Here is a 144,179-nt window from a genome sequence, read left to right as displayed (position 1 = left end):
TGATGAGACAAGGGATTACAATATTGCACTGATTTTAGATCTATATTGTATGCTCTTATTTTCAACAGCAGTAATGTCTAATGTCTAGTGTTTTGTGTATGGGGTTAAAATCAGTTTCTTTTTTTCTGGGTAAAGGAAAGTGTCTTATCTTTGCGCATGCGCTGTTGTCCGTAACTACACCAAGCGAGAAAAATATTACAGACCGCTGGATATGTCTGCAAAACGATAAAAGTTACGCTGCATATTTATGTGTTATGATGTGATAAGATTTAATGTTGGAATGTTTTGACGTTAATTCAAATGAATTAAAATACAGATATTGTGAGACTAGGGGTCTTGAAAATGTATGTACCCCCACTGTTCCCTATTTTTATATATAGTTTATTGGTTTGCAGTAATTAATATTACCAGATATATTATTTTCTGTTTTATTGAATAACTAATTACAATTGTTTTGTTTTTGTTTTTACACATGAGGCACGCGCTATAGTGCTGCCTAAATGTTATTTTGGAAAATGTGAGATGTTTTACAGGTAAATGATTGCAAGTCATTTTAAAGATAAAATTTATTTTTGTCAGGAGAAAGTCATTTTTTGTTCCAGACTGTTGTGTATTACAGGTGGCTAAACTAGTGCCCCCCAGATAGAGTGCCCGACTTTATTATGTTGAGATGTAGTTTTGAACCCTGCTACTGTAAAGGATCTGCCAGACACAGCTTCTGTGTCGACGCCCGTGGTTAATCAGTCTGCACCTGCTCCTAGGTCTGATAGAGTGACTCGATCTGCTACCACACAGTCTGGTAGGCTCAGGAGTGGGAGAACTTATCACAGCCTGGCCAGACGGTTCTAGCTCCCGCCCTCTGTAAATTTATACCTTCATTTCCTGCTTGTCTTTGCCTGTGATTCTGTCCTGTTTCCTGGCTCTGCTGCTCCTGCTATTATTATTGACCTTGCTTCATTTTGACCCTGACTATACTGACTACGCTCCTGCTCTGCGTTTGGTACCTCGTACACTCCTGGTTTGACTCGGCTCGTTCACTACGCCTGTTGCTCACGGTGTTGCCGTGGGCAACAGCCCCATTTCCCTTAGCTTCTGTGTACCCTTGTCTGCTTGTCTGTCGTGCACATATTAAGCGTAGGGACCGTCGCCCAGTTGTACGCCGTCGCCTAGGACGGGCCGTGCAAGTAGGCAGGGACTGAGTGGCGGGTAGATTAGGGCTCACCTGTCTGTCTCCCTAACCTGTCATTACAGCTACATTACTTTCGCAGAGTCCAAAAAGGGGGGAATGGTGAAGGGACTGATCAGGTACAATTTGTTTTGTTTTGAATTAATTAATTTGGTTCCAGGAGATCTACAAAATGTGTATGAGACCCCAATGAGTAATCCACATTAAATGTGTATGAGAGTAACCTAAATGGTGAGGTTTTTCGGTGTAGATCCTTCCAGAACAGTAAATATGGCACTGGGTATGCTGTGCTGTAGTCTCCACCCAATATGAGGTATTGTGTAAGAGACCATCCCCCTCCAGCAAATTTACACAAGAGGCCGAGGTCACTCGCAGATGAGTCTTTACAGATTTAGTAGAGAAGGAGAGGAAAATTATCTGAACATTGTTAATTTTATGTAAAGATTTTAGTAATTTTTATTTGTTTTTGTATTAATCAAGTATTTACAGAACCTGATAAAAGTGAGATTCTCAAAGAGTTCTGGATTATCAGATGAGTGTGGAGAAGTGTATAACATTTGTTTTTATTTTTGAGAATGAAGACGCCACCCCTTTGAAATGTTCTATCTATATGTGACATGGGTTTTTAATGTAAATTTGTAATGTAGAAATACTTCATACAGTATGTACAAGACAGGATACGAGGCACCAGGTAAATTATCCAGAAACCACTCTCACCTACTTGTTCACCTCAAGGAGCGGAGCTGGAGATGCTCGCTGAGGCTGTAACCTGGCAAAAGGTAAGACGGCCGTCATTTACACTGACTTTAGGTACGCTTTTGGTATCGCCCACGATTATGGGCCCATTGGTAGTAGGAACTTTATTGGATCATCGGGTAAGCCAATTGAGAGAACAAGAGAAGACAGAACTGACAACAAGGGTATGTGCAGCCAGGTGTCAGTAAATTGGTTTGTCCCTGGGTACAGTAATGCCACCACTAGGTTTGTAGCAGCCTACATGATGTGCGCACTGCATGACATAGGTAAAACAGCAAAGGTACCTGTGAAAAATGCAGCCCGGCCAGATTACCCGTCACAGTGACTGCAGAACATACATCTTCCCTGAGGTAGAAGTGTATGACAATGTGCTCGTGTGTGTAGACCTGTTCTCAGGGTGGCCTGAAGCCCCGTCGGTATCTTCCCCACTGCAGACGTTGTGTGTAGTGACAGGGGAACAGTGCTTATCTCAAGTATTGAACTGGTGTTTGTACAATGATAAGATGTCAGCAGTTCTCCAGATGTTATTTCAAAGTTAGTTTGTTTAATAACGATATTCAAAAAGTATTGTGGGAATATTGAATACTGAGGTTAAGTTTTATGTAAAGTTCTGGACCAGCCTTAGTATTGGACTATTGGAGGCATGAGTCAGTATTATGTTTGTGTAAATGATAACTTTTCAGTGCAAATAGATTCCCATTTGAAAATATTTTTGTTGTGAAAGGAAAATTTTAGAGCAGAGAATTCTGTGCAGTATATATATATAAAGAAGAAAAATGAGTTTGTATGTATCACTTCTAGTTACTGCTCAAGGTGAACGTTTAATGTAAAGATGTTATTTGTTAATGTTTTTCTTCAACTCAATTATCTGATTAAGATCAATTACTGATTATGCGATGAAAAGATTGTTCTCCACAGGAAGTGTCCAACTGGGAGCGGAAGGTGTGAGAACCAGATTCTGACAGAATGTGGACTGATAAAGGAAGGTAAACCGGTAGCATCTAAGGCATGCTTGATGGCACTTGCATTGATGGTGTGACCTCACATATGCCCCAAGACTGCAAGGATCGATATGGTAAGATCTAATTGGTATGTCCCAGGTTTTACAGCTAAATTCTGCAGACCGGTGCCAACCTTATCATACCCGCATCACACGAAGAGAACAGACCTTGAGAGGCCTTCCAAGGTAAAACGAACCAGAGTAGGGGGAGAAAAATTGGTTTGAGACACTTGTCAGATAAACATGTGGAATCTGTGTATATTTCTGTGAATAGGAGATGTTCCAGGTAATCAGCTCATAATAAGATATAAATCCTGCTAAAAAGTGTAACACCAAGTGCAAATACAATGTACCCAGTAACTACACATTGTCTAGGTGCCCTGTCCAGTGGAACAGAGAAGTTTTTCTTATATAAAGGTGTTTGTTTGATGTAGTTTAACCCCTTCAGGACTGAGCCTGTTTTGGCCTTCAGGACGAAGCCGATTTTTCAAATCTGACATGTGTCATTTTATGTGGTAATAACTCCGGAATGCTTTTGCCTATCCAAGTGATTCTGAGATTGTTTTCTGGTGACATATTGTACTTTATGTTAGGGAAAAAATTTGGTCGATAAATTCAATATTTATTTGTAAAAAACACCAAGATTTGAAGAAAATTTGCAAAAATTAGCATTTTTCCAAATTTAAATGTATCTGCTTGTAAAACAGATAGTAATACCACACAAAATAGTCACTAGTTAACATTTCCCATATGTCTACTTTAGTTTGGCATCGTTTTTTGAACATTCTTTTATTTTTCTAGGACGTTACGAGACTTAGAACTTTAGCAGCGATTTCTCATATTTTCAAGAAAATTTCAAAAGGCGATTTTTACAAGGATCAGTTCAGTTCTGAAGTGGCTTTGAGGGCCTTATATATTAGAAAGTCCCCATAAATCACCCCATTTTGAAAACTGCACCCCTCAAAGTATTCAAAACAGCATTCAGAAAGTGTTTTAACTCTTTAGGCGTTTCACAGGAATTAAAGCAATGTAGAGGTGAAAGTTACAAATTTCATATTTTTTTTACAAAATTCATTTGTAATACATTTTTTTCTATACCACAGAAGGTTTTACCCGAGAAATGTAACTTATTATTTATTGCCCAGATTCTTCAGTTTTTAGAAATATCCCACATGTGGCCCAAGTGCGCTAATTTATTAAAATACAGGCCTCAGAAGCAAAGGAGCACCTAGTGGATTTTGGGGCCTCCTTTTTTTTTAGCATATATTTTAGGTACCATGTCAGGTTTGAAGAGGTCTTGTGGGGCCAAAACAATAAAGACCCCCTAAAAGCGACCTCATTTTGGAAACTCCACCCCTCAGGGAATTCATCTAGGGGTATAGTTAGCATTTTCAACCCACAGTTTTTTTGCTAAATTTATTTGAATTAGTATGTGAAGATGAAAATCTACTTTTTTTCTGAAAAAACTTTGACATTTTTAATTTTTTCAAGGAATAAAAGAGAAAAAACACCCCAACATATGTAAAGCAATTTCTCCCGATTATAGCAATACCCCATATGTGGTAATAAACTGCTGTTTGGACCCACAGCAGGACTCAGAAGGGAAGGAGCACCATTTGGATTTTGAAATTCTGATTTTGCTGGAATAGTTTTCAGTGCCGTGTCGCGTTTGAAATGCACTGGAGGGAACAAAATAGTGGAAACCCCCGGAAAGTGACCCCATTTTGGAAACGACACTCATCAAGGAATTTTTCTAGGGGCAAAGTTAGCATTTTGACCCCACAGTTGTTTTGCTGAATTCATTAGAATTATTCTGTAAAGGTAAAAATCTACTTTTTTTCTGAAAAAAGGTAGCCATTTTTAATTTTTACAAGGAATAAAGGAGAAAAAGCACCCCAACATTTGTAAAACAATTTCTCCTGATTACGGAAATATGCCATATGTGGTAATAAACTACTGTTTGGACCTACAGCAAGGCTTAGAAGGGAAGGAGCGCTATTTGTCTTTTGGAGCTCAAATTTAACTGAAATGGTTTTTGGGTGCCATGTCGCATTTGCAAAGCCCCTGAGAGGCCAAAACAGTGGAAACCCCCCAAAAGTGGAAATTACACCACTTAAAGAATCTATCTAGGGATATAGTGGGCATTTAGACCCCACAAGTCTTTTTCAGGATATATTAGAATTAGGCCGTGAAAATGAATATCAACATTTCTTCCACTAAAATGTTGTATTTTTTCAATTTCACAAAGGATAAAGGGGGAAAAAGCTGCCCAATATTTGTAAAGCAATTTCTCCCGAGTACAGCAATACCCCACGTGTGGTCATAAATGGTTTTTCATTAGAAAGTAATTAACCCTTTCTGGACTGATCCATTTTTTTCTTTTCCTTTTTCGTTTTTTCCTCCCCGCGTTCCAAGAGCCACAACTTTTTTCTTTTTCAGTCAATAGAGCGGTATGAGGGCTTATTTATTGAGGGACGAGCGGTCATTTTTATTGGTACCATTTTTTGGTACATACAACTTTTTGAGCACTTTTTATTAAATTTTTAGTTAGAGCCAAGCTGACCAAAAAACAGTGATTTTGCTATTTTAAATTCTTTATTTTTCACGTGAGACGCTCCATACATCACCCCCCACACTACGACATGCTATGTCGCGGTGCGCGAAGGGGTTAATGTGCAGCGGATGGTGCAGAGTGAAAATTCAAATTTTCCACTCATATGCCATTTTAGTGCACTACATGTTGTGCCCAGTTTGTGCCACTGAAGACAAATACCTCATAAAATAAAATAACCGGGTTCTCCCGGGTATGGCGATGCCATATCTGTGGATGTAAACTGGTGTTTAGGCACGCTGCAGGGCTCAGAAGGGAGGGAGTGACATTTGGCTTTTGGGGCGCAGATGTAGCTTGTTAGTTGTTCTGTTTGGGGTTTTACTGGTGTTTCAGTTTATAATGTGGGGGCATATGTTATCTGTGCGGGGTACATCAGGGTATAATAAGAGGGTATAATAATGAAGTAAATAAATAATAATCCATAGATGTGTGGCCAGTGTCACACTGATAAATGGCGCCCGATCTTATCTGCTTTTGGAACACTCTGCACATTTGGCATCGCCATATTCTGAGAGCCAGAACTGTTTTATTTTTTCTCCACCGGAGCTGTGTGAGGGTTTATTTGTTGCGGGACAATTTGTAGTTTTCATTGGTACCATTTTGGGGTACCAGAAATTTTTTTGATCATGTTTTATTCCATTTTTTGGCAAGTAAGGTGACCAAAAATCATCAATTCTGACAATGTTTTTTATTCTTTTTTTTTATGGCCTTCACCCTGGGCTATAAATGACCATTTTACTTTATTCTGCGGGTCGATACGATTACGGCGATACCATATATATCATTTTTTTATGTTTTGCAGCGTTTGTGCAATAAAATCACTTATTTATGAAATAAATTATTTTTTGTGTCACCATATTCTGAGAGCGATAACTTTTTTTATTTTTTTTATTTTTTAGTCAAAAACGCTGTGTAAGGGCTTGTTTTTTGCGGGACGGGTTGTAGTTTGTATTGGTACCATTTTGGCTTACATGCGACTTTTTGATCACTTTTTATTGTATATTTTGGGAGGGTTGGTAACCAAAAAATTTTGATTCGGCCACTGTTTTTCGTTTATTCTTTTTTGCGGTGTTCACCGTGCGGGAAAAATAATATTACAGTTTTATAGTTGGGGTCGTTACGAACGCGGTGATACCAAATATGTGTACTTTTTTTAACGTGTTAATTTTTTTCCTATAATAAAGCATTCTTTGTTTATGTCACTTCTAACTTTTATTTTTACACTTTTTAAAAACATTGTTATTATCTTTTTTTTACTTTTTGTACTTGTCCCACTAGGGGACACTTAGACTTGCAGCTCTGATCGCTGCTGGAACACATTACACTACACACGTAGTGTAATGTGTTCTAACTGTCATTGTGACGTAACTGTCACACTGACAAGAAGAATCGGAGGACCGGCCGGAGGCTGCTCCTCCGAGGCTTCCGTACATGGCAGCTCGGAGGCCATTTTCTGGCCTCTGGTTGCCGTGATAAGGATCGCTAGCCCTAGCAAATGCATGTTGGGGGCTGCCGATCCGCTGTTAACCTCTTCAATGTGGTGATCGCAATCGACCACCGCATCGAAGGGGTTAATTGCAGATTTCAGCGGCGACGGGCCGCTGATCGGCAACGGGGAGAGCATGGCAGACGCCCTGCACAGTTAACCGCCGCTGCGGTGTAGCGCCGCGCGGTGGTTAACTGTCAAAGCACTGACGTTACTGCACGTCAAGGTGCGCAAACTTACTGCACACATTGACGTGCATTAACGTCAAGGTGCGGGAAGGGGTTAAGGGCCTGCCATTGTTATCGTATGTACATAGAACAACTTTTAAAGTGTATGCGGATGATGTTATAATCAGATTAGCATTTATTTTAACAATTGACAAGGGTTGGGTCCCCAGCAAGTGCCAGTAAACATGAACTAGAGGACTTTTAATATGATGAACTCCATCACTGAGATGCGGCAGGCGCAGCCTGAGCCAGTACAATGCGTTTGTCATGAACTGATGGCAGTGTCACAATTCTAAGCAGCCGTGCAGACAAGTAACTTGCCAGAGGAAGAGGACAGATGCGGAGGGTTTGTGGTAGTCACAATAAAACTCCACTACTCCGTCTACGTGGGATCTCACCCCAGGCTCACAGCATGAGGTGCTATGTACAGCCCATGGACATATACTAAAAGAGACGGTGTCTGACAGATGAGAAGGACCAAGCCAAGTCCTGATGACATCAGCAAAGATCAAAGTAAAGACCAAAGACCTGAGTTAATCCGTCAGCAGTATCAAGTGTTTTAATAAGTAAGTGACCAGGGTGGGGGGCAATAACAAATCCCCCGCTGGACACCACTGTGCAGTCTGACTCCACAATTATGTGGGTTACCCTGAGGGTGACAGTCAGTGAAGAGCAGAAGACAAAAGAAGAAGAGGACGATGATGTACAGGACTTGCAATGAACTGATGGGACCCAAAACCTGAGGGTGATAGCATGAGATTGGTGATAGCATTATATTATTAATTGAGGCTGCCCTATTGTTTATATTGTCTGAGGTTTATAATTATAATGTGTGTAAATATGCCACGGTACTGCAAATTATGATCTGAGGAGTTTTATATGGAGGTGTGAGGTGAAGGTCACTGGTTGTTGTCACTCATATGTAAGAAGTACATGGCAGCAATGAGAGCCCGGAGGTTATGTTACCTGGGTGTCTTTAGGTTTGGGGAAGATGCTGTCCATGACCTGTTATATCTGCAGGGGTAAAAGTCCCATTAGGACAGTAAGTGACAGTGCGAAAATTATGACCAATAAAAGTGCCGTGGAGGAGAAGTTTGGATTATTGCCAATGGTTTAACAGTAAAGAATGCGAGGGCTTTAGGAGCCAGATTCGAGGGTCCATACCAGGTCCTCATGATCTCGCCCACTGCAGTCAAGCCGGAAGGAAGGCCGACATGGATCCACGCCTCGCACTGCAAGAGGGTCTCTTCCAAAGGATGACTATCCTTTTTTCGTGTTATTGCTGAGGGGGGACATGTAGCAATCACCCAGGCTGATGGGGTGACCACCTTTTGGTATAATTCTTCTAATACACATGTAGCTACATACCAGTTTGAATTTGAGTCTCTTATTCCAATTATACCGTTAATAAAAATGTAGACTGGATTAATTATATATATTACAACCAGCAGCGGTTTGTAAATTATACCCGAGATGCTTTACAAGGGTTAGCCGACCAACTAGGGCCCACCTCAACTGTGCCCACTATGTTTACACAAATAGACGAGGTGACACCGACAGTCCCTTTAAAGTTTACCATCCTGTATCCTGAGGAGAATAGGGAAAGTTAGGACCATTCCGAAACCTTGGAAGTCCAGGTACAAAGGGGGGTTACTCATAAGGAGTAGCTTGTCTCAAGCTGGTGAAGAAATCCAAAACCCCTACCCGCCTGGTTCGAGTGGTCAGTAGTAGGTTGCTAGGCAAGACTCAGGGATAGAGTGATAGAGTAATAATATTTTTAGGGGGTACTGTCAGGCATCATTAGCATGTATATTGTTTGCAAAAATATTATCCTTACATATATATATATATATATATATATATATATATATCAGTATATTTCACAAAGAACTTGAATGTAACAAGATGGAGTCTGCATAAGGAACACGCCTATGGAGACACCGTCCCTGGAATGCAAGAGGAGTGTACAGATGAACTCACAGCTGAATAGAGCCAATAGGGCTTAAGCACGTCCCACATCTCTAGGGAGGAAACTTGTGAATTCTTTGTTCAATAAAGCTTAGTTGTACTTCCTACTTCACTGAGGGAGGATGTCTACCAACATTTCTGCCTGGTATATTTTTTCTACGCATGCCCTCAGTTTCCAATTTATAGAGGTGGCTATTCGGTGTGAAATAACAGGATAAAGGAAGGAACCTTGACAGGAACAGCGATCACGCTGTTCCTGGCCATTTAACCCCTCAAATGCTGCAGTCAATTGTGACCGCAGCATCTGAGGCATTAAAAAGATGACAGCTCGTCAACCCCCCCCCCCCCCCGACGTGATTCACGGGGTGCTGATGGTTGTAATGGCAGCCAAGGGGCCTAATGAAGGCTCCCAGGTCTGCCTTTCCTCTGGCAGGGCTTAACAGAAGCCTGTAAAAATGACAGTATACTGCAATATATTAGTATTGCAGTGTATTGTACCAGCGATCTAATGGTTGCTGGTTCAAGTCCTCTAGGGGGGCTAATAAAATGTGTACAAAAAATAAAGTTAAATAAAGTTATTAGTAGTGAATTTTTAAAAAAAATATTTAATATTAAAAATATTAAAAGCTAAAAAAAAAACTTTTCCTCTAAAGGAATATATTACAATATACCATTATTTAACTCGCACGGTGAATGCCGTAAAAAATGCCAAAATCAGTTTTTTGGTCACCGTAGCTCTCAAAAAAAATGTAATAAAAAGTGATCAAAAAGTTGTATGTACCATGGTACCAATAAAAACGACAGCTTGTCCCACAAAAAAATAAGCCCTTACACCGCTCAATCAACTATAAAAATATAAAAGTAATGGCTCTCAGAATGTGGTAAAAAAAACTTTTTTTTAAATAAATAGTTTTTTCTTTATAAAAGTAGTAAAATAAATTTGGTATTACCGTAATAATAATAGGCCGCAGAATAAAGTTGAGTTGTCGTTTTTACCGCATGGTGAAAGAAGTAAAAACAAAACCCAAAAATCAATGGAGGAATCAACGTTTTTTGAAATTTCAGCCCGCATAGAATTTTTTTTCCGTTTCAGTACACTATATGGTACTTTCAATTGTGAAACAACAACTCCTCCTGCAAAAAAATAAGCACCACTCCATTGACGGAAAAATAAAAAAGTTATGGCTCTCGAAAGGCGGAGAGTGACAAAACTGAATTGAAAAAGCAAAAAATGTCTCAGTCCTGAAAGGGTTGAGAGATTAATCAGATTTTAACCTATTTAAATAAATCTATCATATCTAAGAAGAAAGGACTACCATATAGAACTTACATCTGCCACTGGGAGTAAAAAATTTCCTGCAACCCTACATGATACTTCCAAGTCACATTTACAGCTACAGGGGGTGATACCAGCAATAATATTACATTAGGCAACTGATATTTAGGACATTTCCTCACCGACTGCCGTTTAGCAATGCTCAAAACTGACAAAGTTTGTTAAAGTATCTTCACAGAGTCAAAAGTGGGAAGGAATCGTGCTTATTTTTCCAAATGTCCCATTTAACTCTGCATATTACATTTGTAAGCCACAAAACCAAACAATCCCACTAACAGGCGATATTTCTCTAACTAAACTGCACTTGTTTTTTTCAGTATTGAGTAATCCCTGCTTGTCTTAATATGCAAATCAATATAATGTATATTCTGGTCGATTCACCTATATGGATACCTGTAAAATATTTCAGCTGTGTGGAAAACATGATAAACTACTCTCTTTGGTGAGGAATGTAAACGGAAGATATATATATATACATATATATATATATATATATATATATATATATATATATATATATATATATACATATATATTCATATCTATCTATCTATCTATCTATCTATCTATCTATCTATCTATCTATCTATCTATCTATCTATCTATCTATCTATCTATCTATCAGCATCCCATGAGCCAGGGCTGTAGAAACACAGCCCTGGTCATGGGAAATTGCTCCAGGCAAAGCAAGACGAGGCAATTAGACATTGTCTTGTCTTGTTTACCAAAGGGAGACAGGAGATTCTGTTCCCACCATCAATAGAGGCTCTTCCTGACCTGCTCCCACCAACAACGGCCCCTATACAACGAGGATACTCATCGCTCACCAGCATCAACCATCCCCTGGAATACGGGCATATGCACTTAACCAGTGGTGTAACTATAGGGGTCGCAGCATTCGCAATTGTGACCAGGCCCCGAAGCCGGGAGGGCCCACGGCCCCCCGCACTACATCAATGAAAAGTTACTATAGTAACTGGGGCCTATGTAATAAACTACACGGTTTACTTACCTTCCTTGTTCCAGAGCACAGCGGAGGTCCTGATGTCACAGCGCTGTGCGCAGCGCATGACGTCACAACACTATGCGCTGCGCACAACATCCCGACCCTGGAGGGAGTCAGGACCACCGCTGTGGCCGAAGAGGAGGGTAAGTTTAATGCCACTGTCTGCTGGAGCTGATAGGTCGGGGTCCGACTCCTGGGACTCCCATCAATCAGCTGTTTTGAAGGGGGTGCAGCGCTCGTACAAGCGCTATTTCCCCTTCATTCCGGTCACCTTCTCACACAGTGAATCGCAGACACAGACCCGACAGCGATTCACAGTGTGAGCAAGTAAGGGAAATGAAGGGGAAGCAACGCTTGTACGAGCGCTGCACCCCCTTCAAAACAGCTGATTGGTGGGTGTCCCAGGAGGCGGACCCCGACCCATCAGCTATTGATGGCCTATCCTGAGGATAGGCCATCAATGTTTAGGGACTGGATAACCCCTTTAAGCCATACTGTATAAGATTACTGTCTGCTGGACCCTGTATCTAAGCCTACCTTGTGGTAGGCTTAGATAAAGCGTCCAACAAACAGTATCAGACATGCACATGGGCCCTGTATTTAAGCCTACCATATTTGTTAGGCTGTATTCATATCACCGTTTCCCTTCTGTTGAGGGGTTCCCCTCGGAGATTTCCCTCGGGTAACCCCTCAACGGAAAGGCAAACTGAAATCAATTGATCTCAATGGTGATGAAAAGGTTGCTAAAGGTTTCCCTTTGTCACCGTTGTGACAGGGTTCCGTTGTTTTGACGGAATCAATAGCGCAGTCGACAGCGCTAATGGTTGCGAATCCCTATTCAGAGCCCAAAGTTGCCCAAACCCCAAGTCGCTCATGCACACTGCAGCTCCATTCATTCTCTATGGCAATGCCGGAAAAAAGCCGAACACTGCACTCTGCTATTTCCTGAATACCCCTTAAAAAGGTATTTGACAGCCGCGCCAAACATAGTGCCAGCACGGTTGTTGGCCGCATCGCGACCGTGTCAGGTCCGCTCCGTGTGGCCTTACCCTTACTCCCTCATTTCTGCACATTAACGCTTTATCTCCCTTATACCTGCACTCCTGGTCCCCTGGAATTTAACCCTTTCACTTGCTGCACATTCCCCTGGTTAACCCTTTCCTGCATTACCTACACATTCCCCTGGTTAACCCTTTCCTGCACATCCCCTAGTAACCCTTTACCTCCCCTAGCCTGCACACTGGTTAACACTTGCACTACCTGCAATTTAACCCTTAATCCAAACAAGCCTAAACGTTTCCCCTGTTATTTAACCCTTCATTTCCCCTGACAAACCTCTCTATTTACCCCAACCATACAAAAGCTAACCCATTGGTATCTGGGACAGTTAGAGTCAGGTGGGGGTAGGACATAGAAGATAGCGTGAGTGTACTGTATTTTATACTTATGTGTAGGAAGTGGGTGGGTACTAGCATAGGATTGAATGGGTGGTATTTATGTGTTGTTGTTATATTGTGTAACGTCTATGGCCACGGTCCGTCGTTCTGTCTTAAACCTCGACAGCCGTGGCCATGGACATCTTACCTCTGTGCAGCGTCGTGCTCCTGTGAGGCGCCGGCACTCACTTCCGGACTTCGAGATTGTCCCCGGAGGGCGCGCGCGCCCGCGCATGTACGGTCTTAAAAGGCCAGTGCGCGCATTTTGCAGGAAGTCTGCAATATAGCCCAGGATGCCCTGGGCTATAAAAAGGGCTCTGCCCTCTTGCTCTTTGCCAGAGTGTTGTTTATTACCCTTAGTTTGTCGTGCTAATGGTCTCCCAGTGTCTTCCAGTTTCCCAGTGTACCTTGTTCCTGTATCCTGTTTCCGTGCTACCCAGTTCTAGTGCCGTGCTGTGCTGTTGCCGTGCTGTGCTACAGTCTCGCTTGATTTGCGATGCCTCACCTGACGTCTTCCCGCCGCCTGGTCCAGGACGTGACTGCCTTGCTATTGTCTACGATTGCCTCAGGTATCCTCGCTGAACTATTGAACTCTGTACTTACCTGTTTGGCCAGCTGCCATCCCGCTACGCGGTACGGCCCAGTGGGTCCACGCCCCGCCACGTGACAGTAAGCTCTGGCCATGGACTCCGCTGGTCAATTCAAAGGTTTGGCACCCACCCAAGCCATGCAGGCGGATCTGCTGGATCTCCGAGCTAGGCAGGATCAGCTCCTTGTGGCTGTGGACTCTATGGCGCAGCAGCTAGGGACGCTAGTTGCTTCTCTTCCTGCCTCAATGCAAGTCCTTCAAGCCGATCCTCCTGTTACTCCTCCTGGCAGTTCCTGTCCGGATCCTCGGTTCTCACTGACATTGCCCTCTCGGTTCGATGGAGACGGCAGTGCTTGTCGGGGGTTTCTGAACCAATGCCACATTCATTTTACCCTGCATCTGGGAACGTCAGGGACCCGAGACCCAAGATTTCCAGCAGTTTGTGCGAATATTCTGAACTGTTTTTGAGGAGCCTGGGCGAGTCTCTTCGGCAGCCACTGCCATCTTCAACCTTCGCCAAGAGGACACCTCCGCGGGCGAGTATACGATCCAGTTCCGGACTCTGGCAGGAGAGCTATCCTGGAACAATGAGGCCTTGGTGGCATCCTATTAGCATGGCCTGTCGTCCGAGATCAAGGATGAACTGGCCGCTCGAGACCTGCCACCTGCCTTGGACGACTTGATTCTGCTTGCCACTCGGGTAGACATAAGGCTGAGGGAGAGATCTCCCGAGGTTCGTCAGGAGCGTCGGCACCCTAGACTGGCGCCCAACTTCGAGCAACCACTCTTGCCTGCTTCTATTGCTTTGCCCGAGGTCCCGATGCAAGTAGACCGACTTAAATTATCGATCCAGGAGAAACAGCGCAGGCGCACCTCTCTACGTTGCTTATATTGCGGCCTCGCTGGCCATGTTGTGCGTCTGTGCCCTCACAAGCCAAAAAACCCCAGCGCCTAGGTTTTGTTGGAGAGACAACCCTGGGCGTCAACACATTGAATCAAGAACTCTCCTCCAAACTATTCATTCCCGGTCTCTGCTTATCTGGACTCCGGCTCTGAAGCCAACTTCATCTGCCAGGACCTTGTGGATTTCCTTCAGTTGCCTACTATCCCACTTGAAAGGCCGTTGATCGTTGCGTCGGTGGATGGGCTGCCATTGCCTGACCCAGTTGTGTCCGTAACCAAGCCGTTGAGACTCCAAGTGGGAGCCCTTCATGCTGAACTCATCTCCCTGTTCGTCCTGTCCAAGGCCGTCAACCCAGTGCTGCTGGGTTTGCCTTCGCTCTGTCTGCACGCCCCCATCCTGGATTGGAACTCTGGAGAGGTCCTCCAGTGGGGCCCGAAGTGTCTTGACCGCTGTCTGGGCCATATCCAGTCGTCGCAGCCTGTCCCTCTTCAGCCTTTGACAGGGTTGCCTTCTTGTTTCTACATGTTCTCCGATGTCTTCAACAAAAAGGAGGCTGAGACCTTGCCGCCACACCGGGCATATGACTGTCCGATCGACCTGGTTCCTGAATCGTCTCCTCCTCGTGGTAGAGTGTACCCTCTCTCCTTGCCAGAGACCCAGTCCATGTTGGCCTACATTAAGGAGAATCTGGAGAGGGGTTTCAGTCGTAAATCCTCATCCCCGGCCGGAGCGGGGTTCTTCTTTGTTAAGAAAAATGATGGATCGCTACGACCTTCCATTGACTGCCGAGGCCTAAACCAGATCACGGTGAAGAACAGGTACCCTCTGCCTTTGATTTCTGAACTGTTTGATCACATACGGGGGGCGAATTTTTTTTCTAAACTGGACCTGCGGGGGGCCTACAATCTGATCCGGATTTGTCGAGGTGACGAATGGAAGACTGCCTTTTATACTTGTGATGGGCACTACGAATACTTAGTTATGCCCTTCGGCCTGTGTAACGCTACCGCAGTATTTCAAGAATTTGTCATTGACATTTTTCGTGATCTCCTTTATGTTTGTGTTGTGGTGTATCTCGATGACATTTTGATTTTTTCCCCAGATCCAGTAACTCATCAAAGTCATGTCCGGCAGGTGATGCTCCGTCTAAGAGAGAATCGCCTTTATGCCAAGCTGGAGAAGTGTGTATTTGAGAAGAGGTCTCTATCCTTCCTGGGCTATATTATCTCCGATCAGGGCTTCAAGATGGACCCCCAGAAGGTAAAGGCTGTACTGGAGTGGCCATGCCCCCAAGGCTTAAGAGCCATACAACGCTTCCTAGGATTCGCCAACTTCTACCGGCTGTTCATCCCCAACTTCTCATCTTTGACTGCTCCTATCTCCACCCTCACTAAGATGGGTATGAATGCCAAAATGTGGACTCCGGAGGCTGAAGCCGCATTTGAATCCTTAAAAAAAGCATTCACGTCTGTCTCCATTCTGTATCATCCTGATGTATCCCTACAGTTTTCGTTAGAGGTGGACGCTTCCTCGGTTGGTGCTGGTGCACTGTTGTTCCAGAGAGGATCAAAAGGCAAGGCTGTGGTATGTGGCTACTATTCTAAGCTGTTTTCTTCCGCAGAGCGCAACTACTCGATTGGGGATCGGGATTAACTGGCCATCAAGCTGGCTCTGCAGGAGTGGAGACATCTACTGGAGGGCGCGGTTCATCCTATCCTGATCTTCACGGATCACAAGAATTTGACCTACCTACAGACGGCCCAGCGGTTGAATCCACGTCAAGCCAGGTGGTCGTTGTTCTTTGTCCGGTTCCGGTTCAAATTCCACCGTCCTGCCGACAAGAATGTGAGGGCCGATGCCTTGTCTAGATCTTTTGAAACTGAGGGCCGACGCCATGGAATCGCCACAGAATATTATTGACCCATCCTGCATCTTCTCTGTGAATCCCCTGCAAGTTAGAGACATTCCTCCGGGAAGGACTTTTGTACGTCTGGCTGACTGAGGAAGAATTCTTCGCTGGGATCATAGTTCTAAGCTGGCAGGTCACGCGGGTGCTCGTAAGACCCAAGATCTAATCACCCGTCAGTTCTGGTGGCCCACGCTACCCAAAGACGTTATGGACTTTGTCTCCTCATGCACGGTATGCACAGCAAATAAAGTTGCTCACTCCAGACCCGCTAGCCTGCTCCAACCACTGCCTGTGCCCGTTGCCCCCTGGCAACATGTCGCTATGGACTTTGTCACGGATCTTCCTTCTTCTGCGAGTTGCAGTGTGATCTGGGTGGTGGTTTATCGATTTTCCAAGATGGCTCACTTCATTCCCTTGACCGGCCTGCCGTCTGCTACGCAATTTTCTTACCTCTTCATACAACACATCTTCCGTCTGCACGGCTTGCCCCTGCATATTGTCCCAGACCGAGGGGTCCAGTTCACCTCGAAGTTGTGGAGAGCACTCTGCGGCCTCCTCGGTGTAAATTTGGACTTCTCTTCGGCCTATCATCCCCAGTCCAATGGGCAAGTCGAGAGAGTTAACCAGATTATGGAGAACTATCTACGTCACTTTGTTTCCAGGCGCCATGATGATTGGGTGCAGTTGCTCCCATGGGCAGAGTTCTCTTATAACAACCACACCAGTGAGTCGACCACTTCCAGTCCATTCTTCATCGTCTACGGTCAGCATCCTCATATACCTCTTCCTGTTTCTACTATGTCCCAGGTTCCTGCAGCTGACTTACTACAGATTTGGCAACAGACCCGATCTTCTATCCTGTTGGCGGCGGACCGCATGAGGAGAAAGGCAAGAAGACGGGCGTCTCCGCAGTTCCTTCCAGGGACTAAAGTCTGGTTGTCTTCTAGGAATATCCGGCTGAAGGTGCCGTCATGCAAATTTGCCCCTAGGTTCCTCGGACCCTTCGAAATCCTGCTACAGATCAACCCGGTATCTTAAAAGCTGCGGCTTCCCCCTACCCTCAGGATTCCTAACTCCTTCCCCGTCTCCCTGCTGAAACCCGTGGTCCTGAACCGCTACTCCAGGACTCCTAGTTCCTCAGTGGTCCCTGGCGGCTCATCGGGGACTTTCGAAGTAAAGGAGATTCTGGCTACCAAGAAGGTGGGAGGAAGGACATTTTATTTAGTGGATTGGAGGGGGTTCGGCCCAGAAGAGCGGTCTTGGGAAGCAGAGGAGAACATCGATGCTCCTGTCCTCATGAGGAAGTTTCTCTCCCGCTCTGGTCCCAAGAAGAGGGGGCATAAGAGGGGTGATACTGTAACGTCTATGGCCACGGTCCGTCGTTCTGCATTAAACCTCGATGGCCGTGGCCATGGACATGTTACCTCTGTGCAGCGTTGTCCTCCTGTGAGGCGCCGGCACTCACTTCCGGACTTCGAGACTGTCTCCAGATGGTGCGCGCGCCCGCACGTGCATGGTCTTACAGGGCCAGTGCGCGTATTTTGCCGGAAGTCTGCAAAATGCCCTGGGCTATAATAAGGGCTCTGCCCTCTTGCTCTTTGCCAGAGCGTTGTTTGTTACCCATAGTTTGTCGTGCTAATGGTCTCCCAGTGTCTTCCAGTTTCCCAGTGTACCTTGTTCCTGTATCCCGTATCCTGTTTCCGTGCTACCCAGTTCTAGTGCCGTGCTGTGCTGTTGCCATGCTGTGCTACAGTCTCGCTTGATTTGCGATGCCTCACCTGACGTCTTCCTGACGCCTGGTCCAGGACGTGCCTGCCTTGCTACTGTCTACGATTGCCTCAGGTATCCTCGCTGTACTATTGAACTCTGTACTTACCTGTTTAGCCAGCTGCCATCCCGCTACGCGGTACGGCCCAGTGGATCCACACCCCGCCTCGTGACATATTGCGCCACGTGTAGTGTCAGTATACTTAATACATATTAAGTTATTATGCATATTGAGTTATACTGATACTATATAATGAATATATATTTTTTGTATATTGTGTTCGATTACTGAGTGTGATTTTATGTTGGTAATAAATCTTGCTTTTATTTACTATACAATTGTGTCATGAATAATTCCGCGCACACACACACTTAGTAGCAAGGCAAATAGATAAGTGTTATACAAAGCAAAATGTAGAGGAGCTAGGCATAACCCTATTTACCCTAATATAAGGAGGTAGTAATAGTTGGTGACCCTAGCCAGTGAACCGCACTAAATACTAGCGGAAAAGACCAAGGTTGAAGCATAAGTACACAACGTATCCGGTAGAGGGAGGACTAGCAGCTCCTAATTTTAGACTGTATTATTTGGCCACCCAATCTACTTATTTTTGTGACTGGTCAAAAGACCCGTTTTGTCAGTATCTTGTTGATCTTTGCAAAGATCCTAAGTCTGATGAACTGGTCAAGCTTTTGGAATCTGGCCAACTAATTAGAGCGCCCTATAAAAGGTTTTCGCTAGCTATTCAAATGTATAAGGTCTGGAAGGCAGTTAGAGAGATTAGGGGTATAATGACCGCAACTAAATACACTCCAATATAGAACAATTCTCACCTCCTTGAGCTGGAGGGATTCTGCGATTTTTGAATAAAGAAGAAAATTAATTTGATTATACAACTTTTCGTGGAAGGATGTCTAAAAAGTTTTGATACGTTACTAGATCAGAGTTTGATAATGATATCTGAGGGGGGCTGTGTGGCACTACCAGGGAGGGAGGTTGTGTAACACTACCAGGAAGGGGGGCTGTGTGGCACTACCTGGGAGGGGGGCTGTGTGGCACTACCTGGAAGAGGGGCTGTGTGGCACTATCCACAGAGGGCACTAAATTTATGGGAGTAGAAACTGGGGGCCTAACTTCTATATGGGGTCAAAAACAGGGCCTAGCATCTATATGGGGGCACAAAGTTGGGGTTTTCCCCATTTTACTGCCGCCATGGGTTCCCCCGCAACGGGGCCTACTAAGTCTGTGTCACTGAAGGGCTAACATAAACCTGGAGCCGGCCCTAATTGAAGGTGTCCAAAGCTATGGCGCTATTGGGTACAGATTATGAATGAGATTAACAGTACATAATGGGTTAAAAATCTCTATGGATTTTAAATTGTTTATTCTTGGTGATACAAGCGGTATCATGGTTTGTGGCAATGACAAAATAGCTACTCTTAAGTTGCTAATGATAACTAAAGTGGTGCTGATGCAATATTGAATGTCTCTGCAAATCTCTCCACTTCCTTGATAGGAGAATTGGGTATCCGTTAATTTAGGGTTTGAAAAGAATATTTATCAATCGAGGAACCAAATGGTTAAGTTCGATCAAATATGGGATGAATGGATTACATGAATCTGACTAAGTGAAACAGAGATGGGCATGGGTGCCTCGATGGGGATAGAAGTTATAAACTGCTCAAGTTACATAAGAAGATTGTTTTATGTTTATTTTCCTTATTTTTTTTCTCATTTTTTTTCCTCTTGCAGCCTACTGGTGGTGGGAATGGGTCTGTTTATATTTTGTTGGAATTTATAAAGATGTACAGTGAAGGAAATAAGTATTTGATCCCTTGCTGATTTTGTAAGTTTGCCCACTGTCAAAGACATGAACAGTCTAGAATTTTTAGGCTAGGTTAATTTTACCAGTGAGAGATAGATTATATTTAAAAAAAAAACAGAAAATCACATTGTCAAAATTATATATATTTATTTGCATTGTGCACAGAGAAATAAGTATTTGATCCCTTTGGCAAACAAGACTTAATACTTGGTGGCAAAACCCTTGTTGGCAAGCACAGCAGTCAGACGTTTTTTGTAGTTGATGATGAGGTTTGCACACATGTTAGATGGAATTTTGGCCCACTCCTCTTTGCAGATCATCTGTAAATCATTAAGATTTCGAGGCTGTCGCTTGGCAACTCGGATCTTCAGCTCCCTCCATAAGTTTTCGATGGGATTAAGGTCTGGAGACTAGCTAGGCCACTCCATGACCTTAATGTGCTTCTTTTTGAGCCACTCCTTTGTTGCCTTGGCTGTATGTTTCGGGTCATTGTCGTGCTGGAAGACCCAGCCACGAGCCATTTTTAATGTCCTGGTGGAGGGAAGGAGGTTGTCACTCAGGATTTGATGGTACATGGCTCCATCCATTCTCCCATTGATGTGGTGAAGTAGTCCTGTGCCCTTAGCAGAGAAACACCCCCAAAACATAATGTTTCCACCTCCATGCTTGACAGTGGGGATGGTGTTCTTTGGGTCATAGGCAGCATTTCTCTTCCTCCAAACACGGCGAGTTGAATTAATGCCAAAGAGCTCAATTTTAGTCTCATCTGACCACAGCACCTTCTCCCAATAACTCTCAGAATCATCCAGATGTTCATTTGCAAACTTCAGACAGGCCTGTACATGTGCCTTCTTGAGCAGGGGGACCTTGCGGGCACTGCAGGATTTTAATCCATTACGGCGTAATGTGTTACCAATGGTTTTCTTGGTGACTATGGTCCCAGCTGCCTTGAGATCATTAACAAGTTCCCCCCGTGTAGTTTTCGGCTGAGCTCTCACCTTCCTCGGGATCAAGGATACCCCACGAGGTGAGATTTTGCATGGAGCCCCAGATCGATGTCGATTGACAGTCATTTTGTATGTCTTCCATTTTCTTACTATTGCACCAACAGTTGTCTCCTTCTCACCCAGCGTCTTACTTATGGTTTTGTAGCCCATTCCAGCCTTGTGCAGGTCTATGATCTTGTCCCTGACATCCTTAGAAAGCTCTTTGGTCTTGCCCATGTTGTAGAGGTTAGAGTCAGACTGATTAATTGAGTCTGTGGACAGGAGTCTTTTATACAGGTGACGATTTAAGACAGCTGTCTTTAATGCAGGCACCAAGTTGATTTGGAGTGTGTAACTGGTCTGGAGGAGGCTGAACTCTTAATGGTTGGTAGGGGATCAAATACTTATTTCTCTGTGCACAATGCAAATAAATATATATAATTTTGACTATGGGATTTTCTGTTTGTTTTTTTTATATAATCTATCTCTCACTGGTAAAATTAACCTAGCCTAAAAATTCTAGACTGTTCATGTCTTTGACAGTGGGCAAAATAACAAAATAATCAAGGGATCAAATACTTATTTCCTTCACTGTATGCTATATATTTTTTTTTTCTCTCTTTAAAAAATGTTTTTACAAAAAAATACAATTTGTTCCCGCAGGTTCATCAGAGAGCACTATAGAGGATATAGACAGATACCGTTTGATAGAGTCCAATATGATGTAATTACTTACTAGCAAAAAATGACAGCCCCAGGGCCACCCGCAAGGGAAGCAATTTCTCGCTAACTAACTATGTATAGTTTTATATAGGATCAGTCTTCATTTAAGGATTCTAGTTCTCTTTCGGAACAAATGTCAATCCACAATGCAGTGGAAGAGAGCACAATGCACCAAGTTGTCATTCTGAAACTTTTTTTTATAACCAAAGGGATTACTTTAAAGAGCTCTGTATGATCTCATCAGTTATCACTTAGAATTCTGAAGTTGAAGACCGTAGCAGAAGCAGATCAGCATGATTCAACGTGTAGAATTACAAAGGATTTGACTAAGCCTGATCCCCGTCAGAAAACTATTGAGCTTCTGCCATTAGATGAGAAAGTGTGTCATAGCCTACGGCTGCAAACAAAAAATAAAATAAATAAAATATGTCTTATTGGAATGGTACATGTAAACTTTAACAATAATGCATTCACTTCTATGTAGGGGAAGAGATTTAGAAATGTTTATTTTTTCCCAAATAACACAATGGATATTTTCAGACATTTGTGAAAGTGAACAGAAAATAGTTGTAGTGCATGATTTCATAGTATGCTGCTGATAAAGCTTTTATCACTATTCACATAGAGATGGGTCAAGTGGCAACGACTACAGAAGGGATCATTAAAGGCTTTGAAATGACTAGAAAAAAGTCATTGTACTGTAACAAACAAATTGTGTGGCTCAATATAAATTCAACAAATTAATGTTAAGGTTAAATCACATGATAAACTGTCAATCATAAAATTTTCTCATTTCTTTATGTTCCTTCTGTATATATTTTTTTAAAGTTCTAATTCGAAGAGGGGCGTGGCATGACTGTGCAAGGAGTAGGACGCATGTTTCAGATCTCCTGCCTCCTCTCCGCACTTTTATCCGGTGTACACTGAGTTGCTGAGGGTTTCCCGCATATTGCTGTATTCCCCTGTATATAAAGATCTCAGATCTACCTTTTGCTGGTTGATATGCCACGGAAAGGAGGGAAAACTCCAATGAAGGCCGAACGGGCTGCTGGTTTTCAAAATGGCGCCGAGCGGGAGCGGAGGTCAGCGGCACCTGCTCAGAAAAGGGAGGAAGCTGCAGTGCGGCTGAGACAGTTTGTCAGGGATGCTATGGCTGATGACAGACCATCGTGCGCCTGGCCCCAGAACAATGGTGCTTATGGCACAGACTCTGCAGGGATGTCCTCCGATGAGGAGCAGATCGAAGACCCTAACATGGCACCACCACTCCTACAGAGGAGAAAACATGCCGGACGTAAATGTCCTTCTGCTACTGATGGTGACCCTACCTTAAAAGATGTATTGAGGGCCGTTACTAAGTGTGATCCTGCTATCAGCTCGCTTACATTACAAGTGGGGGGATGAGACATGAACTGTCTGTCCCGTGACAAGATGTTCATAAAATCTCTGAGAGGACCACTGAGGTGGAAGCTAGAACCTGGACCCTAGAAGATGATATGACTAAAGTCAATAAGGTCTCTAGGAGAGCTGTGCAAGATTTGATGGCCCTGTGGACTAAAGTGGATGACCTGGAAAATGGTGTAACAACGTCCATATCATTCGGGTCCCTGAAAAAGCTGAGGGGTCTAACCCCACAGAATTAATTGAGGAGCGGTTTGTGCAACCGTTTGGGAAAGACGAACTATCCCCATTGTTTCCCATTGAGATGGCCCATCGTGTCCCCACTAGTCCATTACCACCTGGCTGCCTGCCACGACCGACCCTGGCTAAAAGTGTGCCACTTTAAAGATTGAGATACCCTCCTTCGTAGCTTGTGACTTGCCAGAGCTTTGCATTAACGGATGCAAAATCTCCTTTTTTCAGGACTATTCAGCTGAGGTCCAGAAAAGAAGGGCCCGTTTCCTGGATATTATAAGAATATTGCGGCATTTGAAAGTAGTGTGCTGTTTCCTGCTAAGCTCTGAGTAGTGGCCTTGGGCAGTACCCATTTTTTTGAGGACTCTAAAGACGCTTTACAGTGGCTGGATCAACATGAGCGGCAGTTTAACCCCTTAAGGACGCAGCCTAGTTTTGGCCTTAAGGCTCAGAGCCCATTTTTCAAATCTGACATATTTCACTTTATGTGGTAATAACGTCGGAATGCTTAAACCTACCCAAGCGATTCTGAGATTGTTTTCTCGTGACACATTGGGCTTCATGTTCGTGGTAAAATTTGGTCGATATATTCAGTGTTTATTGGTGAAAAATTGCAAAATTTAGAGAAAATTTTGAAAAAATTGCATTTTTCAGAATTTAAATGCATCTGCTTGTAAAACAGACGGTTATACCACCCAAAATAGTTACTAGTTCACATTTCCCATATGTCTACTTTAGATTGGCATCGTTTTTTGAACATTCTTTTATTTTTCTTGGACGTTACAAGGCTTAGAACATAAACAGCAATTTCTCATATTTTTAAGAAAATTTCAAAAGCCTTTTTTTTAAGGTACCTCTTGAGTTCTGAAGTGGCTTTGTGGGGCCTATGTATTAGAAACCCTGATAAAACACCCCATTTTAAAAACTAGACCCCTCAAAGTATTCAAAACAGCAGTTATAAAGTTTTTTAACCCTTCAGGCATTTCACAGGAATTAAAGCAAAGTGGAGGTGAAATTTGCAAATTTCATTTTTCTTGCTGAATTTCAATTTTATTCATTTTTTTTTCTGTAACACAGAAGGTTTTACCAGAGAAACACTACTAAATATGTATTTTCCAGATTCTGCAGTTTTTAGAAATGTCCCACATGTGGCCCTACTGCGCTCGTGGACTAAAAGACAAGCCCTAGAAGCAAAGAAGCACCTAGTGCATTTTGAGTCCTCTTTTTTATTAGAATATATTTTAGGCAGCATGCCAGGTTTGAAGAGGTGTTGAGGTGCCAAAACAGTAGGAATCCCCCAATAGTGACCCCATTTTGTAAACTACACCCCTCAAGGAATTCATTTAGGGTTGTTGTTACCATTTTGACCGCACATTTTTTTCACAGCACGTATTTGAATTGGGCTCTGAAATGAAAAAAATGTCATTTTTTCCAATAAAATGTCATTTGTGATCAAAATTTCTTATTTTCACAGGGAACAAAATACCCCATTTTGTTGCCCAATTTGTCCTTAGTGTGGCAGTACCCCATTTGTGGTGATAAACTGCCGTTTGGGCCCATGGGAGGGCTCAGAAGGAAAGGAGCGCTATATGTTTGTTGGAGTCCAGATTTTGTTGGATTGGTTTTCGGGTGCCATGTAGCATTTGCAGAGCCTCAGAGGTATCAAAGCAATGGAAACCCACCAAAAGTGACCCCATTTTGGAAACTACACCCCTCAAGGAATTCATTTATGGTTGTTGTTAGCATTTTGACCGCACAGTTTTTTCACAGCACCTATTTCAATTGGGCTGTGACATTAAAAAAATGTCATTTTTTCCAATAAGATGTAATTTTTTACCAAAATTTCTTATTTTCACAGGGAACAAAATACTCAATTTTGTTGCCCAATTTCTCCTGAGTGCATCAATACCCCATTTGTGGCAATAAACTGCCGTTTGGGCCCATGGGAGGCCTCAGAAGGGAAGGAGCGCTGTGTGTTCTTTGGAGTACAGATTTTGCTGGTTTGGTTTTCGTGTGCCATGTCGCATTTGCAGAGCCCCAGAGGTATCAAAGCAATGGAAACCCACCAGAAGTGACCCCATTTTGGAAACTACACCCCTCAAGGAATTCATTTATGGGTAATGTGACCATTTAGACCCCATAGTTTCTTCACAGAACTTATTTGAATTGGGCTGGGAATTTAAAAAAAATATATTTTTTCCAATAATATGTCATTTTAGCTCAAAAATTCTTATTTTCACAAGAAATAAAATACTCAATTTTGTTGCCCAATTTGTGCTGAGTGCGGCAATACCCCATTTGTGGTGATAAACTGCCGTTTGGGCCCATGGGAGGCCTCAGAAGGGAAGGAGCGCTGTGTGTTCTTTGGAGTACAGATTTTGTTGGATTGGTTTTCGGGTGCCATGTCACATTTGCAGAGCCCCAGAGGTATCAAAGCAATGGAAACCCACCAGAAGTGACCCCATTTTGGAAACTACACCCCTCAAGGAATTCATTTATGGGTAATGTGACCATTTAGACCCCATAGTTTCTTCACAGAACTTATTTGAATTGGGCTGGGAATGAAAACAAAATTATTTTTGTCAAATAATATGTCGTTTTGGCTGAAAATTTCTTATTTTCACAAGAAACAAAATACCCCATTCTGTTGCGCAATTTGTTCTGAGTGCCGCAATACCCCATTTGTTGTGATAAACTGCCGTTTGGGCCCATGGGAGGGCTCAGAAGGAAAGGACCACCATTTGGCCTACTCAGGATTTTCTAGTGCGAAGTCATGTATGCAGAAGCCCCTGAGGTACCAGTACAGTTGAAACCCGCAAGAAGTGACCCCGTTTTAAAAACTACACCCTTAAGGCATTCATCTAGAGGTGTAGTGACCATTTTGACCGGAGACCTACACCCCATAAACTGTAATGTGGGTTCTCCCGGGTATGGCAATACCCTACATGTGGCTGTTATCAGCTGCCTGGACACACAGCAGGGCCCAGAGGGGAAAGACGAGGGGGGATAAGCTGTGCGGAGTGCATCAGGGTAAGTAAAATTGGGGTAAATTATAAACCAAGGGATGTATGATAAATTTTAAAACACTTTCATACAGAGCTCTGGTTATTCGGGACACGTGTCACATTGATATATTGTGTCCTCCCTTATCCCCCTCTTATAGCAGACTTTGCACCTCTTTTGACTTTTTCCCTTCTTGCCAGTTTGGGGAACTTCTCCTGGAAAGTGTTGCCGCCCTGGTACGATGCGTGTGGCCCCGCTTCCAGAAGTACTGGGTGCCCCCCCTTCTTGGTCCCTAAAGATTAGGTTCTTGATAATCACCTCTTGAAATTCCAGGAAAGTTCGCGTCTGGCCTGCACATCGACGTAGCACGTACGCATTGTACAAAGCCATCTATATGATGTTCCCGGCCAGCTTCTTATACCACACCGCATGGCACTGTAGGGCTTCAGGACTTGATCTTACAAGTCCATCACTCCCATGTACCTATTGTAGTCCAGGATGCAGTCTGGTTTGGGGGTGGCCTTTCCTTCATATATCCTAAACCTGTAGGTATACCCTGATGCACTCTCACAGCTTATACATCTTCACGCCATACCTTGCCCTCTTACCCGGCAGGTACTCGCGGAATTGAACCCTCCCTTTAAAATGTACCAGGGACTCATCAATAGAAATACACTTCTCGGGGGTGTATGCTTGGGAAAACCGGGCACTGGAACGGTCTAATAGGGGTCTCCGTTTAGACAAACGGTCAAAACTGGGGTAATCTCGGGGTGGGCACGGCTCATTATCAGTATAATGTAAGAAGCGAAGTATTGCCTCATTTATTTATTTTTTTAGGTTCCAGTTCAGTTCTGAAGTTGCTTTGAGGGGCCCATATATTAGAAACCCCTATCAAATACCCCATTTTAGAAACTAGACCCCTCAAAGTATCCACAACAGCATGTAGAAAGTTTATGAACCCTTTAGGTGTTTCACAAAAATTTAGAGCAAAGTAGAGGTGAAATTTACATTTTTTTTTTGTCAGAAAATCCTCTTTATACCATTTTTTTTATAACACAAAAGGATTTATCACAGAAACGCAACTTAATACGTATTGCCCAGATTCTGCAGTTTTGAGAAATATCCCACATGTGGCCCTCGGGCGGTAATGGACTGAAGCACCGGCCTCCGAAGCAAAGGAGCACCCAGTGGATTTTGAGGCCTCTTTTTTATTAGGCACCATGTCCGGTTTGAAGAGGTCTTGTGGTGCCAAAACATTGGGAACCCCCCAAAAGTGACCCCAATTTGGAAACTAGACCCCTTGAGGAATCCATTGTAGTTTTCTTGGGGTGCATGCGGCTTTTTGATCAGTTTTTATTCTATTTTTAGGTGGCGTGGTGACTAAAAAACAGCAATTCTACTATTGTTTTTTTTTCGTTTTTTTTTACAGCGTTCACCGTGCGCTATAAATGACATATTCACTTTATTCTGCGGGGCGATACGATTACGGCGATACCAGATGTTTATAGTTTTTTTTTATGTCTTATGGCGTTTGCACAATAAAATACGTTTTGTAAACAATCCTTCACTTTTTGTGTTACCTTATTCTAAGAGCCATAACGTTTTTATTTTTCAATCAATAAAGCCGTGCGATGACTTATTTTTTGCGTAACGAACTGTAGTTTCGATCAGTACCATTTTTAGGTACATGCGACTTTTTGATCTCTTTTTATTCCATTTTTTGGGAGGTGAAGTGACCAAAGAATTGTGATTGTGGTTCGGTTTATTATTATTTTATTTTACGGCGTTCACCGTGCGGGATAAATAATGAAATAATTTTGTAGTTCAGGCCGTTACGGACGCGGCGATACCAATTATGTATAGTTTATTTGTTTGTTTATATATTTTTATTAATAATAAAGGACTGATAAGGGAAAAGGGGGGATTTTTACTTTTAATACTTTTAAATCTTTTATTTTCTTATTTTTACACAACTTTTTTTAACTTTTTTTTAACTTTATTACTTTGTCCCACTAGGGGACATGAGGGCAGGAGGCTCTGATCGCTATTCTAATAGCGTAGTGCGTAGTGCAGTGTATTAGAACTGTCAGCTACTCACTGACAGCAAACATAGTGGGTCCTGACGTTGTCAGGACCCACTAGGCTTCCGTCTATGGCATAGCCGGACGCCATTGTTTGGTGTCCGGTTGCCATAGTCACCATCGCCGGCCGCTATCGCGTAGCAGGCCGGCGATGGCAGCTTAACCCCTAAAAAGCCGCGATCTCTATAGAACGCGGCTTTTAAGGGGTTAATCAGCGGGGACACAGCGATCGGTCCCCGCTGTAGGAGCTGTGACAGCTGCTGAACAAGACAGCAGCGTCACAGCTCCTGTATGTGTCGGGAGGACGGCCGAAACGGCCGTTACTCCCGAGACGTACTATTACGGCATGGAGCGCGAACGATACAGCTGCCATGAGGTAATAGTACGTCAAGGAGCGGGAAGGGGTTAAAGCAGATCCTGAAACTCCTGACACGTGAGATGTACAGTGAAGGAAATAAGTATTTGATCCCTTGCTGATTTTGTACGTTTGCCCACTGACAAAGACATGAACAGTCTAGAATTTTTAGGATAGGTGAATTTTACCAGTGAGAGATAGATTATATTAAAAAAAAAACTGAAAATCACATTGTCAAAATTATATATATTTATTTGCATTGTGCACAGAGAAATAAGTATTTGATCCCTTTGGCAAACAAGACTTAATACTTGGTGGCAAAACCCTTGTTGGCAAGCACAGCAGTCAGATGTTTTTTGTAGTTGATGATGAGGTTTGCACACATGTTAGATGGAATTTTGGCCCACTCCTCTTTGCAGATCATCTGTAAATCATTAAGATTTCGAGGCTGTCGCTTGGCAAATCGGATCTTCAGCTCCCTCCATAAGTTTTCGATGGGATTAAGGTCTGGAGACTGGCTAGGCCACTCCATGACCTTAATGTGCTTCTTTTTGATCCACTCCTTTGTTGCCTTGGCTGTATGTTTCGGGTCATTGTCGTGCTGCCACGAGCCATTTTTAATGTCCTGGTGGAGGGAAGGAGGTTGTCACTCAGGATTTGACGGTACATGGCTCCATTCATTCTCCCATTGATCCGGTGAAGTAGTCCTGTGCCCTTAGCAGAGAAACACCCCCAAAACATAATGTTTCCACCACCATGCTTGACAGTGGGGATGGTGTTCTTTGGGTCATAGGCAGCATTTCTCTTCCTCCAAACACGGCGAGTTGAGTTAATGCCAAAGAGCTCAATTTTAGTGTCATCTGACCACAGCACCTTCACCCAATCACTCTCAGAATCATCCAGATGTTCATTTGCAAACTTCAGATGGGCCTGTACATGTGCCTTCTTGAGCAGGAGGACCTTGCGGGCACTGCAGGATTTTAATCCATTACGGCGTAATGTGTTACGAATGGTTTTCTTGGTGACTGTGGTCCCAGCTGCCTTGAGATAATTAACAAGTTGACAGTCATTTTGTATGTCTTCCATTTTCTTACTATTGCACCAACAGTTGTCTCCTTCTCACCCAGCATCTTACTTATGGTTTTGTAGCCCATTCCAGCCTTCTGCAGGTCTATCATCTTGTCCCTGACATCCTTAGAATGCTCTTTGGTCTTGCCCATGTTGTAGAGGTTAGAGTCAGACTGATTAATTGAGTCTGTGGACAGGAGTCTTTTATACAGGTGACCATGTAAGACAGCTGTCTTTAATGCAGGCACCAAGTTGATTTGGAGCGTGTAACTGGTCTGGAGGAGGCTGAACTCTTAATGGTTGGTAGGGGATCAAATACTTATTTCTCTGTGCACAATGCAAATAAATATATATAATTTTGACAATGTGATTTTCAGTTTTTTTTTTTTAAATAATCTATCTCTCACTGGTAAAATTAACCTATCCTAAAAATTCTAGACTGTTCATGTCTTTGACAGTGGGCAAATTTTCAAAATCAGCAAGGGATCAAATACTTATTTCCTTCACTGTATCTACAGTGTGACTTTCTTGCTTAATGCCTTGAGCTATGGGGCATATTTAACAGGGGAATTTTACTTATTCTGTTTGCAGTGTAACACACTAATGTTATTTTGCAACCCTGTTCTTTCTGGGGAGTTTGCCCAGATGGGACGTGGGTGGGGAGGGGGTTATTGGTCCTTCCGTTCTTTATACTCTATTCTTCCTACAGGCAGACGATTGTTGTAATTACTGAAGTCGGATATTGATCTAGACTGTCGTTTACTCTCTGGGTGAGAGAAATACCAATGGTGTAAAGAGATCTGGGAGGGTTTTGGGGCGGAGGTCCGACCTTACTATTCTGATATGTTTGAGATTTGTGGGGCTGAAGAGATGTTTACGCTTATGACTTATATCTAACATTTTACAATATGGCTTTATACATTCCGATAATTAGCTGGAATTATAGAGGTCTATCGGATGCTACCAAACGACATGGGGTGTTTAGATACTTACTAAGATGCCAACCTGCTACCAAACTTTGCTTACCATGCTGTTTGTTGTAATAATTCTCAAGGAGTAAGGATCATGGTACATAAATATATACCTTTTCAATGCTTTGCACAGCAAGTGAATGAGGGGGGACGTTTTGTAAGTCTTCTCTGTAAAATAGATCAGCAGTTTATTGTCCTTGTTTTTTTGTATATCCCTTCCACCTTTTCTACTGTCCTGATAGGGAGGTACTTGAGTCTGTGGCTTTACATCCAGGTTCACCTTGTCTCCATTTTGGGGATTTTAATAGTGTACCTGACTCCAATTGGGGTAGACGTTGTATGGCCTCTCAGCCTTCAGGTTCGGAACCGACCACTTTTGGTATTCTTCTTAATGAGGCTGCTTTAGTAGACATCTGACGAGATAGGCATCCTCATGATAGACAATTTTCATGTTGCTCCTTGACCTATGCCTCGCTATCCCATATAGATTTAGCTTTGTGTAGTTCTTTGTTGCTCCCTATGGTGAGTGAGGTGGGGTACTTGCCTAGATCCTTGTTGGATCTTTCTCCCCTATGGGTGGTTGTAGAATGCAAAGTGGGATCGGTAGAGGCCCAAAGTTGTGGAGACTTAATCCATTTTGGCAATCTATTATGCAAGATAAAGGGAAGGTGCCACAATTACTGAGAGAATGTTTTGATATTAATGTGAGATCGGCATCAGTGCAGTCAGTTTGGGAGGCTAAGAAGGCTTATTTGAGAGGTGTGATGATCAAAGTCGTTAACATCACTAAGTATAAATCAAGGGTTCTGGACACCGTGTTGCTTTCAGATATGGCTGCAGCGGAAACAGCCTTTATTGTGACTGGACACAGGATACAAGGGACCATCTACAACAAGCACAGTCTAGTCTGAAGGTGGTGACGGATAGAAAGAGACAGTTTGCAAAGCAGAGGTTTTTTTCATAGGATGAGAAGGTTGGTCACATATTGTCCATGATTTCAAAGGCACAGGAGGGATCCTCGTATATTAGTGCTCTTTGAGATTCTACAGGCAAATTAGTCTCCGATGCACCAGGTGTATTATGAATACTAAAGACCTTTTACGCTTCCCTATATACCTCCAAGGTGAACCCTACCACTGAAGACATTTTGGGTTTTTAGATAGTGCCCATTTACCCAAAATGACAGAGGAATCTGTACAGGTCCTTCCATAGCAGCAGTTTTGTCTCTAGTTGATGAGTTTGGTCGGCTCTCTGGGCTCACTATTAATTGGAATAAGTTGGCATTGCTCCTAATTGATCCTTTAGATAGACCTTTGGAATATGATGGGTCTTCTGTTCCATGTGTTGGGCAGATCCGATATCTGGGTATAGAGGTTGCTACTAAAATATCTGACTCTGAAGAACTTATCCTCTCTATTGCAGAAGTTCAAACACAAGGTAGCAGCATAGTGCAAACTGTCTCTTTCTTTCATTGGCCAGTTGAAGCTTTATAAAATGGTACTCATGTCGCAGTTGCTCTACTTATTGCACAATGCACCTGTGTGGATACCATTAAAAAGATTTAATAGGATTAATGCTCACTTTAGGGATTTCACATGACAAAGGAAACATCCTAGATTGAGGTTAGATCTTTTGCAGAGGCCCAAGGATTCAGGGGCCCTGTTCTTCCAAATCCCTAGCTATACTTTTTAGTAGCTCAAAGCCAGCACTTTAAGGGATGGGCACAAACGAAGCGGATGGGGCCTCAGTGATGTTGTTACAGCATCATATAAAGAGTGATACTTTGTTATTTTCTGTTGAAGGTGTGGAATTTTCTGTTAATCGCTCTGTGCTGTGACGCTAGATCTTATTCATAAACTTGGGGGAAACTTAAACAACTGAGGGGGATAACTGAATATACAGAGTATACACCCCTGTGGGGGAATCGGATCCTCCCTGAGTTTGCTGCATTAGATGGCTCAGAGTCTTGGAAAGCGGTGGTGCTTACTAGAATTTTCCAACTTGTAAGAGGGTCTGATTTTAAATCTTTTCAGCAAATTCAGGAGGACTTCCATATTCCACATAGTGGGTTCTACTGTTATTTACAGTTGAGACACTCCTACCAAGCACAGTTTATGCAGTCGAATGTAGACATACAACAAGACACAATTGTCCAAACTCTTGGCCCTTCTGGGCACATTACGGGGATTATATATTTGATATATCAGCTTTTGTTGACTAAATATCTGGATAAATATCCTCTCATAGCCATGCATTAATGGGATAGATATTTGCCTGATATTGCTGAGGACCAATGTCCAGTATCTTAGAGGCAGTTCCGATCGTATCGTTGAGTGATAGGGGCAGGCTCTCGCAGTTCATGTTTTGCACCGTGTGTATAACACACCAGTAGGTTCACACCGTATTGGTGTGCGGACTGATGCTAGATGTCCGAGGTGCTGTATGGAGACTGTTGATCTCGTTCCTATGATGTGGGTCTGTCCACAACTTAATGTGTTTTGGTCTAATGTATTAGAAGTTCTGGAAAAGGTGTTTTCAATATCACTGTCCAGAGATCCTAAAGTCTGTGTATTGGGCTTTGTTGACAATTTGCCTTACATGCGCACTGTAAGATAGCTGCTGGCCGGCTTTTCCATGTGGCTCGAAAACTGATTGTGCAACACTGGATACAGCCCTCTGCCTCAACAGAGCAGGAATGTATAACTAATGTGAATATGATGCTAATTAATAAGAAGGCTATCTTTCTTATGCCCATTTTGAGAAACGGTGGGCTCTCTGGTTAGATACTAATGGCCTGGATACTGCCACACTAGTACAAGATAGGATAATGGCAATTCCACTACTTCCATCTTCTTCTTAATTATTCTCCAAGGTTCGCGTCGAGAGATGCTAGGAGGAAATCTTATGTCCATACATGTTATCTGATTTCCTATAGTTATGCAATTTAGATTAACCTCTATGACTATGTATGATAATGTACATTTTGCTGTATATGTAAATTATACTATTGGATTTTCAATGGATGTAAATCTCTATATGCCCTGCGTGACAAAACATATGCATATTAATGTTTTTTGTTGCTTTTCCTTTTTTTTTTTCTTGGTCGGACAAAACGGGAGGGGGCGGTGGGCTGATCCCATTTTTTGTGTGATAATATATTGTTGGTAAATGTTTCAATAAAAACTATCTGATTGAAAAAAAGTTCGAAATTCGAAAAGATTTTAAGCAATTGAAATATGCTCATAAAATGGCGGCCTCTCTGCCTTAGGTCAGGTTTACAAAGTGCAGATTTTGATGGTAATTTTTTAGGTTAAAATAAGGAAACGTTATTTAAAGCAGATCTGTCATCAGACGTTATATAAGGGCAGCATAGTATGGGAAAAGGTCTGCTCTTCTATTAGCCAAACCGCACAAAAAAAATATTGTGCCATTTGGCTAAAAAGAGAGATCAAAGAATACACCGGACTAATAATTATGAGTGCAGTATATTGATTAACCCCTTCCCGCTATGTGACATAATAGTTTGTCGCAGGAGTTGTCCTGTTAACGCAAACTGACGGACTTTTAGGTCACAGGATTAACACGTCTGCAGACAGTTTTAAAGTAGTGATAGCTTCATGCTATCACTGCTTCATGGCCAGGACCGGAACTAGCCTCCGATCCGGCCGATTAACCCCTTAGGGTATGTTCACACGGCCAAATTACGGACGTAATTCGGGTGTTTTACGCCTGGAATTACGTCCGAAATTACGGCTTAAGTGCGTTGACAAACATCGGCCTATTGAAAGCAATGGGCTGACGTTTGTCTGTTCACACGAGGCGTATATTTACACGTCGCTGTCAAAAGACGGCGAGTAAATAGACGCCCGCGCCAAAGAAGTGTCCTGTCACTTCTTGAGACGTAATTGGAGCCGTTATTCATTGACTCCAATGAAAAGCAGCGCCAATTACGTCCGTAATGGACGCGGCGTTCAAGCGCCTGCACATGGCGTTACGGCTAAAATGAGAGTAATTTCGGCCGTAACGGACGTGCACGTGTGAACATACCCTTAGATGCAGCGGTCAAAACCGAGAGCTGCATCTATGGTGTTTACAAGCCGATCGGAACCCTGCAATGAAATCGCGGGGTTCCGATGACTGCTCCGGCCTAACAAAGGCCTCCCGTCTGCCAAGTACGGAAGCCTGCTAGGTCCCGTCCGGCCGCAATTTCAAGATGGCGCAGGCTTAGAAGCTAAGCCTGCGACATTAGCCGTTGGTGTCAGCTGTATGTTACAGCTGACATCGTGCTGTAACGGCAGGGAATTGAGCTAGCTCCGATCCTTACCATTAACCCCTCAGATGCCCCGATCGCGGCATCTTAGTGGCTTGTAGCGATCGACATCGACATTATGTTATCGTGACGAATCTGAACGCTGCAATGGCAGCCGGAGGCCTAATAATGGCCTCCTGGTCCTCCACGTACGATAGCCTATTAGGCCCCGCCCACAGATGGGACCTAATAGGCTTGCTGTCAGTGAATGACTAACAGCTCTAATGCATTGCACTATGTGGGTAGTGCAATGCATTAGAGTAAAGATCAGAGGTGCAGGACCTCAAGTTGAAAAAAGTTAATAAAAAAGTTTTATAAAAGTGTAAAAATAAAAGTTTCAAGTTAATAAAAACAAACACTGCCTTTTTTCCTAAAATAAGCCTTTTATTATTGGAAAAAAGTGAAAATGTTAAAAACAGTACAAATATTTGGTATCGCCGCGTCCGTAACGACTCAAACTATAAAACTGTAATATTATTTTTTCCGCACGGTGAACGCTGCAAAAAAAAAAAAGCCAGAGTCACTATTTTTTTTATCACCACCCCTCACAAAACATGGAATAAAAAGTGATCATAAAGTCGCATGTACCCCAATAATATCAATACAAACTACAGCCCATCCCGCAAAAAACAAGCCCTTAAACAGCTTTTTTGACTGAAAATTAAAAAAAGTTCTGGCTCTCAGAATATAGCAACACATAATGTGCAGACTGTTCCAAAAGCGGATAAGATTGGGCCCCATTTATCAGTGCGACATCGACCACATATCTCTGAAATATTATTTATTTACCGCATTATTATACCCTCTTATTATGCCCTGATGTACTCCGCACAGCTTACATATGCCCCCACATTACAAACCGAAATACCAGCAAAACCCCAAACAGAACAACTGGCAAGCAAAATCTGCGCTCCAAAAGCCAAATACTGCTCCCTCTCTTCTGAGCCCTACAGTGTGCACAAACAGCAGTTTACGTACACATATATGGCATCGCCATACCCGGTGGAACCAGCTTAGCCATTTATGAGATATTTGTATTCAGTGGCACAAACAGGGCACAACATATTAGGCACTAAAAGGGCATATCAGCGGAAAATTGCAATTTTCACTTTGCACCATCCGCTGCAAATTAATTACTGATGGAAAAACACCTGTGGGGACAAAATGCTCACTACATCCCTTAAAAAGCCTTAAGGGGCGTCGTTTCCAAAATAGGGGTCACTACTTGGGCGTTTGTTTTGCTATTTGACATCAGAGCCCTGCAATTATGGGCCAATGCTGTGAAAATCGCCAAAATGGACCTCAAATGGTTGCTCTTCACTTCTGAGCTCTGTCATATGTCCAGGCAAACGTTAAATGCCTTGAGGGGTGTAGTTTCCAAATTGGGGTCACTTCTTGGGGTTTCTACTGTACTCTGGTACCTCAGGGTTTTGCAAATGCGACATGGCACCCAAAAAACTATCCAGCAAAATTTGCATACCAAACAGCAAATCCTGCCTTTCAGAGCCCTGCCGTGTGTCCAAACAGCAGTTTATTACCACATATGGGGTATTGCCGTACTCGAGAGAAATTGCTTTATAAATGTTGGGGTGCTTTTTCCTCTATATCCCTTGTGAAAATGAAAAAATTCAACTTTTTAGTGGAAAAAACGCTGATATTCGTTTTTACGGCCTAATTTCAATAAATTTTGCAAAAGACCAGTGGGGTCTAAATGCTTACTATACCCCTAGATAGATTCCTTAAGGGGTGTAGTTTCCAAAATGGGGTCACTTTTGGGGGGTTCCTACTGTTTTGGTCCCGCAGGCACTTAGCAAATGCGACATGGCACCCGAAAACCATTCCAGCTAAATTTGAGCTCCAAATAGTTCTCCTTCCCTTTTGACCCCTGCCGTGTGTCCAAGCAGAAGTTTATTACCCCTTATGGGGTATTGCCCTAATCGAGAAAAATTGCTTTTAAAATGTTGGGGGGCTTTTTCTCCTTTATGCCTTGTAAAAATAAAAAATGTCAAAGTTTTTTCTGAAAAAAGGTGGATTTTCATTTTCACGGCCTAATTCCACTAAATTCTGCAAAAAAAACCTGTGGGGTCAAAATGCTAACTATACCCCTTGAAAAATTCCTTGAGGGGTGTAGTTTCCAAAATGGGGTCACTTTTGAGGGTTTCCAATGTTTTGGTCCCTCCAGGACGTTGCAAAGGCGACATAGCGCCGAAAACCATTCCAGCAAAATCTGTGCTCCAAAATCCAAATGGCGCTGTTTCCCTTCTGAGCCCTGCTGTGGGTCCAAACGGCAGTTTATTACCATATACAGTGAAGGAAATAAGTATTTGATCCCTTGCTGATTTTGTACGTTTGCCCACTGTCAAAGACATGAACAGTCTAGAATTTTTAGGCTAGGTTAATTTTACCAGTGAGAGATAGATTATATTAAAAAAAAAAAAAACAGAAAATCACATTGTCAAAATTATATATATTTATTTGCATTTTGCACAGAGAAATAAGTATTTGATCCCCTACCAACCATTAAGAGTTCAGCCTCCTCAAGACCAGTTACACGCTCCAAATCAACTTGGTGCCTGCATTAAAGACAGCTGTCTTAAACGGTCACCAGTATAAAAGACTCCTGTCCACAGACTCAATTAATCAGTCTGACTCTAACCTCTACAACATGGGCAAGACCAAAGAGCTTTCTAAGGATGTCAGGGACAAGATCATAGACCTGCACAAGGCTGGAATGGGCTACAAAACCACAAGTAAGACGCTGGGTGAGAAGGAGACAACGGTTGGTGCAATAGTAAGAAAATGGAAGACATACAAAATGACTGTCAATCGACATCGATCTGGGGCTCCATGCAAAATCTCACCTCGTGGGGTATCCTTGATCCTGAGGAAGGTGAGAGCTCAGCCGAAAACTACACGGGGGGAACTTTTTAATGATCTCAAGGCAGCTGGGACCACAGTCACCAAGAAAACCATTGGTAACACATTACGCCGTAATGGATTAAAATCCTGCAGTGCCCGCAAGGTCCCCCTGCTCAAGAAGGCACATGTACAGGCCCGTCTGAAGTTTGCAAATGAACATCTGTATGATTCTGTGAGTGATTGGGAGAAGGTGCTGTGGTCAGATGAGACTAAAATTGAGCTCTTTGGCATTAACTCAACTCGCCGTGTTTGGAGGAAGAGAAATGCTGCCTATGACCCAAAGAACACGTCCCCACTGTCAAGCAGGAGGTGGAAACATTATGTTTTGGGGGTGTTTCTCTGCTAAGGGCACAGGACTACTTCACAGCATCAATGGGAGAATGGATGGAGCCATGTACTGTCAAATCCTGAGTGACAACCTCCTTTCCTCCACCAGGACATTAAAAATGGCTCGTGGCTGGGTCTTCCAGCACGACAATGACCCGAAACATACAGCCAAGGCAACAAAGGAGTGGCTCAAAAAGAAGCACATTAAGGTCATGGAGTGGCCTAGCCAGTCTCCAGACCTTAATCCCATTGAAAACTTATGGAGGGAGCTGAAGATCCGAGTTGCCAAGCGACAGCCTCGAAATCTTAATGATTTACAGATGATCTGCAAAGAGGAGTGGGCCAAAATTCCATCTAACATGTGTGCAAACCTCATCACCAACTACAAAAAACATCTGACTGCTGTGCTTGCCAACAAGGGTTTTGCCACCAAGTATTAAGTCTTGTTTTCCAAAGGGCTCAAATACTTATTTCTCTGTGCACAATGCAAATAAATATATATAATTTTGACAATGTGATTTTCTGTTTTTTTTAAATATAATCTATCTCTCACTGGTAAAATTAACCTAGCCTAAAAATTCTAGACTGTTCATGTCTTTGACAGTGGGCAAACTTACAAAATCAGCAAGGGATCAAATACTTATTTCCTTCACTGTATGGAGTATTGACGTAATCGGGAGAAATTTCTTTACAAACGTTGTGGTTCTTTTTCTCCTTTATTCCTTGTAAAAATTAAAAAATGCAATGTTTTTTTCAGAAAAAAGGTGGATTTTCAATTTTACAGACTATTTCCAATAAATTTAGCAAAAAAACCTGTGGGGTTAAAATGCTAACTATACCCCTGAATAATTTTCCTGAGGGGTGTAGTTTCCAAAATTGGCTCATTTTTGGGGGCTTTCCACTGTTTTGGTACCACAAGACCTCTTAAAACCTGACATGGTGCCTAAAATATATTCTAAAAAAAGGAGGCCCCAAAATCCTCTAGGTGCTCCTTTGCTTTTGAGGTCCGTGTTTTAGTCCAAGAGGACACTAGGGCCACATGTGGGATATTTCTAAAAACTGTAGAATCAGGGTAATAAATATGGAGTTGGAATTCTTGGCTAAAACCTTCTGTGTTACTAAATGTTTTTATTACAAATTAATTTTGGCAAAAAAAAATGAAATTAGTAAATTTCACATCTATTTTGCTTTAATTCCGGTGAAACGCCTAAAGGGTTAAGAAACTTTTTGAATGCTGTTTTGAATACTTTGAGGGGTGCATTTTTTAAAATGGGGTGATTTATGGGCACTTTCTAATATATAAGGCCCTCAAAACCACTTCAAACTGAACTGGCCCTGTAAAAATCGCCTTTTGAAATTTTCTTTAAAATGTGAGAAATTGCTGCTAAAGTTCTAAGCCTTGTAACAACCTAGAAAAATAAAAGGACGTTCAAAAAACAATGCAAACACAAAGTAGACATATGGGGGATGTTAACTAGTAACTATTTTGTGTGGTATTACTATCTGTCTTACAAGCAAATACATTTAAATTAAGAAAAATGATAATTTTTACAAATTTTCTCTACATTTTGGTGTTTTTCACAAATAAATACTGAATTTATTGACCAAATTTTTTTTATTAACATCAAGTACAATATGTCATGAGAAAACAATCTCAGAATCGCTTGGCGAGGAGAAAGCATTCCCAAGTTATTACCACATAAAGTAAGATTTGAAAAAAATTGGCTGTGTCCTGAAGGCCAAAACAGGCTGTGTCCTTAAGGGGTTAAGGGAGAGCCCCCCCCCCCCCCACACTTCCCCTTGCCCCCTGTCTCCGGTGACTGACAGCTGGCTGCTATGTATCTGCATACACAGCAGCCCATCAATCACTTTGAGAAGGGCACGGGGAGGCGGGGGAGCGCTGCCCTTTGAATACACTTGACTCATAACTTTGAATCCGGTGTATTCTTTCATTACATTTTATTTGTTCCGTTTTGGATAATAGGAGAGTGGACCTGTCCCCATACTATGCTGCCCTTATATAGGATAGCATAGTCTGTTGACAGATCTGCTCTAAAACATTTAATCACTTAAAGAAGCACTCCTGACCTTGTCTACAATAAATTCCCCAAAAACTACACCAAATTGTCCTGTGTGAACCTGGCTTGAAAGGGTGCATTGCAATACTTCTCCTAATGAAGTCAGCAGGTGCTGATCACTATTGAAAAGGCATATTCCATCTGGTTACCAACTTCAATCCCTTTCCCACATTCTAGTTATTAATTGGCAAATGAGCTATCTTTTTTTGGGAGGGGGTTAAAATGAATTTTGCAAATATGCCATATTAACCTGAGACATAAATGGTAAAATATTACCCATTCCAATAGAATTCATGACTAATTCTAATGTCAAAGGTAAGAATAGAAGTTGACACTTTTTTAATTATTTATCTCCTTTTAAGCAACAGCAACTCGACAAAGGGCAATGCAACTCTCAATTTTATAAAATTGGTGTATCAATATAACTGTTGGCTAGAATTGCTTTATGTTTATGCAAAGGTTTAATTACCCTTTAAATCTACTAGAATTGGACGCCATCAATTTCAAAGAAGAATCAGTACATGGTAGGCAGGACATCCAGAGGAGACTGGAAGTGCACAGAGCTGGAAAGATCTGATAGAATACATGAACACAATGACTCAGAACTTCTCTAGGGAGAACTAATCCACAGTAATGTAATACCAATTCTTCCACAGAGGCTATAACATAGAGTGATGATAACCTCATCACAAAGAAACTGAGAAACAGAAGAAGTACTTGAGAGATCTGAGTGAAACATTAAGTTTCTCATGAACTTTTTGTATTACAGTTGTGTGACGAATATACTAGGCGGCTTACAAAAACCTCTAAAACAGAATTTAACATTACAAAATGACCTATCGTTTAAATCAAGTTTTTATGTTTAAAAAAAAATAAATCTTAAATTGTGGTGATTGTTTTTTCAAATATTCTAAGTCACTTTTTCACTGGCCACAGACCACACACACAATAGGCTAACGGTTTCTGTGTTGTAGACCTTACTTTTTAGTTTATGCTGTGAAGGGCAGCGTCGACAGTCATCTAATTATTATCACAGGCAAGATCACAAAGTTAAAGGGGTTATCTAGCTTTTAATTCCATTAGTTACACATATGTAAGCTACTTATTAATATACTTTTTGTTTGTTAGATGCTCCGTTTCATCGCTATTCAAAAAGATCATGTGACTGCGCTCTACCTGTATTTCCCCCCGGATCAGTGACATTTTGTATTCTAATCACAAGTCCCGTTTCCATCTCTCACAGCGCCGAGAATACGAAACGTCACTAATCATGTAAGGTTTCGTACACATCAGCATCAGGGTCCATTTCAATGATGAAGGATCCGGTGTCAATGGTTTCGGTTTATCTCAGTTGTGCAAGGCTTGTGCAAGGCTTCCGTAGTTTTGACAGAATCAATACCGTAGTCGACCAGTCAAAACTACGGAACCGTTGCACAACTGAGACAAACGGAAACCATTGGCACCGGACCCGTCACCATTGAAATCAATGGTGATGCAAATGGAAACCTATGGTTTCCATTTGTTTCAATCAGGGTCCCCTTCTGACGGGAAGCTTCGACGCAACGTCAGAATGGGACCCTGACGCAGATGTGAACGAAGCCTAAGAAATGTTTTTTTTGTGTTCAATGCCTCATTAACGAAACATCACAGGTCAGGTGATGTTTCTGCGATGTAATCAGATCCCCCATAACTAAAAATCACAGATGGAGTAACCAGGAGCCTCTATTGAAGAGAGGGAGGTTGCTTAGGAGAGAGGCAGGGGCGAAGATAAGCCTGTATAGGAAGCGTGTACTCTGAGCGACAGGAGAACGGGGCAATCATGGGAATGATTTGAGCGTTAAGACCAGCGCAGCAAGACCGGCCTTTTGGAAGATGCGGTTTAAGTGCGGTTTAAGTAGATTTATTTAAACAGATACATCAAAAAAAGGGCATACAGACCTGCAAGGTTTCGGTAGGCAAACACACCTTTGTCAAGCATGCAAGTGATTGTACATAGTGGCTTTATATACCCCACCCCCTACATCCAGCACTCACAACACATGTGCGGATGAGTCACCATTAGTATCTTAGCAACCCCAGTAAACATCCCATCCACTGGTGTCTGCTTCTCCCAAGCTCCACATTTATTCATTTCTATCACATATATAATAGACAATAGTGAATATTGGGCATCCACAAACCTCACCGCAACCGCTGAGTGTACCGATCCATGGCCGCTAAGGATATTAAAAAAATTACATATTTTCTATTTTGCGTCTAAACAATACCATTGCGACTGTCCTCAATACAGAAGCCAGAGAGGCTTCAATACCTCAATAACACGGCGGCTATCAATGGCGGATTATCATAGGGCATTTTGGGCTGCCACCCGGGGCCCAAGGCTCCCGGATGGCCCATGGCCGGCCAAAGTACATTGTTGTTTTGTCGCATTTTGGTGCGATTTTGCTACGAATCACGGCAAAAACAGAGATGAAACTGCATTGGGTATGTCCTGCAAAAGGACCTTTAGACATAAGGTCACATGACCTTATCTCTGAAGTTCTCACTACTGCTTGGAGACCTGCTGGTCACATGACCGCAGGACCTTGAGCAGTAGCAGCAGCAGCAGCAAAATTCCACAGAGGAGACTGATGCTAAACAGCTGTCAGAATTTTACTGAGGAGAACTGCTATGTGTTACGTTGGGTATGTGGACCCACTGGGCCATACCGCCTTGACGGTATGGCAGCTGGCCAACAGTACACGGGTCATAGTCTATAGTTCGTATAGTGTACATGTAGTAGCTCAGACAGTACCAAGACAGGCTCGGCTGGGACTAGGCAGCAGGCAGGCTCCAGGCATGGTGTAGCAGGACAGGCGTGTTACACAGCACAGCACGACTTCAGCTCAACACGGTACTTGACCAGGATAGCACTGGATACAGGTGGCAGGAGCGGGAAACACTGGAAATTGGGAAACACTTAGAAGACCATTTGCTTAGACAGACTAGGGTAGACAAAAAGGCTCAGGCATTGCAGGGAGGGGCACAGCCCTTCTTATAACCCAGGGTGTTCTGGGAGCAATCAGCTCAATCTCCCACCTGTGTGCGCTTTGGCACCTTAATTCTGGACTGAGCCTGTGGAACAGGACGGCCACATGTGCAGACATCTCCGGAGAGAAGGGCGTCGACTGGATGGAAGGAGTTTGTGGTCAGCGACCACGAACGTTACAGTATCCCCCCTCTTACGCCCATCTTCTTGGGACCAGAACGAGAGAGAAACCTCTTAATGAGGATAGGAGCATTGAGATTCTCTTCTGGCTCCCAGGACCTCTCTTCTGGACCAAACCACATCCAATCTACTAAATAAAAGGTTCTTCCTCTTACTTTTTTAGTGTCCAGGATCTCCTTAACCTCAAAAGTCTCTAATGAACTGCTGGGAGCTGCTGCAGGAGTGGAAGTCTTGGAGTAGCGGTTGAAGATCACTGGCTTCAGCAGGGAGACCTGGAAGGAGTTGGGGATCTTGAGGGTAGGGGGCAGCCAAAGCTTGTAGGAAACAGGGTTGATTTGTTTCAAAATCTCGAAGGGTCCAAGGAACCTGGGAGCAAACTTGTACGATGGCACCCTCAGCTGGATATTCCTAGAGGACAGCCAGACCTTAGTACCTGGAAGAAACTGGGGAGGCTCTCTTCTTCTTGTGTCTGCCTTTCTCTTCATGCGGTCGACTGCCAGCAGAATAGAAGTCGAGTCTGCTGCCAGATCTGTAGAAAGTCCCTAAATGCAGAGTCAGCTGCAGGCACCTGGGACGTAGTGGAAGCAGGAAGAGGTATAGGAGGGTGTTGGCCATAGACAATGAAGAATGGACTCTTAGCGGTGGACTCACTAGTGTGATTGTAGCGAGCTCAAACTGGAACCAGGAAAAGAACAGCGACCACCTGGCCTGACGAGGATTCAGTTGCTGGGCCGTCTGGAGATACAGTGAAGGAAATAAGTATTTGATCCCTTGCTGATTTTGTAAGTTTGCCCACTGTCAAAGACATGAACAGTCTAGAATTTTTAGGCTAGGTTCATTTTACCAGTGAGAGATAGATTATATATAAAAAAAAAAACTGAAAATCACATTGTCAAAATTATATATATTTATTTGCATTGTGCACAGAGAAATAAGTATTTGATCCCTTTGGAAAACAAGACTTAATACTTGGTGGCAAAACCCTTGTTGGCAAGCACAGCAGTCAGACGTTTTTTGTAGTTGATGATGAGGTTTGCACACATGTTAGATGGAATTTTGGTCCACTCCTCTTTGCAGATCATCTGTAAATCATTATGATTTCGAGGCAACTCGGATCTTCAGCTCCCTCCATAAGTTTTCAATGGGATTAAGGTCTGGAGACTGGCTAGGCCACTCCATGACCTTAATGTGCTTCTTTTTGAGCCACTCCTTTGTTGCCTTGTCTGTATGTTCCGGGTCATTGTCATGCTGGAAAACCCAGCCACGAGCCATTTTTAATGTCCTGGTGGAGGGAAGGAGGTTGTCACTCAGGATTTGACGGTACATGGCTCCATCCATTCCCCCATTGATGCGGTGAAGTAGTCCTGTGCCCTTAGCAGAGAAACACCCCCAAAACATAATGTTTCCACCTCCATGCTTGACAGTGGGGACGGTGTTCTTTGGGTCATAAGCAGCATTTCTCTTCCTCCAAACACAGCGAGTTGAGTTAATGCCAAAGAGCTCAATTTTAGTCTCATCTGACCACAGCACCGTCTCCCAATCACTCTCAGAATCATCCAGATGTTCATTTGCAAACTTCAGACGGGCCTGTACATGTACCTTCTTGAGCAGGGGGACCTTGCGGGCACTGCAGGATTTTAATCCATTACGGCGTAATGTGTTACCAATGGTTTTCTTGGTAACTGTGGTCCCAGCTGCCTTTAGATCATTAACAAGTTCCTCCCGTGTAGTTTTCGGCTGAGCTCTCACCTTCCTCAGGATCAAGGATACCCCACCAGGTGAGATTTTGCATGGAGCCCCAGATCGATGTCGATTGACAGTCATTTTGTATGTCTTTCATTTTCTTACTATTGCACCAACAGTTGTCTCCTTCTCACCCAGCATCTTACTTATGGTTTTGTAGTCCATTCCAGCCTTGTGCAGGTCTATGATCTTGTCCCTGACATCCTTAGAAAGCTCTTTGGTCTTGCCCATGTTGTAGAGGTTAGAGTCAGACTGATTAATTGAGTCTGTGGACAGGAGTCTTTTATACAGGTGACCGTTTAAGACAGCTGTCTTAATGCAGGCACCAAGTTGATTTGGAGCGTGTAACTGGTCTGGAGGAGGCTGAACTCTTAATGGTTGGTAGGGGATCAAATACTTATTTCTCTGTTCACAATGCAAATAAATATATATGATTTTGACTATGTGATCTTCTGGGTTTTTTTTATATAATCTTTCTCTCACTGGTAAAATTAACCTAGCCTAAAAATTCTAGACTGTTCATGTCTTTGACAGTGGGCAAACTTACAAAATCAGCAAGGGATCAAATACTTATTTCCTTCACTGTAAGTGAGGTTCTTGTGGTGTGTAAATATCAAGATAGGATGAACTGCGCTCTCTAATAGATGTCTCCACTCCTCCTGAACCAATTTGATGGCCAGTAACTCCCGATTCCCAATCGAGTAGTTGCGTTCTGCGGAAGAGAAGAGCTTAGAGTAATAGCCACATACCCTTGGAACCTCTCTGGAACAGGAGTGCACCAGCACCGACAGAGGAGGGGTCCACCTCCAACGAGAACTGTCAAGAAACCTCTGGATGATGGAGGATACAGGCTGACATGTAGGCACTCTTCAGGCTATTAAATGCGGACAATGCTTCTGGATCCCAAACCTTGGCGTTCATGCCTTTCTTGGTGAGGTTAGAGATAGGATATGTCAGTGAGGAAAAGTTTGGAATGAACTGTCTGTAGAAATTGGCAAATCCCAGGAAGCGCTGTATGGCCCTGAAGCCTTGAGGGCGTGGCCATTGCAGGACGGACTTTACCTTTTCAGGATCCATCTTGAGACCTTGATTCTAGATGATGTAACCCAGTAAGGGTAGAGCATCTTTCTCAAACACGCACTTCTCCAACTTGGCGTACAGGCGATTCTCCCTCAACCGCAGCAAAAATTGACGGACATGTCTCCGATGAGTCATTGGATCTGGAGAAAAAAATCAAGATGTCATCAAGATAGACCACAACACAAACATAGAGGAGGTCACGGAAGATGTCATTAATGAACTCCTGGAAGACCGCAGGAGCATTACACAGGACGAAGGGCATTACTAGATATTCATAGTGTTCGTCACGGGTGTTAAATGCAGTCTTCCATTCGTCACCCCCGCAAATCCGGATTAGGTTGGAAGCCCCACGCAGGTCTAGTTTAGAAAAAATCTTGGCACCACGTATACGATCAAACAGTTCAGAGATCAATGGCAACGGATAACTATTTTTCACCGTGATCTGGTTGAGACCCCAGTAGTCGATGCAAGGACGCAGAGAACCATCCTTTTTCTTGACTGAGAAGAACCCGGCTAGTGACGGGGAGGACGACTTCCATATGAAGCCCCTCTCCAAGTTCTCTTTAACATAGGCAGACACAGACAGAGTCTCTGGCAAGGCGAGAGGATATACCCTACCACAGGGAAGGGAAGCACCACGAACTAGGTCGATAGGACAGTCAGACACCTGGTGTGGGGGCAGCGTCTCCGCCTCTTTCTTTCTGAAGACGTCCGAAAATGCAGAATAATGACAAGGCAATCCTGCCAAGGACCGAGGCAGAGGAGGCTGAGCCAAACGAATCTGTACCAGGCAACGGTTGAGACACTCGGGGCCCCACTGGAGAACCTCTCCAGAATTCCAGTCCAGGACTGGGGCATGTAGTCGGAGCCAAGGCAGAACGGCGTTGATGGCCTTGGGCAGGACAAAGAACGAGAGGAGTTCGGAGTGGAGGGCTCCCACTTGGAGCCTCTGCGGCTTAGTCACAACTATAATTGCATCTGGAGAGACCTACAAACATGATCCATTCAAGCACAAAGGTATGGAAGATAAGTCACACAATGAATAGAAGGCGTCGACCTGTGCAAGACCAAGAAGCATGTGTAAAAAGCATGATCATACATAAATGGCAAAATACAGGCGCATGTAAAGATTGGAAACCAGAAGAGAACCAAACTGCATAAAATGTGTAGCAAAATAATTAATACCTGTAACAATCACAGTAATGTTAAAGTGCTGATACTGTAAATGCAGGAAGCACAGCATATGGCCATAAACTGCTGAACTATTGGGAGTCAATGCAAACCTAGAGTCTGTGCAGCCCAACATCTGAAGAGCCAAAGTAACAACACACCTATATAAAATGCCACAAGCACCTGTAAAAGGTAACATACATACCTAAAGGCATGGTTTGACACAGGGAGGACGCCAATACACGACGCGCGTTTCGGCAGATGGCTTCGTCTGGACCGCCAGGGTGCGGAAGTGGATGGCGTACTCGCCCACGGAGGTGTCTCCCTGGCGTAGGTTCAGCAAGGAGGCGGCTGCAGACGAGACTCGTCCAGGTTCCTCAAACACTGTGCGAAATGTCCGGAGGAACCCCTGGAAGTCACGGGTCCTTGTCTCTCCCAGATAGGATTCACCCTTGCAAGGGCCCTGCCAGTCAGGAGAGAGACGATGAAAGCGACCCTTGCGCCATCAGACGAAAATGCCCTTGCATACAGGCTAAAGTGGATCTGGCACTGGTTCAAAAATCCACGTCAGGTCCTTGCGTCTCCATCATAGTGGTCAGGAAGTGGCAAGGAAAATCTGGGGTCAGCACTGCCAGGATGTGTAGTCAGAGGATCAGTACTGCCAAGAGGTGTAGTAGGAGGATCGTCAGCTTGCACCTTCAGCCGACGTGCAGTAATGTTCAAGGTCTGGAGGAGTTGGTCCTGTTGAGACCGGAGGTCTAGCATATCCGCCCGCATCTCTTGTGACGTCATCATGGTCTTGGATTGAGCAGTGGGGTCCATGGCCTGAGCCTACTGTCACATTGGGTATGTGGACCCACTGGGCTGTACCGCCTTGACGGTATGGCAGCTGGCCAACAGGACATGGATCACAGTCTATAGTTCGTATAGTGTACCTGTGGTAGCTCAGACAGTAGCAAGACAGGCTCGGCTGGAACTAGGTAGGCTCCAGGCGTGGTGTAGCAGTACAGGTGTGTTACACAGCACAGCACAACATCAGCTCAACACGATACTTGACCAGGATAGCACGGGATACAGGTTACAGGTGGCAGGAACGGGAAACACTAGGAGACCATTTGTTTAGACAGACTAGGGTAGACAAAAAGGCTCAGGCATTGCAGGGAGGGGCACAGCCCTTCTTATAGCCCAGGGTGCTCTGGGAGCAATCAGCTCAATCTCCTACCTGTGTGCGCTTTGGCTCCTTAAGTCTGGACTGAACTCGCGAGCGCACCCTGGTGGTTACTGTGGAACAAGACGGCCGCATGTGCAGACATCTCTGGAGAGAAGGGCGTCGACTGGATGGAAGGAGTTCGTGGTCAGCCACCACGGACGTTACACTATGTAAGTCTAAGGGGATTATTTAAGGGGTCTGTATTTAGGGGGCCTGGTTTGGGGACTGTATTTAGGAGGTTTGGTGTCTGTATTAGTTTAAGGGGTCTGTATTTAGGGGGTCTGGTCTGGGGTCTGTATCAGTTTAAGGGGTTTAGGGTCTGTATATTTAGGGGTCTGTGTTAGTTTAAGGGGTCTGGAGTTGGTATTTAGGGGGTCCGAATTAGTTTGAGGTCTGGGGTCTGTATTTAGATGGTCTGGTTTCGGGTCTGTATTAGGGCCTGTTCTAGAGTCTGTATTAGTTTAGGGGTCTTTTTTTAGGGGTCTGAATTTGGGGGTCTGGTCTGGGGTCTGTATTAGTTTATATGGTTTATTTAGGGGACCTGTTCTTGGGTCTTTATTAGTTTAGGGGTCTTTATTTAGGGGTCTGTATTTAGGGGTCTGGTCTGGGGTCCGTATTAGAATAGGGGGTCTGGTCTGGGTTCTGCATTACTTAAGGGAGTCAGGTCTGGGGTCATTATTTGTGTAGGAGTCAGGTCTGGGGTCTGTATTTAGGGGGTCTGGTGTCTGTATTTTTGGGGGGTCTGTATTTAGGGGTCTGGTCTGGGGTCTGTATTAGTTTATGGGGTCTGTATTTAGGGGTCTGTATTAGTTTAGGGGTCTTTATTTAGAGGTCTGTATTAGTTTAGGGGGTCAGGTCTGGGGTCTGTATTTAGAGGTCTGGTCTGAGGTCTGTATTTATTTAGTGTGCTTGTTCTGGGGTCTGTATATGTTTAGGGGGGTCTGGTCTGGGGACTGCAATAGTTGAGAAGGTCTGCGGTCTGTATGTAGTCTATGATCTAGTCTGGGGTACAAATGTATTTGTCTGAGTAAAAGGGGTTGTCCAGGCACATCGATAGCTCATCAGTATAAAAAAACTGTCTGTGCCCGGACAACCCCTTTAATGTATGGGCCTGGGCCTTGTTGTCTAAATTTGTGTGTTTCTATAGAGGATGGAAATGGCTGCAGAAGGGATGGGCAAGGATGTCTCATCAGGAGAAGTCGCCATTACTGTCTGCGTCAGATGGAGAAGAAAAGAAAACGGCTCCCATCAGAGAAGACGTCACTTGTAAGTCACTGGATCTATAGGGGATCTGTCACCTCTCCTCACATGTCTGTTACAGGTAATCCTTGTATTCTACATATCTTTGTGTACCCAGGACTAATAGACAAATGTGTGTTACCATTCCCATAGTCAAGAGGATGTGTCCCTACACAGTGTTATACTGTTAGCGATGGTTGGAGAGTGTCAGTATGTAGGGACATAGCCCTTTGACAAGGGGAATCGTAACAACCATTTGTCAATGCTCGCACTGTAAGGTGGTGTTCACTATAGACACGGCAGAGCAGCGGTGGGGAAGGGGGACCCAAGTTTGTGGAACAGCCCAGGGCTTATGGTCTACTTAATCCGCCACTGGCGGCTATCAGTCCTAGTGTGCCTGCGCCGGATAACCGCACACGCGCAATAGCGACCGATTCTGCTAAAGACTCACAGAGCTGGGACTAATAACTCCCTGGTTCAATTACTTTAAGTGCCCATGCGCAAACGTACCTGCGCCGCTCGGTACAGTGCACAAGGCGCCCACCGCTCCACCAATACAGAATACATGACGATGGTATGGTAGTAACATCACAAATAATCCAAACATGGTCCAGCGCAATATTGGATAAGAAAACGAATATATTATATATACAGTCAGAACAGAGTAAATGTGAACAGCGGTCTATGCAGTCAGTAACAAGGACATAAAATCCATATGGACAATTTTACTCAAAATATATCCAATCTCATTTTCAGATTGATTTCAGCGGTTTTGGTAGGTTTGCATGTGTCCTAATAGATAAGTCGCTGTAAAAAAACACAAACAAATGGTGTTATATAAGTTAACAATTAAAAAGAATCAACAAATCTAAATATTCACACAGTACATTTCAGCCTACAAATTGCCTTTACGTAAACTATGTGAAACTGAAGTCAAGGTTGAGTCCCCTAGAGCTTAACGTGTCCAATTCATAAATCCATTTAAATTCCCTCAGTTTCAATAATTTCTCTCTGTCACCGCCCCTCCGCATGGCCGGTATATGATAAATAATTCTAAAACGCAGTTGACGGACATTATGTTTACAAGCAATAAAATGTTTAGGAACTGGCAATCCTGCTTTCCCTAATCTAATAGAGGATTTGTGATCGTTCAACCGGACCCGGCATTCATTAATGGTCTCACCTACATATAATAGCCCACAAGGACATTGTATAACATAGATAACATAACTGGATCTACATGTATATCTGTTCTTAATCATGTACCTTTTATTCGTATGGTGATGGATAAAGCTGTCTCTTTTGATAATGCTGATACAATGACTGCACTCAAGGCAGGGAAAATTTCCATTTTTGGGTTTACTTAAATATGTCTGTGACAATATTTTTGTACCACCAATGTCTGACCTTACTAATACGTCTTTTAAATTCCTACCCTGTTTGTACGCCAACACAGGGGTGGTTTTTATCCTCGTACTTTTGGTAAGAAGGTTCCAATTACCACGTAAAATGTTATCGATTCAGCCACTAAGTCTATTTAAAGAGGAGATGAAGGGAATGCGTTCATTCTTATCCTTAATAGTTGGGGTTAATAAAAAAACTTAAGTCAAAAAAATAAAATAAAGTAACTCTGTCTATATTGGTTAATTCATTCCTATGTCTATCACGTAATCCAGATGGATAAACTCGATCCCTGAATTTTCTATGCATTTTGTATGCTCTTAGATTTAATCTAGTGGGATCAGACACTATCCTTTTGACCCTGAGCATTTGACTCCACGGTAAGGACTCTATCATGGGTCTAGGGTGTTGACTATAAAAGGGCAACCAATTATTTCGATCAGTGCTTTTAACAAATAAATCGGTCTCAAGTTTACCATGATTAATCTGGACCAAAGTATCTAGGAACTCTATGGATTAATCAGAATAGACCATGGTGAACTTTAACTCCGGGTACCTCCCATTTAATTCATCAAGGAACTGATTTAGGGTAGCAAGATCACCTTTCCAGATAACAAAGGTGTCATCTATGTATGTAAGCCATATTAACACATATTGAAAAAAGTTAGATGTATAGACAAATTTATCCTCAATTTCCGCCATAAAAATATTAGCGTACGTAGGCGCCATATTGGCCCCCATTGTTGTACCCCATCTCTGGATATAGGAGTCATCCCCAAACATAAAGTAACTATGTCTGAGGATGACTTCTAATAACCTACAGACGAAGGTTTTAGAAATGTCAGACATGGTAGTTTTATCCAGGCGAGACCCAACAGCCTCCAACCCCTTATTGTGATCAATAGATGTATAAAGGCTAACGATATAAAACGAAACCAAAATGCAGCCCTCCAAACATTCAATAGAACCCATTCTAGTTAGAAAATCAGTGGTGTCCTTGATATAACACCTACAATTGGTGGCCTGTTCCCTCAAGATTTTATCCACAAAGATCGCTGGTGGACAAAAAACAGAATCCGTCCCTGAGAAGAAAGGTCTCCATGGTGGATTCTCTAAATTTTTATGTATCTTGGGTTCTGGGATGTTCATTGATCAAAAATTTAGCTGCACTAGCGTCGATCACCCTATCATGTACTGCTTTACTTACCATATCTTTCAGAATTTTAATCATTTTAAATTTAGAATCGAACATCACTTTCTCATAAACCTCAGTGTCAGCCAGTTGTATCTATCTATCTATCTATATGTTTCCAAGAATAGGCAGCACTCCGATTCAAAGTGAAAAAAGTGGGTTTTATTAGCCCGTGTAACGCTTCGGCTCTATTTGTGGAACCTTTTTCAAGCATTTGCACTGCGATGTCTATTCACTATGCCGACACTTCGGTAACGTTTGTGTGGGACTTAATGACAGTACAGCGTGATCTCGATGTGCTGTGTGAGTAAGTCACACACAAACGTTACCGAGGTGTCGGGAATGTGAATAGACATCGCGTCCTGGCTGGAAGCGATGTCTATTCACTCTCAAGACACTTCAGTAAAGTTAATGTGTGAGTAAGTCACATCTCGCAAGATCATTCATGTACTCAGCACATAGTGGAGAGAAGTTTATGACTAGAGATGAGCGAACTTATGAAAAGTTCGGTTCGGCTAGTTCGCCGAATTTCACGAAATCATGTAAAGGTGTTAATCATGTAAAGGTGTTATTGAGGACAGGAGTGGAGGAGAGGTAACAGACTGAGAGCTACGTAATGGTAAGAGCAGAGTTCACAGCAGCACAGAATCTGCACGCTCCTCTCCTGAAATACTCTGTGCTGCTGTGAACTCTGCTCTTACCATACGTAGCTCAGTCTGTTACCTCTCCTCCACTCCTGTCCTCAATAACACCTTCACATGATTGGCAAGTCACCACCCCGCACAAGATCCGCACGCTCATCTCCTGAAATACTCTGTGCTGCTGTGAACTCTGCTCTTACCATTACGTGGTGACTTGCCAATCATGTGAAGGTGTTATTGAGGACAGGAGTGGAGGAGAGGTAACAGACTGAGAGCTACGTAATGGTAAGAGCAGAGTTCACAGCAGCACTGAATCTGCACACTCATCTCCTGAAATACTCTGTGCTGCCTTAAACTCTGTGGACAGGTCAGGATCCTGTTTCTTTTAAATGCTGCACTGTAGCGCAGCCTTATATAGTGGATCGAGCGGGTTCCGCAGCAGCATTTAAAAGAAACAGGATCCTGACCTGTCCACAGAGTTTAAGGCAGCACAGAGTATTTCAGGAAATGAGCACAGCCGGCCACGGGCAGCCGGTCGTTTTTCCGAGCCGTGCTCCCATTATAAAGTATAGGAGCACGGCCCGTAAAATAAAAAAATAGAACATGTTCTATCTTTTTAACGGCACAGGCACCTTCCCGTGAGAAAACGGGAAGGTACCCGTGGCTAACAGAAGTCTATGGGCCCGCTATTTCGGGTCGTAATTACGACCCATAATAACGGGTGTTTTTACGGTCGTGTGCATGAGGCCCCGTAATGACGGGTGACTACGTGTGTGCACCCGTCATTACGGCAGCGTTGCTAGGCGACGTCAGTAAATAGTCACTGTCCAGGGTGCTGAAAGAGTTAACTGATCGGAAGTAACTCTTTCAGCACCCTGGACAGTGAATTCCGATCAGAATATAGAGTAACCTGTCAAAAAAAAAAAAAGACGTTCATACTTACCGAGAACTTTCTGCTTCCTCCAGTCCGGTCTCCTGGCCGTTGCCTTTGTGTCGCGTCCCTCTCGACATCCGGCCTGACATTCCTGGGTGACGTTACAGCCCATGTGACCGCTGCAGCCAATCACAGGCTGCAGAGGCCTCTGCAGCCAATCACAGGCTGCAGAGGCCTCTGCAGCCGATCACAGGCTGCCGCGTCAGAAAAGAAGGTCGGACTGGAGGAAGAAGAGGGACTCGTCACCAAGACAATGACCGGGTACGTATGAAATGCTTTTTATTTTATTTTTAATCAGCAGCCTCTTTTCTCTATCAGTGATTGATAGAGACAAGTGGCTGCCGATTTGTATAATATTTTTGACCGGGTTCGGTCAAAACGGGTTCAGCCGAACACGGTGAAGTTCGGATTCGCTGCGAACCAAACTTTTCCTGATGTTCGGACCGAAACCGGGTTCGGTTGTCCCGGTTCGCTCATCTCTATTTATGACGCTGATTGGTCAGCGTCATACACTTCTCTTTACAATGCCCACTTGGTCAAAAGGTAAAAACTCTCCCAGTTGTCTATTAAGAAGGTCATTAGCATAAATCTAAAATAGGTTGTAACTTGGTCAAAATTGATCATTTTTCTAAATAAAAAACACTGCCGTGATCTACATTATGTAGGAGATAGGGAACTTATAATGTGGTGACAGACGATTATTAAACCAATGCCACTATCTTGGTTTAGCAACCTCAGGCATATGCTTCAGTTAAAGGGAATGTGTCGCAAGTCAATAAATGATTACACATTGTTCTAATTTTTTTCTCAAGTCAGGAAATATTATAAATTAGATTCTAATTTATAACATTTCCATGTGCTGGTCACTAGAGGGAGCAATTCCCAAAATTGCAGCATTGCAATGTGGTAAAGCAACCTCATTGCTTTATGCTGCAAATATGGTGTAGACACACACGCTCTAGTGTGCTCACACAATGCCCCCTCCTTTATCCTGGCTAGTGCCAGGAGAAAGGAGGGGGTTGAATGTTCAAACCTCCTACAATGTGTTCCGCCATTATTTGAGCGAATGCACAGTGTAGGAGGATTAGATACAGTGTAATTACACAGTATAACACGCACAAACACAAACATAACTTACCTGCTCCTGCCGCCGCCGCTGCCTCCGCTCCGTCTGCTGCCAGTCCTTTCTTCTGAACATATGGACGGAAGCCGCGACCGGAAGTAGTCATCTTACTGTCCGGCCGCGGCTTCCGGTCCACATGGAAATGGCGCCGGATGTCGCTCGGCCGAAGACCTTCCTTTTGGACTGTGTGGGAGTGGCGCATGCGCCGTTCCCACACAGACGGCGTACGCTATAGTGAATGGAACAGCTCCCGTTCGCATTCACTATGGGGATGTATGTGCCGTATTGCATCTCTGTATGTGTCGTTAATCGACACATACAGAGATGAAAAAAAAATGGCAGCCCCCATAGAGAAGTAAAAGAAAGATAAAATAAAAAGGTAAAAGAAAAAAAACAAAAAAAAATTATTTTAATAACATACTAAAATCAAAAACATATAAAAAAATGTTTTTCGCGACACCTGTCCTTTAAGGTAAGCATGGGGAAGCCATGCCTTTTAAATTAAAGCAATAATAGATTTTGTCATAATGACTCTAAACCATTGTCTGCCTTTTTAGAAATGTTACAAGGAATTCACGTATGCAGAAATAAATGTCAGCAATTTAAAATGTAAAAGAAAAATAAGTTAAAATGCTTGTAGCTTATAAAATGATATTTGTGTAATTTAAAACATATTTCACTTGGGCAAAGACATAACGAAGACGAGAACCATCATTTTCCAAGCAGAAAGGAAATGTTAGTTGTTTTCAAGTGATGGGTCAATTTGTTCTACGCCGAGGTGATGTATTCTTTTCAGTGAATACGTCAGGTTTGACATGGGAAAGTGATTGCTGATGGAAAGAACTGATGAGCTGGAGCAGACGAGAAGATTTCTCTGCTTAAAATTCAGCAAGGCCAGAAGTGTTTGTCTTGCATACAATTTGTTAACAAACAATAAGAGTTAATCATTACAGGTCATGATGAAGTCTCGGTGTGGTCCTACATCTGTCCTACTATTACAGGCGCTGTGAGGATAAGAATATATTGCTATTTTTTTTTACAGTTTGCTAATATCCACTTTTTAATTACATCAACTCATTTTGCTCTTGTCTAAAGGATGTGTTGTCACATATAATGCTGTATTCATTGTTCACCAGGGCATATTCATTTTATCATATGAATAAAAGTCTTTATAATACGCCTGGATATGGGAAATGGCAATAAAACTTCATATATCTTTTCCAGTAGACGGAGAATATAAGAGACCAAACATCAAGTACCTGTAATTGCGGTAAGAATATCATGTTACACAATTGTCACTTCACCCAGGTAAATCATTCTGTAGGAGTTCTGGGAATCAAGCAATTTATCTTTATAGATGTTGGAGTGGCATCTCTAGCACCCACTAACACCATACATTTCTAGCAGGACTCATAGAAAGACATGATGTTTGAGCGAAAGCGGGGCTTACACATCACCTCCTCGTGGATGGTGCTGTGAGTATGTGTGGTGGTTTTGGGGGTAGAAAGCACTGTTTGGAGGCATCGGGCAGCAGAGCAGGCAAAGTGTTTGGGCGTACTGGGCAGCCGAGCAGGGTTAATATGAGAGGGCAGCAGGCACAGTATTGGGGGAGGCCACTGCACAGCACACCAGGCACTGTATTGGGGTAGCAGGCACAGTATTGGGGTGTATTGGGCAGCACAGATGTCATAGTATTGGAGGAAATACTCACAGTATTGGAGGTACTGGGCAGAAAACCATGCACAGTATTAAAAGGCATTGGGCAGCACAGAAGGCATCAGGGGCGTAGCTAAAGGCTCATGGGTCCCGATGCAAAGGTTCTTCTTGGCCCCCCCCAAACTTCTCAGGGCCAATGGCCCGCAGCTTTTAGCTGCATCGCTGGGTCTCCTAAGTGATCCAACAATGCAGCACTAGCAGCCAGGGGCGTCACTAAGGACTTAAAACATCAGGGGGAATAGCCCCAATACATATGTGCCCCCCCCCCCCAAAGAAAATGTGAGCGTGTATGTATATGTGTGCATGTATGTATATGCATATGAGACAGCATATCTATAGCAATACGACCCTATAGCTATAGATAGGCTTAGATACAGCGGCTCAGCATACAGTATCACACATAAAAGGATTAGATATAAGGCCCAGCAGACAGTATCACACATGATAGGATTAGATACGGTGGCTCAGCAGACAGTATCACACATGATAGGATTAGATTCAGTGGCTCAGCAGACAGTATCACACATGATAGGATTAGATATGGTGGCTCAGCAGACAGTATCACACATGATAGGATTAGATTCAGTGGCTCAGCAGACAGTATCACACATGATAGGATTAGATACGGTGGCTCAGCAGACAGTATCACACATGATAGGATTAGATTCAGTGGCTCAGCATACAGTATCACACATAAAAGGATTAGATATAAGGCCCAGCAGACAGTATCACACATGATAGGATTAGATACGGTGGCTCAGCAGACAGTATCACACATGATAGGATTAGATTCAGCGGCTCAGCATACAGTATCACACATAAAAGGATTAGATATAAGGCCCAGCAGACAGTATCACACATGATAGGATTAGATACGGTGGCTCAGCAGACAGTATCACACATGATAGGATTAGATATAGGGCCCAGCTCGCTGACATTGTGGCTCCAGCGCTGGACCCAAGAAAGGTAATAATAATATTTTTATTTTTAGGTGTTATTAATTATTTTTGTGTGTGTTTTTTACACAAGTTCGGTTGTTAGACTACTTTGGATTCGAGGACTACTTCGATAACTGCATTTTTTTAATTCATAATAAAATGGATAATGAGGGTAGTGTGTGGGATTTTTATTTAAATAAAATATTTAATCTATGTCTTTGTATTTGTTTAAACTTAATTACTACCACCATAGTATTAGCTGCTGACTGAAAGCGTCCATTACTAAGGCAGGGCTTAATGTTAGACATGAAGAGGCTAACACTTACCCCCATTATTACCCTGGTACCCACCGCCACCTGTGGTATCGGGAAGAGCTGGGTACAATCCAGTACCCGACCATCTGTAGTGTAGGTCAAGCACTGGTAATATTAAAAACAGTGGCCTTTCCCACCCTGGTAATGTTAGCCTTCTGCTGCTGTATCTGGCTGGTTATAAAAATGGGGGAACCCCACATCGTGCTTTCCAATTATTATTTATTTATTTATTTTTAAAAATGACGTGGGGTCCCCCCCATTTTTCATAACCAGCCAGATACAACGCAGCAGCAGCAGGCTAGAATTACCAGGTTGGTCAGGTATGGATCGTACCCGGCTTTTCCCGGCACCCCTCGTGGCTGACGTCCCCGACCGGACCTGCAGGCTGGTGAGTTTTTCTCCCCTCTTCATCCTGCTTCCCATTCCTCCTGACCCCACTTGTAGAATGTATAAAGTATGTTAAAATGTTTTTGTTTGTTTTTTCGTTATCCTAACGTTTTTTTTGCCGTGATTTTGCAAAAATTGTCGCAAAAAAATGGGATTTGACAGCACTGTGTAACTAGACTAAGGCATTATTCAGATAGCCGTGTTTGGTCCGTGATATACGGCGCGTGTATCGGCCGTATTTCCCAGGCCGACCACAATTTATGGAGCCGTACTCCTAGCATAACAGTTATCAATGTTGCTAGGAGTCCCTGCCTCTCCGCGGGAATACTGCCCCATACTGTAATGATGCTTTCAGTACGGGACCGGGAACAGTGTTCCCAGGGGAAGGGAGGGACTCCTATGATTATAGAGAACTGTGATGCTAGAAACCCGGCTCCCTGAACTGTGGTCGGTCCGGGAAATATGGCCGATACACGGTCCGTATATCACAAACCGAACATGGACGTCTGAATAAGGTCACTTACTTGTCTCCTATTTTTGGTATGTATTGCGCACTGAAATGTCACTACAAATTACAATATAAGGCGATATTCAGACCAACGTGTGTGAAATCAGCCGTGAAGAACAGCCGTTTTTCACGGCCAATTTGCACCCGTGTGGGAGCCGTTTTCACAGACCTCTCATAGACTTGAGTCTATTGAGGGATCCGTGAAAATGCACAAAAATAGGACATGTCCTATTTTTTTTCAGGCCCTTCACACGGTCCATTAAAACAACGACCATGTGAATAATCCCATAGAAATACAAGCAGCCCTGAGACGGCCCTTAAAAAAAAAGGCCTTCACACAGGACTATTAACATGTTAGTCTGAATAAACCCTAACTCATGTGCATGGGGTTTGTCAAAACCTCATGCACGTGCAGCAGAAAAAAAAATCTGCATGGAATTTGTTCTGCGGATTTATAACCCCTTAACGCAATATAACGTAACTGTACGTGATAAGGGTTAGGTATGTATGGGAAGTATAGAGCAGACTCATGGGCTGAGCGGGTGACGACTGTGTTACGCAGCCGACGCCTCACTGTAACGGGCGGAATCAAAGATCACTTTGATTCAGCCCGTTTAACACCTTAAATGCCACAGTCAATCGCGACCGCAGCATTTAAAGTGTTAGAATTAAGGGGGCACCCCCTGAAACAAGCCATCACGCCCCCCCTGTAGCACGATCGGCTGTTACCAATGGTTGTAATAGCAGCCTGAGGAACTAATGAAAGCCCCCAGGTCCGCCATCTTTGTACTCCTCTGAAGCTCTGCCTCTGGCAGGGCTTCAGAGCAGACTGTCAGAATCACGATATACTGCAATGCATTAGTATTGCAGTATATCATGCAGTGGATGATCATTGCAGTGGATCGCTGCTTCAAGTCCTCTAGGGGGACTAATAAAAAAAGTCAAAAAAACAGTTAGATAAAGGTTTTTTTATGTTCCCAAAAAAATAATAAATACAGTAATAAAATAATAAAGTATTAAGAGTTAAAAAAAAAAAAAACCTTTTCACATTTTTTCCCTAAATCAATGTTAAAAAAAATAAAAGTTAACATAACTAGTATCACCGCGTCCTTAAGGGTATGTTCACACGGCAGCGTCCGTAACGGCTGAAATTACGGGGCTGTTTCCAGGAGAAAACAGTACCGTAATTTCAGCCGTAATGGCATGTTGAGGCGCTTTTTGCTGCGTCCAATACGGACGTAAATGGAGCTGTTTTTCCATGGAGTCCATGGAAAACGGCTCCATTTACGTCTGAAGAAGTGACAGGCACTTCTTTGACGCGGGTGTCTATTTACGTGCCGTCTTTTGACAGAGACGCGTAAATTTACGCCTCGTGGGAACAGACCAACGTAAAACTCATTGCTTTCAATGGGCAGATGTTTGCCGACGCTATCGAGCCGCATTTTCGGACGTAAATCAAGGCGTAAAACGCCCGAATTACGTCTGTAATAGAGATGAGCGAACTTTTCAAAAGTTCGGTTCGGCTAGTTCGCCGAATTTCACAAAAAAGTTCGATTCGGACCGAACTAGTTCGGACCGAACCTGTCACTTACGTGCGCCGAGCATGCTACTGTCTCGGGTGCTGATAGAGTTAATGGGCTGCACTAACTCTTTCAGCAACCTTGACAGTACATGCTCGGCGCGCGGAAAATACAATTTAAATGTAATAAAAAAATAAAAATTATACGTTCGTACTTACTTTCCTCCTGTCCGGCCTCCAGCGATGACGTTTCATCCCTTTCGCCGCTGCAGCCAATCACAGGCTGTAGTGGCGGTCACGCACGTCAGGATGACGCTTCATCCCACGTGACCGCCTCTGCAGCCAATCACAGGCTGCAGCGGCGACATGGATGAAACGTCATCGCTGGAGCCCGGACAGGAGGAAAGTAAGTATGAACGTATTATTATTTTTTTGGGCATGTATGTATGTTGTCATGTATGTATGTATATATGTGCATGTATGTTTGCATGTATGTATATATGTGCATGTGTGTTTGCATGTATGTATGTTTGCATGAATGTATGTTTGCATGAATGTATGTTTGCATGAATGTATGTTGTCATGTATGTATGTATGCATGTATGTATGTATATATGTGCATGTATGTTTGTATGTATATTTGCATGTGTGTATGTTTGCATGTATGTATGTATGTATGTTGGCATGTATGTGTATATTTGCATGTATGTTTGCATGAATGTATGTATGTTTGCATTTTATGTATGTATGTATGTCGTCATGTATGTATGTTGTCATGTATGTATATATGTGCATGTTTGCATTTATGTATGTTTGCATGAATGTATATTTGCATGTATGTATGTATGTTGTCATGTATGTATACATGTTTGTATGTATGTATGTTTGCATGTATGTATGTATGTATGTTGTCATGTATGTTTGCATGTTTTTATTTTTGCATGTATGTTTATATATATGTGCATGTATGTAATTATGTTTGCATGTATTTATGTTTGCATGTATATTTGTGCATGCTTGTATATATGTATGTATCTTTGCATGTTTGTATGTATGGTTTCATGTGTGTGTGTATGCATGTATGTATGATAGTTTGCATGTATGTATGTTTGTTTGTATACATGTCTGTATGGCCATGTATGATACTGTCTGCTGGCGCCCTGTATCTAAGTCAACTTCGTGGCAGGCTTCTATACATGGTATAACAGTCAGTATCACACATTAAACTGAATCTAAGCCTACGACATGTTTTATTTCATTTTTATTTTTTTTACAGGTTTGGTGTTTGGACTACGTCGGTTTCGAGGACTACTTCGATGACGTTTTTTTTTTCTACAATAAAATGGTTAATGAGGGTTGTGTTGGGGGTGCTTTATTTCAATAAAATATTTTATCTATATCTTTGTCTTTTCAAATTTTATTACTACCACTTTAGTAATGGCCGCTGTCTGAGTGACAACATCCATTACTAAGGCGAGGCTTAGTGTTAGCCGGTGCAGAGGCTAACACTAACCACCATTATTACCCCGGTACCCACCACCACCAGGGGTGCCGGGAAGAGCCAGGTACGATCCAGTACCCGACCATCTGTTGTGATGGTCGGGCTCTGGGGCGGCCGCAGGCTGGTATTATGAGGCTGGGAAGGGCCAAAAACAGTGGACCTTCCCACCCTTGTAATGCTAGGCTGCTGCTGCTGTGTTGTATCTGGCTGGTTATAAAAGTGGGGGGGACCCCACGTCATTTTTTTTTTATTATTTATTTATTTATTTTTTTTAAAAAGACATGGGGTTCCACCCAATTTATCATAACCAGCCACATACAACACAGTGTTATTAGCCTGGGAATGGACAAAACCAGTGGCCCTTCCCACCCATGTAATGCCAGACTGCTGCGGCCTTGTATATGGCTGGTTATTAAAAATGTGGGGGACCCAACGTCTATTGTTAAATTTGTTAAATTCCCCAAAAAAAACGACGTGGGGTCCCCCCCATTTTTATAACCAGCCCGATACAACACAGCAGCAGCAGCCTAGCATTACAAGGGTGGGAAGGTCCACTGTTTTTGGCCCTTCCCAGCCTCATAATACCAGCCTACGGCCGCCCCAGTACCCGACCATCACAACAGATGGTCGGGTACTGGATCGTACCAAGCTCTTCCCGGCACCCCTGGTGGTGGTGGGTACCGGGGTAATAATGGGTGGTTAGTGCTAGCCTCTGCACCGGCTAACACTAAGTACCGCCTTAATAATGGACGCTGTCAATCAGCCAACTGCCATTATCTAGGCACTAATAAAGTTTAAAAAAAAACACAAAGACAATTCTTTATTATTGAAATAAGAAATCCCCAACAAAACCCTCGTTAACCATTTTATTAAAATTTAAAAAAAACGTAGATCTACGCAGTAGTCCAACGAATCGAAGATGTAGTCCAATCGGTACATCAAAATCTGCAACAACATAAAAAAACAGTTATCAATGTGAACAATAACAATACTTCTACTCACCTACACACATATATACACGCACACACACACAAACAACCATACACAAACACACACATATACACAAACACACACATATACACAAACACACACATATATAAACACACACACACACACAAACATCTACACACAAACATATATACAAATACACCCATATATATACACAAACACATCCATATATACACAAACACACACATAAACACACCCATATACACACATATACACAAACACACACATATACAAAAACACACACACACAAACATCTACACACAAACATATACACATACACCCATATATATACACAAACACATATACACAAACACACCCATATATACACAAACACACATAAACACAAACACACATATAAAAACAAAAACAGACAAAGACACATACCCAAACACACACACTGTTTCTTTTAAATGCTGCTTGGGAACCCGCTCGATCCACTATATAAGGCTGCGCTATAGTGCAGCATTTAAAAGAAACAGGATCCTGACCTGTCCATAGAGTTTAAGGCAGCACAGAGTATTTCAGGAGATGAGCGTGCAGATTCAGTGCTGCTGTGAACTCTGCTCTTACCATTACGTAGCTCTCAGTCTGTTACCTCTCCTCCACTCCTGTCCTCAAGAACACCTTCACATGATTGGCAAGTCACCACGTAATGGTAAGAGTAGAGTTCACAGCAGCACAGAGTATTTCAGGAGATGAGCGTGCGGATCTTGTGCGGGGTGGTGACTTGCCAATCATGTGAAGGTGTTATTGAGGACAGGAATGGAGGAGAGGTAACAGACTGAGAGCTACGTAATGGTAAGAGCAGAGTTCACAGCAGCACTGAATCTGCACGCTCATCTCCTGAAATACTCTGTGCTGCCTTAAACTCTGTGGACAGGTCAGGATCCTGTTTCTTTTAAATGCTGCACTGTAGCGCAGCCTTATATAGTGGATCGAGCGGGTTCCCTAGCAGCATTTAAAAGAAACAGGATCCTGACCTGTCCACAGAGTTTAAGGCAGCACAGAGTATTTCAGGAGAGGAGCACGGCCGGCCACAGGCAGCCGGTCGATTTTCCAAGCCGTGCTCCCATTATGCACACGACCGTAAAAACACCCGTTATTGTGGGTCGTAATTACGACCCGCAATAACGGGCTCATAGACTTCTGTTACCCATGGGTACCTTCCCGTTTTCTCACGGGAAGGTGCCAGTGCCGTTAAAAAAATAGAACATGTTCTATTTTTCTATTTTACGGGCCGTGCTGCTATAAAATTTAGGGTATGTTCACACGACAGCGTCCGTAACGGCTGAAATTACGGGGATGTTTCCGTCTGAAAACATCCCCGTAATTTCAGCCGTAACGGCATGTGCAGGCGCTTGAACGCGGCGTCCATTACGGACGTAATTGGAGCTGCTATTCATTGGAGTCAATGAATAACGGCTCCAATTACGGCCAAAGAAGTGACAGGTCACTTCTTTGACGCGGGCGTCTATTTACGCGCCGTCATTTGACAGCGGCGCGTAAATTACGCCTCGTGTGAACAGACAAACGTCTGCCCATTGCTTTCAATGGGCAGATGTTTGTCAGCGATATCGAGGCGCTATTTTCGGGCGTAATTCGGGGCAAAAAATCCCGAATTACATCCGTAATTAGTGCGTGTGAACACAGGGTATGTTCACACTCACTAATTACGGACGTAATTCGGGCGTTTTTGCCCCGAATTACGTCCAAAAATAGCGCCTCGATATCGCTGACAAACATCTGCCCATTGAAAGCAATGGGCAGACGTTTGTCTGTTCACACGAGGCGTAATTTACGCGCCGCTGTCAAATGACGGCGCGTAAATAGACGCCCGCGTCAAAGAAGTGACCTGTCACTTCTTTGGCCGTAATTGGAGCCGTTATTCATTGACTCCAATGAATAGCAGCGCCAATTACGTCCGTAATGGACGCGGCGTTCAAGCGCCTGCATATGCCATAACGGCTGAAATTACGGGGATGTTTTCAGGCGGAAACATCCCCGTAATTTCAGCCGTAACGGACGCTGTCGTGTGAACATACCCTTATAATGACAGCACGGCTCGTAAAAGCGGCCGGCCGTGCTCGTAATTACGAGCACGACCCGTAAAATAAAAAAATAGAACATGTTCTATCTTTTTAACGGCACGGGCACCTTCCCGTGAGAAAACGGGAAGGTACCCGTGGCTAACAGAAGTCTATGGGCCCGCTATTTCGGGTCGTAATTACGACCCTTAATAACGGGTGTTTTTACGGTCGTGTGCATGAGGCCCCGTAATGACGGGTGGCTACATGTGTGCACCCGTCATTACGGCAGCGTTGCTAGGCGACGTCAGTAAATAGTCACTCTTCAGGGTGCTGAAAGAGTTAACTGATCGGCAGTAACTGTTTCAGCACCCTGGACAGTGACTACCGATCACAATATAGAGTACCTGTAAAAAAAAAAAGACGTTCACACTTACCGGGAACTCCCCGCTTCCTCCTGTCCGGTCTCCTGGCCGTTGCCTTGGTGACGCGTCCCTCGCGACATCCGGCCCGACATTCCTTGATGACGATGCAGCCCATGTGAGCGCTGCAGCCAATCACGGGCTGCAGAGGCCTCTGCAGCCAATCACGGGCTGCAGAGACCTCTGCAGCCAATCACAGGCTGCAGAGGCCTCTGCAGCCAATCACAGGCTGCCGCGTCAGAAAAGAAGGTCGGACTGGAGGAAGAAGAGAGACTCGTCCGCAAGACAACGACCGGGTACGTATGAAATGCTTTTTATTTTATTTTTAATCAGCAGCCTCTTTTCTCTATCAGTGATTGATAGAGACAAGTGGCTGCCGATTTGTATAATATTTTTGACCGGGTTCGGTCAAAACGGGTTCGGCCGAACCCGGTGAAGTTCGGATTCGCTGCGAACCGAACTTTTCCGGAAGTTCGGACCGAAACCGGGTTCGGTTGTCCCGGTTCGCTCATCTCTAGTCTGTAAATACGCCGTGTGAATATACCCTAAAAGTCCGAACTATCACAATATAACATTGTTTAATTCGCTGGGTAAATGGCGTAAAAAAAATATATATAAAACACGCAAATCGCTGGTTTTTCGTCAGCGCGTTAGCGCTCCAAAAAAAGTGATCCAAAAGTTGCATACACCCCAAAATGGTATCAGTGAAAACTACAGCTCGCCCTGCAAAATTTAAGCCCTCACATCGCTAAATTGATGGAAAAATGAAACAGTTATGGCTCTCAGAATATGGTGGAACAAATTTTTTTTTTAATTTAGCAAATAGTTTTATTTTTAGAAAAGTGGTTAAACATAAAACAAAACATATAAATTTGGTATTGCCGTAATTGTATCAACCTGTAGAATAAGGCGAATGTAGTTTTAACCGCCTAATGAATGCCGTAAAAACAAAACCCCCAAAAAAGTGGCGTAATCGCTGTTTTTTGCCCATTTCACCACACAAATAATTTGTTTTTCAGCTTCCCAGTACATTATTCAGTACAATAAATTTCGCCATGAAAAACTACAACTTGTCTCGCAGAAAACAAGCCCCCATATGTCTATATAGGCGGAAAAATAAAAAAAAACATTTCTTTTGGAAAGTGGGGAAGGAAAAACTAAACTGAAAATCCGAAAGGGGACAAGGAGGGAGGGAATGGGTTAAATCAACTGCATGCCTATTATGTTGCAAAATTGTAACGTATTTCATCCTTTACAATGTAAGAGTTAATTTGCTGTAAATCCCTAGTAAATTCTGTATCGCACACATTGAGGAATTTGGTGCACAAAGCCACAGGTAATTCCGCAGGTAAAATCTACACCCAACAGTGCGTTTATTCATAAGTTTTTAGGTGCGGTTTTTACTTTTTGATGCGGAAATAGGTGCAGGTTTTATGCTGCAGATTTTTTTATTTTGTTTAAACTAGTCAGAAACAATTCACAAGCGGAAACGCAAGATAAATTGACATGTATCATATTTGCAAATACGCACCGCAGGTCAATTTTAGTGCAGAAAATGTGACATGTAGATAAGCTTTCTTGATCTCATTTACTTTGCTGGTACTGCATTACACTGCGGATTTGCCGCACGAAAATACCCGCGACAAATTTTCACGTAATAGGTATCGTGTGCATTTGGCCTAACAGAGTTTTTTTTAACTCACCCTAAGCCAAACATGTTGGATTTGATATGGATTCCGATGACATGCCGATGATTCTGCATCCCATGCATATGAGGTTTCCGCAACCCAGTTCACATGCTACGAAAAAGTTTCCACGTGTATTTTTGTCCACACCATGAAAAGAAATCCGCCACAGCAATAAGTAGCACGCGACTTATATTACATGGAAAACCCGAGGATGAGCAACTTTGAATGACAATAGGACTTAGGCCTTGTTCACACAGTTTTTTGCAGGCAGAAAAATCTGCTCCGAAATTCCTTCAGGCTTTCTCTGCCTCCTATTGATGTCAAAGGTAGGTCAGAGACGGAAATGCCTGAAGAAAGGGCATGTCGCTTCTTTTTATCGCGAGCGTTTTTTTCCGCTCGTGGAGAAAAAAACGCCTTCGCCTCCCGTTGAAATCAATAGGAGGTGTTTTCGGCTGTTTTTTGCCGCAGTTTCCAAAGCGGTTTCTGCTGCAAAAAATGTGGCAAAAAACTGTGTGAACAGAGCCTTATTCTCATGCGGATCTGCTACACGCTTGTGGCACATCTGCGGCAGAAATCAAAGGGAAAGCCTCAGATTTTTGCTGTGGAAAAACACATTGAACTTTAATGGCAACGTAAGAACGGAGCATTAGTTCTCCTTACATCCTCACAAGCGCTTCCCCCTCCCTTAAGGACCCCTTCACATCACGTTGTTGCCCAAAGTTTATCGTGTACGTCAGGAAATCTACTAACGTACACTATAAACAACGTAAACGATAATTCACAGGGTTCCATTATGTCCTTTTAGCCTACGTCGGACTGGTAGACGTCAGTTTACCTTATTTTTGAAGGATGGAATAGTGTAGAAGACTTTGCTGTTCCGGAGTCCCCAGGCAGAGAATCACAAGTGCTCTACCCGTGGACTTTATCCCTGGGAAAGCTCCTGATATCACTGTCCATATATGTAAAGTGACGTCAGGGCAATCTCCAGGGCCGGAATCCCTGGCCAGAGCGTTGCCGACGCTCCGACCGTGTACTCAGGCTTTGTAAAGCTTTGGACGTCACTTTACATATATATGGACATCAGGAACAGCGCCATAGTCCCTGGGCAGAGCGCTAGTAGAAGGCTCCAGCCCTGTTCATGGACAGTGACTTCAGTAGTTTCCCCTGGGCCATTCCCCGGGCGACGTATCCCACTATATGTCATACAGTCGGATACGTTTTGGCTAAATAGATCAAAATCCAGAGCATTAACCGGTCACTGCCTGCTCCATGGTTTCATTCACTGTAATTGACATCAGCACCAAAATCAGTTAATGCATATAACGTACAAACGTGAGTGACACACTTTCCGTTGCCCACCCCCGGTAATGGAGGGGGGGCCCAGACATCTAGGCAGTATGGGGCCCAGAAATTCCTGATGGCGGCCCTGACCGGGTTAATAATGGGGGTTAGTGTTAGCCTCTGCACCGGCTAACACTGAGCCCTGCCTTAGTAATGGATGCTGTCCATCAGTCAGCGGCCGTTAGTAAGGCAGTAGCGATAAAGTTTAAAAAAAATACAAAGACATAGAAAAAATTGATTTATTGAAATAAAATAAAAAAACACACTACCCTCATTAACCATTTTATTGAGAATAAAAAAGCCGTCATCGAAGTAGTCCTCAAAACCATTAGCAAAGTTTCCATCACCATTGAGATCAATAGTGAGGGAAACGGAAACTGAGGTTTCAGTTTGCCTTTCTGTTGAGGGGTTAACCCGACGGAAACCTCAGACAGAACTCTTCAACGGAAGGGCAGCAGTGATTTGAACAGATCCTTAGATACAGGGCCCATGTGCATGTGTGATACTGTTCGTTGGACCCTGTATCTAAGCCTAAGGTAGGCTTAGATACAGGGTCCAGCAGACAGTAATCTTATGCAGTATAAGATTACTGTCTACTGTGGCCCTATATCTAAGCCTGCCACATGGTAGGCTTAAAAGGGGTTGTCCAGTCCCTAAACATTGATGGCCTATCCTCAGAATAGGCCATCAATAGCTGATGGGTCGGGGTCCGACACCCGGTCAATCAGCTGTTTTGAAGGGGGTGAAGCCGCTCATACGAGCGCTGCTTCCCCTTCATTTCCCTCACTTGCTCACACTGTGAATCGCTGACACGTCCGTGTCAGCGATTCAGTGTGAGAAAGTGACCGGAATGAAGGGGAAGCAAAGCTTGTACGAGCGGCTGCACCCCTTCAAAATGGCTGATTGGTGGGGGTGTCGGACATCAAGACAGTAATATTAACCAGTTCATGACCGGGCTATTTTGAGCCTTCAGGACCAGACACCGTTTAGCCTTTTTTAGCATGTGTTAGTTAAATGGCTATAACTTTTTTATTTGCGATGTTTTTTCCGTAGACAATGCAGGGGTTTTTTTTTTATCGTTTTTACACACATCCTTTTTGCAATTTTAGAATTTTTATTCATAAAGTTTGAAAATAATAGTAAAAAAATAAGCTTTTTTAAGTTTCAGCTATTTTTTTTTTGGTAATAACAACAAAATAGACCTTTTATTTGTGATCGTCATTGTCTACCGTAAATTTTAATATATTACATGTCTATATTAGGGTAATTGGGTCAGCGCTAGCGTTACAACAATGATTGGCGGGGGGAACGTTTTTCTTTGGCGTGGGTATTTTAGGTGTATTTATTATAAAAAAAAAAATTTGCACTTTACTTTACTATTTTTTTATTACTATGGTCTGTCCCTCAAAGGTCAAAAAAGACCTTTGGGGAAGTTTATATATTTTTTTCTTTCTTTTACACCATGTTTTTATACCATGTTTTTCCACTGTAACTGGAGCTCCAGTTACAGGGGAAATCAGCCCTCATATAGTGACGATTGTCACTAATAGGGCTGTGCTGGGTCTAGTAAGACCCAGCAGCAGTCTGTCAGTAACGGCACCCGGCGATCATGTGACCAGTCACATGAACACCGGGAGGAATAGAGACAGCGGCGCGACCGCTGCCTCTATTCCTATACACAGCGTTCATTGAGATAAAAGAGATCGGAGAAGACAGAAGCAACGAAAGCTGCTTCTATCTTCTCTTCAGGGTCCCCGGCAGTCACTGACAGCCGGAGACCCGACATTCAGCTGCCTGATCGCTCGGGCAGCAAGTTAAAACCCGAGCCGTAAAAAGTCTATGGCTCGGGTTTTAAGGAACCTGACTGCTGGCCGTAAAAACACAGCCAGCGGTCGGGAACCAGTTAAACTTACCCACCTCTTCGGCCGCAGCCGAGGTCCTCACTACATCAAGTGTCAGAATGTTGTGCGCACAGCGCTGTGACGTCAGAACCTACGCTGCGCTCCGGAAAGAGGGGGGTAAGTACTGTCAGTGTACTGCCGTGTAGTTTATTACATAGGCCCCGGTTACTATAGTAACTTTTCATTGATGTGGTACGGGCCCCCCTGGCATCGGGGCCTGGTCACAATCGCGACCGCTGCGACCCCTATAGTTACGCCACTGGAAGGCATAGTATTGGGACAGCAGACAGAGCATTGGGGTATTGGACAGAACAGTAGTCACTGTATTGGGGGTAGCAAAGTGGGCACATGCTATCTTCTCCTCCGCTGGTGCCATAGGTGTCATCAGGGCCAAGTAATGCCTCTTATTGAAACATTCTATTGCAAATAGAATATTATATATATATATATATATATATATATATATATATATATATATAGATATATATATATATATATAGATATATATATTCATATATATATATACACACACACATATATATATAATATATATATACAGTGGAGGAAATAAGTATTTGATCCCTTGCTGATTTTGTAAGTTTGCCCACTGTCAAAGTCATGAACAGTCTAGAATTTTTAGGGTAGGTTAATTTTACCAGTGAGAGATAGATTATATATAAAAAAAAAAAGAAAATCACATTGTCAAAATTATATATATTTATTTGCATTGTGCACAGAGAAATAAGTATTTGATCCCCTACCAACCATTAAGAGTTCAGCCTCCTCCAGACCAGTTACACGCTCCAAATCAACTTGGTGCCTGCATTAAAGACAGCTATCTTAAATGGTCACCAGTATAAAAGACTCCTGTCCACAGACTCAATTAATCAGTCTGACTCTAACCTCTACAACATGGGCAAGACCAAAGAGCTTTCTAAGGATGTCAGGGACAAGATCATAGACCTGCACAAGGCTGGAATGGGCTACAAAACCATAAGTAAGACGCTGGGTGAGAAGGAGACAACTGTTGGTGCAATAGTAAGAAAATGGAAGACATACAAAATGACTGTCAATCGACATCGATCTGGGGCTCCATGCAAAATCTCACCTCGTGGGCTATCCTTGATCCTGAGGAAGGTGAGAGCTCAGCCGAAAACTACACGGGGGGAACTTGTTAATGATCTCAAGGCAGCTGGGACCACAGTCACCAAGAAAACCATTGGTAACACATTACGCCGTAATGGATTAAAATCCTGCAGTGCCCGCAAGGTCCCCCTGCTCAAGAAGGCACATGTACAGGCCCGTCTGAAGTTTGCAAATGAACATCTGGATGATTCTGAGAGTGATTGGGAGAAGGTGCTGTGGTCAGATGAGACTAAAATTGAGCTCTTTGGCATTAACTCAACTCGCCGTTTTTGGAGGAAGAGAAATGCTGCCTATGACCCAAAGAACACCGTCCCCACTGTCAAGCATGGAGGTGGAAACATTATGTTTTGGGGGTGTTTCTCTGCTAAGGGCACAGGACTACTTCACCGCATCAATGGAAGAATGGATGGAGCCATGTACCGTCAAATCCTGAGTGACAACCTCCTTCCCTCCACCAGGACATTAAAAATGGCTCGTGGCTGGGTCTTCCAGCATGACAATGACCCGAAACATACAGCCAAGGCAACAAAGGAGTGGCTCAAAAAGAAGCACATTAAGGTCATGGAGTGGCCTAGCCAGTCTCCAGACCTTAATCCCATCGAAAACTTATGGAGGGAGCTGAAGATCTGAGTTGCCAAGCGACAGCCTCGAAATCTTAATGATTTACAGATGATCTGCAAAGAGGAGTGGGCCAAAATTCCATCTAACATGTGTCCAAACCTCATCATCAACTACAAAAAAGTCTGACTGCTGTGCTTGCCAACAAGGGTTTTGCCACCAAGTATTAAGTCTTGTTTTCCAAAGGGATCAAATACTTATTTCTCTGTGCACAATGCAAATAAATATTTATAATTTTGACAATGTGATTTTCTTTTTTTTTTTTTTATATAATCTATCTCTCACTGGTAAAATTAACCTAGCCTAAAAATTCTAGACTGTTCATGTCTTTGACAGTGGGCAAACTTACAAAATCAGCAAGGGATCAAATACTTTTTTCCTCCACTGTATATATATATACATATACACACTACCGTTCAAAAGTTTGGGGTCACCCAGATTATTTTGTGTTATCCATGGAAACTCACACTTATATTTATCAAATGAGTTGCAAAATGACTAGAAAATATAGTCAAGACATTGACAAGGTTAGAAATAATGATTTTTATTTGAAATAATTTTCTCCTTCAAACTTTGCTTTCGTCAAAGAATGCTCCATTTGCAGAAATTACAGCATTGCAGACCTTTGGCATTCTAGCTGTTAATTTGCTAGGTAATCGGGAGAAATTTCACCTCATGCTTCCAGAAGTCCCTCCCACAAGTTGGATTGGCTTGATGGGCACTTCTTGCGTACCATACGGTCAAGCTGCTCCCACAACTGCTCTATGAGATCTGGTGACTGCGCTGGCCACTCCATTACAGATAGAATACCAGCGGCCTGCTTCTTCCCTAAATAGTTCTTACATAATTTGGAGGTGTGATTTGGGTCATTGTCCTGTTGTAGGATGAAATTGGCTCCAATCAAGCGCTGTCCACAGGGTATGGCATGGCGTTGCAAAATGGAGTGATAGCCTTCCTTATTCAAAATCCCTTTTACCTTGTACAAATCTCCCACTTTACCAGCACCAAAGCAACGCCAGACCATCACATTACCTCCACCATGCTTGACAGATGGCGTCAGGCACTCTTCCAGTTTTCAGTTGTTCTGCATCTCACAAATGTTCTTCTGTGTGATCCAAACACCTCAAACTTCGATTAGTCTATCCATAACACTTTTTTCCAATCTTCCTCTGTCCAATGTCTGTGTGCTTTTGCCCATATTAATCTTTTACTTTTATTAGCCAGTCTCAGATATGGCTTTTTCTTTGCCACTCTGCCCTGAAGGCCAGCATCCCGGAGTCGCCTCTTCACTGTAGACGTTGACACTGGCATTTTGCGGGTACTATTTAATGAAGCTGCCAGTTGAGGACCTGTGAGGCGTCTATTTCTCAAACTAGAGGCTCTAATGTACTTGTCTTGTTGCTCAGTTGTGCAGCGGGGCCTCCCACTTCTCTTTCTACTCTGGTTAGAGCCTGTTTGTGCTGTCCTCTGAAGGGAGCAGTACACACCGTTGTAGGAAATCTTCAGTTTCTTGGCAATTTCTCGCATGGAATAGAATTCATTTCTAAGAACAAGAATAGACTGTCGAGTTTCACATGAAAGCTCTCTTTTTCTAGCCATTTTGAGAGTTTAATCGAACCCACAAATGTAATGCTCCAGATTCTCAACTAGCTCAAAGGAAGGTCAGTTTTATAGCTCCTCTAAACAGCAAAACTGTTTACAGCGGTGCTAACATAATTGCACAAGGGTTTTCAAGTGTTTTCTAATCATCCATTAGCCTTCTAACACAGTTAGCAAACACAATGTACCATTAGAACACTGGAGTGATGGTTGCTGGAAATGGGCCTCTATACCCATATGTAGATATTGCATTAAAATCCAGACGTTTGCAGCTAGAATAGTCATTTAGCACATTAACAATGTATAGGGTGTATTTCTGATTAATTTCATGTTATCTTCATTGAAGAAAACTGTGCTTTTCTTTCAAAAATAAGGAAATTTCTAAGTGACCCTAAACTTTTGAACGGTAGTGTATATATAGTTTAGATCTGCTGAATTTCAATAACTTGGAAAAAATTACATTGCAGTACTTTTAAAGTGAAGTTTCAATAGTTTCAAAAAAATCTAAAGGAAGAATTTACAATTCATTTCTTCCAGATGGTCATGGCCTGGCAATGTTGTAATGTTGTAAAATAATTGCTCCTTCCTCTACTGAGGCCATGATCCATATCCACTCTGTACTTAACCTCACTGAACTGAATAGCGGGAAGAAAAGATTTGGGTCAGTACAGTATATTAGGGAATACCAGAGAATGCAGTTTCCCAATAAAGTAGCCTATATACATTAAAACCTGAGGTACACTTTAATGTAGTGCAGAAATAAAGTAATTTATAGTAACCCCTCAGAATCTATATTTGTATTTGTATGTGTCTGTTTTATTCACACACCAGCTAAGTGTCAATTCCTATCACATATTGACTTATGCATTTGAAGCTTTAAAATAAATGAAGACAAAAAAAGCAACTTCTGCAATTATTCCTTGTCTTGCATTTTTATCTGTTTTAGGGTATGTTCACAGGGCGGATACGCTGTGTAAAAGAACACAGTGTATCCACCCTGGACGCCGCAGTGAATCCTGGCCGAAAATCACACCAAATTGTGGTGCAGTTTTTCGGCGGGAATATCCACTGCGGAAAACTGAAGACAAAAAAAATAAAGTTTGATACAAATGTAGCCATGGCGACGCAACCCTCTGCTGTCCTGCAGGCCGTCCTCCTGGGATGACGTTTCATCCCATGTGATGGCTGCAGCGGTCACATGGGATGAAACATTATGCCAAGAGGCCGGCCTGGACAAAGAAACACAGAATTCCGGGTAAGTATAAGATTTTTTTTTTCTGAGTTTCGTTTTAAGCGGCGGAATCGCTGCTTTTCTGGCGCACAAAAAACGCAACATCTGCTATTTGTTGCGGGTTTTACCTCACCATTTAATTCAATGGGGAAAACCCGCAACAAATAAGCAGCGATTACACAAATACAATTGACATGCTGTGGATTAAATAAATGCAACGCATGACAATTTCTGAACGTTTTTTTCCGCTCAGCATTTGAGCAGCATGTGAATACGATATGTTAAATCTCATCCTCCTTGCTGCTACTGTATAAGGCCGGATTCCCACGAGCATGTGCGTTTTGCGCGTGCAAAAAACACGGTGTTTTGCACGCGTTGTAGGTGCGTGTAGCATGCGTTTATGCTGCGTTTGTGCGTTTTTTACGCGCGTATGGTATGCGTTTTTCATGCGCGTTGACAAAACGGAGGGTGGATTGATGGAGAGGGCAGCCTACAAAAAGGCACCCTTCACAAATACATGCTTGATGTGAGCACATGTTCTCATCCTTTTTGCACCTTGCAAAATACTTTTGGTCGTTTACAGTGTTTATTGGCTTGTTGTCATCTAAGCCAAATTATGCAGTTTACTCCGCTAGGCCGTGTGCTGCTAGCGTGTATGGTTTCTCTGCGATTTGGCGAGCGCCGTCCCATGCTACAGGATCTAATGCGGAGAAGAGGGATGATTTGGGTTTATCCTCTTGTGGCCCAGCGCACCTCCAAAGGGCACTTTCATACCCTCTATGATGACCTCCGGCGTCACCCTGAGAAATTTTGGTCGTTTTGCCGTATGTCTGTGGGCACGTTTGATATTTTGCTGGAGCAGATTCGTACAGGAATCACCTACCAGGACACAAACATGCGACGCTGCATTTCCCCCGAGGAGAGACTCCTTGCGACCTTGAGGTATGTGTGTTTTCTACAATTAGTGCTTCCCGGATGGTGTGTGGGTGTCATGTCCTACATAAAGTATATTTTTGTTTGTGTGCTTTTTTCTCACCCATGTAGATTTCTTGCTACAGGAAATAGCTACCATTCATTACATTTTGAATTCCTTCTGGGAGTGAGCACCATTTCAGGCATTGTGATAGGCACTTGTGTCATGCTGTGGCAGAGATTAAAGCCCACAGTGATGCCTCAGCCCACGGCAGAACACTGGCTTAGTATTTCCGAAGATTTTCTGACCGCCACCCAATTTCCTCATTGTATTGGTGCCCTAGATGGGAAGCACATTCGTGTGAAGAAGCCCCCCCACTCTGGCTCAAGATACTATAACTACAAACAGTTTTTTTTCCATCGTCTTGTTGGCCTTGGCCGACAGTAATTATTGTTTTACAATAGTAGACATTGGGTCGTATGGAAGCTCTGCTGATGCACGCATATTTTGCTCATCCAGAATGGGCCATGGTCTTATGAGCAATCAACTTTGTGTGCCGGTACCGAGCATCCTCCCTGGCTCGCGTGGACCACCAGTCCCATATGTCACCGTTGCTGATGAGGGTTTTGGGCTCACAAGCCAAGTAATGCGTCCATTTGCAAGAAGGGGCTTGGATGACCGTAGGCGCATCTTCAATTACCGGCTAAGCAGAGCTCGAAGATGTGTTGAATGTGCGTTTGGCATTATGGCAAACAAATGGAGGGTGTGTCTCACAACAATGCAACTGACGCCGCAGAATGTGACCCGTGTCATACAAGCGTCTGTAGTTCTTCATAACTTTACACGTATACATGACGCAAGTTTTGATGCAGAATATATTCAAAGAAATGCTACCACATCAACCATTCTGCCCCAAATTCCACTAGGGAGGGCACAAACCTCTGGTATCCGAGTTCGCAAAATTTTTGCTGAATATTTTGACAGCCCTGCTCGAGCACTGCCATGGCAGGACGATTCTATTTGAAGGGTGGCATCGTGGAGAATATTCACGCAGTTGATCATTAGTGAGGGCAATGTTTGTAATTTTGGGGAGGATTTTAGTATTAGGGACTCGCAAGACATGAGGACCCTTAACGTGGGTTGCGAGCGTATATCTTTTGGGTTTTCGCCGTAGTTTTTGGCTGCCAAACACGTAATTGTATGTGAAGCCCATTGCCAATTCCAATGTTCGCAAATACAATCACAAATGTCCTTAGTGCGTCCAATATCATCGCACTGCACGGCCGCCTAGAAGTCGATTTGGATTCTAGCAAAACCCCAAAAGATACACAAATACCTCAATTATGGCATGCAACTATCTTGGGCCCTGTCGACCATTTTACAACGTTACCTAAGGACATGATTGGGAAAGATTGTTACACAACATATATTTAGGAAAACACACACTTTTTTTAGTAAAAAAAAACACACTTTATGTGTAATGGCACAACCAAACTGTACATAGAACATATGTAAAAGGTCAACCAAAACTTTGCACCAACATGATGCACATTCGGTACAAATAAACAAAAATAGCCATAACTTCTAAACACCAACTATGATGCGGCCACAGCCCTACAACTGATGATATCGCTGGGGTGGTGAGGTGTAGCTGGCCATTTCAGTACCACTATGCTGTCCATGAGCCTGCAGAGGATGTTCCTCAACAGCATAGTGGTGCTGATGCTGAGTGTAATAGCCGTGAGGTGGGCCGTGTGGAAAGGTTTCCACCGGTCGGCTGTAGCCATGTAAAGGACGCTCACGCACCGGCACAGGAACAGGAACAGGTGACATGCGGGACGGCATTGGGCGGTGGTAATGTTGCCGTGGCATGGGGGTGGCAGGCTGGGAAGGGCCAGGTGCAGTGAAGGGCACCGACGGCTCCGGCAATCCACGCCAATGCTCAATTGCCTGGAAGCACTGGCGTGGATTGTTTGGAGGTGTGGCAGAGTCTATCAGGCTGATTATGGAGCATTGGAGCCGCGCCATACGATGGTCGGGTACCCGCCGGAGTAGCGGGGCTATGGTGCGGCCAAAGGCGTCACAGGCATCCTCGTCTGCGCAGCGCCGCAGGTACTCGAGTACCCTTGTGTCCACCTGTGCACCTGCGGAACCCATGTGGCTGCGCCTGTGCCTGGCTACTGCGTTCGTTTCACGCGGTACGTCCCATGGCACCTGCGGTTGGCTGGACGCCTGTGGGGCTGGTTCGGGAGCAGTCGCCTCTGGTGTTGAGGCCAGCAGGGGATTTTCCTCTTGTGGCGCGTGTGGATCTTCATGGGCAGCCTCCTCTTCTGTGTCTAAAAGATTGTCACTGCATCTGTCATACAAATGTACAGTTATTAGTAACTGGTTTGATTGACCTGTGAACACAGACATTTCTTCAAGGTACAGTGTTTACTTACGGCCGCATCTCCATGATGTCCTTGAGGAACATCAGCTGCTGGGTGTACATATACTTTCGCTTTTTTGAGGCACTGTCACCACTTCGGCCTCTGGCCCCATATTCCCGGCGGAATTGATCCCGGCTGCTCCTCCACCGGGTTTTGACATCATCAACTGTACAAAGGAACACAATAAAAAAAGAACAGTCACCATGTGACATAACCGAAATCTCCACTTGTTGGAAACGTAGGAATTCCCTTACACACCAAGATACATTATACACAAGCTCAATGATGCTGTGACACACCCGCTACGTTGCCCATTTTGAACATGTTAACACAAGGACACAGTACAGCATGTGTGTTTTACATGACATATATAAAGCACTGTACTTACCAATGCTCTTTCTGTCGCGTGCGCTGGCTTTAGCCCACTCACGGCTGAAGAGTGTCTGCGCGATGTGATCCCATGCGACCTCTTTGCCCGTGCGGTCATGGTAGGCCTCTGCCTGCGTGTCCTACAACTCTGGCCTCTCCTGGACCAGGCAGATGAGTTTCTTCACGTCAAAAGCGCGAGGCATGCCTGCAGTTGTCCGTGTCCAGCTCAGTATGTGCCAAACAAGTGCAAAGCAACTTCCTGGTTTGTGCTTGTTTGGACAAGTTTGCAAACTCATTTACATACACTTAACAAGTCTTGCGTGAAAAACGCATGTCCCACGGAAGTGCTTCCGTGTGGCATGCATGATTTTCACGCACCCATTGACTTCAATGGGTGCGTGATACGCGAAATACGCACAAAGAACGGACATGTCTTGACTTTTTCGCAGCGGACTCACGCTGCGTAAAAAACATGCAACGGTCTGCACGGCCCCATAGACTAATATAGGTCCGTGCGACGCGCGTGAAAATCACGCACGTTGCACGGACGTATATCCCATTCGTCTGAATAAGCCCTAATGCTGCAGATTTTCCGCAACTAAATCCGTTGCGAAAAATCCACAGTATTTACGCTTGTGACTATGGAAAGAAGATGTAGCCAAGGTCTTCAAGACAATAATGCTTACCACTGATCTGCCAATATAGTGCCTCAATAAAAAGTTAAAATAAGCTACCTACAATAAGGATCATAATCTTAAGTAAAACTTGATTAAAATAAAAACGCTCACCCCTGCAGATGGCTCCAACCACCAGAAGACCACTTCAAAGGGATAACACCCTATAAAGTCTTCAAATGATCTACCTTTTTGGGGGACGCATACCACCGATGCGACCCCCCCACCATTTTGTACTGACCAACCTCAAGGACTCCCCCCGCCACAGCGAAACAGGCCTTGACCACCTTAAGCCTGTGAGTCCCTCCAAACCACCACCGCCCCCTCAATTCCTTCTGCTAAAGCCAGGCTCCACAAATCAATTCCAACCTCGGTCAAATGTACTCCATCACTCCTCCAATAATTTCCGACTACTGCCTCCAAATCCCTGTGTCGAACACAAATGCCCCCATTCTTGGCAACGAAACGTGACACCGCCCGGTTTACCTTAATGCGGGATTTGTTAACCATCTCGACTGATCTTGCTAAACGCCAAAACTTCCTCGCAACTATGTCCGACCAAACAATAACTAGGCGTGGATAAGATGCCCCTAAACACAATAAATCGTGTTTAATATCCCGCACTAACTCACGAAACGGGCGCACCCCCAGATCATTCCCCCCCACATGTAACACCAGAACCTCCGGAACCCTATCTAACTGAGAGTATGTTTTAAACTCGGTCAGTACCCGGCTCCATAACATACCTCGGAATCCCAGCCAGTGTAAAACCACATTGTGCCGCGGAATGCGAAGCTGGCGGCCATCTGGGCGAACGTCCGCCCGCAGTGCCCCCCAGTGCACAAAAGAGTGTCCTAAAAGCCACACTAAACAAGGGCGATGATCTGAAAAGAAAGAACAAGCACCTCACATGTCAAACAATCAAAGCAAAATTACCCACTCACAACAAATGAGGGCGCACGTAAGTCCGAAACCTATTGGACTCCCACCAGCCAATGCGATGCACACCCTCATCATCCAACCCCCAACGCCCAGCTTCAGTAGCAGCGCCGATCCTGAACGAGTGAGACGAGTAATACCCCTGCCCCACGCCAAACTCAGCCAAGCATTTTTTAAATACAGCACCAAATTGATACCTGGACAAAAACGAGCCATTCTCATGACGAAGCAATGGCGACTCAGGCACCCCACCCCGTGGCTTAAAAGCAACCATACAAGCAACCGGACACATCGCCGACCCCGGGAGGGCAAACAACACTATCCGCTTACCCCGACCCACTTGATCAGTCTTGGACCGCCGCAAAAACAACTCGAGTCTATCCCTATATAGACCCACATCAGCCTGTCGCAATCCCCCAGCCCTCGCCGCACTAGGAGAAACCAACTCCCCAATTCTGAGTGCTCCAAAAAACGCGAGGGAAAAGCCAAACGAAACAACTCTACCTCATAAGGCGAATTACAAATAGCCCCCAGCGATGCGCCCAACGACCCAAGGAGGGGAAATGAAACGGGTCGCCTCCGATCTGCTTCAGCCCTGCAGCGACGCAAACCTTTCAAAGCTTGCTTTACTAAAAAATGCTTGGACACATCCTGGAAACCCCGTAATTTAAATCCAAATGCCAAACCAGCAACAAAACGATTCACTTTAGCCAGGGATAACCCCGCCTCCCAAGCATCCCCCAACCAGTACAACAATGCAACCAACCTTTCTTGCTCCGTGCTGACGTTACCCAACACTCTTACCCACTCCTCCCACTGCTGCCAACAAGCCGAATAAGCGCTTCAAGTCGCACTAGCCAATGACCGCTCAATCAACTATTCCACGGGACCGAAATCAGATCCCAGAGATGTTCTGGGCAAGCCAAACCGAACAGCTCCGCTCCCAGTGCCAATTGACAAAATCGATCCCACTGCGAGCGAGAAAGAGCATCAGTAATACAATTGGAAACCCCTGGTACATGCACCGCAACTACCCACGTGTTTAAAGACAAGCACGCCAAAACTAGGTGACGCAACAACTGAACCACAGGTTGAGATGATGTTGATAAGTTGTTAATTGCTAACACCACCCCCATGTTATCGCAGTGGACACAAACCTTTTTATCCCTGAGCCTGTCCCCCCAAATGGTCACCGCAACCACGATGGGGGAACAGTTCGAGCAGGGCCAGATTCCGCGTAAGACCACTGATCACCCAGCTGTCCGGCCAGTTCCCCGCACACCATTGACCTCTTGCATACGCGCCAAAACCACCGGACCCCGCCGCGTCAGTAAACAGCTCCAACTCGCCCATATCCTGCACCAGTGACATTCACAACTATCTACCATTATATTGCCCGAGGAACGCATCCCAGACCTGCAGATCCGCCCTGTGATCCAAACCAATACTCACAAAATGGTGGGACGCCCGGATACCCGCCGTCGCTGCCGCCAATCGCCTACTAAAAATTCTACCCATTGGCATAATCCAACAGGCAAAGTTCAACTTCCCCAGCAGCGACTGGAGATCGCGCAAAGTGATCTTCTTCAATCGGCAAGCCCGCCTCACCTCCTGCCGCAATGGCAGTAATTTATCCTCAGGAAGCCTGCACTCCATTGCAACTGAATCAATTTCGATCCCTAAAAAACAAATGGTAGAGACCGGGCCCTCAGTTTTACCAGGCGCCAGAGGGATTCTAAAATCCGTCGCAACCTTCTGCAAGGAATACAATACGTTACCGCAAACAGGGGAACCGCTAGGGCCAACGCTCAAAAAATCATCAAGATAATGTATTAATGAATCCACCCCCGCTACGCCCTTCATCACCCATTCCACGAAATTACTAAATGCCTCGAAGTATGCGCAAGAAAGAGAGCACCCCATTGGAAGACACCTATCGACATAAAACCCCCCGTTCCAGAAGCAACCCAACAGCCGTTGGCTCTCTGGATGTACCGGCAGCAAGCGAAAAGCCGCCTCAATGTCAGTCTTTGCCAACAATGCCCCGGGCCCCGCCTCCCGCACTAACGCTACTGCTTTGTCAAATGACGTGTAAACAACCGAGCATAAGTCGTGATCTATCCCGTCATTCACCGACGATCCCCTGGGAAAAGACAAATGCTGAATCAAACGGAATTTATGAGGCTACCGCTTTGGCACAACTCCCAAGGGGGATACCACTAGATTCTCAATCGGCGGCTCGGCAAAAGGCCCGGCCATGCGACCCAACGATACTTTTTCAAAAGCTTTTCCGAAACGACCGCCGAGTGCAGATAAGCCGACTTAAGGTTGCGTCATGTAACCGGAACCTCATGTGGAGGAGGGGGGGATAACAAAACCAAACAAAAACCCCTCATAAATTAACTTGGCTGCAACTCTATTCGGATATTCACTTAGATACGGGGCCATCCTTTCCACCCTCACCGGCGACCGCCCCTTGACCAACGGAAGAGGACTGAGGGCCCGACCGCCTCCCTTTCCGCATACATTTTGCGGCCCCATGCGAGGACCCGTTGCACTCCGAACAGACATGCCTAAATTTACACGTGGCACCGAACTTACATTGGCCATCATTGAATTACCAGCAGAACCCAAGCTTTGACCCAGAGCCCTGTCCGGACTGACTAGACTGACCACCTTGGCCAACGCTCCCGGGAAAGGACTGCTTAACCGGGGCCGTAACCCGTAACCACAGCGCAATATCCTTTTGATCCCACCGGATCGCCGGCCGGACCGCCTTCCGCTGGCGAAATTGCCTATCGTACCGCAACCACGCCTGACCCCCGTACGGCCGATAGGCCTCCCCGATGGCATAAAAATAACAAAACAACGCAGAGCAATTTTCCGGCGCCTTTTCCCCAATCACACTTGCCAAAATAGCAAAAGCTTGCGACCAATTGACGAACGTCTGCGGGATAAGCCTATACCGCCGACGTTCCTCTTCCTCCTTCTTACTCTCATCCCGCTTGCCCTTATCCAAATTGAATTTAGCAAGCGGCAAAAGAGAAAAAATTTCCACGTACTCATCCTTCCAAATCCGTTTACAGACCTCCTGCATAAGGTGAGCCCCTAAAGGGCCCTCAAAACAGACGTAAACCTCGCCCCGAGCACGATCGTCAAGCCGAATTCTATCCCCATCCTTCTGCGCCTCGTTTTGGACAGACACTGCTACAGATTCTTTGGCCACCCCCGGAACATCACCAACCATGGACCGCGACTGTACCTCACGAAGACCTTCCCAGACCACCACCGGGGACCCCGCCGGAACTACAGGTGCCGCTGCCCTATCTAAGCGCCCAACTAACTTGCGCAAACAACCCACTAAATCCGATAAGTCATCGTGCCCGACAACGCCACTACCGACAGCCGATACCTCCGCGCTCGCTGCCCCACCCCCAACACCGACATGAAAATTGCTGTATACGGTAAAGTAGGAGTTACACACTCACCAGGCTGCCCAGGCGCTGTGTTCCCGCCAGCCGGAAAATTCTGACCGCGTTGCGACTCATTCAGCTCTCCATCTTCCAGATCCTCTCTCGCTGCCGACTGGTACTCGCACCGACATCTCCGACACAGGGATCCCGGCACGCTGGCAGAGGGGCAGACAACCTGCCGCACGACCACAGGGACCCAGACCTCCGACCGGACCTGTTGCGTCGTCGCTGATCTTGGCATCCTCACCGATGCTCTCGAGGAAGTCTGCCCCCTGGCCGGAACATCATCATGCGGGGCAGCCGTGGACTGCACTCCGAACACTGCATCTGAAGGCGGAGGCGTGAGCAGAGCGTGCACGTGTATGAAGCCGCATTCCATACGTCAAGCCTTGTCATTTTTGGGCATAAACACATTTAGTTAAAATCCAACAGGGAAAAAATCCACAGCCATAGTATTATACCGAACGGTTTCGCCTTTCCAGGCTTTTCAAGGTATTACCCTTGTATTGACCCCTTACTTAACTCAAGACACTAGATGAATCTCTCTCTCTCTCTCTCTCTCTCTAATATCTGATACTATGCTTTTTACTTTTCAGACATTGACTATATGGTAATGACTCAATGGTACCTCTGGGATGAAGTGAAGTAGGTTGTTACGGTCTGTTGGCTTCACAAATAAGTCTGTGGTCAAAATTTTATCTCTCTTAACCCCTTAAGGACGCAGCCTAGTTTGGGCCTTAAGGCTCAGAGCCCATTTTTCAAATCTGACATATTTCACTTTATGTGGTAATAACGTCGGAATGCTTAAACCTATCCAAGCGATTCCGAGATTGTTTTCTCGTGACACTTTGGGCTTCATGTTCGTGGTAAAATTTGGTCGATATATTCAGTCTTTATTTGAGAAAAATTGCAAAATTTAGGGAAAATTTAGAAAAAATAGCATTTTTCAGAATTTAAATGCATCTGCTTGAAAAACAGACGGTTATACCACCCACAATAGTCACTAGTTCACATTTGCCATATGTCTACTTTAGATTGGCATCGTTTTTTGAACATTATTTTATTTTTCTTGGACGTTACAAGGCTTAGAACATAAACAGCAATTTCTCATATTTTTAAGAAAATTTCAAAAGCCTTTTTTTTAAGGTACCTGTTCAGTTCTGAAGTGGCTTTGAGGGGCCTATGTATTAGAAACCCCCATAAAGCACCCCATTTTAAAAACTAGACCCCTCAAAGTATTCAAAACAGCATTTAGAAAGTTTTTTAACCCTTCAGGCATTTCACAGGAATTAAAGCAAAGTGGAGGTGAAATTTGCAAATTTCGTTTTTATTTCTGAATTTCAATTTTATTCTATTTTTTTTCTGTAACAAAGAAGGTTTTACCAGAGAAACACAACTAAATATGTATTGTCCAGATTCTTCAGTTTTTAGAAATGTCCCACATGTGGCTCTAGTGCGCTCGTGGACTAAAACACAAGCCCCAGAAGCAAAGAAGCACCTAGTGCATTTTGGTGGTGCTTTTTTATTAGCATATATTTTAGGCAGCATGCCAGGTTTGGAGAGGTGTTGTGGTGCCAAAACAGTAGGAATCCCCCAAAACTGACCCCATTTTGGAAACTGCACCCCTCAAGGAATTAATTTATGGTTATTGTTACCATTTTGACCCCGTAGTTTTTTCACAGCGCGTATTTGAATTGGGCTGTGAAATTAAAAGAATGACAATTTTTCCAATAAGATGTCATTTTTGATCAGAATTTCTTATTTTCACAACGAATAAAATACCCCATTTTGTTGCCAAATTTGTCCTGAGTGCGGCAATACCCTATTTGTGGCCATAAACTGCCGTTTGGGCCCGTGGGAGGTATTAGAAGGAAAGGAGCGCTATGTGTTCTTTGGAGCACAGATTTTGCTGGATTGGTTTTCGGGTGCCATGTCGCATTTGCAGAGCCCCAAAGGTATCAAAGCAATGGAAACCCACCAGAAGTGACCCCATTTTGGAAACTACACCCCTCAAGGAATTCATTTATGGGTGTTGTGACCATTTAGACTCCACAGTTTTTTCACAGAATTTATTTGAATTGGGCTGTGAATTCAAAAAAATGTAATTTTTTCCAATAAGAGGTAGTTTTGGCTCAAAATTTCTTATTTTCACAAGGAATAAAATAACCAAATTTGTTGCCCAATTTGTCCTGAGTGCGGCAATACCCCATTTGTGGTGATAAACTGCCGTTTGGGCCCATGGGAGGCCTCAGAAGGAAAGGAGCGCTATGTGTTCTTTGGAGCCCAGATTTTGCTGGATTGGTTTTCGGGTGCCATGTCGCATTTGCAGAGCCCCAAAGGTATCAAAGCAATGGAAACCCACCAGAAGTCACCCCATTTTGGAAACTACACCCCTCAAAGAATTTATTTATGGGTGTTGTGACCATTTAGACCCCACAGTTTTTTCACAGAATTTATTTGAATTGGGCTGTGAATTCAAAAAAATGTAATTTTTTCCAATAAGAGGTAGTTTTGGCTCAAAATTTCTTATTTTCACAAGGAATAAAATACCGCATTTTGTTGCCCAATTTGTTCTGAGTGTGGCAATACCCTATTTGTGGTGATAAACTGCCGTTTGGGCCCATGGGAGGGCTCAGAAGGAAAGGACCACCATGTGGCCTACTGGGAATTTTCTGGTGCTAAGTCGTGTGTGCAGAAGCCCCTGAGGTATCAGTACAGTTGAAACCCCCGAGAAGTGACCCCGTTTTAAAAACGACACCCCTTAAGGAATTCATCTAGAGGTGTAGTGAGCATTTTGACCCCACAGGTATTGTGTAAAAGATAATGTGCAGCAGTTGGTGCAGAGTGAAATTTGCAATTTTCTATACATATATGCCAATTCAGTGTCCGATATATTGTGCCCAGCATGCGCCACCGGAGATATACACCTCATAAACTGTAATGTTGGCTCTCCCGGGTACGGCAATACCCTACATGTGGCTGTTATCAGCTGCCTGGGCACGCAGCAGGGCTCAGAGGGGAAAGATGAGGAGGGGTAAGCTGTGCGAAGTGGATCAGAGCGAGTAAAACTGGGGTAAATTAAAAATAAAGGGATGGATGATAAATTTGAAAACACTCTTTCATACAGAGCTCTGGTTTTTCGGGACACGCGTCACATTGATATATTGTGTCCTTCCTTATCCCCCTCTTATAGCAGACTCTGCACCTCTTTTGACTTTTTCCCTTCTTGCCAGTTTGGGGAACTTCTCCTAAAAAGTGTTGCCCTGGTACGATGCCTGTGGCCCCGCTTCCAGAAGTACTGTAAGGCTTCAGGACTTGATCTGACAAGTCCACCCCTCCCATGTACCTATTGTAGTCCAGGATGCAGTCTAGTTTGGGGGTCCCTGTACTGGTACCTCGTACAGGTACATGGGTACTGGTGTGGCATCTCTCTTGTCCTTGTACTTGACACATAATATGTTGCTGCTAGAATGTGCCCTGCTCTCACCCCTTCTGAGTGTTTGCCCAAGCAGAGTCTTAGGGAGGCCTCTCAGGTTTCTTCTAGCAGTGCCGCATGCCGCAGGACTTCTGGAAGCGAGGCAGTTGAAGAGTGGGACGCTGGTATAAAAATTATCCAGGTAGAGGTGGTAACCCTGGTCCAGCAGTGGGTGCACCAAATCCCACACAATTTTTGTATTAACTCCCAGTAAGGGGGGGCATTCTGGGGGCTGAGAACTGGTGTCCTTCCCTTCATATATCCTAAATTTGTAGGTATACCCGGATGCACTCTCGCACAGCTTATACATCTTCACGCCATACCTTGCCCTCTTACCCGGCAGGTACTCGCGGAATTGAAGCCTCCCTTTCAAATGTACCAGGGATTCATCTATAGAAATACACTTCTCAGGGGTGAATGCTGGGAAAACCGGGCACTGAAATGGTCTAATAGGGGTCTCCGTTTATACAAACGGTCAAAACTGGGGTCATCTCGGGGTGGGCACGGCTCATTATGAGTATAATGTAAGAAGCGAAGTATTGCCTCATTTTTATTTTATTTTTTAGTTTCCAGCTCAGTTCTGAAGTTGCTTTGAGGGGCCCATATATTAGACACCCTTATCAAACACCCCATTTCAGAAACTGGACCCCTCAAAGTATTCACAACAGCATTTAAAAAGTTTATTAACCCTTTAGGCGTTTCACAGGAATTTAGAGCAAAGTAGAGGTGACATTTAATTAATTTAATTTAATTTAATTTATTAGGCACCATGTCCGGTTTGAAGAGGTCTTGTGGTGCTAAAACAGTGGAAACCCCCCAAAAGTGACCCCTTTTTGGAAACTAGAGACCTTGAGGAATCCATTGTAGTTTTCTTGGGGTGCATGCGACTTTTTGATCAGTTTTTATTCTAATTTTAGGTGGCGTGGTGACTAAAAAAACAGGAATTTTACTATTGTTTTTTATTCAATTTTTTTTACAGCGTTCACCGTGCGCTATAAATGACACTTTATTCTGCGGGGCGATACGATTACGGCGATACCAGATGTTTATAGTTTTATTTTATGTCTTATGGCGTTTGCACAATAAAATACATTTTGTAAAATATAATTTATTTTTTGTGTTACCTTATTCTAAGAGCCATAACTGTTTTATTTTTCCATCAGGAAAGTCGTGCGAGGACTTATTTTTTGCGTAACGAACTGTAGTTTTGATCAGTACCATTTTTCGGTACATGCGACTTTTTGATCTCTTTTTATTCCATTTTTTGGGAGGTGAAGTGACCAAACAATTGTGATTGTGGTACGGTTTATTATTATTTTCTCTTACGGCGTTCACCGCGCAGGATAAATAACGACATCGTTTTGTAATTCAGGCCGTTACGGACGCGGCGATACCAATTATGTATAGTTTATTTGTTTATTTATATATTTTTATTAATAATAAAGAACTGATAAGGGAAAAAGGGGGACTTTTACTTTTATTACTTTTAAATCTTTTATTTTCTTATTTTTACACAACTTTTTTTTACTTTTTTACACTTTTTTTACTTTGTCCCACTAGGGGACATGAGGGCAGGAGGCTCTGATCGCTATTCTAATACACTGCACTACATGCGTAGTGCAGTGTATTAGAGCTGTCAGCTGTTCGCTGACAGCAAGCATAGTGGGTCCTGATTTTGTCGGGACCCACTAGGCTTCCGTCGATGGCGTAGCCAGAGTCCATTGTTAGGATTCTGGTTGCCATAGTAGCCATCACGGCCCGCTATCGTGTAGCAGGCCGGCGATGGCAGCTTAACCCCTAAGAAGCCGCGATCGCTATTGAACGCGGCTTCTAAGGGGTTAATCGGCGGGGACCACCGCGATCGGTCCCTGCACACTAAGCTGTGATAGCCTGCTGTCGGAAACAGCAGGTATCACAGCTCAGACACGTGCCGGGATTAAATGGCGCCGTGTTTACTCAGGTCAGTAATAGTACTGACCTGAGCGCGAATGTTCTACTTAGCAGGACGTACTATTACTGACCTGAGCGCGAACTCACCAGGCTGCCCAGGCGCTGTGTTCCCGCCAGCCGGAAAATTCTGACCGCGTTGCGACTCATCCAGCTCTCCATCTTCCAGATCCTCTCTCGCTGCCGATTGGTACTCCCACCGACATCTCCGACACAGGGATCCCGGCACGCTGGCAGAGGGGCAGACAACCTGCCGCACGACCACAGGGACCCAGACCTCCGACCGGACCTGTTGCGTCGTCGTCGCTGATCTTGGCATCCTCACCGATGCTCTCGAGGAAGTCTGCCCCCTGGCCGGAACATCATCATGCGGGGCGGCCGTGGACTGCACTCCGAACACTGCATCTGAAGGCGGAGGCGTGAGCAGAGCGTGCACGTGTATGAAGCCGCATTCCATACGTCAAGCCTTGTCATTTTTGGGCATAAACACATTTAGTTAAAATCCAACAGGGAAAAAATGCACAGCCATAGTATTATACCGAACGGTTTCGCCTTTCCAGGCTTTTCAAGGTATTACCCTTGTATTGACCCCTTACTTAACTCAAGACACTAGATGAATCTCTCTCTCTCTCTCTCTCTCTCTCTCTCTCTCTAATATCTGATACTATGCTTTTTACTTTTCAGACATTGACTATATGGTAATGACTCCATGGTACCTCTGGGATGAAGTGAAGTAGGTTGTTACGGTCTGTTGGCTTCACAAATAAGTCTGTGGTCAAAATGTTATCTCTCTTAAGGACAACCGTATCCAAAATGTTTAATTTCTCCTTAGAGTATACTAGAGTGAACAATAGTTCCGAAAAATTTCCATTGATCTCATCTCTAAATTCCAATAGTTTCATTAATCATATTGAGCCACAGAATAAAATTAAGTTGACGTTTTTATTGCACGGTGAAAGCTATAAAAACGAAAACCCTAAAAACTATTGAGGAATCGTTGTTTTTTCCAATTTCCGGCCGCAAATAATTTTTTTCAGTTTCCCAGCACATTATATGGCACTTTAAATGCTACCAATAGAAACTACAAGCTGTAAAAACGAAAACCCCAAAAAATGGAATCAGATTTTTTTCCTATATTACTATATTTTCCTATTTTTTTCAGTTTCCCAGTACATTTTATGGCATTTTAAATGGTGTCAATAGAATCTACAATTCCTCCTGCAAAAAGTAAGCCCGCACACCACTCTATTGACGGAAAATTAAAAAAGTTATGGCTCTTGAAAGGCGGGGAGGAAAAAATGAAGATCTGAAAAATGGCTGCAGTGGGAAGGGGTTAAAATGCTTTACATGCAAATGGCAAAATAATCCACCGTAAAGTCTAATTAACACTGTACGTTTGGGTGCCGTTTTTTCTCAGTGGCAAATCTGCAGTGTCCAGGTGTTGCATGTAAATGATTATAAAAATCTCAGTCACACTTATAACTAGGGCTTGCTTTATATTTCTCAGTCTACATGTCTTATCAATCACAACATGTTTTTCCACATTCACTTAAAAAAAGGCAGGGGAAAGGTGACATGAAAAACAAATACGGTTTTCATAGAAGTTCTAGGAACATTTCCTAGAACTACTTCCTTAAGGAGAAAAAACTGTTTTGCAAAGCATGGTAAAAACATATTTATTGAACGAGCTCTTATAGAATATTAGGATTTATATCTGATGATCAGACCTCCGAGTTAAGTTTGTACTTATAGTTAAAAATCACACAGCGAATCATATTACAGCCAAGGATAACTATAATAAATGTTTCTATAGATTTGAGCAGAAGATTAGTAGCCTGGCTCTAAACAGTGATATGTTGTTCTTGCTCCCTTTTTCACATGCCAGGAAAGAAATATCTCTAAGATACCTCAATTCCCAACATGGTAGACCCATGGGTATAATACAACATAGGGGTCTCCTTTTTTACAGTGCCTTCTAATGCTAAGGCCCCCAATGATTCTATATTTTGACATGATTCAATGAAAAAACAAATGACGCTTAAAAGCTGCACTTACCCTTTCAACAATTTTTTATTCAAAGGGTGTATGCATCTTTAAGTGAATTAATGATTTACTGAAAATAAAACGATTGCTACAACAGTAGTCCTTGAATAAACGTATTGTATTGCAGTCACAGTGGACGTGCACCTGCAAAGTTATTTCACTTTGTTAGGAGGGCTGTTTAAAGCCGGCCATACACATTTGACATATGTTGGGACCAGCCTATCATCTAATGTGTATGGCAGCATCCCGACTCTCCCCCAATGCCAAATGTGAGTTTCAACATGGCTGATTATTTTGTTGGTTATTAGTAAAGTTGCTGCCAAGGGTCGTCTGGCAATGGCTTTGTTCCTGAGAACACATGCACGCTTGGCCGAGCAGAGCGTGCAGGTGTATGAAGCCGCATTCCACTACGGCTTCGCCCCGCTCCATTACTCTCCATACGTCAAGCCTTGTCATTTTTGGGCATAAACACATTTAGTTAAAATCCAACAGGGAAAAAATCCACAGCCATAGTATTATACCGAACGGTTTCGCCTTTCCAGGCTTTTCAAGGTATTACCCTTGTATTGACCCCTTACTTAAAGAGGCTCTGTCACCACATTTTGCAACCCCTATCTGCTATTGCAGCAGATAGGCGCTGCAATGTAGATTACAGTAACGTTTTTATTTTTACAAAACGAGCATTTTTGGCCAAGTTATGACCATTTTTTTAGTTAGGCAAATGAGGCTTGCAAAAGTCCAAGTGGGTGTGTTTAAAAGTAAAAGTCCAAGTGGGCGTGTATTAGGTGCGTACATCGGGGCGTTTTTAATACTTTTACTAGCTGGGCGCTCTGATGAGAAGTATCATCCACTTCTCTTCAGAACGCCCAGCTTCTGGCAGTGCAGACACAGCGTGTTCTCGAGAGATCACGCTGTGTCGTCACTCACAGGTCCTGCATCGTGTCAGACGATGCAGGTAAGTAGCTACATCGACTTACCTGCTAACGCCGATGCTGCTGCAGAATCAACTGAAGCCTCTGGTGCCGGTGTCCTCGCTCGTCTGACACGATGCAGGACCTGTGAGTGATGTCACAGCGTGATCTCTCGAGAACACGCTGTGTCTGCACTGCCAGAAGCTGGGCGTTCTGAAGAGAAGTGGATGATACTTCTCATCAGAGCGCCCAGCTAGTAAAAGTATTAAAAACGCCCCGATGTACGCACATAATACACGCCCAGTTGTACTTTTACTTTTAAACACACCCACTTGGACTTTTGCAAGCCTCATTTGCATAACTACAAAAATGGTCATAACTTGGCCAAAAATGCTCGTTTTTTTAAAAATAAAAACGTTACTGTAATCTACATTGCAGCGCCTATCTGCTGCAATAGCAGATAGGGGTTGCAAAATCTGGTGACAGAGCCTCTTTAACTCAAGACACTAGATGAATCTCTGGATGGATCACTATCAGACATGAGTAGGTTTTGATAAAATTAGGTAAATATAGAAGTTACTCTTCTGGTAGTATCAGCAGTTATACTTCATCAATGACTTCCTTCCTCATTGCCATTTCCCATAAAGCCTATGTAAACCTTTGAAAGTGATTTTAAAAAAAATAAATAAATAAATATGTAAGTCAATGTGTTTCATGCAACTTTCAAATTAGTTTTTCTTAAATTATTTTTACTTTTTGAGATACAGCTGCTCTGTGTACTCTATGCATAGCAGCTGTCTCATTCGCTGAATCCTGTACCCGTCAGGTCCACAGGACTGACTGATTCAGCGAAAGCGGGTCCTGCATGTCTGACATGCAGGATCCACCTGTTATCCATCACATCTAAGTTCATAACTTAGATGTGATAGATTACAGTTGGATCCTGCTTATCAGAGACACCGAACCCTTCAGGTCCGCGGGACTCATGGATTCAGGTCTTAGCGAAAGATACAGCTACTCTGTATAGAGAAAACAGCACAGCTGTTTATCTAAAAGTAAAACAGATTTTTAATAAAAACTAATTTGAAAGTTGCCCAAAACAAGCCGAATTACACTTTATTTTTTTTAATTCACTTTCAAAGTTTTACATAGCCTTTAACCTCTGATGGGTTATTACATAACAATCCTGGCAGAAAAAAATGAAAGAGGTTATTAAATTAATGAGCTGTAAAAAAAATGTTCCAGTTGTAAGCAAAGGCGTCTAATTATTGAGCTATTAGTGTTCTGAGGCAGATATATTTGTAACAAACAAATATTGACACACATGCTAGAGATTCTGTCTACTACAGCAGCTACAAAGCAAAGAATTTGTTAACTAGAAATCAATACTTGTAACTCTAAATTGAATATCCACCATTTCTTTCTTGTAATCTAAATATGCTTAAAATTCTGTACTGGTTCATTTCTGTGTATAACGCCTCATGCACATGACCGTGTGCGCCGTCCGAGTCCCGTCAGTGATCCGAGGAAAGATAGAACATGTTCTATCTTTCCTCGGATCGGAGACTCAGACCATTTTTCACGGACCCGATTCACCCGCTAAAGTGAATGGGTCCGTGAAGACTATCGGGTGCCACTCGGATGCCGTGAAAAACATCCCGAGTGTCACTCGGTCGTATTCAACGGTTATAAGAGACTCCTCTTCCAAGCTTGGACATCATAAGGATGTATTCAGAGGAGCGCTGCAAAACATGCCAGTGTTTCTTCAGGGAAAAACTGATAATTTTACATCGGAGTTGAATCAGTATTGTGTCTGAGTGTGTGCCGTGTGTCATTTTTTTAATGTCAGTGTAGCATCAGTGATCAACAGTTTTCACGTCTGTACAAAAAAAACTAACTTCTTTTTTTTCAGCATCTCCTAGCAAGCCATCAGTGAAAATCACTCCGCACTCGGATAGTGTCCGTGTGCTGTACGATATTTTTCACGGACCCATTGAATTGAATGGGTGAGTCTGATGCAAGAATCAGACCAAAGTAGTGCATGCTGCGATTTCTGTGCAGAAAAACGGACATGTGAATGAGCACACTGATTTTAATGGGTCAGTGTTCAGTCCATAAGCTGTTAGTACCACGCTCAGACAGAACATCGATGTGAACATCGCTCATCAGAATAGGCCCTAACTCAAGAACCAAGAGTGGGTGTAAGGCCTGATACTTTCTGAAGAACTGTTGGTATTGCCGTACAGAACCATTAGCCTGATAAGCAGAGACAAAAGAGTGTACAATGCCAGGTGCCATTAGAACCAATAACCGTAAGGTCTGAAAAATAGCAAGAGACTGTGTTCCTGTATGCACCCGAGTTTTACCAAGCGGACTAGAATACGCTGAGTATGGACTGTTGAAAACAGGTGTATCAAGAGGGAGTAGTCATCACAGCCAACCACTGTAAATAAGTTTATTTTGTGACAGAGACTGTGTTTAGTAAATGTGCAATGTTTTAAGACTCGTGCCTCTGTGAGAAGACCAACCTCATTAAAACTTTAATTTGTGTACGTGACAATTTATATCGTAGGGAGGGGCATATTTCCTTGCCCGCAAAGGTGTTCCTGTTTGATAAGCCATTGTAGGAAGTGGGCCCTCCGTTTCTAGTGGATGATGTTAACATATAGTGATTACAATAGGCCTCTTATTATTCATGTTTTGCTATATGTCTGGAAACACACGTATTTAAAGAAAGGATTAAGAGGAGCCAAAGGGTCGTAGTGCTTCAGACCAATTTAATTTATGGACATGGTAAGAGTCCTAGGTATGTGACTCTTATTTATAGACAATTTGAAACGCGGAAAAATTAAAGATTATAAATTGGACATATCCTTTTATTAATAAGCGGATTATTAGCCCGTGTAAAAGAATCTTAAAATTTGATTTATAACTTCAGGAGTCTTGTTTCTGCTTTCATTCTGTCATCCTTTACAGTATATTTCATGGATAACCTCTAGTGTGCTAAAAAGTAAATCCTACTTATGTATCTGCATACCAGCTGACACACCTACAGTAATATTTTTTGGACATTTGAAAATAATGCCTGCCCTCTTCAAACACATTCATTAAGTCTGTTTTCCTTCTCATCCATCTGTTTTGGTGGCATCATGCCCATTTCTCAGATGGTTACACTTTGCCTAAGGGTATAGGTGACTGTCAGTCGAGGGACTAAACAAGCAGTCTGGAAATCCATGCACATGTTTCCTTCCCGGCAGGAGGGCCATCTTTTATGCCAGTTCCATAGCCTTGGCACTTAAAGCACAGATCACAGAATTTTCTGCATGCCAATTGGATCAGTAATTACTATGAAAGACCAGTTCTATGAATCATATGAATAAGCCTTGAATCCATTATAATAATGATGTTACATTCATTGGCAATGCAGAAAATGAAATATGTTACTGACAACTGTGCTGTGTGAAATATTTCAATGAAATATACATTCATTTAAATGTATTCAATATTTTTAACATAAAATTAAAGATGTGACTTGTTTGTAAAATCAAGCTAAGCATTGTTGTATCTTGCTTAGTAAACTTTTGTTCTTTCTCCTATTATTGAAATCTGACAACTACTTTCCAAGTATATTAATTGGATCAGTAAAATTGAATTGACATAAGGGGTAATGTGTGACTGGCCACTGGTTCCCCTGGCAATAACAGCCACGGGTGTGAGAAGCCAGTTCAGCTGATGCTCTGGAAAATAGGGGTTGTCTCCTTAAAAAGTCAAACTAAACAAGGTTTAAAATATATTACAATGACCTCTTACTTTTAATGAAAATATGAGAAAGCTTTAGCCCCTGTCCTGTCAGCTGTTTCACTGTATCAGAAAGTTTTAGCAACTCACACATGACAGTTAAGGGGGCCTGTTCACATCAGCGTTGGTTTCCGTTCATGGCTTCCGTTGCAGCTTTCCATCGAGGGAACCCATGAATGGAAAGGCAAACAGAAACCATGGCTTCCGTTTGCATTACCATTGATTTCAATGGTAATGCTTCCATTGCAAATGGTTTCCGTTTGCCTCAGTTCCGTAAGGTTTCCATTTTTTTTTTTAGCAGAAACAATAGCCTAGTCAACTACGCTATTGTTTCCACTAAAACGGAAATCAATGGTAGTGCAAACGGAAGCTTTGGTTTCCGTTTGGCTTTCCGTTCGTCGGCTCCTCCACTACACTAATGTGAACACAACCTAAGGTGGAAAAGCAGCAAAAACTGACTATCTAGTATGCCACATGGACATGTGAGAAGGTCACATCCTTGAGGGTTTGTGAGCTTGGACTCTGCTCATTTCCAAAAAGAAGAGGCAATAGGCTTCTATTAAAAGGGTTGTATGAGATTAGATAAATGGTTATGCTTTTCTCTAACTTCAGTAGCCAAGGACATATCTGATACGTCCTTGCTACTAACGACTCTCACTCAGGCTAGATACTTAGCTAACAAGCCCTGGATCGCAGCTTTAGCTATGGTCTATCCTGAGTTAGAGCAGGTTGAACCAGGAGTTGCATATATTTGCAGCTCTCAATTCAGCCCGTGAGGAGGAGGAGGAGAGCGGTACGTGCTGGCATCATGCAGGGAGAGGCGGAGAAGTCATTGTCACATATGAGGGGTCTTTTTTTCAAAATAAGTGACAAGATGAGCAGTAGCTCATCTAACTATCTCTCTGTGCCTAATTAGGTGGTAAATTGACTCCACGACCCATACATTTATCAGCGTCCGGATCACGGCGTCAAATAAGTCGCACCTATACTTATACCACACAAAACATCAATAAAGTTTATAGATTTTATACGGTCCCTATCCTGTCCATATCCAATCTTTAGCGTAAAGACCGCTGACCGATTCTTTAGCGATACCCGTTATGCGCTAGTTATAGCAATAACGATTATCATTAGAGAGGAAGGTCTAATGCATTTCTGATGGATGGAAAAGACTTCAGTCAGTCAGAAAATAAATTTTCATCCACTAACTGTAAAGGATCTGCCAGGCACAGCTTCGGGGTTAACGCCCATAGATAATCAGTCTGCACCTGCTTCTATGTCTGTGAGACTGACTCATCTTCCACCACTCAGGGTGGCAGGCTTAGGAGTGGGAGAACCTATCACAGCCTGGCCAGACGGAGCTAGCTCCCGCCCTCTGTCTATTTATACCTGCCTTTCCTGTTCCTCCTTTGCTTGTGATTCTTCTCGTTTGGTTTCCTGGCCCTGCTGCAGCTTCTTGTACCATTGTCCTTGCTTCATATTGACCCCGGCTTGCTGACTACTCTCCTGCTCTGCGTTTGGTACCTCGTACACTCCTGGTTTGACTCGGCTTGTTTACTACTCTTCTGCTCTGCGTTTGGCACCTCGTACTCTCCTGGTTTGACTCGGATTGTTCACTGCTCTTGTTGCTCACGGTTTTGCCGTGGGCAACTGCCCCTTTCTCCCCCTAGCTCTGTGTACCCTTGTCTGTTTGTCTGTCGTGCACTTATTGAGCGTAGGGACCGTCGCCCAGTTGTACCCCATCGCCTAGGGCGGGTCGTTGCAAGTAGGCAGGGACTGAGTGGTGGGTAGATTAGGGCTCACTTGTCTGTCTCCCCAGCCCCGTCATTACACTAACAGTCGACATAAAAGTGGCCAAATCAATATATTTACAGCACCTGCATGTGTATTCTTTGAAAAATGGTTTGTTCTGACCTATTTGCTCCTCCATTCCTCCCTGTTATAGTTTCTTTGTACTTCCTCATTGGCAGTCTGGCCTTCAACCTGCCCCCATGTGACTGTCAGGCAGAGGAGAGCAATGGATCCACAGTGCTGTCTACCAAAGTCTACGCATAGCTGTCCTACAATACTTTTCCTCTTAACTTCATTTAAGCTGCATGAACATTTATTTTCTGGAGCATAGTCCATACTTTATTATAGCTAACTAATTAGTATAGGATTAAACAGTAAGGCTGGATTCACACAAGCATGTTCGGTCCGTAAAGCACGGAACGTATTTCGGACGCAAGTCCCGGACCGAACACACTGCAGGGAGCCGGGCTCCTAGCATTATAGTTATGTACGACGCTAGGAGTCCCTGCCTCTCCGTGGAACTACTGTCCCATACTGAAAACATGATTACAGTACGAGACAGTTGTCCCGCAGCGAGGCAGGGACTCCTAGTGTCGTACATAACTATGATGCTAGGAGCCCAGCCCCCTGCAGTGTGTTCGGTCCGGGACTTGCGGTTAAAATACGTTCCGTCCTTTTCGTACCGAACATGATCGTGTGAATCCAGCCTAAGTGCCCTATTGGCACTCCATTTGCAAATATTTCTTTGGTCATGCATTTTCGGAAATTACTTATATTTAAGGATAATATTTTTAGGTATGGGGCAAAAAAAATAAATATAAATAAACGGGACGTCTGTGTTGAGAAAATCCCCTTTAAACTGCTGAATGTTCCCTATAAACAAAAAAGTCAGCTAAATTTAGCTTGACAGTGGCAGACAGTCACTTACACTCATAGGGACAGTCAGGGACAGGCTAGCCTCACACTCATAAAAAGCACACACATATATGCACACACCATAGTTACATAGTTACATAGTTAGTACGGTTGAAAAAAGACACATGTCCATCAAGTTCAACCAAGGGATGGGAAGGGAAGGTAAAAATTTCTACACATAGGAGCTAATATTTTTTTGTTCTAGGAAATTATCTAAGCCTTTTTTAAAGCCATCTAGTGTCCCTGCTGTGACCAGCTCCTGCGGTAGACTATTCCATAGATTCACAGTTCTCACAGTAAAAAAGGCTCGTCGCCTCTGCAGGTTGAACCTTTTTTTCTCCAGACGGAGGGAGTGCCCTCTTGTTTTTTGCCCCTTTTGTATGTGCATTAATATATTTATATAAGTTAATCATGTCCCTCCTTAGTCGCCTTTTTTTCAAGGCTTAACATTCTTTTAATCTTTCCTCATAACTTAGATTCTCCATGCCCCTTATTAGCTTTGTTGCTCTGCTTTGTATTTTTTCCAACTCCAGGGCATCCTTTCTATAAACTGGAGCCCAGACCTGCATATTCTAGATGAGGCCTCACTAATGCTTTGTAAAGTGGTAATATTACATCCCTGTCACGCGAGTCCATGCCTCTTTTAATACACGACAACATCTTGCTGGTGTAAAGGATCTGCCAGGCACAGCTTCGGGGTTAACGCCCATAGATAATCAGTCTGCACCTGCTTCTGTGTCTGTGAGACTGACTCCATCTTCCACCACTCAGGGTGGCAGGCTTAGGAGTGGGAGAACCTATCACAGCCTGGCCAGACGGAGCTAGCTCCCGCCCTCTGTCTATTTATACCTGCCTTTCCTTTTCCTCCTTTGCTTGTGATTCTTCTCGTTTGGTTTCCTTGCCCTGCTGCAGCTTCTTGTACCATTGTCCTTGCTTCATATTGACCCCGGCTTGCTGACTACTCTCCTGCTCTGCGTTTGGTACCTCGTACTCTCCTGGTTTGACTCGGCTTGTTCACTTCTCTTGTTGCTCACGGTGTTGCCGTGGGCAACTGCCCCTTTCTCCCCTAGCTCTGTGTACCCTTGTCTGTTTGTCTGTCGTGCACTTATTGAGCGTAGGGACCGTCGCCCAGTTGTACCCCGTCGCCTAGGACGGGTCGTTGCAAGTAGGCAGGGACTGAGTGGTGGGTAGATTAGGGCTCACTTGTCTGTCTCCCCACCCCCGTCATTACAGCTGGCCTTTCAAGCAGCTGATTGACATTGCATGCTGTTATTTAGTTTATGATTTACAAGTACACCCAGATCCTTCTCAACAAGTGAATCCCCCAGTGAAGCTCCCCCTAGGACATATGATGAATGCAGGCAGTTGGTACCCAGATGCATAACTTTACATTTATCTACATTAAACTTCATTTGCCAACTGGATGCCCAAGCACTTAGTTTGTTTAAATCCGCTTGCAATTCACGAACATCTTCCATAGACTGAACTATATTACATAGCTTGGTGTCATCTGCAAAAATAGAAATAGTGCTATTTATCCCATCCTCTATATCATTAACCCCTTCACGCTCAGCGGCATAATAATCCGTCGCGCTAACTCTATCGTTAGCGCTCAGCGACGGACTATTACGTTGCGGGAGTAACGGCCATTTCGGCCGTCCTCCCGACACATACAAGAGCTGTGACATCTGCTGTCTCGTACAGCAGCTGTCACAGCTCCTACAGCGGGGACCGATCGCTGTGTCCCCGCTGATTAACACCTTAAAAGCCGTGTTCAATAGTGATCACGGCTTTTTAGGGGTTAAGCTACAATCGCCAGCCTGCTACACGATAGCGGCTGGCGATGGTAACGATGGCAACCGGACACCAAACAATGGTGTCCGGCTATGCCACCGACGGAAGCCTAGTGGGTCCTGACGAAGTTAAGACCCACTATGCTTGCTCTCAGTGAGTAGCTGACAGCTCTAATACACTGCACTACGTATGTAGTGCAGTGTATTAGAATAGCGATCAGGGCCTCCTGCCCTCAAGTCCCCTAATGGGACAAAGTAATAAAGTTAAAAAAAAGTTAAGAAAAGATGTGTAAAAATAAGAAAATAAAAGTTTTAAAAGTAATAAAAGTTAAAATCTCCCCTTTTCCCTTATCAGTCCTTTATTATTAATAAAAATATATAAACAAACAAATAAACTATACATAATTGGTATCGCCGCGTCCGTAACGGCCTGAACTACAAAATTATTTTGTTATTTATCCCGCTCGGTGAACGCCGTAAAAGAAAATAATAATAAACCGTACCACAATCACAATTGTTTGGTCACTTTACCTCCCAAAAAATGGAATAAAGAGAGATCAAAAAGTCGCATGTACCTAAAAATGGTACTGATCAAAACTACAGTTCGTTACGCAAAAAATAAGTCCTCGCACGGCTTTATTGATGGAAAAATAAAAAAGTTATGGCTCTAAGTATAAGGTAACACAAAAAGTGAATGATTTTTTACAAAAACTATTTTATTGTGCAAACGCCATAAGACATAAAAAAAACTATAAACATCTGGTATCGCCGTAATCGTATCGCCCCGCAGAATAAAGTGAATATGTCATTTATAGCGCACGGTGAACGCTGTAAAAAAAATAGAATAAAAAAACAATAGTAGAATTGCGTTTTTTTAGTCACCACGCCACTTAAAAATAGAATAAAAACTGATCAAAAAGCTGCATGCACCCCAAGAAAACTACAATGAATTCCTCAAGGGGTCTAGTTTCCAAAATGGGGTCACTTTTGGGCGTTTTCCACTGTTTTGGCACCACAAGACCTCTTCAAACCGGAGATGGTGCCGAATAAAAAGGAGGGCTCAAAATCCACTAGGTGCGCCTTTGCTTCGGAGGCCGGTGCTTCAGTCCATTACCGCACTAGGGCCACATGTGGGATATTTCTCAAAACGGCAGAATCTGGGCAATAAGTATTGAGTTGCGTTTCTCTGATAAAACCTTTTGTGTTATAAAGAAAATGGTATAAAGAGGATTTTCTGACAAAAATAAATATGTAAATTTCACCTCTACTTTGCTCTAAATTCCTGTGAAACACCTAAAGGGTTCATAAACTTTCTAAATGCTGTTGTGAATACTTTGAGGGGTCTAGTTTCTAAAATGGGGTGTTTCATAGGGGTTTCTAATATATAGGCCCATCAAAGCAACTTTAGAACTGAACTTGAACCTAAAAAAATAAATAAATTAGGCAATACTTCGCTTCTTACATTATACTGATAATGAGCCGTGCCCACCCCGAGATGACCCCAGTTTTGACAGTTTGTATAAACGGAGACCCCTATTAGACCGTTTCAGTGCCCGGTTTTCCCAATCATACATCCCAAGAAGTGTATTTCTATTGATGAGTCCTTGGTAGATTTTAAAGGGAGGGTTCAATTCCGCGAGTACCTGCCCGGTAAGAGGGCAAGGTATGGTGTGAAGATGTATAAGCTGTGTGAGAGTGCATCAGGGTATACCTACAGATTTAGGAGTTATGAAGGGAAGGACACCAGTATTCAGCCACCAGAATGACCCCCCTTACTGGGAGTTAATGCAAAAATTGTGTGGGATTTGGTGCACCCACTGCTGGACCGGGGTTACCACCTCTACCTGCATAATTTTTATACCAGCGTCCCACTCTTCAACTGCCTCTACCTGGATAATTTTTATACCAGCGTCCCACTCTTCAACTGCCTCGCTTCCAGAAGTCCTGCGGCATGCGGCACTGCTAGAAGAAATCTGAGAGGCCTCCCTAAGACTCTGCTTGGGCAAACAAGAAGGGGTGAGAGCAGGGCACATTCTAGCAGCAACATATTGTGTGTCAAGTACAAGACAAGAGAGATGTCACACCAGTACCCATGTACCAGTACGAGGTACCAGTACAGAGACCCCCACACCAGACTGCATCCTGGACTACAATAGGTACATGGGAGGGGTGGCCTTGTCAGATCAAGTCCTGAAGCCCTACAGTGCCATGTGGTGTGGTATAAGAAGCCGGCCGTGCACATCATACCGATGGCTTTGTACAATGTGTACGTTCTACATCGATGTACAGGCCAGACAGGAACTTTCCTGGAATTTCAAGAGGTGATTATCAAGAACCTAATCTTTAGGGACCAAGAAGGGGGACACCCAGTACTTCTGGAAGTGGGGCCACACGCATCGTACCAGGGCAACACTTTCCAGGAGAAGTTCCCCAAACTGGCAAGAAGGGAAAAAGTCAAAAGAGGTGCAAAGTCTGCTATAAGAGGGGGATAAGGGAGGACACAATATACCAATGTGACGCGTGTCCCGAAAAACCAGAGCTCTGTATAAAAGTGTTTTAAAATTTATCATACATCCCTTGGTTTATAATTTACCCCAATTTTACTTACCCTGATGTACTCCGCACAGCTTATCCCCCTCATCTTTCCCTTCTGAGCCCTGCTTCGTGCCCAGGCAGCTGATGACAGCCACATGTAGGGTATTGTCATTCCCGTGAGAACCCACATTACAGTTTATGGGGTGTAGGTCTCCCGTCAAAATGCTCACTACACCTCTAGATGAATGCCTTAAGGGGTGTAGTTTCTAAAACGGGGTCACTTCTTTCGAGTTTCAACTGTACTGGTACCTCAGGGGCATCTGCATACATGTCTTCGCACTAGAAAATCCCCAGTAGGCCAAATGGTGGTCCTTTCGTTCTAAGCCCTCCCATGGGCCCAAACGGCAGTTTATCACCACAAATGGGGTATTGCTGCACTCAGGACAAATTGCGCAACAGAATGGGGTATTTTATTTCTTGTGAGAATAAGAAATTTTCAGCCAAAACTACATATTATTGGAAAAAATACATTTTGTTTTAATTCCCAGCCCAATTCAAATAAGTTCTGTGAAAAAACTATGGAGTCAAAATGGTCACATTACCCATAAATGAATTCCTTGAGGGGTGCAGTTTCCAAAATGGGATCACTTCTGGTGGGTTTCCATTCCTTTGATACCTCTGGGGCTCTGCAAATGCGACATGGCACCCGAAAACCAATCCAGCAAAATCTGGACTCTAAAGAACAAATAGCGCTCCTTTCCTTCTGAGCCCTCTCATGGGCCCAAACGGCAGTTTATCAACACAAATAGGGTATTGCCGCACTCCGGACAAATTGGGCAACAAAATGTAGTATTTTATTTCTTGTGAAAATAAGAATTTTTTAGCTAAAACGACATATTATTGGAAAAAAAAAATTTTTTTTTAATTCCCAGCCCAATTCAAATAAGTTCTGTGAAGAAACTATGGTGTCTAAATGGTCACATTACCCATAAATGAATTCCTTGAGGGGTGCAGTTTCCAAAATGGGGTCACTTCTGGTGGGTTTCTATTGCTTTGATACCTCTGGGGTTCTGCAAATGCGACATGGCACCTGAAAACCAATCCAGCAAAATCTGCACTCCAAAGAACACACAGCGCTCCTTCCCTTCTGAGGCCTCCCATGGGTCTAAACGGCAGTTTATCGCCACAAATGGGGTCTTGCTGTACTCAGGAGAAATTGGGCAACAAAATGGGGTATTTTGTTCCCTGTGAAAATAAGAAATTTTGATAAAAAATTTCATCTTATTGGAAAAAATGACATTTTTTTCATTTCACAGCACAATTCAAATAGGTGCTGTGAAAAAACTGTGCGGTCAAAATTATAACAACAACAATATTTGAATTCCTTGAGGGGTGTAGTTTCCAAAATGGGGTCACTTCTGGTGTGTTTCCATTGCTTTGATACCTCTGGGGCTCTGCAAATGCGACATGGCACCCGAAAACCAATCCAGCAAAATCTGGACTCCAACAAACACATAGCGCTCCTTTCCTTCTGAGCCCTCCCATGGGCCCAAACGGCAGTTTATCACCACAAATGGGGTATTGCCGCACTAAGGACAAATTGGGCAACAAAATGGGGTATTTTGTTCCCTGTGAAAATAAGAAATTTTGATCACAAATGACATCTTATTGGAAAAAATTACATTTTTTTAATTTCACAGCCCAATTCAAATAGGTGCTGTGAAAAAACTGTGCGGTCAAAATGGTAACAATAACCATAAATTCATTCCTTGAGGGGTGCAGTTCCCAAAATGGGATTACTATTGGGGGATTCCTACTGTTTTGGCACCTCAACACCTCTTAAAACCTGGCATGCTGCCTAAAATATATTCTAATAAAAAAAAAGGCCTCAAAATGCACTAGGTGCTTCTTTGCTTCTGGGGCTTGTGTTTTAGTCCACGAGCGCACTAGAGCCACATGTGGGACATTTCTAAAAACTGAAGAATCTGGACAATACATATTTAGTAGTATTTCTCTGGTAAAACCTTCTGTGTTACAGAAAAAAGTTTGAATGAAATTGAAATTCAGCAAGAAAAATGAAATTTGCAAATTTCACCTCCACTTTGCTTTAAATCTTGTGAAATGCCTGAAGGGTTAAAAAAACTTTCTAAATGCTGTTTTGAATACTTTGAGGGGTCTAGTTTTTAAAATGTTTTTTTTTTATCAGGGTTTCTAATACATAGGCCCCTTTAAAGCCACTTCAGACCTGAAGAGGTACCTTAAAAAAAAGGCTTTTGAAATTTTCTTAAAAATATGAGAAATTGCTGTTTTTGTTCTAAGCCTTGTAACGTCCAAGAAAAATAAAAGAATGTTCAAAAAACGATGCCAATCTAAAGTAGACATATGGGAGATGTGAACTAGTAACTATTGTGGTATAACCGTCTGTTTTACAAGCAGATGCATTTAAATTCTGAAAAATGCTATTTTTTCAACATTTTCTCTAAATTTTGCAATTTTTCACCAATAAACACTGAATATATCGACCAAATTTTACCACGAACATGAAGACCAATGTGTCACAAGAAAACAATCTCAGAATCGCTTGGATAGGTTTAAGCATTCCAACGTTAATACCACATAAAGTGAAATATGTCAGATTTGAAAAATGGGCTCTGAGCCTCAAGGCCAAAACTAGGCTGCGTCCTTAAGGGGTTAATAAATAAGTTGAATAATAGTGGTCCCAGCACTGAACCCTGGGATACACCACTTATAACCGGGGACCATTCAAAGTAGGAATCATTGGACACAACTCTCTGGATACGGCCCTTGGACCAATTCTCAATCCAATTACCAACTATACTTTCTTATCCTATAGTCCTTAATTTACCCATTAGACGTCTATGAGGGACAGCGTCAAATGCCTTTGCAAAGTCCAAAAACACTATATCCACAGCGGTCCCTCTAGGCTTCTGCTCACCTCTTCATAAAAACATATCAGGTTAGTTTGTCAACTTCTGTCCTTAGTAAAACCGTGCTGGCTGTCTCTTATAATACTATTTTTTGTCACATAATCCTGTATATAGTCCCTCAATAGCCCCTCAAACATTTTCCCCACGATGGATGTTAAGCTTACTGGTCTACAATTACCCAGAGAAGATCTAGAGCCCTTTTTGAAAATAGGCACCACATTTGCCCTGCACCAGTCCCTTGGCACTATATCAGTCACTAGAAAATCTCTGAATATTATGAAGAGGGGGACTGAAATAACTGAACTAAGCTCTTTAAGAACTCTAGGGTGTAATCCATCTGTTCCCGGGCCTTGTGCACATTTATTTTATTTTATTTACCTTGGACCATATCCACATTCATCTAATTCAGTATATCAACTGATATATTAACAGCACTGGCAGCTTCTACATCAGCCGCTCTTTCTTCTGTTGTATATACAGAGCTAAAGAACCCATTTAGTAACTCTGCCTTCTCTTGATCCCCTGTGACCAACTCCCCATTACCACTATCTAAGGGTCCTACATGTTCAGACCTTGGCTTTTTTGCATTTATATACTTGAAGAATTTTTGGGGATTTGTTTTACTATCTGTAATGGATTTGCCAGACACAGGTTCTGTGTCGACGCCCGGGGTTAATCAGCCTTCATCAGCTCCAAGGTCTGCTAGAGTGACGCGATCTGTTACCACTCAGGCTCACAGGCTGAGGAGAGGGAGAACCTATCACAGCCTGGCCTGACGATTCTGCTCCCACCCTTGGTCTATTTATACTCTCACTTGCAGTTGTTCCTTGCCTGTGATTGTCTGGTTTCCTGGCTCTGCGATTCCTGCTATTTACATTATTGACGGCTGTTACTTTTTGCCCCTTACTTGACTGACTCTTTTCCTGCTCTGATTTTGTTACTATGTACTCTCCTGGTTTGACTCGGCTCGTTCACCACTGCCTGTTGCTCACGGTGTTCCGTGGGCAACTGCCCCTACTTCCCCCTTGCTTCTGTGTACCCTTGTCTTGTGTTGTCTGTCTTTCACTTATTGAGCGTAGGGACCGTCGCCCAGTTGTACGCCGTCACTTAGGACGGGCCGTGCAAGTAGGCAGGGACTGAGTTGCGGGTAGATTAGGGCTCATCTGTCCGTCTCCCTACCCCGATTTGTTACACTATCCTTGGCCGCCTTTCATTTTGTATTTTTGCTAATTTTATTAGATTTTTACAGTTTTTATTACGCTCTTTATAATTTAAAATGGCAACAGATGTACCCTCAGATTTGTATTTTTCAAATGCCCTTTTTTTGTCATGTATTGCACTTTTTACAGAAGCTGTAAGCCATGTGGGGTTTAATTTTAGTCGTTTATACTTGTTACCTATAGGAATAAATGGTGCACTATAATTACCCAAAGTAGATTTGAAAACCTCCCATTTATCATTTGTACCATTATTTGACATTAGTTCTTCCCAGTCTATATCTTGTATTGCAGCCCTCATCCTGGGGAAATTGGCCTTCTTAAAATTAAGTGTTTTTGCCCTCCCAGCCTGTGTTTGTTTTTTCCAGTATAGGTAAAATATAACTATATTATGATCACTGTTACCGAGGTTTTCACGAACATTGACATTCCCAACAAGCTCTGCATTATTAGAAATGACCAGATCCAACAGAGCTTCACCTCTAGTCGGGTCTTCCACAAACTGGCCCATAAAATTTTCCTTCAACAGGTTGAGGAAATGTCTCCCCTCTGCAGTTGAAGCCAAACCATGACCCCAAATTAATATCCCGGTAATTAAAATCTCCCATTATCACTACAGTACCAGCCTGTGCAGCCCGCTCCATCTGTTTATATAGCTGACCTTCTATCTCTTCAGTTATATTGGGGGGTCTATAGATTACACCAAAAGTAATTTTTTTCAGTGTTTACCTCCCTTTCTAGTTCCACCCACAAGGTTTCAATCTCCTCACAATCTTCACCCACCATTGTCTCTTTCACACTCGCCTTCACATCACTTGTCACATACGGACATACACCACCACCTTTCCTATTCGCCCTGTCTTTCCGAAACAGTGTAAAACCCTGCAGGTTTACAGCCCAGTCATGAGAAGAGTCCAGCCATGTTTCAGCAACACCCACTAGATCTATATTTTCTTCCAGTACCAAGGCCTCCAGCTCCCCCATTTTGCTTGCTAGACTTATGGCATTTGTGAACATACACTTTAACTTGCCTTTCAGTTTTTCACTTTCATTATCAGAAATGTGATTATTTGACCATATTTGACTACTTTTGAGCAGTTACATCAGGGACATTCAAATAAGCATTGTCATAAGCGAGGCACCGATTTATTTTTAAATAATAAATACTGATCCCTAAGAACACGAAAAAAATAGACACCAGACCCAAAAATAAATGCAAAGCCCAGACCAGTTCCTGAACAGATATGATCACGTCACCATTTATGCTCAGGTCCTTCCTTCCATTTGTGCCTAGGAACCATTGCACATTGTGGTTGTGTCATGGTTTTTTACATAATTTGCCCCCTTATGTCCTGGATGCTCGTCTTACCTTAAAGGGTAACTAAGCTTTCAAAAAAACTTCTGACATTTCATAGTGACATGCCAGAAGTTTGAATTCATGAGGGTCTGAGCACTGAGACGAAGCGGCAGAAGCGCTCGGATGAGCGCTGAGACGTTTTGTTTCTGATCGGCTTTTCTCCGAAAGCCCAGTAATTGATGTATGGGCTCAATAGAAAGTCTATGAGCCCGTACACCAACTGCTCGGCTTTCCGAGAAAAGCCGATCAGAAACTAAGTGGCTCAGCGCTCACCCGAGTGCTTCTGCCGGTTTGTTTTAGTGATCAGTTGGGGTCTCAGTGCTCAGACCCCAAAGATCAAAACTTCTGACATGTCTCTATGATATGTGAGAATTTTTTTTAAAGTTTAGTTGCCCTTTAAGGGTGGTGGGCCCTGCTCAAACTAGAAAATTAGAAGTGTATGTGATATGCACAGGAAAGCAATAAAAAGTATTTCAACTTCTCCAACAATTTGTCATTTGTTGGAGAAAGTAAGTTACTATTAATATGTGAGAGATAAAAGAACTGTCAGAGTAATGCAGCAGTCGCACAGCCTTCAGCTTCAGACCTATCAAGCCTTTAATTTAACATTAATGTAGGTATTGTAGATTTCAAGGGAAAGTTAAGCTGCAATATACGGTAGTTCTGATTTATAAAAAAGCACAAATTAATTTCAATTCACTTAAGAAAAATCGATACCAATCTACATGGAATGCAACTCTATATTTGTCATGTGATGAACACACAGGTGTGCAGCTAAATATTAGACGCAACTCTGATATCTGTACTGTAATTGTAACGATCCCAGCACCTGTGTGTCCATCACATGACCAGGACAGATTTATATCCACTGGAAAAAAAACAATGAAGGTTCCTATTGATTAATAACAAGCAGAGATCTTAAACACCATATATTGGAAAATTGTATAACTTTTCATTATTGTGTACAGGGAATAATATTAATTAGCTAAAATCGGAAAACCCCCTTTAATTACTTAAAAAAATATATAAATTACAGTTGAAAATGTAGATTGATGCAGTGTCAAAAATATTTTGGGAATTGTGTTTTGTACTGTCCATTATAACAATATTCTAGAATTATTTTGTACCTTCAAGTGAACCTTGAGTGTAGAGGAAATACTACAAATTAGGCAAGTCCAAACCAAGGTCTTCTAATATCCATAATAGTAAAACATAATAGCTTTGGTGCTTTAGCTCTGTACAAATATACAAGTGTATCCAGCGTTTTTAACCCTTCTAAGCTCCAGCTGCTCAATGATTATGAAGAAAAGTATACTCTATAATCTGTACTGAAGGAAATGCTGAAGAATTTGTTCCTCTCTCCACTCCATCTCTAATCAAACTTACCATGCCAAAAATCCTGCCCTCCTAGGCACCTTGTGAAATGAAGCTAATTACAGTAGCTGGCGCACAATGAAACCAAATCTTCTTATATTGATCCTTTTTTCTTCCCTGATAAAGATAAAGAGACGTAATGGAGCATTGTTTGTCAAGCTTTCAGATAGGTCATTTAGCTAATAACCATTTGTGCAGTTCGAAAATAAACCATTATATACGGAAAGCAGTTTGGTAAGTAAAAAAAGACAAATATTCATAAATGGAAGTATTTAGCATGTGAAAAGAGAAATAATATAATTGTAAAACAGATGTATAAAAGGCCCAGGCTCATAATGAAGTCTCCTTTCCTCGCTTAATGTTCTTACTGACAATTGCACATATTCGGTTGGCTTTGGTTGTATCATCCTCTGGTCTGTCTCTTGCATAATGGGTCCTTACATGTATTTCTTCTTGATACTGTACTGCTTGATATCAATAAAGAGAGATACATATTGTCACGGGCACAGGGTATGTGGACCCACTAGGCCGCTCCGCCGTAGAGGGGAGGCAGCTGACCAGGTCACAGTCTAAGCAGACGTAAATGGTAGACAGTATGCTTGGGTACCTGAAATAGTCCGGGCGGTGGCTGTGGCTTCAGCACGGATGGAGGCAGGTGCGGCAAGTGGCGCCAGACGTGGCGGGCAGTATCCGATGACACTTGACGTGGCAGATGGCACTTGACGTGGCAGATGGCACTTGGCGTGGCAGAAGACACTTGACGTGGCAGATGGCACTTGACGTGGCAGAAGACACTTGAAGTGGCAGATAGGCACTTGACGTGGCAGAAGACACTTGACGTGGCAGATGGCACTTGACGTGGCAGATGGCAATTGACATGGCAGAAGACACTTGAACGCGGGTAGGCACAAGAACAATACGGAATACAGGAACGGTAACAGGGCACAGGTAACAGCTGGAACGGGAGACACTAAGGAACCATTTGCGAGACAGACTGGGAAAGACTAACAACGCTCAGGCACGGATTAGAAGGCCAGGGGCCTTCTTATAGACTAGGAAATCGTGGCAGTTGATGGTGATGACGATTTCCTAATTGCGCGCACTGGCCCTTTAAGGCCGGGCGCGAGCGTGCGCGCGCACCCTATGGGAGCCAGCCGAACGGAGCGCTCACAGATCCATGGCTGCGGGCGTCGGGAGGTGAGTAAACCCGACGGCCCGCGGCCATGGGCGCTACACATATAGTCAAATTTTTACGGAAAATCAACGGAAATGTAACTAAACCCATTGGTTTATATAAGTATTGTAAGGGCTTGATCACAATTGTGTATTTCAGCTTTGTGTTACAAGAAATGGGATTGGGTTCCATGAAGAGGAAGAAGCAAAATGTAGATTGTGAAAGTTTTTTGTTTTTTTTTTATACATAGTTTTAAATCTTTACAGGAACATGGAGATACGATGTTTAGCCTAGAGTTTAGACTTTGATTTATTTTTACAATGTTAAAATATCATACAGCCAAACTATCCCACTTTTACATCACAGTATTTTGGCCAGTATTTTGTATCAGTATTTACAAGTCAAAACCAGGAGTGGGTCCTGGATTAGGCTTCTAAGCAAAATACGGACCAAAATACTGCCATGTGAAAGTGGCCTTAGGCTGCATTCACACAAAAGTAATACAGAAAAGTTAGGTAGCCATATATTCAGGCCCAAAATCAAATCTTATCCCATTTGTGTAATCTGGAAATGTATTCCAGAAAAAAGGTGATCTGATCCCATTTTAGGATCAAAATTTATGGCTTCCTCACTCTATTACGGCTGTATGAATGCACTCTTATGTTGTAAACTATTCCAATAATCACATTTGTGTTCAGTTTTGGGGACAAGCAAAACAATTATTCAAGAAGATTATCTGCCTTTTGAGTTTCGACTGGTTTTGAACCCGGTGACAGCTACAGTACATATCTCTGCCCAGTTGAGCTGGATTGCTCATGCAGAGAATAATGGGGCAGCACTTCTGATGCTGGTTGACACCACCACACCCATAATCACCAATGACCGGTGGGTTTGATGTTTTTTGCCCCCATCTACTTTCTTTGATCTTTAGGTCACTTCCCTACACCCTTGTCTGATAAGGCTATAGGTTCTGAGGAGAGAGGATCTCTGCAAAGCTTCTCACCAACCATTAACAAAAAGCAAACCTGAGTTATTCCCTCTCTCTTTAGCAGCTGCATAGTATGCCTCTAGTATGCCTCTAGTATTCCGCAGTATTTGGAAGTTTTTGTTTTTTTTAGCTACTGTTGGACTTCTATGTGGAAATGAACCACATAATTTACCCAAAATTTCTCTGCATGTGTATGCTCACCAAATTTTCCTTCGTAGTCTCGTTATATAATCCTTTCAGTATGTCATTGATATGTTTAGAATTACAAAAATATTCCTATGTTGCTCATCACCACAAAATTTTGCTTGTAAAGCCTCAGCAATCTTAAAGTTTTTGGCCTGCACATGTACAGCTCTCACAGTAACTGAGGTAAAGTTTTAATGAAGGCTAAAGCAAATATTTCCAAGATAAAACTTTTATTCCCACTGTGGTCTCTTGAGTTCATTGTGTTAATGTCAGACCATTCCTGTAGAGTATTGCTGCCAAACACAGAGATTGCTTTATATTGTTTACATATAGAGATATCAGAGACTTACTGATCTGTTAGATGGCTATAAATTAGATTCAGAGGACCAATTAGTTATTTTACATGTATCTTGCGGTATTGTTACGGCAATAACATATATATACAGTGAAGGAAATAAGTATTTGATCCCTTGCTGATTTTGTAAGTTTGCCCACTGTCAAAGACATGAACAGTCTAGAATTTTTAGGCTAGGTTGATTTTACCAGTGAGAGATAGATTATATAAAAAAAAAAACTGAAAATCACATTGTCAAAATTATATATATTTATTTGCATTGTGCACAGAGAAATAAGTATTTGATCCCTTTGGCAAACAAGACTTAATACTTGGTGGCAAAACCCTTGTTGGCAAGCACAGCAGTCAGATGTTTTTAGTAGTTGATGATGAGGTTTGCACACATGTTAGATGGAATTTTGGCCCACTCCTCTTTGCAGATCATCTGTAAATCATTAAGATTTCGAGGCTGTCGCTTGGCAACTCGGATCTTCAGCTCCCTCCATAAGTTTTCGATGGGATTAAGGTCTGGAGACTGGCTAGGCCACTCCATGACCTTAATGTGCTTCTTTTTGAGCCACTCCTTTGTTGCCTTTGCTGTATGTTTCGGGTCATTGTCGTGCTGGAAGACCCAGCCACGAGCCATTTTTAATGTCCTGGTGGAGGGAAGGAGGTTGTCACTCAGGATTTGACGGTACATGGCTCCATCCATTCTCCCATTGATGTGGTGAAGTAGTCCTGTGCCCTTAGCAGAGAAACACCCCCAAAACATAATGTTTCCACCTCCATGCTTGACAGTGGGGACGGTGTTCTTTGGGTCATAGGCAGCATTTCTCTTCCTCCAAACACGGCGAATTGAGTTAATGCCAAAGAGCTCAATTTTTGTCTCATCTGACCACAGCACCTTCTCCCAATCACTCTCAGAATCATCCAGATGTTCATTTGCAAACTTCAGACGGGCCTGTACATGTGCTTTCTTGAGCAGGGGGACCTTTCGGGCACTGCAGGATTTTAATCCATTATGGCGTAATGTGTTACCAATGGTTTTCTTGGTCACTGTGGTCCCAGCTGCCTTGAGATCATTTACAAGTTCCCCCCGTGTAGTTTTCGGCTGAGCTCTCACCTTCCTCAGGATCAAGGATACCCCACGAGGGGAGACTTTGCATGGAGCCCCAGATCGATGTCGATTGACAGTCATTTTGTATGTCTTCCATTTTCTTACTATTGCACCAACAGTTGTCTCCTTCTCACCCAGCGCCTTACTTATGGTTTTGTAGCCCATTCCAGCCTTGTGCAGGTCTATGATCTTGTCCCTGACATCCTTAGAAAGCTCTTTGGTCTTGCCCATGTTGTAGAGGTTAGAGTCAGACTGATTAATTGAGTCTGTGGACAGGAGTCTTTTATACAGGTGACCATGTAAGACAGCTGTCTTTAATGCAGGCACCAAGTTGATTTGGAGCGTGTAACTGGTCTGGAGGAGGCTGAACTCTTAATGGTTGGTAGGGGATCAAATACTTATTTCTCTGTGCACAATGCAAATAAATATATATAATTTTGACTATGTGATTTTCTTTTTTTTTTTATATATATATAATCTATCTCTCACTGGTAAAATTAACCTAGCCTAAAAATTCTAGACTGTTCATGACTTTGACAGTGGGCAAACGTACAAAATCAGCAAGGGATCAAATACTTATTTCCTCCACTGTATGTATATATATATATATATATATATATATATATATATATATATATATACAGTGGAGGAAATAAGTATTTGATCCCTGGCTGATTTTGTAAGTTTGCCCACTGTCAAAGTCATGAACAGTCTAGAATTTTTAGGCTAGGTTAATTTTACCAGTGAGAGATAGATTATATAAAAAAAAAAAAAGAAAATCACATTGTCAAAATTATATATATTTATTTGCATTGTACACAGAGAAATAAGTATTTGATCCCCTACCAACCATTAAGAGTTCAGCCTCCTCCAGACCAGTTACACGCTCCAAATCAACTTGGTGCCTGCATTAAAGACAGCTGTCTTACATGGTCACTTGTATAAAAGACTCCTGTCCACAGACTCAATTAATCAGTCTGACTCTAACCTCTACAACATGGGCAAGACCAAAGAGCTTTCTAAGGATGTCAGGGACAAGATCATAGACCTGCACAAGGCTGGAATGGGCTACAAAACCATAAGTAAGACGCTGGGTGAGAAGGAGACAACTGTTGGTGCAATAGTAAGAAAATGGAAGACATACAAAATGACTGTCAAACGACATCGATCTGGGGCTCCATGCAAAATCTCACCTCGTGGGGTATCCTTGATCCTGAGGAAGGTGAGAGCTCAGCCGAAAACTACACGGGGGGAACTTGTTTATGATCTCAAGGCAGCTGAGACCACAGTCACCAAGAAAACCATTGGTAACATATTACGCCGTAATGGATTAAAATCCTGCAGTGCCCGCAAGGTCCCCCTGCTCAAGAAGGCACATGTACAGGCCCATCTGAAGTTTGCAAATGAACATCTGTATGATTCTGAGAGTGATTGGGAGAAGGTGCTGTGGTCAGATGAGACTAAAATTGAGCTCTTTGGCATTAACTCCACTCGCCGTTTTTGGAGGAAGAGAAATGCTGCCTATGACCCAAAGAACACCGTCCCCACTGTCAAGCATGGAGGTGGAAACATTATGTTTTGGGGGTGTTTCTCTGCTAAGGGCACAGGACTACTTCACCACATCAATGGGAGAATGGATGGAGCCATGTACCGTCAAATCCTGAGTGACAACCTCCTTCCCTCCACCAGGACATTAAAAATGGCTCGTGGCTGGGTCTTCCAGCACGACAATTACCCGAAACATACAGCCAAGGCAACAAAGGAGTGGCTCAAAAAGAAGCACATTAAGGTCATGGAGTGGCCTAGCCAGTCTCCAGAGCTTAATCCCATCGAAAACTTATGGAGGGAGCTGAAGATCCGAGTTGCCAAGCGACAGCCTCGAAATCTTAATGATTTACAGATGATCTGCAAAGAGGAGTGGGCCAAAATTCCATCTAACATGTGTGCAAACCTCATCATCAACTACTAAAAATGTCTGACTGCTGTGCTTGCCAACAAGGGTTTTGCCACCAAGTATTAAGTCTTGTTTGCCAAAGGGATCAAATACTTATTTCTCTGTGCACAATGCAAATACATATATATAATTTTGACAATGTTATTTTTTATTTATTTTTTTATATAATCTATCTCTCACTGGTAAAATGAACCTAGCCTAAAAATTCTGGACTGTTCATGTCTTTGACAGTGGGCAAACTTACAAAATCAGCAAGGGATCAAATACTTATTTCCTCCACTGTATATATATATATATATATATATATACACTACCGTTCAAAAGTTTAGGGTCACTTAGAAATTTCCTTATTTTTGCAAGAAAAGTACAGTTTTTTTCAATGAAGATAACATTCAATTAATCAGAAATACACTCTATACATTGTTAATGTGCTAAATGACTATTCTAGCTGCAAACGTCTGGTTTTTAATGCAATATCTACATAGGTGTATAGAGGCCCATTTCCAGTAACCATCACTCCAGCGTTCTAATGGTACATTGTGTTTGCTAACTGTGTTAGAAGGCTAATGGATGATTAGAAAACACTTGAAATCCCTTGTGCAATTATGTTAGCACCGCTGTAAACAGTTTTGCTGTTTAGAGGAGCTATAAAACTGACCTTTCTTTGAGCTAGTTGAGAATCTGGAGCATTACATTTGTGGGTTCGATTAAACTCTCAAAATGGCTAGAAAAAGAGAGCTTTCATGTGAAACTCGACAGTCTATACTTGTTCTTAGAAATGAAGGCTATTCCATGCGAGAAATTGCCAAGAAACTGAAGATTTCCTACAGCGGTGTGTACTACTCCCTTCAGAGGACAGCACAAACAGGCTCTAACCAGAGTAGAAGGAGAAGTGGGAGGCCCCGCTGCACAACTGAGCAACAAGACAAGTACATTAGAGTCTCTAGTTTGAGAAATAGACGCCTCACAGGTTCTCAACTGCCAGCTTCATTAAATAGTACCTGCAAAACGCCAGTGTCAACGTCTACAGTGAAGAGGCGACTCCGGGATGCTGGCGTTCAGGGAAGAGTGGCAAAGAAAAAGCCATATCTGAGACTGGCTAATATAAGGAAAAGATTAATATGGGCAAAAGCACACAGACATTGGACAGAGGAAGATTGGAAAAAAGTGTTATGGACAGACGTATCGAAGTTTGAGGTGTTTGGATCACACAGAAGAACATTTGTGAGACGCAGAACAACTGAAAAGATGCTGGAAGAGTGCCTGACGCCATCTGTCAAGCATGGTGGAGGTAATGTGATGGTCTGGGGTTGCTTTGGTGCTGGTAAAGTGGGAGATTTATACAAGGTAAAAGGGATTTTGAATAAGGAAGGATATCACTCCATTTTGCAACGCCATGCCATACCCTGTGGACAGCGCTTGATTGGAGCCAATTTCATCCTACAACAGGACAATGACCCAAAGCACACCTCCAAATTATGCAAGAACTATTTAGGGAAGAAGCAGGCAGCTGGTATTCTATCTGTAATGGAGTGGCAAGCGCAGTCACCAGATTTCAACCCCATAGAGCTATTGTGGGAGCAGCTTGACCGTATGGTACGCAAGAAGTGCCCATCAAGCCAATCCAACTTGTGGGAGGCGCTTCTGGAAGCATGGGGTGAAATTTCTCCCGATTACCTCAGCAAATTAACAGCTAGAATGCCAAAGGTCTGCAATGCTGTAATTGCTGCAAATGGAGCATTATTTGACGAAAGCAAAGTTGAAGGAGAAAATTATTATTTCAAATAAAAATCATTATTTCTAACCTTGTGAATGTCTTGACTATATTTTCTTGTCATTTTGCAACTGATTTGATAAATATAAATGTGAGTTTTCATGGAAAACACAAAATTGTCTGGGTAACCCCAAACTTTTGAACGGTAGTGTATATATATATATATATATATATATATACACACAGTATATACACATATATATATGTGTGTGTGTGTGTGTGTGTGTGTGTGTGTGTGTGTGTGTGTGTGTGTGTGTGTGTGTGTGTGTGTGTGTGTGTGTGTGTGTGTGTGTGTGTGTGTGCACAGACACCCTGCAGTTTAGTATTAGATCCCTTTTAATCATACTACTCACATCAAAAATTTATTTTAGGTTATTGCTCAATCCAATCCGGAGCCTGCCAAACTACCTATACCCCTCTGCTGCCCCTACCTATATTTATCTCACTCTTAGAATTAAATTATTTTATTTGTCAGTATAGCCTTAAAGCTGACCTCCACTTTTAGTGAAAAACATTTTATAGTGCAGTATACTCGTTTTTCTAAATCAATGTATTCGCTACCTTGCTTCTAGTAGCAGCACGGACCATGCTGCCGGCTGCTCATAACTCTTCAGTGGTAGACAAAGCGTCCTGCTTGTCTCCATGGCTCTCATATCCAGAATGACTGTTAGCGCTCCTATATAATCCTATAGCGCTAAGGGGCATTCTGCATATGGGAGCCATGGAGATAAGCAGGATGTCTCCCACTAAAGAGTTATGAACAGCCGGCAACACAGACTTTACGCAGTCTGGGCTGCTGTTAGATGCAATACAGCTAATACAAGTGATTTAGAAAATCGATTATAGTGTACACTCCTGCACTATAATTGTTTTTCACTGAATGTGGAGGTACGCCTTAAATGCTCACATTTTGCAAAATAAAAGCATATAAGACAAATCTGGATAAGAGCAACTGAACAACTTTTTGCTATAGTGCCAACATGGGTCGGAGCCATAATGGAGTAACATTTTTGCGCAGATTAGAGGTACAGTTCTTGAATATTACATCACCCATCTTTAGACAACTATGATACATGGTTAGTACAGGTGGCAACAGTGTTACTCTTTGATTATTCTCTCTCAGTCCAAATTATGTTCAGTTTTTTACTGATCCGTATTGTATCAACATATTTGTCCAACACTGACTTGCGTGCTCCTCATTAGTATAGGCCACCTGCTCCACTGCAGTCTCTTTGTCATACTCCGCAGCCCCTAAATACTTGATCTGCTCCTTAACATACTGCCATCTGTAGCAGCCTGTGCTCCCTGGCTCTGTCCCTCCGGCAGCACACAGTCCTTCACCACATCCAGCATACTCACTCCTTGGCCTTTTCTTTGCTGCTTCATAGCAGGCATCACTGCCGACCTCTGTCCATAGCTCTATCTCACGAGTGCCATCACTCCTCAGCAGACCTCACAAGCCCCTAGCTCTCCCCATCTGGCACAACACTCCTGCTATATAAAGATTCGGCTGCTCCGCTACATGAGGAGCTTAGCAGCACACTCACTAACTTGAGGACCTCTCTATCTGGTCATGTGATCACAGGTCCTGCACATGTAACACAGTAGTACTATACAAAATAGCTATGCAGATTGGCCACTAGGTAAGAGCAAAGCACTAAACTTATATACATTAAGGTTAACATAGGCAGCACGCTTAATCTTACATGGTCACTCATTTTCAATAAACTTTGCATAAATCAAATAGTACAAGCAAATATAAGAAACTTTGTAATATATCTATCTTATTATCAGGTCACTAAGGGATCAGGTTACAGTTTCCCATAAAAAGACTATGGAGAGGAGAAGGAGAGAGCAGGAGCAGAGAGTGAAGCAGAGAGAAATGGACACTGCTGCAGCTTATAGTAATTTTCTTTTGTCTAACCCCAGTGCTGGATGCACAGCTTGTAACGCGGGCGGCGGGCCCCGCATCTATCAGTGGTCCCCGCCACCGGGTCTCGTGCCTCTCTTGGTATGCCTAGTCTTCTGCAGCTCACGGCCGCTTGACTTGTAGCGCGTGCGCGCGCTCCAGCCGCCTCATAAAGGGCCAGTATGCGTGATAGTCCAAAGTTACCCAATCAACCCTGCTGTTTCCCAGGTCTATTTAAGGTACCTCCTCCATCTCCCAAGTGCCTGAGCAATGTTGTTGCTAACCATGTATTAGACTGTGAAGGTTCCGTAGCCTGTCCGTGACGACTTCAGTATCCGTGTCTGTGACGACTTCAGTATCCGTATCCAGTGTGCTTGACTACTTCAGTAACCATGTCCAGTATCCGTGAGGATTTCAGTATCCATGTCCAGTATCCGTGATGATTTCAGTATCCATGTCCAGTATCCGTGACGACTTCGGTATCCGTGTCCAGTGCCCATGACGAGTCCGGTATCCGTGTCCAGTGTTCGAGATGAGTCCAGTGTCCGTAACGAGTGCAGTTTCCGAGACCAGTTCTGCTTCCGATAATCCAGCACAAGCCAGCTTCCGATAATCCACCACAAGCCAGTTTACGATAATCCAGGACAAGCCAGCTTCCAGCTATCTGGCACCAGCTTGCCATCCAGGTACCATCAACCAGTGACAGTCCTATATTTGTCTGGCCAGCAGCTACTCCATTACGGCAGAGTAGCCCAGTGAGTTCACTTCCCCAGTGACTTTACACAGCTACACTGCTCATTACTGCTGCATGATGCTAATGCTGTTTCTATATGTGTGTGATAGCTAGAAATAAAAGAGCAGGATTCTCCTCTTCTCTGTATGTGATGTGTATAGAAGACATAATAGCAGTTAGACTCAACCCACTAGCTCTGAGTAAACGAAGAATTAGAGATAGAGCCTGCAGATTGGAAAACTGCTGATAAATGCCATATAATGGCCAGAAATAGTGTTATTCCTCATGTAGACACACACGACTGCTTATTCTGAAAAGACATGTGAAAAAGGTATTCTTTAAAACTGCAAATAAAACACAGCAATCAAAATGAACAGCAACACATCAAGGTGCCTAGGCACTCCTTATAGTCCCTCCTCAACAAGCCCTTGCTCTTTTGTGGTTGAAAACCTAAGGCAACTTTCAAATCAGTGTGCCTCTTGTGGCATCACTTAAAACCTATAATGTATACTGGGAAATATAGAGCAAAGATTTCACTTAAAGAATCTATCTGATGACCATGCACAAGACAACATTTCTTTGAAGAGTTCCGCAAGGTATCGAAGGCCTTGAACAAATTAGGATCAAGCATCACATAAGGATGGTGTCGCAGTCTATGGCGCCTATTTTCTAGTCATAAACTGCATTTCATATACCCCACATCCCTTTAACCCCTTCCCCCTGGGCCCTAATTACCAAGCCATTTTTTATGTTTTTCCATCGTCACTTTCGAAGAGCTAGAACTTTTTTATTTTTGCGTCAACATAGCTGTATAAGGTCTTGTTTTTTGCAGAACAAGATGTATTTTTTAATAGCACCATTTTGGAGTACATATAATTTATTGGTTAACTTTTATTAACTTTTTTTTGGAGGGGGGATAGAAAAAAACCCCTCAAATTTCACCACTCTTTTGCGTCCTAAATCTACGCCGTTTACCATTTGGTATAAATAACACAATAACTTTATTCAACAGGTTGTTACGATTGCAACGATACCAAATTTGTATAGATTTTGTATGTTTTACTACTTACACAGTAAAAACACTTTTTTTTTCAAAATTAATTATTTTTGTGTCTCCATATTTGAAGAGCCATAGCTTTTTTATTTTTTCGCCGATGCAGTTGTATGAGGGCTTTTTTTTGCGGGGACGACTTGTAGTTTTTATTGGTACCATTTTCGAGTAGATGCAACTTTTTGATCACTTTTTATCAAATTTTTTTAAACTCAGGATTCACAGAAAACAGCAATTTTTCCATTGTTTTTTATTTTATTTTTTACGGCATTCACCGTGCGGGTTAAATAATGTAATAGCTTTATAGTCTGGGTCGTTACGGACGCGGCGATACCAGATATGTGTAACTTTTTGGCTTTATTTTGTTTTTTTTAATAGTAAAGCATTTTGTAAGGGGAAAAGGTGAGTTTTTCATTTTTTTTATTAAAGAGGCTCTGTCACCAGATTATCAAATCCCTATCTCCTATTGAATGTGATCGGCGCTGCAATGTAGCAAAGTTTTTTGTTTTTTTTAAAAACGATCATTTTTGCCCAAGTTATGAGCAATTTTATATTTATGCAAATGAGCTTTTCAATGGACAACTGGGCGTGTTTACTCGTTTTACCAACTGGGCGTGTATTGTGTTTTTACCAACTGGGCGTTGTGAATAGAAGTGTTTGACGCTGACAAATCAGTGTCATACATTTCTCATCGTTCCCAAGCAGCTTCTTTCACTGCAGACACACAGCGTGACGTCACCCACAGATCCTTCAACCTTGGCGTTGGACAGAGAAGATACATGGGCTCCAGCCGTCCGAGAGGGTAATATGCTCGTCTCTAGGGAGTTTACTATGCTTACCTGCAAACGGTGATGCTGCTGCAGATTCAGCTGTACTCTCTCGGACGCCTGGAGCATTTGTATTGCGGTGGATTACTGTCTGTTCTTTTAAAACAGACAGGCATCTGCTAGGCCATACCTCTGGTATGACCTAGCAGGCATTCATTACAGGCAGACCTGGGGGCCTTTATTAGGCCCCCGGCTGCCATCGGAGACACAGACACTCAGCGATTTTATCGCCGGGTGTCAGTGGGATGAGAGGGAGTCTCCAAAATCACTCAGATGCGGCACTCGCTATTGAGCCCCGCATCTGAGGGGTTAAATGGGTAAGATCGATACTAACATCGATCTCACTCATTCGAGCAGGGATGCCCCCAGCCCTCAGCTACCTCTGGTAGCTGAGAGCAGGGACATTTAACGGCTCCCTGCTCTGTTTATTTATTCTGATGCAGCGCCGTGAAAAGGCTATTGCATCAGAATAAAGCCCACTAATGACCGCTGTGAAAAGGCGTATTGGTGGTCATTAAGGGGTTAAGTTGCCCTACGAAAATTTTGTAGCCCTGATGTTTACAAAGTTGAGTCTATATACACAAACATAGGCCCGTGGGTAAATTCACTAAAATCCGCCTTTGCTTAAATTAAGTAAAGGGACTTTCCAGGATTAAAATAACACACTTGCTTTGCTTCCATAAAAGAGTGTTCCACCTGTCCAAAGATATTCCATAAGAGTTTGAGATAAGAATACCCCTTTAAGCTGCTGCTGGCATTACTAGTTGTTAAGAATAAAGAAAGACTGGCAGGTATTGCCAATTTAGCAATCTTTAGACTTAGACAGTATTTTCCCTAATGTGGTAACAGTAATTGTTTTTAAATATACTCCATAATGGTGTACAATAGAACATGCTCCTACACAAGCAGGATGGATGGCACAATTGAGCTTTATGCTTCAGTGAACATTTGTTTTTCATTTATATTAACTAATTCTGTTCTACAGATAATCGCTTAAAATGATGTTCGCAGTGTTGACAATGTAATGCTGCGGTGATTAGTGTGATGGGCTGGGCAGAAAGCAATGTGCCAGCATGTGCTCCAGCAGAGGCTTCACCATAGTAGTGTACAGTAAATGCAACATGTATCTTTCTATATGAGATTCTAGGCACTTTAAAGGCATAAATGTCTGCCCTACCGGAGTTTCCCAATAAGTAAATTGTTTTCTTGTCTTTAGCTTAGTACATTCACTTGAAAAGATATTTAATTTATCCAAGCTAGAGTAATAAAGCAGATTGGAGCCTGTGCCCATCAGCAGCCTTCGGTATTAAAGAGGACCTATCAGTTCTTCTGACATTCCTGTCTTAGTAAATACTTCCCCATGAAATAAGAATTCTGCACCATCTTATTTTGGAACTCTGCATTGTGCCGTTCCTTAGTTATTCCTTTTGGAAATGTATTATTTAATTTTAACTGGACATTAACATTCCTCTTGTCAATAGGGCATGTGCCTAAACAGTCTGGTACTATCATCACTGATTTGACAGTGGCAGATAGGGACGCGCCATATTGACAAGAGTAATAGTAATGCCCAGTTGTCAATTTATTCATATACAGGGAGATTCAAAAAGGATGGTGCAAAAGTAAAGGCCTGTACTTAAAGTAACATCAGTGGTAAATGGAAAGTGAAGTGACTAAAAATCAAAGCACAACTGGGTTAGTTGCCCATAGCAACCAATCACAGCACAGCTTTCATTTTCAAGAGCCGAATTTGAAATGTGTTCACATAGTGTGACATAAGATGGCGACCTCGAAGCAAGAAAAAGCCTTTTGTGTGTTGGAATTTGCAAGAATATGTTATGACAGTACAGCGAAACTTTCAGAATAAATTTGGTAGATGTGCTCCGCATACAAAATGCATTTCGCATTGGGTGAAGCAATTCGAAACCACAGGGTGTTTATGTCATGGGAAAACTCTGGGCCGCCCAAAGACTTCAGAAGAGACAGTGAATAGGATTTGAGTCGTGTACGAGCGTAGGCCTAGAAAGTCGATCAGGCTGACTAGTGTGTAACTACAGATGCCACAAACCACGGTATGGCGTATCTTACGAAAATGTAAGCCATACAGATTACTTCTGTTTCAGGAGAGAAACCAGACGACAAACCGAAACACTGACTATTGCATTGACTTGCAGGGCTGATTGGAAGAGGACGAATTCGCTGACAGGCTGGTGTTCAGCGATGAGGCGACCTTTCACCTCAGTGAAAAGGTCAATCGCCACAACATTAGAATTTGGGGCTCCAAAAAACCATGTGCCCTTATTGTGCAAATGAGGGACTCACCCAAAGTTAACGTGTTCTGTGCAATGAGTAGGCGCAAAGTCCATGGTCTCTTTTTTTTTTGCAGAGGATACGGTCACTGGGCACTTCAACATGGACGTGTCAAAGGAATGGCTTATGCCACAGATAGAGGAAGATCTGCCAAACATAGTCTATCAGCAAGATGGTGCACCTCCACATTTCCATTTGCTTGGTAATTGATACCTGAATGAAACTCTACCGGATCGTTGGATCGGCCACGCCAGAAACAACGATTCACCTCCACGATTGCCAGATCTAACACCCTGCAACTTCTTTCTGCCGGGCTTCATAAAGGACTCAGTGTATCTGTCCCCTCCCAATCACAAGATCTGAACGACCTGAGACAATCATGACTGTAACAGTGTAGTCCATATCCGAGGATATGCTGGCACACGTTTGAACAGAACTGGACCACCGCCTTGACATCTGCCCTGTCACCAATGGAACTCACTTTGAACATTTGTAGTGTATAGATAAAACTTGGATAGATGGTGTGTCTTTTCAGATTAATAAATGTGTGTTATGTTCTCTTGGTTATGAATACCGTGGCTATAATTTCGCACCATCCTTTTTGAATCACCCTGTATTACGAGGAGGAACAACAAAAGAATGGAACAATGCAGAGTTCTAAGAAAAGATGTTCCAGCATTGTTATTTTATAAGAAATGCAATGATTTACTTAAACAGATATGTCAGGGGAGGTGCAATGATTTACTTAAACAGATATGTGAGGGGAGGTGTCAGATCCTCTTTAAGCTGCATACAGTACCTTTATTTCATTTGAAAAAAAAACTACAACACCAAAATGGAGGATAAACTGCTGATCAAGCACAATGTACTGAAAGCACTTTATGGAACAGAAAAGTTATAGTTTATTATCTCATATTTGTCATTCAAGTGATGATTTATTTTATTTTGGTGGTTTCTGCTTTTCTACTTTCTTATGAATCCCATTTATTGACCAGTATCTTTCTCAATGTGGTGACATGAACTATGACTTTTGCTGAAGCATAAATAGGCCTGCAGTTCTCAGGATATATTTTGTTTCTTGTTGGATGAGTGGTTACTGTGTCTATTGAGTAAACTTGGTTTGGTAGCCACTGGGATTTGCCAATGTTCAAAGTATTCTTCATTTGGAGATAATGGCTTCAATGGAGCCCCAGAACATAGAAATGACACTTTTTAACCTTTTTATACCGATCTATCTCAACTACTTTTTGGAGAACTTGTAGAAACTCTGGTGACTACTTCTCTCTTATTGTAAGGTTCTATACATAGGAAGGGTATATGCACACACAAAATAAAAAACATCTGAAAATACAGAGCTGTTTTCAAGGGAAAACAGTTCCTGATTTTCAGACTTTTTTAAGAAATTTCGCGGTTTTCGCTGCATTTTTTACGGCCGTTTATTAAGCTGTTTTTCTTTAGAGTCAATGAAATCTGGCTCCAAAAACGACTCAAGAAGTGACATGCAGTCCTTTTTTGCTGCTGTTTTTTACGCGGCCATTTTTAAAAACGGCTGCGTAAAATAAATGGCCTTTCGGAACAGAACGCCATTTTCCCATTAAAATCAATGGGCAGATGTTTGGAGGAATTCTGCTTCCGATTTTTGTCGGCCATTTACGGCCCGAAAAATGGCCGAAAATGAGCCGTGTGAACATAAACTAAAAGCTTAGGCCACATTCAGACATGGTGCAAATCAAATGCCATGAATTTTCGGTGCATTTTGACCTGAAAATCCATGGTAATTTACAGTGCAATACATGAGAATGGGGTGTTCATAACCCCATCCACATGTAGTAGAAAAAAAATCTGCGTCAAAATTAGAGCATGTTCTTTCTTTGGTGGAGATGCCGCAAATTTTTACTGCACATTTCATACTTTACAATGCATAGGGTAAAATTCGCACCCGTATCTGCGTCGGATTTGAAGCAAATCTGCGTCGGAAAAGACTACTACTTGTGGACTTAACCTTAGTCAACATGGCTGACTACAATTAAGCCTGGCTGTGTTCAATTGACTGCATATAACCAAAACTACACAGTAAAGGTAAGGCCACACGGAGCAGCCCTCACACGGTCGCAACGCCGATGACAACAGGGCCGACACCATGTTCGGTGTGGCTGTCAAACAGCAAAATCATGCGGCCATGAATTAATACACCCTTTAGGGCATGCCCCCACGTGGCGGATTTCCTCCGCAACTGTCCGCATCAATGCCGCACCTAATCCGGGTTGCGGATTACGGCTGCGAATCTGCCCAAAATGTGCAGTAAATTGATGCGGACTAGCTGCTGCGGACTGCGGAAAAAGTGCTTCCCTTCTCTCTATCAGTGCAGGATAGAGAGAAGGGACAGCACTTTCCCTAGTGAAAATAAACGAATTTCATACTTACCGGCCGTTGTCTTGGTGACGCGTCCCTCTTTCGGCATCCAGCCCGACCTCCCTGGATGACGCGGCAGTCCATGTGACCGCTGAAACGTCATCCTGGGAAGCCGGACTGGAGACAGAAGCAGGGAGTTCTCGATAAGTATGAACTTCTATTTTTTTACAGGTTGATGTATATTGGGATCGGTAGTCACTGTCCAGGGGGCAGAAACAGTTACTGCCGATCGCTTAACTCTTTCAGCACCCTGGACAGTGACTATTTACTGACGTCGCCTAGCAACGCTCCCGTAATTACGGGAGCCCCATTGACTTCCTCAGTCTGGCTGTAGACCTAGAAATACATAGGTCCAGCCAGAATGAAGAAATGTCATGGCAAAAAAGCAAGACGCATCCGCAGCACACATAACATGTGCATGACAGCTGCGGACTTCATTGCGGAACTTAGAATCTCCATTGAAGTCAATGGAGAAATTCCGCCATGAGTCCGCAACCAGTCCGCCACTGCTCCGCAACAGACAGAGCATGCTGCGGACACCAAATTCTGCTCCGCAGCCTATGCTCCGCAGCGGAATTTTACGCATCGTCTAAACGAACACTTCTAAATAGAAGTGGAAGTCAATGCAGAAACGGCTCCGCTGCGGATTAACGCTGCGGAGTGTCCGCAGCGGAATTCAAGTGAAATTCCGCCACGTGTGAACCCAGCCTTATGGCCGCTCAATTTTGCTGGTTACAACAAATTACCCCCTATTCATTTTCTATGGCAGGAAAAAGCCGAACACTGCACTTGGCTATCTCCGGCGCTCCCTTAGAGAATGAATGGAGTGGCAGTGCGCATGAGCATGTAATCAGAATACCCCTTAACAAGGTATTGGACAGTCGCGCCTACATAGTGCCAGCGCTGTTGGTGGCCATGTTGCGACCGTGTTAGTAGTGAGTACAAATTTATTGAAGCACATTTACTAATACTGTGTTAAATTTAGACAGCTTAATTTTAGGTCTAGATGCACCAAATTTATCACAGTGGCTCATTCTGGTTGATAAAGTTGAGGAATCTTTAGACACTTCAGTCTAGCTTTATACCACGTCTTTGTTCATTTATCTTTAAAACTTTTTTTTGGGCCAAAATTTGTACGAAAGAAGTACCGCAAAATTTGGAGAAAAAAGTCCCACATTTATTAAGCAGTGTATGCCAGGTTTTGACATACACTGAAAGACTAAAAATGTTGCAAGCTTTTTTTTATTGGTCACCAAATTTGGTGAGCGATGAGACTAGAGGGCATGGCCTTCAAAGCAGTCAACGTTTAGGCCACAATTATTATAAAGAACAGGATAAAACTGCACAAATTTTGGCGCAAATCTACATTTGGGTAAAAATCAGGTATAGATTTCATTTCCCCACTGTCATACAGATAAAAATGCGGCACATTTTTTTAACCATTTCAGGACATAGCCTGTTTTGGCCTTAACCCCTTCCCTCTTTAGCCACTTTTGACCATCCTGACAGAGCCTCATTTTTCAAATCTGACATGTTTCATTTTAAGTGGAAATAACTTTGGAATGCTATAACCTATCCAAGCGATTCTGAGATTGTTTTCTCGTGACACATTGGACTTTATGTTACTGGCAAAATTTGCTCGATACATTCAGTATTTAAATGTGAAAAACACCAAAATTTAGCAAAAAATTGCAAAAATTAGCATTTTTCTACATTTAAATGTATTTGCTTGTAAGACAGGCAGTTATACCACACAAAATAGTCTCTAGTTAACATCCCCCACATGTCTACATTAGATTGACATTGTTTTTTGAACATCCTTTTATTTTTCTAGGACATTACAAGGCTTAGAACTTTAGCAGCAATTTCCCACATTTTCAAGAAAATTTCAAAAGGCTATTTTTAAAGGGGCCAGTTCAGTAGCGAAGTGGCTTTGAGGGCCTTATATATTAGAAACCTCCAAAAAGTCACCCCATTTTAAAAACTTCACCCCTCAAAGTATTCAAAACAGCATTTAGAAAGTTTCTTAACCCTTTAGACGTTTCACAGGAATTAAACCAAAGAAGAGGTGAAATTTACAAATTTGATTTTTAGTTGTTGCAGAAATTCATTTTTAATCAATTTTTTTTGTAACACAAAGTTTTACCAGAGAAACACAACTCAATATTTATTGCCCAGGTTCTGCAGTTTTAGGAAATATTCCACATGTGGCCCTAGTGTGCTAATGGACTGAAGCACCGGCCTCAGAAGCAAAGGAGCACCTAGTGGATTTTGAGCCTCCTTCTTGCGGTGCCAAAACAGTGGAAGTCCCCCAAAAGTGACCCCATTTTGGAAACTACACCGCTTAAGGAAATTATCTAGGGGATATAGTGAGCATTTTAACCCTACAGGTTTATTGCAGGAATTATTGGAAGTAGGCCGTGAAAATGGAAATCTACATTCTTTCAAAGAAAATGTAGGTTTAGCTAAATTTTTCACATTTCCACAAGGACTAAAGGAGAAAAAGCACCACAATATTTGTAAAGCAATTTCTCCCAAGTAAAACAATACCCCATATGTGGTAATAAGCAGCTGTTTGGACACACGGCAAGGCTTAGAAGGGAAGGAGCGCCATTTGGCTTTTGGAGCTCAAATTTAGCAGGAATGGTTTGCGGAGGCCATGCCGCATTTGCAAAGCCCCTGAGGGACCAAAACAGTGGAAACCCCCCAGAAGTGGCCCCATTTTGGAAACTACACCCCTTGAGGAAATTATCTAGGGGTATAGTTAGCATTTTGACGCCGCAGATTTTTTGCAGAAATTGTTGGAAGTAGGCCGCGAAAATGAAAATCTACATTCTTTCAAAGTAAATGCAGGTTTAGCTAATTTTTTCTCATTTCCACAAGGACTAAAGGAGAAAAGCACAGCAAAATTTGTAAAGCAATTTCTCCTGAGTAAAACAGTACCCCATATGTGGTAATAAACAGGGGTTTGGACACACGGCAGGGCTTAGAAGGGAAAGAGCGCCATTTGGCTTTTGGAGCTCAAATTTAGCAGGAATGGTTTGCGGAGGACATGTCGCATTTGCAAAGCACATGAGGGACCAAAACAGTGAAAACTTTCAAAAAGTGACTCCATTTAGGAAACGACACCCCTTGAGGAATTCATTTATGGGTGTAGTGATGATTTTGACCCCACAGGTGTTTCATAGAATTTATTAGAATTGGGCAGTGAAAATAAAAACAATCCCTTTTCTTTCAATAAGACGTAGATTTAGCTCAAAATTTTTCATTTTCTCAACAAATAAAGGGAAAAAAGAACCCCAACATTTGTAAAGCAACTTCTCTGGAGTACGGCAATACCCCATATGTGGTCATAAACTGCTGTTTGGGCACATGGCAAGGATCAGAAGAGAAGGAGCGGCATTTGGCTTTTGGAGCACAGATTTTGCTGGATTGGTTTCTTGACACAATGTCGCTTTTGCAAACCCCCTAAGGTACCAGTACAGTGGAAACTACCCAAAAGGGACTCCATTTGTGATACTACACCCCTTGAGGAATTAATCTAGGGGTGTACTGAGCATTTTGACCCCACAGGTGTTTCATAGATTTTATTTGAATTGGGCAGTGAAAATAAAAATATTTTTTTTTTCCAATAACACGTAGCTTTAGCGCAAGATTTTTCATTTTCTCAAAAAATAAAGCAAAAAAAGAACCCCAACATTTGTTAAGCAATTTCTCCAGAGTATGTGGTTATAAATTCATTTTTGGGCACACAGCAGGGCTCAGAAGGGAAGGAGAGCCATTTTGCTTTCGGAGTACAGATTTTGCTGGATTGGTATCTGGTCGCTATGTTGCATTTGCAAAACCCCTGTGGGACCAAAACAGTGCAAACCACCCAAAAGTGACCCCATTTTGGAAACTACAGCCCTCAAGGTATTCACCTAAGGGGGTAGTGAGCATGTTAACCCCACAGGTGTTTTGCATAAATTAGTGTGCACTCGATATTGCAGAGTGAAAATGGGATTTTTCAATAGATATGCCAATATGTGGTGCCCAGCTTGTGCCACCATAACAAGACAGCTCTCTAATTATTATGCTGTCTTTCCTGGTTTTAGAATCACCCTACATGGGGCCCTAATCTTTTGCCTGGACATTTGACAGGGCTCAGGAGTGAGAGAGTACCATGCGATATTGAGGCCTAATTTGGCGATTTACACAGAATTGGTTCACAATTGCAGAGGCTCAGATGGGAAATAATAAAAGAAACCCCCCAGAAGAGACCCCATTTTAGAAACTACACCCCTCAAGGCATTTATTAAGGGGTGTAGTGAGAATTTTCACCCCACAGGTCTTTTTCATAAATGAATGCGCTAGGGATGGTGCAAAGTAAAAATTAAAATTTTTCCCCAGATATGCCAATTCAGTGGCAAGTATGTCGTGCCCTGCTTATGCCACTGTAGACACACACCCCAAAAATTAAAAGGGTTCTCCCGGGTATGGCGGTGCCATATATGTGGAAGTAAACTGCTGTTTGGGCACACTGTAGGGCTCAGATGGGTGGGAGCGCCATTTGGCTTTTGAAGTGTAGATTTTGCTTGGTAGTAGTTTTGTTTAAGTAAATGGTGTCTTTACTTATCCCCCTTTTGGTCCACACTCCGCACATTTACAGTTTGGGGAATTTTGCTAGGAAGTGTTATCCTGGTATAATACGCTTCTAGCAGATAAATTTGAGCTCTCCTCTTCCTGGTTCCCTAATTTTAGGTCCCCAATAAATTGCCTCTTGAAACAGATGAAATGTTCCCCTCTGATCTGCACAACTGCATATTTTTTATTTCACGAATTATTGGAGCCTTAACTAATTTTATTTTTTCATAGACATAGTGGTATAAGGGCTGTTTTTTTGCGAGACGAGCTGTAGTTTTTATTGGTACCATTTTGGGGTACATGTGACTTTTTGATCACTTTTTATCCTATTTTTTGAGAGGCAAGGTGACCAAAAAACATAGTTTTTTTAGGGGGGTTTTTTATACAGCGTTCACCATGCATTATAAGTTACATGTTAACTTTATTTTGCGGGTCAGTCCGATTACGGCGATTCCTAATTTATAGCACTTTTTTATGTTTTACAACTTTTTGCACAAAAAAAATTCTTTTGTAAAAAGAATATATTTTTTCTGTCCCCATGTTGTGAGAACCATAACTTTTTCATTTTTTCGTCGACGGAGCTATATGAGGGCTTGTTTGTCGCGGGACGAGCTATAGTTTTTATAGGCACCAATTTTGGATACATGCGACTTTTTGATCACTTTTTATTTCAATATTTGTAGGGCAAAGTGACCAAAAACCAGATATTCTGGCATTATTTTTTACGGTTTTTTTTTTTTTACGCTGTTCACCACGTGGAATAAATAATATTATATTTTCATAGTTTAGGCCGCTACGGTCGCAGCAATACCAAATATGTATGGTTTATTTATTTTTTTTAATAATAAATGACTTGATAAGGGAAAAAGGGCGATTGTGTTTTATTTTATTACATAAAACTTTTTTACAACTTTTCTTTTCACTTTTTTTTTTTCACTTTTTTTTCCACTTTACTTTAGTCCCACTAGGGGACTTGAAGGTCCAACTGTCAGATACATAGTACGTAGTGCAATTTATTAGATCTGTCAGTCATTTACTGATAGCAAGCCGATTAGGCTTCAGCTTCATAATGGCAGACAGGAGGGCATTGTTCGGTCTCCTGATGTCATAATAGCGGTTGGCAGTCGTGCGACTGCACAGCTGGCGATCTGCTAGTATCCACAAAGATGCAGCGATCGCATCCGATCGCTGCATCTGAGGGGTTAATGGCAGGGATAGGAGCTAGCTCTGTTTCCTGCCATTACAGGTGGATGTCAGCTGTAACATACAGCGGATATCCACCACTGATGACGCCGGCTTATATCCTGAGCTGGCGCCATCTTGCCGGTGGATACGGAAGACTATCAGGCCCGGCTCCGGGCAGGAGCTGGAAATTTTCCGTGCTAGGCACACCGGGAGGCCAGTATTACGCCTCAGGTTGCCATTTCAGCCACCGACACCCCGGCGATTTTGTTGCTGGGCTGTCGATGAGCTGCAAACACCTTAAATGCAACGATCGCTTTTGACGGCTGCATTTAAGGGGTTAATGGCGGGGATCGAAGCTAACTTCGGTTTCCGCCGTTACTTCAGGATTGCAGCTGTAAGATACAGCTTACATCCGGGGATGATGGCACCGACTCAGCTTCTGAGCCGGTGCCATGCATTTGTCGGAAGTATACGACATTTTGCGGGAAGCACTGGCTTTCCATGACGTATACTTACGACAAATGTCGGGAAGGGGTTAAAGACTAGGTCGATTTTTTCAAATCTGACGTGTCACTTTATGTGGTAATAGTTTGGAATGCTTTTACCTATCCAAACGATTCGGGGATTGTTTTCTCGTGACATATTGTACTTTATGTTAGTGAAAAAATGTGTTCGATAAATTCAATACTTATTTGTGAAAAACCCCAAAATTTGGAGAAAATTTGCAAAAATAAGCGCTTTTCTAAATTTAAATGTATCTGCTTGTGAAAAAGCTAGTATTACTATACATAATTGTTACTATTTCCTATATGTCTACTTTATGTTGGCATCGATTTTTTTGAACGTTCTTATTTTTTCTAGGACGTTACAAGGCTTAGAAATTTAGCAGTAATTTCTCACATATCCAAGAAAATTTCAAAAAAGGCTATTTTTTCAGGGACCAGTTCATTTGTGAAGTGGTTTGAGGGGCCCATACAATCCAAACCCCCATAAATCACACCATTTAAAAACCTGCAACCCTCTTAGTATTCAAAACAGCATTAAGAAAGTTTCTTAAACCTTTAGGCGTTTCACAAGAATTAAAGCAAAGTAGGGGTGAAATGTACAAAATTTTTTTTTTTTGCAGAAATTCATATTTAATCCTTTTTTTTTTTTCTGTAACAAACAGAGAGCTTTACCAGAGAAACGCAACTCAATATTTATTGACCAGATTCTTCAGTTTTTAGAAATATCCCACATGTGGCCCTAGTGTGCTAATGGACTGAAACACAGGCATTAGAAGCAAAGGAGCACCTTGAGGATTTTGGGGCCTTCTTTTTATTAGAATATATTTTAGGCACCACTCAGGTTTGAAGAGGGACCAAAACAGTGGAAACACTCCCAAAAAGACACCATTTGGCAAACTACACTCCTCAAGGAATTTATCAAGGGGTATAGTGAGCATTTTGACCGCACATTTTTTGCTGAATTTAGTAGAATGAGGCAGTGAAAATGAAAATCGATTTTTTTTCCAATAAAACGTAGAAATGTTCAATTTTTACCAGGCATAAAGGACAAAAAACACCCCAACATTTTAAAATCTATTTCTCCCATTTATGGCAATACCCCATATGTGGTAATAAACTGCTGTTTGGACACACGGCAGAGCTCAGAAAGGAAGGAGCACCATTTGGCTTTTGGAGCTCAACTTTTGCTGCAATGGTTTTCGGGTGCCATGTTGCATTTGCAAAGCCCCTGTGGGACCAAAATACTGTAAAACCCCCAAAAGTGACCCCATTTGGGAAACTACATCCCACAAGGAATTTATCTAGGGTTCTAGTACGTATTTTGTCCCCACAGGTTGTTGGCTGATTTTAGTGGATCTAGGCCGTGAAAATGAAAATCTAAGTTTTTTTCTAATAAAATGTAGTTTTAGCTCAGATCTTTCCATTTTCACAATAAATAAAGGAGAAAATGCACCCCACAATTTGTAAAGCAACCTCTTCTGAGCACAGCAATACCCCATATGTGGCAATAAACTGCGTTTGCGGCGCTATGTCACATTTGCAAAGCCCCTGCAGGACCAAAACAGTGGAAACCCCCCAAAAGTGACCCCATTTTGGAAACTACACCCCTTAAGGAATTTATCAAGGGGTATAGTGAGCATTTTAACCCCACAGGTTTTTTGCCAAATTTAGTGGAATTCGGACATGAAATTGAAAAGCTAAATTTTTTCCGATTAAAACGTGGACATTTCAAAATTTCACAAGGAATAAAGGAGAAAAAGCATCCCAACATTTGAAAAACAATTTTCGACGATTACGGCAATACCCCATAAGTGGTCATAAACTGCTGTTTGGAAACACTGCAGGGCTCAAAAGGGAAGGAGCACCATTTGGAGCTCAAATTTAGCTGGAAAGGTTTTCGGGTGCCATGTCACATTTCAAAAGCCCCTGCAGGGCCAAAACAATAGGAGCCACCCAAAAGTGACCCCATTTGGGAAACTGCACGGCTGAAGGAATCTATCTGGTGATATAGTGAGCATTTAAACCCCACAGGTCTATTGCAGAATTTATTGGAATTAGGCCTTAAAAATTTATATCAACACTAAAAAGTAGAATTTGAAAAGCCCCTGCAGGACCAAAACAGTGGAAACCCCCCAAAAGTGACCCCATTTGGGAAACTACACCCCTTGAGGAATTTATCGAGGAGTATAGTGAGCATTTTAACCCCACAGGTTTGTAATAATGGCGTGAATAAATAATAAAATTAATAATCCATGGCTTAGTGTGGTACGCTTTAAACCAATCCTTTATGCACAGGCCGGGGTTTCTTGGGTATTGTACAAAATATCTGCGCTCCAGTATTGCCTAATCTTTGAATACTTCACTAGCCCTATAAAGTCTATAGGTACCTGTGGCAGCTCAGACAGCGGCAGGGAAGGCTCGGCTTGGACTAGGTAGCAGGCGGACGAAAGGCGATGTGAAGCAGGTCAGACGTGGATGCAGCACGACACAACTTTGGCTCGGCTCCGTGCTGGACCAGGAAGGTATGTGTTACGTCTATGGCCGGGGGTCGTCGTTCAGACTTACCCCTTGACGATCCCGGCCATGGAAATCTCTCTTCTCGGCGTCCGCCCCCTCCAGGGAGACGCCGGCACTCTCTTCCTGGTCCTCGGACTGTTTCCCGCAGGGCGCACGCGCGCGTGCACGGTCTTATAGGGCCAGTACGCGTCCATTTGTCTAACATTAATTATCAGCCCAAATGGCTGCTGGACTATAATAAGGGGCCCTGCCCACTGGTTCCTTGCCTGAGCGTTGTTGTATACCCTAGTTTGTCTTGCAAAAGGTCTCCCAGTGTTTTCCTGTACCCTGTATCCCGTGCTATTGTATCTACAAGTGAAAATCAAGTCGTGCCTTCCCGCCACATCCGCGGCGTCACCTGCTGTGACAGTCAAGTCATGCTCCCGCTACTGTGTACATTGCCTCAGGTACCCGTTCTGAACTATAGACATTGTTTTGCACCTTGTTGACCAGCTGCTACTCCGCTACGTGGTACGGCCCTGTGCATCCACACCCCGCGCCGTGACAGTACGCTCAGGCCATAAACCCCTCTAGCCAAGTCAAGAGCCTGTCATCCTCCCAAGCCATGCAGGCAGACCTGCAGGATCTGCAAGCACAACAGGATCAACTCATTGTGGCAGTAGACTCCATGGCACAGCATCTTGGTGCTCTAGTTACTTCCGTCACCACTCCAATTCAAGCTCCTCCGATCGACCCTCCTGCTACACCTCCTGGCAGCCCCAGTTCGGACTCTCGGTTCTCGCTGCCATTGCCACCTCGGTTTCATGGAGACGCAAGTTCGTGCAGGGGGTTTCTGAATCAATGCCAAATCCATTTCACTCTGCACGCCCGAGCATTTCCTTCGGACGGAGCCAGGATCGCCTTCATTATATCCCTACTCGACCAGCAAGGCCCTGGCGTGGGCGAATCCAATCTGGGAACGACAGGGACCCGAGACCAGAGACTTCCAGGGGTTTGTGCGGTTGTTCCGTTCCGTATTTGAGGAGCCTGGACGAGTCTCATCGGCAGCCACTGCTATCTTTAACCTGCGTCAGGAGGACGACTCCGTAGGCGAATACACCATCCAGTTCCGGACTCTGGCAGGAGAAATGTCCTGGAACAATGAGGCCTTGGTAGCATTCTTCTGGCATGGCCTATCGCCTGAGGTCAAAGACGAACAGGCTGCTCGAGATCTCCCAGCTGCCCTGGACGACCTGATTCTACTGGCTACCCATGTGGACATAAGACTCAGAGAGAGATCCCAAGAGATTCTTCAGGAGAAACAGCTTCCTAGACTGGCGTCCAACTTCCAGCAACCCCTCTTGCCTTGTTCTTCTGCTGCGCCCGAGGTTCCGTTACAGGTGGATTGGCTTAAACTGTCCGAAAAACAGCGCAGGCTCACCTTTGGAATCTGCCTATATTGCGGCCTCGCTGGCCTTGTCGTGCGTCTGTGTTCCCAGAGGCCAAAGAAACCCCAATGCCTGGGATTGGTTGGAGAGACAACCCTGGGCGCTACTGCACTTAATAAAGAATTCTCTTCCAAGCTGTTTGTTCCTGTGACCATCGTCGCTGGCGAGAGACCTCATCCAGTTTCTGCCTACCTGGACTCTGGCTCCGCAGCCAATTTCATCTGTCAAGACCTCGTGGATCTTCTTCAATTGCCTACTGTTTTGCTGGAGAGACCATTGATCGTTGCCTCGGTAGATAGACTGCCTTTGCCTGACCTAGTATTGTCCGTGACCAAGCCTTTGAGGCTCCAAGTGGGAGCTCTTCATTCTGAGCTCATCTCCCTGTATGTCCTGTCCAAGGCCGTCAACCCTGTGCTGCTGTGTTTGCCTTAGCTCCGTCTTCACGCCCTAGTCCTGGATTGGAACTCCGGAGAGGTTCTCCAGTGGGACCCCAAGTGTCTAGACCGCTGTCTGGGCCATGTCCATTTATCCCAGCCTTCTCCGCATCAGTCATTGACAGGGTTGCCTCCTTGATACTCTCAGTTCGCTGATGTCTTAGACAAAAAGGAGGCAGAGATATTGCCACCACATCGAGAATATGACTGTCCTATCGACTTGGTTCCTGATTCGTCCCCTCCTCGCGGTAGAGTATACCCTCTCTCCTTGCCAGAGACCCAGTCTATGTCGGCCTACATTAAAGAGAATCTGGAGAGGGGCTTCATACGAAAGTCTTCATCCCCGGCCGGAGCCGGATTTTTCTCTGTCAAAAAGAAGGATGGATCCCTTCGACCCTGCATTGACTACCGGGGTCTCAATCAGATCACAGTGAAGAATAGGCCATTGATTTCTGAGCTCTTTGATCGTATACGAGGGGGCGAAAAAAATTTACAAGCTTGACCTGTGGGGGGCTTACATTCTAATCCGGATCCGTCAGGGAGACGAGTGGAAGACTGCATTTAACACATGTGATGGACACTACGAATATTTGGTCATGCCCTTCGGCCTGTGCAACGCTCCCGCAGTATTTCAAGAATTTGTGAATGACATTTTTTGTGACCTCCTCTATGTCTGTGTTGTGGTGTATCTCGATGATATCTTGATTTCTTCCCCAGATCTTGTCACTCATCAGGGCCATGTCCGCCAGGTGTTGCTTAAATTAAGAGAGAATCATCTTTACGCCAAGTTGGAGAAGTGCGTGTTCCAAGAAAAGTCTCTACCCTTCCTGGGCTATATCATCTCTGATCAAGGTCTCAACATGGACCCTGAAAAGGTCAAGGCTGTCCTGGATTGTCCACATCCCCAAAGCTTAAGGGCCGTACAACGCTTCCTGGGATTCGCCAAACTTCTACAGACTGTTCATTCCCAACTTCTCTTCTCTGACAGCCCCCATCTCCACCCTCACTAAGAAGGGTATGAATGCCAAGGTATGGACTCCAGAGGCGGAAATCGCATTTGAAACCTTAAAAAAGGCCTTCACGTCTGCCTCCATTCTGCACCATCCTGATGTATCCCTACAGTTTTCATTAGAGGTGGACGCCTCCTCTGTTGGTGCCGGTGCACTATTGTTCCAGAGGGGTTCGAAAGGCAAGACGGTGGTATGTGGTTACTACTCCAAGCTGTTTTCTTCTGCAGAGCGCAACTACTCGATTGGAGATCGGGAGTTACTGGCCATCAAGCTGGCCCTGCAGGAGTGGAGACACCTATTGGAGGGCGCAGCTCATCCTATCCTGGTCTTCACGGACCACAAGAACTTGACCTACCTACAGACGGCTCAACGGCTGAACAATCGTCAAGCCAGATGGTCATTGTTTTTTGCACGGTTCCGGTTCGAACTCCACTACCGACCTGCCGACAAGACTGTGAGAGCCAATGCCGTGTCTAGGTCATTTGAGACAGAGGACACTGTGGAGTCCCCACAGAATATTATCGACCCTTCCTGCATCTACTCTGTTAACCCTCTGCAGGTTAGAGACATTCCTCCAGGAAAACACTTTCGTACGGCTGGCAGACAGAGGAAGAATCCTTCGCTGGGGTCACAGTTCCAAGCTGGCAGGACACGCGGGTGTCCGTAATACCCGAGACCTAATTGCCCGTCAGTTCTGGTGGCCCACACTGCCCAAGGACGTCATGGACTTTGTCTCCTCCTGTACGTTGTGTGCAGCCAACAAAGTTGCCCACTCCAGATCAGCCGGTCTGCTCCAACCACTGCCTGTGCCCGATGCCCCTTGGCAGCATATTGCTATGGAATTTGTTACAGATCTGCCTCTCTCTGCGGGATGCAGTGTGATCTGGGTGGTGGTGGATTGTTTTTCTAAAATGGCTCATTTTGTTCCTCTGACTGGTCTGCCTTCTGCCGCTCGACTGGCTGATCTCTTCATGCAACACATCTTCCGTCTGCACGGATACCCCTGCATATTGTCTCGGATCAAGGGGTCCAGTTCACCTCAAAGTTCTGGTGAACACTCTGCGGCCTACTCGGTGTAAAGTTGGACTTCTCCTCAGCTTACCACCCTCAGTCCAATGGACAAGTTAAGAGGATTAACCAAATTATGGAGAACTACCTGCGGCACTTTGTCTCCAGACGACATGATGACTGCGTGCAGCTGCTCCCGTGGGCGGAGTTCTCCTATAATGACCATACCAGTGAGTCCACCACCTCCAGTCCATTCTTCATAGTCTACGGCCAACATCCTCGAATACCCCTGCCCGGCTCTACTATGTCTCAGGTGCCTGCAGCCGACTCTACCTTCAGGAACTTTCTGCAAATATGGCAGCAGACACGATCTTCTCTTCTGCTGGCGGTGGACCGCATGAAGAGAAAGGCAGACACTAGAAGACGAGAACCTCCCCAGTTTCTTCCAGGTACAAAGGTCTGGCTGTCTTCCAGGATTATATCCGGCTCAGGGTGCCATCTTGCAAATTTGCTCCCGGGTTCCTTGGACCCTTCGAGATTCTACTACAGATCAATCCTGTGTCGTACAAGCTTCGACTGCCTCCTACCCACAAGATCCCTAACTCCTTCCACGTCTCCTTGCTAAAACCCGTGGTTCTGAACCGCTACTCCAGGACTCCTAGTTCCGCAGTGGCTCCTGGCGGTTCATCCGGAACTTTTGAAATGAGGGAGATCCTAGCCACCAAGAAAGTAGGAGGCAGGACGTTTTACTTAGTGGATTGGAGGGGATTTGGTCCAGAGGAGAGGTCTTGGGAGCCAGAGGAGAACATCGATGTAAAGGATCTGCCAGGCACTGCTTCGGGGTTAACTCCCAGAATTAATCAGTCAACACCTGAGTGTACATCCCTGAGACAGACACCAGCTTCCTCCACTCAGGCTGGCAGGCTTAGGAGTGGGAGAAGCCTATCGCAACCTGGCCAGACTCAGCTAGCTCCCGCCCTCGGTCTATTTAAGCCTGCTCTTCCTGTCCATCTGTGCTTGTGAATTCTTTCCTTGAGGTTTCCTGGCCCAGCTACAGCTCCTGCTACTTTTTGATCCTGCTCCATACAGACCCCGGCTTACCGACTACTCTTCTGCTTTTCGCTTTGTACCTCGCACTCTCCTGGCTTGACTCGGCTCGTTCACTACTCTGTTGCTCACGGTGTTTCCGCGAGCAACTGGCCATTTCCCTTGCTTGTATTCCCTTGTTTGTTTGTCGTGTTTGTCATGCACTTACTGAGCGCAGGGACCGCCGCCCAGTTGTACCCCGTCGCCTAGGGCGGGTCGTTGCAAGTAGGCAGGGACAGAGTGGCGGGTAGATTAGGGCTCACTTGTCCGTTTCCCTACCCCCCCACCATTACAAATTCACAAGCCGTATACCTAGTCTACCCTGGTCCCTGACACCATTATGGAACCCCGTGAAACCCTGGCTCAGCAAATGCAGGGTCTCTCCCTACAGGTCCAGGCCCTGGCTCAGAGGGTCAACCAGCCTGATGCTACCTTGGTAGTTCCCCTCACCGCACCCCTTGAACCCCACCTCAAGTTGCCCGACCGGTTCTCAGGTGACCGGAGGGCTTTTCTCTCCTTTCGGGAGAGTTGTAGGCTTTACTTTCGCTTAAAGCCTCACTCCTCAGGTTCTGAGAGCCAGCGGGTGGGTATAATTATGTCCCGGCTCCAGGAAGGGCCCCAAGAGTGGGCCTTCTCCTTGGCTCCTGGCGCCCCTGAACTTTCCTCCGTTGATTGTTTCTTTTCTGCCCTCGGACTTATTTATGACGAGACTGACAGAACTGCCTTTGCCGAGAGTCAGCTGGTGACCTTACGTCAGGGTAAGAGACCTGTTGAGGAGTATTGCTCTGACTTTAGGAAGTGGTGCGTAGCTTCTCGGTGGAATGACCCTGCCTTAAGGTGCCAGTTTAGGTTGGGTCTGTCGAATGCCCTGAAAGACCTGCTAGTTAGTTATCCCTCTTCTGACTCCTTAGACCAGGTTATGGCTTTAGTGGTACGACTTGACCGACGTCTCAGGGAACGACAACGTGAACGTTTATGTGTTTTTTCCTCCGACTCCCCCATGATGCCTCCCGAAGTCCCGTTGCTTCGTTTCTCCCCTAAAGACTCAGAAATACCTATGCAACTCGGGGCCTCCGTGTCCCCTCAACAACGTAGAGAATTCCGCAGGAAGAATGGTCTCTGCTTCTACTGTGGGGATGTCAAGCATCAAGTAAACAACTGTCCCAAGCGTAAGAATGCTGTCAGAGAGCTCCCGCGTCTAAGTGATCATCGGGGAGGTCACTTGGGCGCACAGGTATTTCCCGTAAATATGAAACGTACTAAGATATTGCTTCCCTTTCAGGTCTCTTTTGGTGGTAGGTCTGCTACCGGCAGTGCCTTCGTGGATTCAGGGTCCTCTACTAATATCATGTCTGTGGAATTTGCTATGTCTCTCGCTATGCCTCTGATTGATTTGCCTAAACCTGTTCCGGTAGTGGGTATCGACTCCACTCCTCTTGCTAATGGTTATTTTACACAGCATACCCCTGTTTTTGAACTCCTTGTTGGCTCCATGCATTTGGAGCAATGCTCTGTACTATTGATGCAGGGATTATCGTACGATTTGGTTCTAGGTCTTCCCTGGTTGCAGTTGCATAATCCTACGTTTGACTGGAATACTGGGGAGCTAACCAAATGGGGTAATGAATGTTGTACGTCATGTTTTTCTGTTAATTCTATTTCTCCCCCTAAGGAGGTGAATACGCTACCCGAGTTTGTTCAGGACTTCGCTGATGTTTTCTCTAAAGAGGCCTCCGAAGTATTACCGCCTCATAGAGAATACGATTGCGCTATCGAATTGGTACCAGGAGCTAAGCTTCCTAAGGGTAGGATATTTAACCTTTCTTGTCCCGAACGTGAAGCCATGAGGGAGTATATCCAGGAATCCCTGGCCAAGGGTTACATTCGTCCCTCTTCTTCTCCGGTAGGTGCTGGCTTCTTCTTCGTAGGGAAGAAGGATGGGGGTCTTAGGCCATGCATTGACTACCGTGGCCTGAATAAGGTCACGGTAAGGAACCAGTATCCCCTTCCTTTGATTCCTGATCTCTTTAATCAGGTTCAGGGGGCCCAATGGTTCTCTAAATTGGACCTACGGGGGGCGTATAACCTTATTCGCATCAAAGAGGGGGATGAGTGGAAGACTGCGTTTAACACGCCCGAAGGCCATTTCGAATACCTCGTCATGCCCTTTGGGTTGTGCAATGCCCCTGCGGTCTTCCAGAACTTCATAAATGAGATTTTGAGAAATTACCTGGGGATATTTCTTGTAGTGTACCTTGATGACATATTGGTGTTTTCCAGGGACTGGTCCTCCCACATAGAGCATGTCAGGAAAGTGCTCCAGGTCCTTCGAGAAAACAAACTGTTTGCCAAAATCGAAAAATGTGTATTTGGGGTACAGGAGATACCATTTTTAGGTCAAATCCTCACTCCTCATGATTTCCGCATGGACCCTGCCAAGGTTCAGGCTGTGGCTGAATGGGTCCAACCTGCCTCCCTGAAAGCGCTACAGTGTTTTTTGGGGTTCGCTAACTATTACAGGAGATTTATTGCTAACTTCTCGGTCGTCGCTAAGCCTCTTACGGACCTCACTCGCAAGGGTGCTGATGTCCTCCATTGGCCCCCTGAGGCCGTCCAGGCTTTTGAGACCCTCAAGAAGTGCTTTATCTCGGCCCCCGTGCTGGTTCAGCCCAACCAAAGGGAGCCATTTATTGTGGAGGTTGACGCGTCCGAGGTGGGAGTGGGGGCCGTCTTGTCCCAGGGTACCAGCTCCCTCACCCATCTCCGCCCCTGTGCTTACTTTTCTAGGAAGTTTTCGCCCACGGAGTGTAACTATGATATTGGCAACCGCGAACTTTTAGCCATTAAATGGGCATTTGAAGAGTGGCGCCACTTCCTGGAGGGGGCTAGGCACCAGGTAACGGTCCTTACCGACCACAAGAATCTGGTTTTCCTAGAATCTGCCCGGAGGCTAAACCCGAGACAAGCTCGATGGGCGTTGTTTTTTACCAGATTCAATTTTTTGGTTACCTATAGGGCCGGGTCTAAAAATATTAAGGCGGATGCACTGTCGCGTAGCTTCATGGCCAGCCCTCCTTCGGAGGAAGATCCTGTTTGTATTTTGCCTCCAGGTATAGTCATTTCCTCTATCGAGTCCGATTTAGTCTCTGAAATTGCTGCTGATCAAGGTTCAGCTCCTGGGAACCTTCCTGAGAACAAGCTGTTTGTTCCCCTGCAATTCCGGCTAAGGGTACTTAGGGAAAATCACGACTCCGCACTATCTGGCCATCCAGGCATCCTGGGTACCAAACACCTCATTACCAGAAATTATTGGTGGCCTGGTTTGCCTAAAGACGTTAAGGCCTACGTCGCCGCCTGTGAGGTTTGTGCCAGGTCCAAGACTCCCAGGTCCCGACCAGCGGGCTTACTGCGTTCGTTGCCCATTCCCCAGAGACCTTGGACACATATCT

Source organism: Rhinoderma darwinii, chromosome 5, assembly GCF_050947455.1.
Source record: "Rhinoderma darwinii isolate aRhiDar2 chromosome 5, aRhiDar2.hap1, whole genome shotgun sequence".
NCBI lineage: Eukaryota > Metazoa > Chordata > Amphibia > Anura > Rhinodermatidae > Rhinoderma > Rhinoderma darwinii.
The sequence above is the reverse complement of the archived record's forward strand: the minus strand, read 5'-3'. Positions refer to the sequence as shown.